Source organism: Oncorhynchus gorbuscha, linkage group LG18 (assembly GCF_021184085.1).
Source record: "Oncorhynchus gorbuscha isolate QuinsamMale2020 ecotype Even-year linkage group LG18, OgorEven_v1.0, whole genome shotgun sequence".
NCBI classification, from domain to species: Eukaryota; Metazoa; Chordata; class Actinopteri; order Salmoniformes; family Salmonidae; genus Oncorhynchus; species Oncorhynchus gorbuscha.
The window spans coordinates 28,839,654-28,947,153 of NC_060190.1; the positions used below are offsets into that span (position 1 = coordinate 28,839,654).

At 41.2% G+C, this 107,500-nt stretch overlaps 2 protein-coding genes across 4 annotated transcripts; one reads left to right on the top strand and one right to left on the bottom strand.

Moving 5' to 3' along the window:
* Window positions 1–6,040: 6,040 nt before the first annotated feature.
* On the top strand, window positions 6,041–15,538 carry tgm5l (transglutaminase 5, like). 2 transcript variants are annotated; one of them, XM_046312169.1, is made up of 15 exons: window positions 6,041–6,121; window positions 6,651–6,830; window positions 7,022–7,255; window positions 7,722–7,840; window positions 8,101–8,229; window positions 8,646–8,823; window positions 9,035–9,170; window positions 9,366–9,469; window positions 9,770–10,009; window positions 12,384–12,416; window positions 12,549–12,578; window positions 12,745–12,954; window positions 13,240–13,397; window positions 13,654–13,790; window positions 14,525–15,538. In XM_046312169.1, the coding sequence occupies exons 1-15, from the start codon at window positions 6,115–6,117 to the stop codon at window positions 14,676–14,678; spliced, it is 2,049 nt and encodes a 682-aa protein (XP_046168125.1). In that variant the 5' UTR covers window positions 6,041–6,114; the 3' UTR covers window positions 14,679–15,538. The 2 variants fall into 2 exon arrangements, with proteins under 2 accessions (XP_046168125.1, XP_046168127.1); XM_046312171.1 differs by having other exon boundaries at window positions 12,387–12,416.
* Window positions 15,539–35,055: 19,517 nt separating this feature from the next.
* On the bottom strand, window positions 35,056–95,317 carry LOC124004336 (eyes absent homolog 2-like). Of its 2 annotated transcripts, none has more exons than XM_046313164.1 (16): window positions 94,902–95,317; window positions 58,728–58,796; window positions 57,056–57,096; window positions 55,742–55,866; window positions 55,323–55,436; window positions 48,636–48,712; window positions 48,137–48,317; window positions 47,863–48,002; window positions 47,321–47,404; window positions 41,755–41,844; window positions 39,662–39,720; window positions 38,564–38,724; window positions 38,099–38,213; window positions 37,586–37,707; window positions 37,101–37,201; window positions 35,056–36,190 (listed from the first exon to the last, which is right to left on the bottom strand). In XM_046313164.1, exons 4-16 carry the CDS (start codon window positions 55,842–55,844, stop codon window positions 36,110–36,112), a joined length of 1,428 nt encoding a protein of 475 aa, XP_046169120.1. In that variant the 5' UTR covers window positions 55,845–55,866; window positions 57,056–57,096; window positions 58,728–58,796; window positions 94,902–95,317; the 3' UTR covers window positions 35,056–36,109. The 2 variants fall into 2 exon arrangements, with proteins under 2 accessions (XP_046169120.1, XP_046169121.1); XM_046313165.1 differs by lacking the exon at window positions 94,902–95,317 and adding an exon at window positions 59,124–59,239.
* Between the last annotated feature and the right edge of the window lie 12,183 nt (window positions 95,318–107,500).

A 107,500-nucleotide genomic window follows, 5' to 3' on the forward strand; every position in this document is an offset into this window, starting at 1 on the left:
TGGTCCATTCTAAATTGCAACAAATGTCACATGTATTATTTAGTATATGTAAAGACGAGATTAAATCAAGAATTGATAGACAGGTGGCAAAATTAGCCTATCACTTGTGAATGATGCCCAGCATTAGACCTGCCTTTTTTTGCGACTTTTATGAATCCTAGTCACACACCTCATGTAGCCTGGCTCATAGGCCTATATGTTTTAATAAGGTTTGTATCACAACTAAAGTGGCAAAATAACTTCTTAAAATTAAGCGCATTAATCCGCTTTACAAGGGGTTTAGAGCCTAACTGGCATACATAAGCAGCGCGTGAGTGTCACAGTAAAAATAATTGACACCATAAAAATGTACCTTTTTATAATAAAACCATTACATGCATAATCATATTTGCATTCACTTGTGATCAGTGTTTTCCCACTAATGGAACATTCTGAGCTTTTATCCTATTGCATTGTGCTTATAATGTGAAGAAATAGCCTAATAGTTTATCAACATTTTAAGCTAAATGTTCTGATCTGATGTGTCAGCCACATTGCATTAAAAATAAAAATAAATATGCTAGTGGTTGTATTCATTTGAGATCTATTGCATCCCACAACTGTTCTGGCACAGAATATAATAAGTTGACTTTTGTACTATGGGGGATAGTAGATTGACATAGGCTAGTGCTTTTGCTGTTCATTAGGCCTACTCATATTGCTGGCTGACAAAAGTAAATATGGAAAGTTCTTCCAATATCTTCAATATGCACCTCGGAATTGGATAAGGACGCACACAGTTGCATCCCTGATGTGTCTATCTTCACTTGTAGCCTGTGAGAAAGACCTAATCATGTGATGGAGCACCCAGGGAGAAGGGCACAATGGCCACTGGCCGCAAACAGCATGGATGTTTTTAGGGTGCATTACGGTCAAACGAAGGAGATGCTGTTGTGAAATTCTAGGCATTGTCAAGTGCTTGTCAAATTGTGGATGGTTGAGTGACTAGTGTGCACAGCCTGTGCAAAAACAACAAAGCAGAGCTCATGCTTTTCAAGTGACTTTTATGAAATCATCATTAGTCACATCATGCAGCCTTACAATGTATTACATATCGAAACATGTAGCCCAACGTTTGTAGAATAGTCTGATACTCACCTTTTGAATTATATCGCATTCCTCTATATTGATTGATAGCTCATAATTTAGCCTATTGTTCACTAGATGAAGGTAGTTTACAAATGGGCATGACCAACAAATGAGTCCTTTGACAAGTATTATATGGACAGTAATGCTGCTGTACTGCCCAACCCTGTCACAACATTAGCATATGCTAGCTAGCAAGTCTGAGAAAAGAAAGTATCCTCTTCACAAGGGACTGTCAGAATTTGTAATTTCAGTTCCTCTTTCTCTCTACACCCTGTAATTGTTTATAGGAGTAAACATTTGATCTGTTCCTAGTGCCTCCCTAAGTGTGGTTTACAAAGCAGTTTGAATTCAAGGGAAAGAGGATGTGCTGTGTGTTTTGGTTTTACATGAACCTTTCACCTGTACTGTACATGTCGGTGTGTGTGTGTGTGTGTGTGTGTGTGTGTGTGTGTGTGTGTGTGTGTGTGTGTGTGTGTGTGTGTGTGTGTGTGTGTGTGTGTGTGTGTGTGTGTGTGTGTGTGTGTGTGTGTGTGTGTGTGTGAGGTGTGAGAGAGACGTGTAGTTCGTTGCATTCTCACATGGTCTCACCTGTAATTGTCCTGTGAAATTAAGTTATCCTGCATCATAACTTTGTATATTAATAACAAAGTAAGTCAAATTGAACCTGTTTTAACCAAATTTTCCACCTCAACCATGCAACTTTGATGGTCTTAGTAGTACAATAGAATGGATGGGAGAAAGTATGTGGGAGTTTAGTAGAAAAATAAAAGCGGCTAATTTCCACCACCAATACAGTCCTTGTTAAAACTAGTGTGTGTTTGTGTGCATGTCAATCAAATTTGATTTCCCACAAACTTCGTAAACAACAGGAGTAGACTAACAGTGAACTGATTACTTAGGGGTCCTTCCCAACAATGCAGAGAGAGAAAAAGTGAAATAATAGAAAAATAATAACAGATATAATAACACAGGGAATAAATACACAATGAGTAACTTGGCTATATACACAGGGTACAGGTACCAAGTCGACGAGGTAATTGAGGTAGATATGTACATATAGGTGGTGATAAAGTGACTAGACAACAGATGCATGTGTGACGTCAGGGTAGTTCCTAGAACACTGTCTGACCAATAATTTTACTGTGAAATTAACCTATTCCACTTCAGGGGTTTGTATGCTGAGTCAAGCGAATTGTCCACTCCATGCCACTTTGACGACAAGGTGTTAGTAGTCCAGGAGAAAGGATGAGAGACAGCATCGTGGAAGAATAGTAGACATGATTGTGTAGATCTCTGCTTGAAAACTTTACTAAATAGAAACCGCTAAATTCAAGGCCAGGTACTGATAAGATCTCAATTAAACGTGTGTGTGTGTGTGTGTGTGTGTGTGTGTGTGTGTGTGTGTGTGTGTGTGTGTGTGTGTGTGTGTGTGTGTGTGTGTGTGTGTGTGTGTGTGTGTGTGTGTGTGTGTGTGTGTGTGTGTGTGTGTGTGTGTGTGCTTGTGTGTGTGTGCTTGAGTGTGTGTGTGTGCTTGAGTGTGTGTGTGTACTTGAGTGAGTGAGTGCATTTGTGTTTGTGTCTCCCCACACCCACATGGCCACACCTGTTTTCCTCTGAATTTCACGTTTTATACAGAACTGGTTTCCGGTCTAGGTTTCATCAATACCTGGAAACAAGCCCATAATCTGATGTTTGGTAGATCTGTACTTAATCCACCTTAACCTTTCATCATACCCGTGTCATCTCAAAACCAAAGTAGTAGGTCTACTGTAGATATGATTCATTTTTACATTATATGGTTAGAAAAACATTATTTCAGGAGGAGTAATAGATGATATGTCTTAAAGTTGCAACATAACGGTTTGTATTTGTGTTCAATAAGTCACTAGTGGTCATCCAATGTGATGCAACATTAACAACAGTGTGTCCCTAGCCTGCCGGAGAACCTCTGTATTCAGTGGCATTCATGTTCCTGGTCGGGTCGGATTTTCTGCTAGATTTTGTGGAGCACACAACAAATTATGTGTTTTCTGTCACTGAGGACAAGGTGCCACAGGGGATATTCTAGTGGTATGATTAGGGCTGTTGTGGTGACTATTTCCGCCACACCGGCGGTCACGAGTCATGAGGGCAGTCAACTTCCACGTGACCGGGTAGTCACGGTAATTAATCAATCAAATCAAATGTAAAAAGGGCTTCATAAATACATCAGCCGATATCACAACGTGCTGTACAAAAACCCAGCCTAAAACCCCAAACAGCAAGCAATATAGATGTAGAAGCATTGTAGCTAGGAAAACCTCCCTAGAAAGGCCAGAACCTAGGAGGAAACCTAGAGAGGAACTAAGCTCTGAGGGGTGGCCAGACCTCTTCTGACTGTGCCGGGTGGAGATTATAACAGAACATGGCCAAGATGTTCAAACGTTCATAGATGACCAGCATGGTCAGATAATAATAATCACAGTGGTTGTAGAGGGTGCACCTGAGGAGTAAAGAGAGAGAATAAGAGAGAGCATACTGAAATTCACACAGGATACCGGATAAGACATAAGAAGTACTCCAGATATACAGTGGGGCAAAAAAGTATTTAGTCAGCCACCAATTGTGCAAGTTCTCCCACTTAAAAATATGAGAGGCCTGTAATTTTCATCATAGGTACACTTCAACTATGACAGACAAAATTAGAAAAAATGGTGGAAAATAAGTATTTTGTACGTTTGCTTTGTTAAATTGTATTCTTCATACTATAAAATAATGCCACGGAATTCTAAGCAAATTTAGTTTGTTAAATGAACTATTGTAGCCAACAGCCATATGGCATAGCCAAATCAGGACCTTACATAAGGATGACTCAGAGTATGCAATTCTGTTCTCCTGAAATAGACTACATTTTCTTCATATCATACCTCTTTAGACCTGTCTAAAATAAATAATGGATTTATTGAGGTGGTGTAGGCTATATTATATGGATTTATTAGACTTGTTTAAATGTAGATGTTCCAAATGTCTGCGTCAGTGGCTTGTAGGCTATGTGTGGACGCCAGGAGATGCTAAATGTGTTTATGTTAATTAACTGTCAATTACTGTGAGACCGACAATTATTTGCTTGACAATCACCGGCTGACAAAATGGTGTGACTGCCACAGCCCTAGGTATGATAGCTAGCTAGCTGAGACCATGGCCAACACTTAGCTAGCATAGATATGGCAGACGTGATGGGCAAACGACCTGACCCAGCGGAAACTACTCCTCCTAAGCCATAGAAAGAGAAATTTGGAGAGCAGACAGGCAAAAATGGAAAGTGATAGAGCCACAATCAGAGTAAACCTCGGATTTCCATTTTTACAGTAGAGAGAACTAACGAGTTTAAGGACTTCAATAGTGACCCAGAATTAGCCATTTCTTTGTTGGAAAAGACAATGCTAGGTACAGTGAGGGGGAAAAAAGTATTTGATCCCCTGCTGATTTTGTACGTTTGCCCACTGACAAAGACATGATCAGTCTATAATTTTAATGGTGGGTTTATTTGAACAGTGAGAGACAGAATAACAACAACAAAAATCAGAAAAACGCACCTCTGGATCGAGGTGTACGACAGCTTGTTCCAGTTCCCGCCAATATCCTGCAACTTCGCACAGCCAATGAAGAGGAGTGGGATAACAATCCACAGTCAACAGCCCGATCAACTTTATGTGAAGGAGATGTGTCAAGCTACATGAGGCAAAAGGTGGTCACACCAGATATCGATTTTTTTTCTGATCCACGCTCCTACATTCTTTTTTTATGTGTCTGTGACCAACAGATGCATATCTGTATTCCCAGTCATGTGAAATCCATAGATTAGGGCCTAATGAATTTATTTCAATTGGCTGATTTCCTTATGTGAACTGTAACACTGTAAAATCTTAGAAATGGTTATATGTTGGTTTATATTTTTGTTCAGTATAGTTTATAGAAATAGGTGGGGTTAAGGACTTTGTGGGTGTGGTAACTAGTGATGACCGTGTAGGATGGTAGCTATTTCTTCTGTGGGTTTAAGAAGGGCCGCCACATTGTGATTAACATTTTTCTTCAAGTGGGTGAGGCAGTTTAGGAAGTGGCATTTATTGCCACAAATATATAGTGCCTCAAATATATAGTAGCCTATATTAAATCAATGGTAAAAATGTAGGCTATTATTGGACATAATAATTTTATCATTAACTTAAACTGTAAATGTTTAGATGTAGGCCTATCAATTTTTGTGTAATCTGTATTGGATTATGTCCCCATGTGTGGTTGTATTGTGTTTTTAAATTGGCAAATAAATGAAATCTAGATAAAATCACAACAAATACAAGGTATTTATGGAAACAACAAAACAGCTTGCAGCCTCTGACTGGCTAAAGTAGGCAGAGGGTGGCAGGCCGAATTTGCGATGAGAGAAATCCCTTGCTATTATCTTTCAAATTAATTAACGGCTAAATGGCTGTCCTCTGAGCGGAGGCTTAATACCAGAGATGCAAAAGTGGTCTGCCAAGGGCTTATAGTGGCCCTCTGAATGGGGGCTACCAGCCAGAAATGCAAATCATGTCTTAAGTGGCTAACTTGAATGTATAGCCTTGGGCATTGTGCCAGCGTAAAATAGCATGCAGGGGACATATCTTGTTATCTGGGATGTACTGTACCTTTTTGAGTGGGTTGGTCCTGTTAATCACTCACATTCTAAACATGCATGTTGGTAAAATATCTGCGCACGAACACACCTATGTCCTTGACTATTGTACAACTCTTTCCCTAGGCGATCACATAAAGGTTATAAGTCATATTAAAAACCTGTCAGTTGATCATAGGCGAAACCAGTTATTCCGCTTGCAAACACCCCAGTACAGTAATTCTTCAGACACTCCAGTGGGTGGGGCAGAGGAGACTGTTTAAATAGGTAGAGATGGAAAGTGTTCCTCGTATCACTAGAACAGTGAGCCTTTCGAACCGGAGCACACACAGATGGAAGGTGAGATACTGCTTTTGATATGCTTATCGTTAGGCTTAATGTCTTATGACTATTTTATTTAGACTGCTCAATTTGTCGTCCTGTGACACTACGAGTTTAGTGGTATGATTCTTTGGTGGGTTATGTCACAACTCCGATTTACTCAGCTGTCAAACTGTACTCAGCTGTCAAACTTCAACGCTGCACACCCGTGAGCTCTTGACACCACAATTGAATCAGTGTGCTTTAATAATGCTTGAAATGATGCCAGTGTAAATCTGAATGATTTTATTATCACAACTGAATGATTTGATTATCTGTTTAAAAAAAAAAAAAAAAAAAAATCCTTCTTTTTCTAGATGGAGTTGTTAAATGTGTTATTAGCACTGCTAAGCAAAATTGTCTTCAGATTCGATATCTTATTGAATAGCAAAAAAGGAACACCTTGGTACTTCCGCATTTCGATGTAGTTTCCGATCTCTGCATTTGACTCACATTAAAGTCTTCATTATTCCATTGACAAACGCCCAGTGTGTTTCTTTCCCTCCAGAATTGAGAATCCAATATGTCAACCTGGAACTTCAGGGCAACCAGGAGAGCCACTACACCCAGGGGTTCAGCTCTAAAACCCTGGTGGTGCGGAGAGGAGCACCCTTCAAAATCACCCTGCTCCTGAAGGGACGAGCCTTCAACCCACACACCGACACCCTGATGTTCAGAATCCTCCTAGGTACACTGCGATGCATACTGTTCAAGTCATATTTGTTTTGCCAATAATTGGTTAGGACATTTGTCAGAGCATGGATGATGTATTTAACTCTGTAGAAAGCTTAAGTATACCCATTCATGAGGATTAAGGAGACGATAGTGGTGGTGAGCATTGCGTTATCTGACCCATATTCATTCTTTTTTTCCCAACAGGACAGCTGTACGCAGAGTTCCCCGTTACCTTCTCCAAGCAGAGATCCACCTCCCGATGGAGTGCCTACTTCACCCCCAAAGGCCTGAACCCCAACGCTCCCTCTCTGTACATATCCAGCCCTGCCTCTTCCTCCATAGGGCGCTACAGTGTTCAGCTCCACGTGCTCACACAGCACGGTCAGAAGGGCTACGTGGTGGGAGACTTTGTTCTCCTTTGCAACCCCTGGTGCCACGGTGAGTTAATCTACAGAACGACTTAAACCCGCTCCTATGATTAAATGTATTGATTGTAGCCGGGTTTGGGGTCAAGTCCATTTCGCTTCATAGCAATATAGAAGTGAATAGGAATTCTGATTCAAGACACAAAATGAAATGGAATGTATCCCAACACAGATTGTCCTTGAGTCTAATGCAAACTTGAATCTTGGTTAGATAGGATAATAAGATTTCTGGACATGATAATGGTACACTGCATTAATGCAGTGCCTTTCATCAAAAGTGCTTTACTAAGTGTGATAACATTGGTGATGCATGGCAGCTATTTTGAATCCTCGAAATCCGCAAAACCTCCGTTTTTGCGGTGGAGAGGTAAGGGTTCATATTGGCACATTTCTACATCGATCCATTCTCAAAGTAAGTACAAATTATATAAGATACAAACATGTTTGATGTTAAAGTAATCAAAGTGTTCTCCCTCCAGAGGACGCAGTGTACATTCCCTTCGAAGACCAGAGAGAGGAATATGTAAATAATGACTCTGGTTTATTGTACATGGGGACCCCTAAAAACCTTGAATCAAAACCTTGGTCGTTCGATCAGGTGAGCATCTCCTGACCAGCTGCAAGACATTTTACGATACCATTCACAGTCAATTACCGCATTTTCCAGAGACATCTACAAAAAGGCTGGACATGACAACATACATGACTAAAGATAAATAAAGGAATAAAGGAAAAATCTATTCCATAAACGAATAAATAATGACATAAGTTGACAAAATAATTACAGAAATGAAAAATGTATAACATAGATGAAAACAGTAAATAAATAAATATTCCATTTTGTTTCTCTCTATGCAGTACGAGCCAGAGATTCTGGATATTTGTCTGAAGCTGCTCCAGGTCAGCCCGCAGCACGGCAGGAACTTGCAGAAGGACTACCTAGGCCACTCCGATCCTATCTACCTCAGTAGGGTGGTGTCTGCCATGGTGAGTGACAATGCCTCAGATCCCTCAGATAGTAAATTAATCTCTCATGCTTTATGTGTGGAAATTAGAATAAGAGCTCAGGAGCTCTGGAGCTCACAAAACAGGTCCTGGCTTGAAATGTCTGACAGTCTATAATACTGATAATACGCTCACACAATATGTTTATATTTCAGTTCAAGCAATGAGGTTTGAAGTGAGGTTACGTGATAAGGCCATTAAAAAATATTGTTTCATCTTACCATGTTAACCTTTCTTAAATGATTTCACTCTGAATTGAATAAATGATACTTTGTACTTTAATTTTTGGACTAGACTGTTACAAGGTATTTAAGAAATGTCAAATAAATGGTTACAGAATAAACATGGTTGATCCCTAGAGGGAACATTGGGTAGATAATTGTGTCATTCTCTGTCAGATCAACTGCGAGGACGACCGAGGAGTCCTGAGAGGGAACTGGTTGGGCGATTTCAAGAACGGGGTGAACCCCTCCAAGTGGACAGGAAGTGCGGATATTTTGAGACAGTGGGCCAAGTCCAAGTTCAGCCCAGTGATGTACGGCCAGTGCTGGGTGTTTGCTGCTGTGATGTGCACAGGTAATGAATATGTTGGAAATGTATGTATTGTCAAAATGTTTTATCAATGCATATGGAATAATATCACTACCAGCTGAATTTCTGTATAAGTTCATCATGGCACCATTGTAATGGAATATTTGAACAGGAGTGTCTAATTTATGTTAGGAATATAAAGAGTTAGAAAATCATTGGTCAAATTCTTCATCCTTGTATTTCCATCTCTTCCTAGTCATGAGAGCTCTTGGTATTCCGTCCCGTGTCATCACCAACTTCAACTCAGCCCATGACACCAACGGCAACCTGGTCATCGAGGAGTTTTACTCTGAGACGGGCAAGAAACTACCTCACAGTAAAGACAGCATATGGTAAGCAGATATCTAGTCTACAGCATTACCACACCGTGAATATGAAATATTATTTGTCGATGAAATAATATGAAAGTAGATTATATGATAGATAGCAAAAGTATTTTAAGTAACATGTAAGTAATTGCATGTAAAAATACATCTTTAAAATAAGTCTTTGGTATTAAAATGTGCTTTTTTTGTTCTCCATTTCAGGAATTTCCATGTATGGGTGGAGTGTTGGATGACCCGGCCAGACCTGGGTGCAGGATTTGACGGATGGCAGGTTTTGGATCCAACCCCGCAGGAGAGGAGCGGAGGTCAGAGTCGAAACAGACTGAATAGAAACTCCATAATACAAGTTAGATTAAATAAAACTGAAAGTCCATTCATAAATAACAAAAAACTATTATTTTAGTTTATGATATTCAGACACTGCACTTGTCACAGTCACAAGCCACCGACACTGATAACCAGACAATTTTTTTTATATATATGTCTATTACCTGTTTATATTATTTTTATGACACATTCTATGTCATCCAGACTGGAATCAATCAAAGAGTAAGGCTACTATTGCTTCTAGTTCTAAAGCTCCACCATATATTTCCCCCTCCTAGGAATCTTCTGCTGTGGCCCAGCCCCAGTGAAGGCTATCAGAGACCGGCGTGTGGACCTGGTCTACGACATCCCCTTTGTGTATGCTGAGGTGAATGCTGACGTCCACACGGTCATTGTGAAGCAGGGCCAGGTGCTGAGTTCCAGCACAGACACAGAGAGAGTTGGTTCCCTCATTGTCACCCAGACCATAGGCTCACCAAGGCCCCAGAACATCACAGGGAACTACAAACCCACCAAAGGTGAGTCGAACAGGAAATGATGCCATGAATCAAATGCTCATATCAAATCGGTAAGACTTTGTAGTAACTAATAATAATAAACTATTTGTAGACTATGAATATACACCATACACACACACATGTATATACATATATAAATACAGTGCATTCGGAAAGTATTCAGACCACTTCACTTTTTCCACATTTCAATATATATATATATATTTTTACCCCCTTTTCTCCATAATTTTGTGGTATCCAATTGTTAGTAGTTACTATCTTGTCTCATCGCTACAACTCCCGCACGGGCTCGGGAGAGACTAAGGTCGAAAGCCATGCGTCCTCCGAAACACAACCCAACCAAGCCGCACAGCTTCTTTAACAGAGAGCATCCAACCCGGAAGGAGTCGCTAGTGTGCGATGAGACAAGGATATCCCTACCGGCCAAACCCTCCCTAACCCGGACGACGCTAGGCCTATTGTGCGTCGCCCCACGGACCTCCTGGTCACGGCCGGCTGCGACAGAGCCTGGACGCGAACCCAGAGTCTCTGGTAGCACAGCTAGCACTGCGATGCAGTGCCTTAGACCACTGCGCCACCCGGGAGGCTCTTTTTCCACATTTTGTTGCGATACAGCCTTTAAAATGTATTACATCGTTTTTTTTCCCTCATCAATCTACACACAAAACCCCATAATGACAAAGCAAAAACAGGTATCTAGAAAAACGTAATTATTACATTTACATAAGTATTTAGACCCTTTACTCAGTACTGTGTTGAAGCACCTTTGGCAGCGTTTACAGCAGCGAGTCTTCTTGGGTATGACGCTACAAGCTTGCCACACCTCTATTTGGGGAGTTTCTCACATTCTTCTATGCAGATCCTCTCAAGCTCTTCAGGTTGGATCGGGAGCATTGCTGCACAGCTATTTTCAGGTCTCTCCAGAAATGTTAGATCGAGTTCAAGTCCAGACTCTTTGCGTGGCCACTCAAGGACATTCAGAGTCTTGTCCCGAAACCACTCCTGTGTTGTCTTGGCTGTGTGCTTAGGGTTGTTGTCCTGTTGGAAGGTGAACCTTTGTCCCAGTCTGAGGTCTTGAGTGCTCTGGAGCAGGTTTTCATAAAGGATCTCCCTGTACTTTGCTCCATTAATCTTTCACTCGATCCTGACTGGTCTGCCAGTCCCTGCAGCTGAAAAACATGCTTCACCATCGGGATGGTATTAGCCAGGTGATGAGCAGTACCTGGTTTCCTCCAGACCTGATGCTTGGCATTCAGACCAAATAGTTCCAACTTGGTTTCATCAGACCAGAGAATCCTGTTTCTCATGGTCTGACAGTCCTTTAGGTGCCTTTTTGCAAATTCCAAGCGGGCTGTCATGTGCCTTTCACTGAGGAGTGGCTTCCATCAGGCCTCTCTACCATAAAGGCCTGATTGGTGGAGTGCTGCATAAATGGTTGTCCTTCTGGAAGGTTCTCCCATCTCCAGAGAGGAACTCTGGAGCTCTGTCAGAGTGACCATTAGGTTCTTGGTCACCTCCTTGACCAAGATTGCTCAGTTTGGCTGGGAATCCAGCTCTAGGAAGAGCCTTTGTGGTTCCAAAATGCTTCCATTTAAGAATGATGGAGGCCACTGTGTTCTTGGGAACCTTCAATACTGCAGAAATGTTTTGGTACCTTTGCCCAGATCTGTACCTTGACACAATGCTGTCTCGGAGCTCTACGGACAATTCCTTTGACCTCATGACTTGGTTTTTGCTCTGACATGCACTGTCTACTGTGGGACCTTATATAGACAGGTGTGTGCCTTTCCAAATCATGTCCAATCAATTGAATTTACCACAGGTGGACTCCAATGAAGTTGAAGAAACATCTCAAGGATGATCAATGGAAACAGAATGAACCTGAGCTAAATTTTGAGTATCATAGCAAAGGGTCTGAATACTTATGGAAATAAAATTCATAGGTTTTTTATTTTCAATAAATCTTCGAACATTTTTACTTGTATTTTTTTGTTGTCATTATGGGGTATTGTGTGTAGATTAATGAGGGGGGAACAGATTTAATCCATTTTAGATTAAGGCTGTAAGGTAACAAAATGTGGAAAAAGTGAAGTGGTCTGAATACTTTCCGAATACACTGTCTGTCTGTATGTGTATATATATGTATGTATATTTACTGTATATATATGTGGTATATAAAGGGATTCACCATAACCCTACACTACCTCTCTATACTATGAGTAAAGTAGCCTTTGAGTGGTTGTTATGAATCCATAAAATGATTGTGAATGTTGGTTCAAGAATAGTGATCTCTTTTGAGTCTCAATGTCACAGCATTGTGTTCATACTGTAACGATCGTCTTTATGTCTAAATCCATTTTTGTTTCATATGCAGCAGCCATGTCCTTACACAGATCAAAGAGTGCAAGTAAGTGCTAACTTACTAGCTACATTATTCATTCAGTGTATGAAAAAAATATCACTATTCAACAGTATTTATTACAAGCAAATTCCTATTCCTATTTCCAAATGTCTAACAATGTTTTTTTTTTCTCTCTAGCATTTTCAGGAGAATCAACACATAAGCGAGGTGAGTGTTGATTACTTGATCTTCTATATGGTTCTGTCTGTAATTCCATCTGTCCACAAATTTCATTGACATCATACATTTAATTGAGTAATTGACATCTTACACTTCTTTGAGTCATTGACATAATACGCCTCATTTAATGTGCCATTCATATGTGTCTCATTAGGGTCAACCCGGGGCCTCTCAGTGTCTCTGAGCCTCCTTAAAGTGCCTGTGGCTGGGGAAAACATAACCTTCACAGTCATGGTCACCAACATGGACAGCATCCCCAAGGTGCTGAGGGAGCATGTCAACGCTCAGACCAAGAAGTACAACCGTAGTCCCTCGGGCACCTTCTGGGAGGTCCACAACATCGTCCGGATAGCGCCGCATGAAGGTAGGAAGCTTAACGCATCGATAACGTTAGAATTAGAGCACAATGTCACATGGTTAAGCACCCTAAAGATACTGTACTCCCTCCGTACTGATATATGAAATGAAATGTGTTGTATTTCTTGACATACCTTCTATACCACTTAAAATGAGTACTTTCCCTTCAAATTCTGTCTTTGGTCATATAGAACATTTCAGGGACACCATAGCATTTTGTTGAACCTACCTCATGTATCCACTCATTTGTTCCCCCCTCACTCTTTCTCCCTCGCCCTCGCCCTCCCTCCAGCTAAGGTCATTCATCACCTGATCGACCACGCCCAGTATGAGTCTCTGATGGGAGATGACTTGGTCAACCTGGCTGTGGTCATGGAGGACGAGTCCACTCAGGAGAGAGTCTTGGCCTCAGAGGAGTTCAACGTCACCAGCCCTCAACTCTCCATACAGGTACAGGCATCTCTTCAGAACGTCTCTACACACCAAATGAACTTCACACGGGGGTCTTTGAACAGTCCGTTACACATCTTGCGTCAACACTCAACGCAATTAAGTCCTAGACTAAACAGTATAGCTATGTTTAGACAGTGATGTGCTATGTGAAATAGGTCCACTACTTGTTTTATACCTAAACAAATGGGTCGATAACATCCTGTGTACTATGTGTGCAGACGAAGGACGTAGCTTTAACCTTTTCATTCTTTAGATTGCAGATGAAGACTCCGTCATGCTACACAAGGAGCACACTGCCCTCGTAGTCTTCTGCAACACCTTCTCTGTACCTGTGAGCGGCCTACTAACCGTGACTGGCTCTGGTTTGATCGAGGGGGAAATGCACTCAAGGTAAGGACATGTTCTTTTCGGGTTGAATGTGTTTCCTTCTTTGGCGTCTCATTTCTTACATAAGGGAGTGACGGAAGGCAGTGTAGGCGACTGCTAACAACAACAAAAATGTGGATCCCATTGAGTATTGGCAAAAGCATGTGTAAACACAAGGAGTGGCATAGTCGTACGGTATAAGTCCTTAAATATTTGTATGGTTAGTCAAGGACAGAACGTAACAATGTATAAACTTCCATGGCACTATACGCCAGTATAAGATCATTTGGAGAAACAATTGAAACTCTTATATAAAGGCTGTAACTATGCTGTACATGGTTACTTGGTGCCATGGCAATATGAGCCATGGCAATGTGAGTGATATCCACAGGGGAACTTTACAAGATTTAGAGGCAAAACCACATTCTGTAAACTCTTTGCACTTCAACACGTTCATTATGAGATGTTACGCAGTAGATGAACTTCACTAGATTCAAAGGGACAGTTCACTCAAATGACAAAAAGACACATTGGTTTCCTTACCCTGTAAGCGGTCTATTGACATGGAAAGATAGGTAAACAAAACCAAAGCCTGGATTGCTGCCAGTGTCTTATCTTGTCCATAGACTGCTTACAGGGTGAACTACCCCTTTAATCCCCCTTCCCCTAACCTTCACATGAATAACCAGTCTTGTCAGTTCATATGTTGCGTCATTCAGACCAAATCCCTGACGTAAAAATGCCTTCCTATCTTGCAGGATTCAACTGTTCAAGCCAGGGTGCACTATGGAGAGGAGCTTCACTTTCATTCCGAGGATGGTGGGGAAAAAAATGTTGCAGGCTACTCTAGTCCTCAAAAACAACTCTGCAAAAATTGTAGGCTACAAAATGATCTCCGTGAAGTCAGCTTAGTCATTTTTGCAAGGATTCAGGTGGTGCTAATAAATATAATTGTATTTAAGGTAGGAATTTCATGTACAACTGAAGTATTATATATATTATTTATATTTATGTATTTTTTAAAACTAAAACATGTATTTCTTTCGTTCTCATAATAACTTTCTATGTTGTATGATGTATATGATATAGATTTATTTATTTTAAAATTTTAATGTATGATTGGTAATCACTACTTGAATAGTCACTTATGACTTTACATAAAATTAGGTTTAGTTAGTCAATTGACATTGGCCTTTGAACAAGTTAAAGTTTCTGGAGTTTGTTTCATTTAGTTTGTTTTCAGTTTGTTTCAAGTCTATTGAATTTAGTTCTTATCAAATGAAACTACTTTTTATACAAATCTGTATACAAAGCAGATAAATACATTCTGAGTGACAAAGCTTACAAGTCTACATCTTTGTCCTGTATTGTAGATCACTTAAAGAGAGATTTATTTTCAATAATTGAAACCACATCCTCATTCCCTCAATATCTTCTTAGTATTTCTACAACACAGGTATTTTAATACAGTCATATGTAATAAATATTTTTTTTAACACTTTTTTTTTACCATAACCACATCAGCTAGTCAGTATTTGGATACTTCCTGTGTACTCTCCTGGCTAAATAACCCCAAAACTATAGTGCATAGCTAGGCCTTCTGTAGATGGTTGAAAAACATCATTTGTTATTTGTTTCTAACTCAAATACCCTCACAGTAGCTTGCCATCAATTTACTGGAGAAAATGTGGCGAAATTATAATATCTTATCACACGTGCAGCAGTAGAAAAATACTGGGAAAATCAAAAAATAAACCCATACTACAACGCAACCTCAGTGTGTGTTTTCCTGTCTCCAGCCCTATTTAAAAACAAGGATTGCCCACTCACTAGAAACTTGCTGTGAGATGAAAAACATTGAGACAGTGGACCAAAGTTGTAAATTATATTTGTAACATGGAAAAAATCTAAATATGAGAAAAACATAGTCACATAAAGACAAAAGGTTGAAACGGAAGGACTTGATAAACAGTGATGAGGTATCTTGATAGGCCTACAGTGCCTACTGAAAATCTACATACCCCTTGCACAGTTGTCATATTTTGCTGCCTTAAAATTTTGTCTAAATAAGGTATTAAATTAGTTGTTTTTCCTACAGATCTACACAACCTGCTCCACATTTTCTAAATGAATAATAATAACATGCCTTGCGTATGGTCATCACACACCAGAGTTAATATTTGGTGGAAGCACATTTGGCAACAATTACTGCAGACCTGCCCTGCCGCCAGAACGAATCAGTTGAACGAATCATTTTTGAAACCCCCTAGTTTTATCATTGGAATGTGATACAAAATGAGTGTCACGGACGTCGTTCAAGGAAGACCAAGGTGCAGCGTTGTGAGCATACATTTTCTTTTATTTGGTCAAATGTCACCAACAAAACAAGAAATTACAAAGACGAAGCTTACAAATGGCTATAGTGCCCCTAACAAAGACAACTTCCTACAATGACAAAAGGGAAAAAGGCTGCCTAAGTATGATTCCCAATCAGAGACAACGATAGACAGCTGGCCCTGATTGAGAACCATACCCGGCCAAAACATAGAAAACAGAACATTGAATGCCCACCCAAATCACACCCTGACCAAACCAAATAGAGATATAAAAAGTCTTGACAATGACAATGAGGCAACGGTATGCTTTATGATAATGCGACGCTTCCGAGCGGTCGGGTAGGCTGTTTGGAGTGTGTATCTGACTGGATTAATAAAAAAATATATAGTTACTTCTAAAAACCAAAGTTGCCCCTCTGGTAAAGACCATAGGCTGATCTAGAAGAAAAGAAATGCACATCTATTTAGGCGAGGTGCTGGCTAGCAGAGTAGAAAACTTGAAAATAAAAGAGAGCCGCACACTCTAGGAGCTCAGATGCAAAAATTAAATTACCAACGTTTCGACAGCCAAGCTGTCTTCATCAGAGTGTAAGACCATAGGCTGCTCATGAGTTTCAAGTTTGGGGAAGCTTACAATGTATTCTACAATTTCTACCGGTCTGCGTGCCAGTTCTGATTATTTGCATTTGCAAATTTTTATGGAGACAATAGCATACGCTGAAATCCCAGAGGGGACGGGGGAATATGATCTGTCCCCTCCAATATATCATTGTAAACATAACTATACAATTTCGATAATATTAAGAATACGCAATGGAAGCACTTGTGCTGATTACAGACACTTAATAGCACGTTTTTAAGTTTCAAAAGTTTGCATTCCCCCGCCCCTTTGCCTCACAATGGTTTGATCCACTTGCTTGATGAAAATTGTTAGTTCGGTGCTGCATGTAGCAAGACCGGGACAAGCCTTTAGCGGCCACACGGATGACAGTGGGAATTTATACCAGCTTTTGAAACACAGGGCAGAAGAGGATGATCCCATTTTACTGAAGTGGTTAACAGACCGTACCACAATGTACGCAGGCCCCATCGCACAGAATGAAATTATGAACATCATGGCCAATAGTCATTCGAGGCATCACAGCTGAGATTAGGTCTCTTCCGACTATACAATTTTCAGTAATTGTTGATGGTACTCAATATGTCTCTGGTGCTGAACAGAAGAGTGTCTGCCTGCGTTATGTTGACCATAACCTTGTCCCTCACGAGGAGGTTATTGGGCTTTACAGGGTGTCAGAGACAACAGGCGAGGGCATTGCGAAAGTGGCAACTGGTGGGTTGTTGAGGCGCAATTTGCCCATGTCTGGCTTACGTGGGAAGAGTTACGATGGTGCATCAAACATGGCAGGAAAATACACAGGTGCACAGGCAATTGTGAGGAGGCGGCAGCCATTAGCTCTCTATGTGCATTGTGGAGCACACTATGTAAATCTGATTACACAGGCTGGCTGCTCAGCCTCTCCACTGATCCGGGATTCCCTTACTTGGGTCCATCAGTTAGGTGTCCTCTATGTCCAGTCAGGAAAGTTGAAGAGCATGTTTGAATCAATTGCCATGTCCGAAGATACACATCTGACCACCCTGAAACCCCTATGTCCAACAAGGTGGACTGTGCGGAATACTGCTATTAGAGCTGTGCTAGGGCAGTATGAACGGGTACTCAACAGCCTAGAGGAGATGGCAAAAACTGCATCCAAGACAGCTTCAACTGCCAGTGGCTTATTTGAGCCCTTCAGCAAAGGCAAGACTGTGTTGGGCCTCACACTTGCCTTTGCAGGCTGCAGTCGACTGTGTGCGGTCATCTCGTAGGGGCAAGAGAAATGACGAAAGCTACCTTGCACTGTATGAGAAAGCAACAACATTGATTGACTCCATTGAATCCATTGAGAGACACTCAGGACGATTTGCTGACAAAGCAGTGGATCACAATAGGGCAGGATTTAGAAAAAAGTTTTGGACGGTGTGGAGTTTCAGTTTGGCGACCATTTTGACCAGGACAGTCGAAACGTCCTGCAAAAGTTGAAAAGAGCGCTTCTCACAGGGGAGTCGGATGAGTCTCTCGATCAGTACCCTGAGCTGAACATATATTCTCTATCAGTGCAGTTGCCTCTCTTTCGCAACAAATACCCCTGTAGCAGCAGTGGAGAGGCGGCAGAGGTCGTCAGGAGTCTTCCAGTGGAGGTGCTGGGGTTGTTTGACCAAGTTGAGTTGCTGATCAGAATTTTGTTTGTGGTGCAGGTGTCTTCATGTGAGGCTGAGAGGAGTTTCAGTGCACTCCGCAAGGTTGAAGACTTGGCTACGCGCTAGCATGAGCCAAGAGAGAATGAACGGCGTAGTTGTCTGTAATGTACATAAAGACAGGCTTAGACAGTCTCAAGAGGGAAAATATATGCCAGCAATTTGTTGGATCTATTGAAACCCACAAACATATGTTCAGTTATTTTGTTCATTAGTTCAGTAGTGTGTATAACAGTGGTTCTCAACCTTTTTTGGGTACTGGAACCCCTGCATATTTTGGGGCAAGGTTTAGAGCAGTTCTCAGGGACCCCCACCCCATCTATATTATATGTAAAGTTACTGGAAACCTTGTGTTATTGAATACGTTCATTACACTTTTTTATTTCACAGACTCCTTGCAATTACAACAGGGACCCCTGTTTGAGAACCCCAGGTGTATAATATTATATTTGTTCTTTTGTTTCGTAGTTTTCAGTTTTTAGTACATGACAGTACACTTACTAATGATTTATTTTATGTTATTTTATTTAAAATGGCACACTTTGTGTGACATACTTGTCCATAGCTGTTGTTTGAAGAGTTGAGACACTGACTGAACAATAAATAAATATTTTTTTAAGGATATTTGAGTTGATTTATTTGGGTTATTCATTTAATTTAAGTAGTTTTTTTCACTTTTTGTTCTTGTAAAGCTATTGTAGTAGACTCAGGCCAGTGGCACATATTTAACAACTATATAAATGTATCAGAAAAGGTCCAATAAAAAGATAAATTCAATACTGAGACCAACTTTGTGATGGTTCTCAACAGAGATTATTTTAGATGAGATCACACGTCCCCCTCAGGAATTGCTCTTGAGAAGATTTCATGTAATTGTCCTCTCCAAAGTTGATATCAGATTTTTGACCCTGGACAGGAGTAATTATAGAATGTTGGCAAAACATGAATTTACTTTAGGGCAATCCAGCATCCTAACAGTGCCAACTTTACTTTCCAATTCGCAAGAGGTGGAAACTAGAGGTCCGTATGTAATGACGAGATGCTCATGTCTCCGCCCTGACAATGGGAGTCTTTGTCCCAGAGGTGGAAAGGCAGGAGACAAGCTTAGGTCTGTATATTATTCCTATAGAAACGCATTGGGTTTATACTGGACAGATTTTGGTGAGTGTAAGCCCTCTCGCTTTGCCTCTTCCTCTCTACTGAAACTATATCGCAGGAGAAAGTATCTGAGTGAGCGAAGCAGCGCCCCTCTATACTGCCCTACCAAGCAAAAAGGAAGTAATTGCTCATAGCGTGGAACTGAGAAAAATTGCTTTTATTTACCTTGGTTTCACAAGTAGCGGTAACTGCTAACATGACCCCCATTTTTTCCAAAACACAATACAATAGAGGCAAGATACTTGTCCACATGATTAAGCATGTATTTAATGTAGCAAATATGACATTAACTCATTTTCTACCAAATGAGCAGTTACTGCCTTTTTGCTTGGTAGGGCAGTATATGTAGCCCATGTATCTGACACTGTCTGGACAGAAATAGTATGACAGGCCAGACTCTTTTGGTCCAGACAGTATCAGATACATGGTCTACATGTAGTGAGACAGAGGGGCGCTATTTCGCTCACTCGGGTGCTTTAAATGAGATTGATGTGTCTTTCTGTCGGCGAGCGTCTCGTCAAATAAATGATCAATATTTAAATATTTTATTTGGGCGGGCAACGAGGTATGGTTGCCCGTCCACCCATAACACCGGCCCTAAATTACAGCAATAAATAATTTTGAATAAGATACTACCAACTCTGTCCAAATCTTAGGGCAACATACACTACATGACCAAAAGTACTGTATGTGGACAACTGCTCATTGAACATCTCATTCCAAAATCATGAGCATTAATATGGAGTTGGTCCCCCCCTTTCCTGCCATAATAGCCTCCACTCTTCTGGGAAGGCTTTCCACTAGATGCTGGAATATTGCTGTGGGAACTTGCTTTCATTCAGCCACAAGACCATTATGGAGGTTGAGCACTGATGTTGGGCGATTAGGCCTGGCTCGCAGTTGGCGTCACAATTCATCCCTAAGGTTTTCGATGGGGTTGAGGTCAGGGATCTATGCAGGCCAGTCAAGTTCTTTCACACCGATCATTTATGTCTGGCCCTCGCTTTGTGCACGATTTTTACGAGCTACTTGCTTCAGCACTCAGCCTTCCCGTTCTGTGAGCTTTTGTGGCCTACCACCTCGCGGCTGGGCCATTGTTGCTTCTAGATGTTTCCACTTCACAATAACAGTACTTACAGTTGACCGAGGCAGTTCCAGCAGTGCAGAAATGTAACTAACTGACTTGTTGGAAAGGTGGCATGCTATGACGATGTCAAGTTGAAAATCACTGAGCGCTTCAGTAAGGCCAAGTTTGTCTATGGAGATTGCATGGCTGTGTGCTCGATTTTATACACCTGTCAGCAACGGTGGAGGCTGGAATAGACGAATCAACTAACAAAAAAGAATGGGTGTCCACATACTTTTGTCCATTGTTTTTCTCAAAATTGCTTAAGCTCAGTAAATGTGGTTAGGAATCATTGCCGGACCGCCATATCCATACCTTGTCTCACACTTTCAAGCCAATTTAAAACAGGACAGACTAGTCTCCTCAGGAACACTCAACACCTATTGGAAAAACATTCCGTTGAGTCTTTGGCATTAAAATGAGTGTAATTGTCCCACTGAAAAATACAACTCTATCCCAGGGTTAGGTATTTAGAAGCCTGAGGCACTGTGGCCGGAGGTGCTGTCTGACAAACATAGGTGTGATCTTGTCAAAAAGGGACCAAACCAGATCAGATATATTGTATTCCCTCAAAGTGGGGACCCACTTTTTTTCGCACAGACATGGTTTCTGTGTTCAAGTAGAGCTGATGCAGCTTTTTGTTTTTGTTGTCGCATTTTTGGGGGGAAAAAGTTACTTATTTGAGCAGTGATTGTTTTTGTTACTGGAAGAATATCGGGACCAATTTCAAAGCACATGAGCGTTATACTGAGCATTTACAAAACATGGAGAGTTGGCGACACCTTGTGGAAAGATTGAAAACATGCACAAACATTGACGCAATCAACCAAGAGTTAATGGCACTTGAGGTAAATCACTGGCAAGTGGAGTTAATGGCACAATTTGACCCTGTAACGAGTGAACATTTGAGAAGAGTGAAGTTTGAAAATCAGCAAATAAGTGACTGTTATCTTAGCAAGAGTAACAAAAATAAAACCATAGAGGGAATTGAGAAGATTAATTTAGTAAAAATCATTTGCTGTCGTCATGGACTGCACGGCAGATATAAACCATACTGAACAGCTGTCAGTGGTATTATGTATCATACACTCTGTGTGCAATACAATGGTGTTGCCATTGAAGAGCACTTTATGGGGTTCATCAATGTTCCCACGAAATCTGCCTCCAGAAATAAATGCTTCTCCCAAGTGGGTGTAACACCTGCTTCCGCTGCACTGCTGCTTGGATTTCACCTGGCGATCTGTTCACCGTCTGCCCTGTCTGGTACAAGTACCCCCACCACACTCCCCCCTCTCTACCGAGCTTTCACTCGCCTCGAGCACACAGGCACTGTTGGGGTGAGTGACTCAACTTACAATGGCTAGTCCCAAGTCATTATTATTTATTTTTTTATTGTGTATTTTGCTACTTGTCTTATGACTCTCCTGCATGCTTTGTTGACTTGAGCTTTCTTGTTTACCCTACTGTGGGACAGACTATGGTTGTTATTGAAATGATGAAACGTTAATATTGTCGCATCATTTCAAATGTCTAGCACCCTGAAGATACTGTATCTCCCTCTGCACTGATGGCATTATATGTGCTATATTTCTTGACCTATAATCTGTACCACTTACTGTAAAAGTTTTAATTTTCCTTGTTGATATAGAACATTTCAGGGACACCATACCATTCTGTTGAACCTACCTCATGTATTCATGCATTTGTTCCCCCCTCTCTTTCTCCCTAGCTCTCTCCCTCCCTCCAGCTAAGGCCATTCATCACCAGTGTGAGTCTCTGATGGGAGATGACCTGGTCAACCTGGCTGTGGTCATGGAGGACAAGTCCACTCAGGAGAAATTCCTGGCCTCAGAGGAGTTCAATATCACCATACTGGTATAGGCATCTCTTCAGAAAGTCTTTAACTTCACTTAGAGTATTTCAATTATGTTATACAGTACCACATTGGAGAATAATAGTGAAGACAAAAAATATGAAATAACACATGTGGAATCATGTAGTAACCAAAAAAGTGTTAAACGATTCAAAATATATTTATATTTTAGATTCTTCAAAGTAGCCACAGTTTGCCTTGATGACAGCTGTATTTATGGCCATAAGCCAACAAGAAAATGCTCATCCAGAATCGCTGCTCCTAGTGGTCTGGGACTTTAATGCAGGCAAACTTAAATCTGTTTTACCTCATTTCTACCAGCATGTCACATGTGCAACCAGAGGAAAAAAACCTCTAGACTACCTTTACTCCACACACAAAGACCCATACAAAGCTCTCCCTCGCTCTTCATTTGGCAAATCTCACCATAATTCTATCCTCCTGATTCCTGCGTACAAGTAAAACCTAAAGCAGGAAGTTATCAGTGACTCGCTCAATACGGAAGTGGTAAGATGGCGCAGATGCTACGCTACAGGACTGTTTTGCTAGCACAGACTGGAATATGTTCCAGGATTCATCCAATGGCATTTAGGAGTATTACACCTCGATAAGTGCATCGAAGACATCGTCCCCATAGTGACAGTATGTACATTTCCCAACCAGAAACCATGGATTACAGGCAACATCGGCACTGAGCTAAAGGCTGGAGCTGCCGCTTTCTAGGAGCGGGACACTAATCCAGATGCTTCTAAGAAATCCCGCTATGCCCTCAGACGAACCATTAAACAGGCAAAGTGTCAATAAAGGACTAAGATTGAATCCTACTATACCAGCTCTGACACTCATCGGATGTGGCAGGGCTTGAAAACTATTACAGACTACAAAGGGAAACCCAACCGCAAGCTGCCCAGTGACGAGAGCCTACCAGATGGGCTAAATGCCTTTTATGCTCGCTCCCAGGCAAGCAACACTGAAGAATGCATGAGAGCACCAGCTGTTCCGGACGACTGTGTGATCACGCTCTCTGTTGCTGCTGTGAGCAAGACCTTTAAACAGGTAAACATTCACAAAGTACCGGGGCCATACCGATTTTTTTTTATTTTTTTTTTTTTACCTTTATTTAACCAGGCAAGTCAGTTAAGAACACATTCTTATTTTCAATGACGGCCTGGGAACAGTGGGTTAACTGCCTGTTCAGGGGCAGAACGACAGATTTGTACCTTGTCAGCTCGGGGGTTTGAACTCGCAATCTTCCGGTTACTAGTCCAACGCTCTAATCACTAGGCTACGCTGCCGCGCAGACCAACTGGCAAGTGCCTTCACTGACATTTTCAACCTCTCCCTGACTGAGTCTGTATAACCTACATGTTTCAAACAGGCCACCATAGTCTCTATAACTGTTGTTATACTAAGGTTTTTATTCTAAGATAAATAAAAATGACCTATTATAGTCTCTAAAAGGAAAAATATTACCATCGTCTCTTGCGCATGTCCTTTTCATTTCATAATGCATCCTTATTTACAAAGCGATTATTATTATTATTAGATATTCTCACATTTGTAAATCCCAAACTCTAAAAGTAATTGGAAAGGTAGATACAAATGATTTGTGACATTGTGGTTACAGTTGTGCACCGGGGCCTCCCCACTCCTCTTTCTATTCTGGTTAGGGTCAGTTTGCTCTGTGCTCTGTTCTGTGAAGGGAGTATGCTACAGCCCAGTTACAGCTTGTTCTGATTATTTAGTGGCACCACAAATGTGAATGAATATTTACAAAACAATTTACCAAACAAAACACATAAAAAATAGCACAAAAAAATATGGATTTAACCTTTACTTAACTAGGCGAGTCAGTTAAGACCAAATTATTATTTACAATGCCATAATTATAAATATATATATTGGGGGGGGACACCCCCCCCCCCCCCAATATTCAAATATGCTCAAAATGACCCCCCCGCACCCAATTTAAATAAATAAATAAATTGCTATGCTACGACAACACGAAAGTCTAAGCTTCCATCAGAAGCAAATTCAGCTTTTGTCCAGATTGGCTTTTAAAATTGGAAGAAGGCACTGGAGAAGTTTAGTGAGCATGAAGACAGCCAGTGTCACAAATTACCTGTGATGACTCAGTTTCAGGAGCCAAATCCTGTTAATGTGCAACTTTCACATGAGCTTGAAAGACGGTAGCAACAAGCGAGGAGAAATCTTATGAAGATTGTTGGGGTTGTGAAGTACTTTTCGTGGCAAGGTCAGGCTTTTCGGGGCGTTGATAAGGAGAGTGGGAATTTCAGCCAGCTTCTAAAGTACAAGGCAGAGGGCCATGCAGAGCTGACCACCTGGCTGAAAGGTCACTTTAATTTCACCAGTTCCCAAATGCAAAACGAAATTTTGAAGCTGGTGGGCAATACAATCGTCAAAGAAATTGTCGGAAATAACATCAATGCCAGCGGTCCAGTTCACACTTATCATTGATGGTACCCAGGATATATCAGGAGTTGAGCAGGAGTCAACATGTTTGCGCTTTGTAGATGCAGATCTACAACCAAAGAAAGAATTCCTGGGACTCTACGAAGTGTCTTCAACGACAGGGAAAAATATAGCCAAGATGGCATTGTGATGTGATGATGCGTCTAGGACTTCCTCTGTTCCAACTTCAAGGACAAACATATGACGATGCCGCAAACATGGCTGGACGATTGCAGGGGGTGCAAGCCATTTTAAGGAAAGAACAACCGCTGGCTATGTATTGTCACTGTGGTCCACACTGCGTGAACTTAGTTACGCCAGCTGCCTGTGTAGCCTCTCCACTAGTAAGACATTCAGTGGGTCTGGTGCCTGGATTGGGGGGCTTCTTTAATCAATCTGGCAAGTTCAAGGTGATTTTCCAGGAAATCGCAAAATCAAAGCATGGTTTCACCTCGTTGAAACCTCTCTCTCCCACCAGGTGGAATGTTCGCACCTCTGCCATCCACTCAGTTCTCAGCCAGTATGAGTCAGTGCTGACAGCCCTTGAAGAAATGGCATCACGCAGCTCATCTGACACTTCCACCTAAGGCTAATTAATGGTCTTCATGGAACATTTCTAAAAGGGAGCACTGTGCTCGGCCTTGTAATGGCTGAAGACCTGGTGGGGCATTTGGAGTGCCTGAACACCTCCCTGCAGCTTAGGAAACAGACAGTTTCAGGCATGTTGGAGGCTGTGGACCATGTTAAAACAAGCATGTAGGACAAGCGAACAGAGGGGCACTTTGATGTTAAAGGCAGAGTTGCAATGAAAAAGCCATATCTCAGACTGGCCAATAAAAAGAAAAGATGAAGATGGGCAAAAGAACACAGACACTGAACAGAGGAACTCTGCCTAGAAGGCCAGCATCTCGGAGTCGCCTCTTCACTGTTGACATTGAAACGGGTGTTTTGCGGGAACTATTTAATGAAGCTGCCAGTTGAAAAATTGTGAGGCGTCTGTTTCTCAAACTAGACACTCTAATGTACTTGTCCTCAGTTGTGCACCAGGGCCTCCCACTCCTCTTTCTATTCTGGTTAGAGCCAGTTTGCGCTGTTCTGTGAAGGGAGTAGTACACAGCATTGTTCAAGATCTTCAGTTACATGGCAATTTATCACATGGAATAGCCTTCATTTAGACTGACAAGTTTCAGAAGAAAGTTCTTTGTTTCTTGCCATTTTGAGCCTGTAATCGAACCCACACATGCTGATGCTACTAAATACTCAACTAGTCTAAAGAAGGCCAGTTTTATTGCTTCTTTAATCAGAGCAACAGTTTTCAGCTGTGCTAACATAATTGCTAAAGGGTTTTCTAATGATCAATTAGCCTTTTAAAATGATAAACTTGGATTAGCTAAGACAACGTGCCATTGGAACACAGGAGTGATGGTTGCTGATAGTTATTCCATAACAAATCAGCCGTTTCCAGCTATAATAGTCATTTACAACATTAACAATGTCTACTGTATTTCTGATAAATTTGGAAAAACATTAATGGACAAAAAATGTGCTTTTCTTTCAAAAACATGCACATTTTTTAAGTGACCCCAAACTTTTGAACAGTAGTGTACATGTTTTGTACACACTGGCCCGTTGTCCAATTCTTTGTCCACTGATCTCCATGGATGGTTGTCGACATGGTTGTATGCTCTGCAAAAACACATTCACGTTTTTAGTACACAATTATCCATTTTATTACACAGTATGCCTACACATTGATAGGCTATATACACTTTTTTTTAAAGAAAAGGCACTGAAACCAAAATACCTTTTAGTTGTGGTGATCCTCTCAGCTCCGGCTCATAATGGCTTATTTTGTAATCCAATGCATTGAACGAATGCATTAATTACAGTCATTTATTATTCTCATTCTCGGACTGGAAACATTGTTTGCAGAGTTCACGATCTCATTTTCAAATCCTTGTTTAATTCAAAAATAACGATATTTTGGGAGATAATTTGGTTTTCAAATAACCGATAAAGGCCAAAATAATATGAATATATATAATATGAATATATAATATTAAATATTAAAATATTTATTTCTGTTTTTAGAGGGAGAGGCACCAAAAGCCCACCGTGCCTATTTTTTGGGACATGGACATCCCGGCAGGCCAAACCCTCCCCTAACCCTGACGATGCTTGGCCAATTGTGCGCCGCCCTATGGGACTCCCCATCAGGGTCGGATGTTATACAGCCTGGGACTGTAGTGATGCTTCTTGCCTTGAGATGCAGTTCCTTAGACCACTGTGCCACTCAGGAGCCATGACCAACATGACCATTATATATTGTCCTGCTAATAGCCCATCCTAGAAACGTTGTTTACAGAATTCACAGCCTGCTTCGCTTGTGAAAAACAGGGTTAATAATAATAGTAATACCTTTTCCCCCCTTCCACTTGTTAAAGGTTCCAATTGATAACGTTTTTTTAATCAATTAGTATATTTGAGTTTAACGCGGGTAGGCTATTGCTTCAAATCCTATTGCTTTTATATAATTCTATATTAATTAATAATGAACTAATAATAATTGTTTTGTTTAAAAAATAATGGGTCTCCTGGTCTCTAGCACGGGTATCGAACCAGCATCTTTAGCAACACAGTTGACACTGTAATGCAGACTGCTGCGCCACTCTGCTGTATTATGAATGAGTGAGTCACTCAACTTTATGTAGGTGCCGAGGCTATATGACTGCGCTGCCAACTTGATTATTTAGCAGACATCACTTCCTTATATTCAGTCAACACATATATTTTAAGAATATCATGGAGTATAATTGAACATTTCTCTTAGAATAAAAACCTTGGTGTAATTAATGTCTTGTTGGTAGGATAGTCTCGAATGAAGCTCATCCAGTTTATTTTCCAGTGATTGTACGTTCGCCAGTAGGATGGATGCTAACGGCACATTATCCACTCGCCGACTAATTCTCTCCAAGCACCCATATATCGGCTTAATCAGAAATGACCTTTAAATGTTTACAACATGTTTATGTTTGTCTCTTCTCTTTTACTCCTTGTACTTTTAAATTGGTTTATATCTTGTTAGACAATTGGTGGTTGGCATTATTTGAAAAATATTCCTAACATTATTGAGTTCACACCTGCATTGCTTGCTGTTTGGTGTTTTAGGCTGGGTTTCTGATGTAAAAAGGGCTTTATAAATACATTTGATTGATTGAGATCAGTGCAGTAAGCATCCACTTGAGGGTGCTATTGGCCCACATTTTCTCATTTGTATTCCTGACAATCTAAAAATCTAAGTTAGTTAAATACATGACCTAATAATTTTATTTGCTTGAGGTATCTGTATGCTAACCCCCTCTGCAAAATTATTATTTGGTTTGAATGCGTTCTGGTTGAATATGAGTACATTATTTTTTTCTATTTGTCTTCAATTTGTCCAATCATGGCATCTTGAAACAAAAGTTCTCATGGGATCGTGCCATGTCAGAAAAATGTACATTCAGTTAAGGTCTGAAATGTTACAGATTGTGCGATAGAAACTTAACCGTTGTGTAGTAGAAATGTACCCCGCCTTCACTAAACCCCTAAAATAAAGCAGCTTAATTGACTTTTAAACTCCAAATCTATTTTGCATGAAGACACAACCTGTCATTCATCCCAAACCTTGTGAATATCTGGGTTTTCCCTCTTCCTAATGCAGAAAGACTGCATTTAATCAGTGGACACCACTCATTTTTTATTACAACACACCTGTCATAATTGTTTTATTTACTAAAGTAGAGGATTATTATTATTATTATTATTTCTAAAGGTACTTCATAGGTGTAAACACACATTTTATAGCAAGAGATAGCACTTGTATAGCCTAAGAAAGTAGCAGAACTGTGCAGTAGTTTTGAATGCATTTTATTGAAGGGAAACGATAACAGTCTTGAACTTTTTGACAACATAGTGATATATTCTTATTTACTGTACAATGAGGAATTCAACTACAAAATACGAGTCTTCTCCCCCCATTTTTTTAAACCATTGCTCACACCCACAAGGTGTATCAACAACAACAATAAATAAGAATAAGATAATAGATACTAAACAAAAATGTGAAGAACATAAATCTATCAACTCTAATAAGCACATGTAGGACAGTATGCACGTGTGGGTGCATATGGACTTTGCAGATGTATTTCTCACATGTGCAGCACATAGTATTTGTTTTACAGTCCTTCTTTTGGGGGACAGAATTGGCATCTCCTCTTCTTGCCTGCCCCAGCTGCAGTCTCAGGTGGATCAGGACAAGATTCAGCCCACTGAACAGTTTTCACAAGCGCTGCAGACGCTGCTGTGTGGGGGAAGCGCTCCCTTCTTTGAATGTGTGGGGTTACAAGTGCCTTTCCCAGCTGCTCCAGGAACACCCTCCTCTTGTTCCGTCGATCAGGCATCCAGGTAGGGTTGATCTTGTTCCAGATCACGAAGGCAATGTATGAGGACACATCAATGATATTATGGAAGATGACCAGGGGCCAGCCGGCAGTCAACCTCCTGCAGCTGTAAGTTCCCATCACCTTGTCCAGGTTGTCCACGCCTCCTGTATTGTGGTTGTAGTCCAGGATGATTGCTGGCTTCCTGTCCTCATGATCACTGATCTCATCTGTTTTGTGCAGTGTGCCCAGGAGGACCACATTATTGTTCCTCTTTGGGAGGTAAGAAACTAGAGTGGTGGTGGGGGTGAAGGCAAACTTTGATTAGGCCTCTCTCTCCCCCTTGTTGCGAGGAGTGCAGGGGGGAGCTCAGGCTTGTTCTTTCTAACTGTGCCAAACATGGTGATCTTCCTCTTCAGGAGCTGCTGGCTGAGTTCAATCAGTAGCACACAATCTCAATTTCTTATTGTATGTGTGTGTGTTTCTTTGTGTTTTTTTTGTGGTGTGTAAATTATTTTAGAACTGCCGGGTCAAAAATTACCCTAAGACAATTTTGGTAGCCTGGTGGTGTACAGATTTCATGGAAATATGTGACCCGATTCGGGAAACTAGGCATATGTCGCAAGTCATGATTTCACAAGAGAGCATTTCTTTTAGCAAAATGCGTTTTTTGGCAGAAATGCCTTCTAGTGAACTTTCATGTGCCTTAATATCAAACTTATATGCTGTAAATGTGAATAAAATGGTTAAATTACAAGCCTAGTTGGTTTAGTCTGTCTATTGGAGCTGGTCAGTATGTTTAGGTAATCGTGTCGAACGCGGCTTAAAAAAAACGTTTAGTAAAACTGCATAAACCTAATGTCAAGTTAAAGTGTACTGTTAGCTAGCTAACGTTAGCTGGTTGGCTGGCTCGCTAGCTAACGTTATGTGTATGCTCTCCACTTTCTGGAGGACCGTGTTTTGAAATCATTGGAATTTGAGTATGATAGCTAAGGAGATGGAGAATACACCAGTCTGGATTACTTTGTCAAACTAAAGCAACCATGCATTGCATCAGACAGGAGATGTGTCCAACCATTATATTTTCAGATATTACACATATCTAATTGATTTATTATTATTTATTTTTTAAATATATTTTTAATTATTTTTTTTACCCCTTTTTCTTCCCAATTTCGTGGTATCCAATTGTTTTAGTAGCTAATATCTTGTCTCATCGCTACAACTCCCGTACGGGCTCGGGAGAGACGAAGGTTGAAAGTCATGTGTCCTCCGATACACAACCCAACCAAGCCGCACTGCTTCTTAACACAGCGTGCATCCAACCCGGAAGCCAGACGCACCAATGTGTCGGAGGAAACACCGTGCACCTGGCAACCTTGGTTAGCGTGCACTGCGCCCGGCCTGCCACAGGAGTCGCTGGTGCGCGATGAGACAAGGATATCCCTACCGGCCAAGCCCTCCCTAACCCGGACGACGCTAGGCCAATTGTGCGTCGCCCCACGCTGTCTGGGTCGCTAGCTGATGTTATGTGTTGGATCTTATTGTAATGAAACAGCAGGGAGCAGGTCTCGAACTTTCGAGCCCGAGGTCCGGCTCGCTAGCGACTGTGCCGTAACAGTTTATTAATCCAACAGGGGCAGGCAAAAGACAGGTCAATTGCAGGCAGTAAAGGTCAACACTGGGAAACCAGGAACAACCGAGAGACAGGAACAGAGGGAAAAACGCTGGTAGACTTGACGAAACAAAACAAACTGGCAACAGACAAACAGTACACAGGGGATAATGGGGAAGATGGGCAACACCTGGAGGGGGGTGGAGACAATCACAAAGACAGGTGAAACAGATCACGGTGTGACAGATGTAGCTTATTAAATCCACTACAATCAGTGTAGATGAATGGGAGGAGACAGGTTAAAGATGTATTTTTTAAGTCTTGAGATAATTGAGACATGCATTGTGTATGTGTGCCATTCAGAGGGTGAATGGGCAAGACTAAATATTTTAAGTGCCTTTGAATGGGATATGGTAGTGGGTGGGAGTCACACCTGTTTGAGTGTCTTAAGAACACAACTGTGGGAAGCATTGGAGTCAACATGGGCCAGCATCCCTGTGGAACGCTTTTGACACGTTGTGGAGTCCATGCCCGACAAATTGAGGCTGGTCGGAAGGCAAAAGTAGACGTCAAATGACCTATTAGCTGAAAATTCTGGAATACAGTTCAAATGTGTAGTCAGTGAGCAATTCGATTTGAAATAAGATACACTTTTCTCAGAATGTAATTAATTTATCTTTATTAATCTATTATAATTGTCCGTCAAATGAAAAATCAACAATAAAACCTTATATACAAATCATAGCTAAGCTGAAAGGCACTGTAATAGGCACATGCATGTCCAAAGACAATCATACCATTTTCATTACATACAGGCTATATAAACATTCATGGAGAAAGATAACAACAATTGTACACCGATCAATTCAGGAAACAGAATAAGATTCAGTCGCCAGACTAAGTGCTCTATTCAATCTGTAAACCCGAAGTGTTACATATTCTGGGATAGAAATGTAAAGGTAATTTACGATTGAGCTGACCCATTGTGAATGCAATCACCGCTAAAGCAGGAACATTGCCTTTAAATTTCAGTCACGCTTTAAAGCTGAACTTCCGCGATGCGGATTGAATAGAGCCCTAAGTTCTCTCCATGACAAATGTATACGCTAAAAAGACGTTTCACAAGGAATTGGTATTTCTTAAGTTAAGTATATGATTTCCTTGTGCTTTGTCAGGTTGCTTTGACTGTTTGTCTTTCTGTCTGTCTGTCTGTCTGATACTCTTTGCTTAGTTGCAAATGAAGGATGCAGAGTTGGCTTTTACCAATTATTTTTCAAAGTGTGGCATGGAATGGTTAAGATATTTGAGTATTAATCTTTGGTATATTAGATAACAACATTAAACAGTCATCTCCGGTAGGGTTGGAAGTATTTTGCCCGGATTAGATTGACTGCATAAGTGTGTTTGTGGCAAATCAATAGAATATTCAATTAAATGATTTATGACATATCATGGGTCAATGGACTATGAATCAAATGTTATGGTAAAATCCGAAAATGGTTGCTATCTCCATCTTCCTTTTTAGATAATTGTAGCTGGTAGGTTTTGCAAAAATCCTCTCCCATTTCTTTCTTTTAGGTCTCAGCTCATAATTATGTGATTGGACACTTGACTGATTTGTATTTTCATCTACAATATAATTTTGATCAGGCATAACTGAACTGATCAATAAATACCGTAGGTCACAAATTATAGGTAAAAAACTATAAATATTCAGACTATGAATGAATCAATAACCTGCTGAATGAGACAGAGCTACTATTGGGGCAATAGTTATAATAGAAATGTACAATGTATCAAAAAAGCCATGTGAAAAGATCAAGTCAAGGTAGGATTTATCCTTAATAACTTGCTGGTAGTGTCTACTAGAAGGTCTCTTATCTTAACCATTTCCTCTATCCCATTCCTAATAAGAAAAGTTAGCACACAACAAACAAATAAACTAAATTAAACTAATCATCCCCACGTAAGGACTAAATGCACTTACAGTTGAAGTTGGAAGTTTACATACACTTAGGTTGGAGTCATTAAAACTCATTTTTCAACCACTCCACAAATGTCTTGTTAACAAACTATAGTTTTGGGGAGTCAGTTACTTTGTGCATGACACAAGTCATTTTTCCAACAATTGTTTACAGAAAGAATATTTCACTTACAATTCACTGTTTCACAATTCCAGTGGGTCAGAAGTTTACATACACTAAGTTGACTGTGCCTTTAACCTTTTTTGGGATAGGGGGCAGAATTTTCACTTTTGGATGAAAAGCGTGCCCAGAGTGAACTGCCTCCTACTCTGTCCCAGATGCTAATATATGCATATTATTATTAGTATTGGATAGAAAACACCCCGAAGTTTCTAAAACAGTTATACTCTGTGAGTATAACAGTACTCATATGGCAGGTGAAAACCTGAGAGAAATTCAACCAGGAGGTGGGACATCTGAGGTTTGTAGTTTTTCAAAGCTTGGCCTACCGAATACACATTGAGATAGATATGGATGAGGTTGCACTTCCTACAGCTTCCACTAGATGTCAACCGTCCTTTGAAACGTGAATGAGGATTCTACTATAAAGGAGGGGCTCATGAGACCTCTTTGAGTCAGTGGTCTGGCTGAGAGCCTTGGTCTCATGACGTGCGCTCCCGACAGAGTTACCTTGCGTTCCAGTGTTTTTCTGAAGACAAAGGAATTCTCCGGTTGGAACACTATTGATGTTTTATGTTAAAAACATCCTAACGATTGATTCCATACATCGTTTGATATGTTTCTAAAATACTGTAATGTAACTTTTCGAGTTTTTGTCTGGATGAAGTGCCTGCACCTCATGAAGATGGATTACTGAGCTGAACACGCTAACAACAAGTGGCGATTTGGACATAAATTATGGAACTATATGGAACAAATCAGTCATTTATTGTTGAACTGGGATTCCTGGGAGTACCTTCTGATGAAGGTCAAAGGTAAGTGAATATTTATGGTGTTGTTTCTAACTTTGTTGTTTCCATAATGGAGGACATTCCTCTGGCTGTTTTGGGTTCTGAGCACCGTTCTCAGATTATGCTTTTTCCGTTAACAAAAATTTAAATCTGACACAGCGGTTGCATTATGGAGAAGTCTATCTTTAATTCTGTGAATAACACTAATATATTTTATCAATGTTTATTATGAGTATTTCTGCAAAATCACCGGATGTTTTGGAATCAAAACATTACTGCACGTAACGCACCAATGTAAACTGAGATTTTTGGATATAAATATGCAAATTATCGAACAAAACATACATGTATTGTGTAACATGATGTCCTATGAGTGTCATCTGATGAAGATCATCAAAGGTTAGTGATTAATTTGATCTATATTTCTGCTTTTTGTGACTCTGAGTGTAGCACCTCCGTAAACAAAGACAGAAAACATATTTCAAACCTGCAGGCGCGACACAAATCTCAGAAATAAAAATATAAATCATGTTATACTCAAAGACATGATTCAAACAGTTTTAGAAACTTCAGAGTGTTTTCTATCCAAATATACTAATAATATGCATATCTTATCTTCTGGGGATGAGTAGTAGGCAGTTGAATTTGGGCATGCATTTCATCCGGATGTGAAAATACTGCCCCCTGTCACCAAGAAGTTTTTGGACAACAAAGTCAAGGTATTGGAGTGGCCATCACAAAGCCTTGACCTCAATCCTATAGAACATTTTGGGCAGAACTGAAAAAGTGTGTGCGAGCAAGGAGGCCTACAAACCTGACTCAGTTACAGCAGCTCTGTCAGGAGGAATGGGCCAAAATTCACCCATCTCATTGTGGGAAGCTTGTGGAAGGCTACCCGAAACGTTTGACCCAAGTTAAACAATTTAAAGGCAATGCTACCAAATACTAATGGGGTGCCTGTAAACTGCTGACCCACTGGGAATGTGATGAATGAAATAAAAGCTGAAATAAATCATTCTCTCTACTATTATTCAGACATTTCACATTCTTAAAATAAAGTGGTGATCCTAACTGACATAAGACAGTGATTTTTTACGAGGATTGTCAGGAATTGTGACAAACTGAGTTAAATGTATTTTGCTAAGGTGTATGTAAACTTCCGACTTCAACTGTAGATCACCTAGGTCAGGGATGGGTAACTTTGATGGGTCTGGGGGCCACAAGAAACTGAACTCATTATGAGGGATGGTAGTTGCTTGCGGGTCACACCAACCACATTGAGAGCAAAGCATTTTAGCAGCCCTCCTCTTGACAGCGGAGAGACATTGTTTTAAAATTTGAGAGTTCATTTCGTGCAATTCTACACATTTTGCCATGGGGCATAGAGAAAATGTGGAGCTTTAAAGAAAGTTTGCTACAATTCTACACATTTTGCCATGGGGCGTAGAGAAAATGTGGAGCTTTGAAGAAAGTTTGCTACAATTCTACACATTTTGCCATGGAGCGGAAAGAAGATTCAGCAATTTTGCAACGCATTTCCTGCAATTCTACTCATTTTGCCACGGGCGGTGAAGAACATTTGCTGTTTTACAGCGACATTTTTGTAATTCTACACATTTTGCCGTAGGCTGGTGAGAAATGTTTGCAGTATATAATATGATATCTGAGTGAGACAGACTAACAAAATCAATGGTGGCCCCCGGCCGGTAATTCAACCATTTTTGCTGGTTTAGATAGCTGACCGCTAGACGAACTTACCAATCTAAAACATTTTAGCTGATATGGCCTAATTGACATAACAAGAGAAAAACTGCGGAGGCCACCAGTTGCCCATCCCTGACCTTGGTCATTATTTTCAGTGCAACAATCTAAAGTTCCAAAGTGGGATACCTTTCACATGTAAAAGTCCCTGTGTGAACGGGTGAAAGCACATGTACAATTTCCAGTAACAATTGCGTTTCCCTGCTGATACAAAGATTGGTCCGTCATTCTTTGCTTTTGTATGGTGGTGAATCGTCGCTGCCCTCCACCCAATTGGTCCATTGGACAGGAAGCGGCATCACCAGGCAGGAACTGGCTAAAGGCATGATGGGGTTGTTATAGCGCCCACTAGAGGTAGTCCAGCTCCAGTGCATGACTTAGAGCCTCCAGGTCAGGCCGACACGACACTCTCCAGAAAGGCATGTTCTTCTGCAAGACACAAACAGACATGTTTAGAACATTGACTAAACTAGCTACTGCAAGGAACAAAAGGACATGTTTAAAATGTGGAGCACTGGCTAAACTAGATACTGCAAGGAACAAAAGGACATGTTTAAAATGTGGAGCACTGGCTAAACTAGATACTGCAAGGAACAAAAGGACATGTTTAAAATGTGGAGCACTGGCTAAACTAGCTACTGCAAGGAACAAAAGGACATGTTTAAAATGTGGAGCACTGGCTAAACTAGATACTGCAAGGAACAAAAGGACATGTTTAAAATGTAGAGCACTGGCTAAACTAAATACTGCAAGGAACAAAATGACATGTTTAAAATGTGGAGCACTGGCTAAACTAGATACTGCAAGGAACAAAAGGACATGTTTAAAATGTGGAGCACTGGCTAAACTAGATACTGCAAGGTACAAAAGGACATGTTTAAAATGTGGAGCACTGGCTAAACTAGATACTGCAAGGTACAAAAGGACATGTTTAAAATGTGGAGCACTGGCTAAACTAGATACTGCAAGACACAAACAGAAATGTTTTAAATGCTGAACACTGGCTAAACTAGGTAGCTAATGTAACTAGCTGAACACTGACTAATGTGACTAGTTGGCTATTATTGTTCGGTTAACCACAGTCAAGTTGCCTAAGCTTGGCGAGCTAATACAATCTTAGACAGTGTTGGAGAGGGTTCAGTCAAACTAATACCGAACACAATTTCATCCTGCAGGATATAAACATTATTTTGTTTTTTCAAATAATAACAAGCAAACGCACCAAATAAAATGTGTGGGTGCATATTCAATTTAATCTGACTTCCTAGCATGAGAAATAAGGCAGGCGGTAATATCTTGTGTACCCCCACCCCTTTTCCTGGTTACATGTGAGTCTCACCTTCTTGGCTACAGACTCTTCCTCCACTCCGTCCCCTATGACCACGTACACTGCTCGCCGGCCGAACCTCTGGGCCACGCGCTCAAAGCAGCTCTCTTTCCCTGGAAAATAATTGTTGTGTTACTTTTAAAAATGTTAAGTGTTTAAAAGTAACCGTTAACAAATAAGTGTTAGACATATGTCAGTGTTCAAATTGTTTACAAATGAAGTGTTAAAAATGTTAAACGTAAGTGTTAACAAATAAGTGTTTAAATAACACTTAATAAAAATGTCACAAACATAAACAAGGATCGCACAAAACCAAAGTCTGCTAGTACTAGATTGTTTTCGCAGCGTGGTTGGGAAACATTTTCTGTCGGGTACTACTATCTGTGCACAATCAGCCCAACTGTGAATATAATATTCCTTCCTTGACACGATGAGTTGGGCTTTTTAACCCGAAACAAGTGTCCTACACCATAACGAGTGCTTGTGTGCTACCTCACCTGTCTTGGTGGCACTGTAGATGTTCTCTATGGGGAACGCTGAGCCCAGACCATAGAGCAGGACCTTGGACAGGGCTGGGATCAGCTGGGTGGTGGTCACCAGCACATTCACACAGTTTGGTCTGGAAACAGAGCGATGTCAACACATGATGTCAATATGTGTGTCATGTTCAAACAAGTACGATAATTGCCTGGTGTCAGTTTGAATGGGACAAAAAAAGAGTGACAACAAGGAAAAAATACCAGCCAACGGATATTTCAGCTCCCGATCTTAGTCTTGTCAATATTTCCTGGTTGTGTATATACTGTAGCTCTATAGAGTTCCAGGTTCAATTTCAATACTTATTTATTATATTTATTAACCATGCAAAACATCAATGGTCAATACATTTGGAGTACTGTCCATTTCATTTTTATGGATTACATACGCTAATATCACGTTACATTGTTTATTATTTTCCAAATAGTTCCACCATAGGGTAGCTAGGCAGTTGAGAAGGGGTGTGTCCTGACCTGGAGTTAATGAGGGCCAGGGCCTTGACAGCCTGGGTCAGCCACAGATCTGTCAGGACCTCCATCTCCCTCCGCAGCTGCAGCCATTCCTCCCGCTTGGGACTGCCCACCAAACCTGACACAATCACAATCACATTATTCATCATAGATTGGTATACAAATTGATAGCTGAGCAGTATATGAAGATGCAATGTTAATTATTTATTATGATCATGATTATACAGAATGAACCAATTTAAATTGACATTGTGATTTGTATATCAGTTAACCGCTAGAGAATATTTTACACACACACACACACACACACACACACACACACACACACACACACACACACACACACACACACACACACACACACACACACACACACACACACACACACACACACACACACACACACACACACACACACACACACACACACACACACACACACCTCTTCTAGCTCCTGTCAGAACCCACCTCCCACGTTGTTCTTGTAGGTGTTGTAGATTTCCTTTACTCTCCGGTAGCGGAAGGCTAGTTTCCTCATCCAGTCCACCCCACCATGGACACCTGAGCCCAGGCACAGAGTACCGGCACCCGCAGGGCTCTGGAACCCGTCTGTGCCAAAGTTATACATGCTGCAAGACAACAACCATGTCTAATCAATGTACACATTTAGTTGATGTTTGGTGGGATTTGACCAGTGCCTAAGACCAGAACCTTTAATTACGTGGAGTAGGCCTAGTATAATATAATAACTGAAGTAAGGTAACGAAATAAAATAAAAATCCTATAAAAAGAGCAAGGCTGAGACCAATAATAAAAATAAAGATGCCAACCATGAGAGAGAGGCCTTTGGATTTAAGACCAATAGCTGACAGTATAAATGACACAATAAATCAAACAAATTGAATATAGAATACATCTATATTATAAGTGTGTTATTATTAAGTTGGAGAACATGCAGTTTGCAAATCCAATGTAATGAGGTTCATAAATATTTTTGTGTGGAAAAGGGTAACATGCCCAAAAGCACTTAAATGGTAAGGAAGGCACATAGGCATTTGAGCAACATCTTGCACCTTTTCAACAATTTTTTTGAAATCTATCCTAAAATTTGTCATCAATTTACATAGTAAAATGTCTGGAATAAGCCAGACATGGAGAATGACAGTACTGTTCTGATGAGACGTTGAAGAATGATGATACTGTTATTAAATTGCCATGGCGAGAGAGCGAGAGACGCATACACGCACACAGAAAAACACACAGAAAAACACACAGAAAAACACACAAACAGAAAGGGACAGAGAGAGAGAGAGAGAGACAGCCCACTGGGCACAGATGTCAAGTCAACGTCTATTCCACGTTGGTTCGACGTAATTTCACTGAAATGACGAGGAAACAATGTTTTTTTTCAACCAGTGTCTGCCCAGTGGGAGATGTTTTCAAGAAAGAGAGCAGGACATATTTTCAATATACCCCCCCACCCCCACCCCCTCCTTTACTAAACCCACTCAGTGCTGATTTAAGTGTGGGGCCGAGTTGAGTTCAAGAGGAAAAGCTGTACAGTACCTCAAGTCCTGCCCATTGTCGTCTGACGCCACGTCATCAATATGAACTTGGTCACATTCCTGGGAAAGAAAGCGGATATATTAGAGAGGGAGATCCGTTTCAGAGCTGTGCACGGGCAGGTTTCTTAAGGGAGCCTAGGGGAGCGATAGAACAAAATAAAAAAATGTTAAACAAAAGACAACAGGGAGGCGGAAATAGGCTGCTGGGACATCCAGGCGCCAGAAGAAAAAAATGTACTTGGAATATGGGAGCATACCGGCTCTACTTGACACCACCACACTCCACTAATAAACCCCACTAAGATTTATACCACATCAACACCTTTTGCCAACTGCCCCCCCCCCCCCTAATATCTGAAGAACCTTCAGATATTCCCTCTCACCCCCCCCCCCCTAAGTTTTAGATGCACTATTGTTAAGTGACTGTCCCACTGGATGTCATAAGGTGAATGCACCAATTTGTAAGTCGCTCTGGATAAGAGCGTCTGCTAAATGACTTAAATGTAATGTAAATGTAATATATGCCCACTAAAAACAAGATCCACTGAACAGTATTTTGTGTAGTATTAATGTATTATTATTAAATTATTAAGATTTCTGGACTTTTGATATATTGGAAGTAAGGTCTATAGTAGATATAAGGCAGGGTAGTGAACTACTGTGAAAAAAGTTGCTTCCTCAAACAAATCCTAAAAACGAATTTCCCATGATGCTACTATATAATACATGCACTATCCTCCCACCTCCTCTCCACCAAATCCCTTTGAATCTCCACTTCTGATCTGCTATTCTCATTTCTTCCCTACTTTTATCCCCTGAAACCTACTTCAGTAAGTACTGACTTCAATCTCTTCTCTCACACAGCTACACCGGACTGAGACACAGGAAGACGCTAACTCATCACACTCTTAAATATCAGCATCCCTCATTCCCCCAATGCTCCCCTGACACTCTCCCAATGCTGCGACCCAGCTCCCACAGACACAGAGGGAATCGATAACACGACCCACAGAACCCAATAGGCTAAGCTATTTTTTTTATAGGCAGCTCTTAGACCCCGCAGCAGTCATTTCAACACCTCTCCAACTAAAGTGATTTAATGACAGGAATTGGCATGTAAGGACAAGTACATATCTGACGTGCAAAATTAACAGTGACATATGGAAGATTTTAGGCTATTCTCAAAGCACAAGACCACCACATTGTTGGAGCTAGTTAAATTAGCCTCCATTTCTTCAAAAAGTGTGTTTCTCTATAACCTGGTTATCATAGAGCTTTTCCTAGCTCGTAACTCTTCATCGCGTACAGGTTACTCAGCCTGTGGCATCTATTGGCGCTCTATTAGCTGCTGACAAACCTGAAGGAAAATGACTTCATAAATCAACCACAGCATATGACTAACAAAGATGGCCGCCACTAGTCGACTGTTTGAATGGGGAACTAACAACAGAGGATGACAAATAGAAGGAACTTAAAAAGCGGGTTTGAAAACTGCTTTTTCTGCCTTCTTCCCCTCAGCTGTTCCTCCTCCCCACAACTAATCTCCCTTTAAGAGACAGACACACACCTATAATTAACAACTCAGTGTTCCTTCTCACCACAAACCAAATTTAAGCCTGGTCTTTGTTAGAAAAAGGTCGTGGAATGCACAGAGAAAAACCTACCTGTTGTTCATGATGTTAAAAATACTCCAGTTTAACCCTAGCCCATTTAAACAGTTAGGCTTTCAACTCAAATCTTTTGAGAATATGACAGAGTAACCCGAACAATATGAAAGGGAATCTTTTTAAAACGTGATGTAGTATTGTCACGAGGGCTGTCACCTAAATCCTGGGAAAACTCCTGGCCCTGCTGATAGTATCAATTGAGGATGACGGATATAAGCAACGTTATGGATGATGCATAATAAAGAGGATGGATGATGTATGTGATTCCTAATAACAACAGTATGGACGCTCAATGATGGATAATAAGCACAAATATGGATGATAGATTATAAACAGAAGTGTGAATGTTAGATGATGGATGAGCAACAGTATGGATAACGGAGGATGGATAATAGATGATCGAATCCATCAGGTAAATAAGTCTCACCTCCAGGTCGTTGAAGAATAGCCGCGAGTCGGCCAAGTTGAAGATCATCTCCTCCATCCACAGTCCCAGCGACACTGCCTTGGACGAGTCCTGAAAAGGAGACACAACGACATTACAAAGGTCAATACAGCTGTTTTATACAAGGATGGACTTAGTTGTCATCTACTCTCCCATTGACACCAATGCATAACTCGGTGAACATTTGACTAAAGTGGAAGTTCGGTTTCGCCCCTTCACGAACCACTTGTTCACATGTGTTTAAGAGGACTTATTCTCATAACATTACTTTGCATAGGTCATTGTTCATCTCAGGAAAGAAAAGGTCGCCTCTCTTGATATTATTGATTATAGAAACAGCTAGGACGCACAGTGGTAAAGGATTTATGAATATGTAATGAATGTTGATCTTCTGCACGATACACCGTCGAATCAGCGGGACACAACCAAGCTTCAAATAGCAGATGAACTTGACTCTATATCCACACAGATAGATTTGAAGTGCAGTTGAATAGACCTGACTGAGATGTCGTAAGAGGTTTTGTATGTAATTATGACAAAGTGTTTAGTCTGATTATCTAACACTGGGTTTCCCTACCACCGGGCCCAGGCAGAGAGTTTGCTACCAGGCTGCCTTGGCATAATTATATTTCTTTCCCTAGCCCACAGGATGGGTACTCAATTCACTCGGTTCTGCCCAGTCTGTGAGCCAGTAGTGCATGTCTTACTCCCTACAGCATCTTTGTGAAAATAGTGACACTCACAACACATGCTAATTGGACGGACTGGACCCCCATCACGTCTCTGACACAGAGCGAAAGTGCCTTGGTAGTTACAGTAGCAAGCATTTCTCTAGCCAGCTAGCATCAGGGATATATCTCAGGGATCCAAGAATGGTAAATTGAAATGGATTTAGTATTCTCCCAAGTGAAGTTTGCTTACTAGACAGGAATTAGATTAAAATAATTGCAGATGGAAAGTGGCAATATACAGTTGAAGTTGGAAGTTTACATACACCTTAGCCAAATACATTTAAAATTAGTTTTTCACAATTCCTGGCATTAGTAAAATTAGTAGTAAAATTCCCTGTTTTAGGTCAGTTAGGTTCACCGCTTTAAGAATGTGAAATGTCAGAATAATAGTAGAGATAATGATTTATTTCAGCTTTTATTTCTTTCATCACATTCCCAGTGGGTCAGAAGTTTACATACACTCAATTAGTATTTGGTAGCATTGCCTTTTAATTGTTTAACTTGGGTCAAACGTTTCGGGTAGCCTTCCACAAGCTTCCCACAATAAGTTGGGTGAGTTTTGGCCCATTCCTCCTGACAGAGCTGGTGTAACTGAGTCAGGTTTGTAGGCCTCCTTGCTCGCACACACTTTTTCAGTTCTGCCCACAAATATTCTATAGGACTGAGGTCAAGGCTTTGTGATGGCCACTCCAATACCTTGACTTTGTTGTCCTTAAGCCATTTTGCCACAACTTTGGAAGTATGCGTGTGGTCATTGTCCATTTGCAAGACCCATTTGCGATCAAGCTTTAACTTCCTGACTGATGTCTTCATGATGCGATCTATTTTGTGAAGTGCACCAGTCCCTCCTGCAGCAAAGCACCCCCACAACATGATGCTGCCACCCCTGTGCTTCACGGCTGGGATGGTGTTCTTCGGCTTGCAAGCATCCCTCTTTTCCCTCCAAACATAATGATGGTCTTCTGGCCAAACAGTTCTATTTTGTTTCATCAGACCAGAGGACATTTCTCCAACAAGTATAATCTTTGTTCCCATGTGCAGTTGCAAACCGTAGTCTAGATTTTTTTGTGGCGGTTTTAGAGCAGTGGCTTTCTTCGTTGCTGAGCGGACTTTCATGTCGTCGATATAGGCCTTATTTTACTGTGTATATTGATACTTTTGTACCTGTTTCCTCCAGCATCTTCACAATGTCCTTTACTGTTGTTCTGGGATTGATTCACACTTTTCGCACTAAAGTACGTTCACCTCTAGGAGATAGAACGCATCTCCTTCTTGAGCGGTATGACGGCTGCGTGGTCCCATGGTGTTTATACTTGCGTACTATTGTTTGTACAGATGTACGTGGTACCTTCAGGCATTTGGAAATTGCTCCCAAGGATGAACCAGACTTGTGGAGGTCTACAATCTTTTGAGCTGATTTCTTTAGATTTTCCCATGTCGTCAAGCAAAGAGGCACTGAGTTTGAAGGTAGGCCTTGAAATACATCCACAGGTACAACTCCAATTGACTCAAATTAGGTCAATTAGCCTATCAGAAGCTTCTAAAGTCATGACATAATTTTCTGGATTTTTCCAAGCTGTTTAAAGACACAGTCAACTTAATATATGTAAACTTCTGACCCACTGGAATTGTGAAACAGTGAATTATATGTTTTAATGACTCCAACCTAAGTGTATGAAAACTTCCAACTTCAACTGTATACTGCTATGGTATATAGACTGTAATCAGGAGAAATACTTGTAGATGCGCTTGTTTTGGGTCGCGTGCGCACCAGGTGCCATTCCAAACTCCAACCCCCCTAACAGTCATTATTTTCTCCCTGTCCAAACAGCCTTCTAAAGACACTGGCAGCCCTTCTCTCAGATTGACAGGACAGGTTCTATCACCTGAGCAGGAAGTCTGATTACCTTTCTGTCAATCATTCTTTCCACCAAACTGCAACCTGCTCTTTCTCTTTCTGTCTCTTTCTCTCTACCTCTCCTTCTGTTACACACACACTCGCACATGTACAAACGCACGCACACATGCAAGCACACACACACACACAAGCACACACATACACACAGTTATTGAAGAATTCAGGAATGAAGAAGATACGCTGTTCTAATGATGGGAGAATTACAAATCTTCCGCAGACAACAGAGAAATCACAGTTTGTCAGAAAACAGTCCAGTACATTGTTGTTGTGGGGAGTGGCTAGGCACCAGCAGGGCAGGTGGCTGTGTGCTGTACTGTACTGGCGCTGTGGCTATAGTGGTGGTTCTACATCTTGGCAGTGTGACAAAATTGGAGGAGTGAGGCGTTAGCCAAAGGGGAGTGTTAGATTTTGAAAAATGACAGCCTTCCTCCCACCTCCAATTGATCCACAGCAAAGTGGATTTGGTGAATGAGGGGGCGAGGGAAGAAGGGGGGCAGAAAGAGAGTGTTGGGATGATGAGAATGAGGGGAGGTGGAGGAGAGGGAGTGTTTAGTTTAAATAGAGCTAATTATCCACAATCACACTCCCTGCCAAGTCTTCTTCAATGCGGAGTGAGGTAGAAATAAACATGAAAGAGGTCCAACTTCCTCTTCCTCCTAATCACAGGCAGGAATTCACAGAGAACAAGAAAATATCAGAAAGCACAAAAAAAAATCCAGACAATTTCACTGATGCCTTCAGTGGTGGACTTTTCAAATCGTTCATGCAGAGTGGAAATTCACACACAGAGAGAGATGACACGGGCACTGTAGCCTACGTGTGATAAATAAAATGCCATTGGACCAATAATGTAGGGTATAAAATCCTCATGTGCTCTAGAGTTTACCTTGGTTTTTCAAAGGCAGTGAAAACAACAGTTTTTCATCACAACCATCTTTTTTCTGCCCCTTCCTGGGTCCAGGCTTCCCTTGCTTGCCTCAACACAGGCCAAACACTTGTTTACCTCAATGAGTTTGGTCATAATACAATGACTGTCATAAGGAAGGAGTTACAATATAGTCTGTCTGGTCTAGACACAGCATCATGTTTTTTTTTAAAGAAAAGTTGGGATCCTGTTTCTTTAATATAGGGAAACCTAAGCTAACATAAACATTGGTCATTGCCTGACAGTGAGCATTATTGTGAGAAGACATATCAAACTCACTCCTACCTAATTGAAAACCAATTCCTGGCTCGTAAATAATCCCACTAGGCCTTTGGTCGGAATCTTTTTGGGGGATTTGAGGATTCTACCTCCCCCCACCCAAATTTTTTTTCTCTGGCATGTCTCAGTTTTGATGTCAGAGCATGTCGGATTGAAGTTTGCCGTTTCAGCGGGGAAGCTGGGTGGGTGGAATCAGGAATTTGGCACACCAGTCAAATGTCAACACTTCCATCCTCTCCTTTCTCCCTGACAATATGTTGAAAAAGAAACAACAGAGTGCCAAAATGGTGGAGCGCTTTAGTCCTAATACTTGTTACTCTCTCCCGCTCTGGCTCTCTCTCTCTCCAACTCCACGTTTACATCGCGTCAAACCGCAGCGGGACCGTGAGAATTCAAAACACTGTTGTGGCCAAAAAAAAGAAACATGACTATTGTTGCCCTCATCAGCTGCCTGTCTATTATGTAAAGGTTAATCAGCTGTCAATCAAACAGTGGGACGTGGGTTGGCCAAACAAGTCCCCTGGATTATATAAAGAGACAAGAGGGCACAGAAGGAAAACACCAAGCGTGTGAAAAGTCAAGGAGAGAGCAAAGGACAAAAACACATCTTAAAAAGTTAGGCTTTAAGGAGTGAATCCTAACTTCCAGTAGAATATTAATTTAGTCCCATTGACATCAACACACACAATTCCACTGGAAGTTTGGATTCACCCTTAACTGATATTGCATAGTTTATATCATCAAGTATTAGGTTTGCAAAGGGAGAGAATATTACTGGAAACATTTTACGTTTACTAGTAAACCACCAGAATTTTAGTAACTTTCAAGTATTTATTTTAATTTTATCAGATTACATCTAGTGGCCTTTTTGAGTACTTCAGATTATCACAGGTGTCTGTAATTATCTCTGGCCCTCTGTGTGGCCGTATCAAATGTAAAATATATACGAATAGGTCTCCTGAGTGGTGCAGATGTCTAAGGCACTGCATCGTAGTGTTGTGGCATCACTACAGCCTGGGGTTCAATACCAGGCTGTCACAACCGGCCGTGACCAGGGGTCCCATAGGGCGGTGCACAACTGGTCCAGTGTCGTCTGGGTTAGGGGAGGGTTTGGCCTGGGGGGGGGCTTTACTTGGCTCATCTCGCTCTAGCGACTCCATGTGGTGGACTGGGTGCCTGCAGCCTAAAGTCAGTCGTCAATTGAACAGTGTTTCTTCCGGCACATTGGTGCAGCTGGCTTCTGGGTTAAGCGAGGCGGGTGTTAAGAAGCCTGGTTTGGCAGGTCATGTTTTGGAGGACGCATGACTCGACCTTCGCCTCTCCCGAGCCCTTTGGAGAGTTGCAATGAAGAGACATGATCGCAATTGGATATCACAAAAAAGGGTGTTAAATTAAATGACAAAAAAACTAAACAAAAACATGCTGTATATACAAATGACAAAATAAGAATATGTTATGCTAATGTTATGGTAAATATAAATACATTTTAATCAAGTATAAATGACCAAATGACCATAAATGACTTGTTATTCACCAAAATTACTGATGATTCCGCTTACTTTGTTAAATTACCAGTAGCTTGGCAACTATCAAGGATTAGTTTAAATAAGCCATCAGATACTTTCAGGGTTATTTAATTTGAAAAGTGATTAATGGAGAGAGTGTTTTAAGTCATATAAGTCAATTTTTTTCTACCTTGCCAAATCGTGTGGAGAAGCTCCCTGTGAGCAAAGAGTGGAAAATGATGATGGTCTCGTCAAGGTCCCACACAAACACACGCTGGAAAATAAGACAAAGACATATTTAGCCAAATTGTTATTTTTCTATCTCTACGTTGAAGAGAAAATGACAGTGCGGACTACACATACAAACTGATCAATCAGTAGGAAAATGACTTGGAAAATCACAAAAGACCACCAAGAGCTACTAAACTGTTCTACCATTACTTGTAAATGTTGTGAACTCTTTTATGACTTTTACTGAGTGAGGTCTATAAATGACACTTCTGATGATTTCTTTACAGTTATGGAAGTGCGACTTCACTTTAAACCATCTGTCTAACTGTCAGTAACCTGTGTTCTTACATTTGAATAACAGTATGTCTGTGGTCTGTTGTGTGTCTATTAGTGTCTGTGGTCATATTGTAGCTCAGTGTGTCAATGGCTACCATTGACGGGATGTGTGTGTATGTGTGTGTGCACGTGTGTGTTTGTGACTTCCATGGACTGTAACATTACCTCTATGTCTGAGTCCAGGGCAGGCTGTGGGTCACTGACTCTTTTCCTGCCCCTCAGTTTCCCGTCTGAGCTCCGTCTGGCTGGCACCCCCTCTGGCTCTTTCCCTGGGGTGGGGGGGCTAGGGGGCGGATGGTACTCTCCTGGAACACACACACACATCCTGTCAATGAAAATGTCTAACACACCAAAGAACACGACAGAAAGATAAATAGAATGCTAAGAGGATAATAAATCATTCTCCAATAAAGAGAAGAGGCGGGCCAACCATCTGTACCTGGGTGGGACTCAGGGCTGTGATTGGGCACCACGGCAGGGTGTTCTGGATGCTGATAGGGTATGGGCGTGGTGATGGCGCTAGGGCTGATGTTGCTGCTTGCGAGGTACGGGCTGTTGTAGTGTGTGTTGTAGTATGGCGAGTACTGGCTTTGGCTGTAGCTAGAGTACGCTGAGAAGTCCTGACAGAGGGAATGGGAAGAATATTAAAGACGTCCTAAGATGTATGAAAGAAAAATTACACAGAATATTACAAATGATCACATATTGGGCTTCACCCTTTCTTCACAGATTTATAAAAAAATATATATATCTACCATGTTGTGAAAGAGGCTATCACTGAAGCCAGATGAGTGGCACATTCAATTGTAAGTTGCAGTATTCCAAACCCATTAAATGCCATCCCAGCCATTTGGAAACATTTTGTACTGTGAGAGCTGTTTTTATTTGCATAAAAGATGGTCGTCCATAATGGTGTGCGTATTACATCCTGTACTGACCTGTTGTGTGGGGTTGAATGGAGTTGAGCTGGTGATGGGGTTGGCTCCCTGGAAAATACCAGAAGAAATACTGCTACCTGGAAAACAACAGTAAACCAACGTCAAAAACAGACTCACATTGACTGACATTTACAGAAGTTGGACTTGCATTGAAAGCTCCATTGAAAATATATTTGTATTGGTATTGTAATACCAATAAATTTAACAAATGGAAATAAAAACAGGCACATTTAAGAATGCAAGGCAGTTAAACGTTAACTCAACAGAAATTGCACACCTATCGTACAAGTATATCAGTCAATTACCCCTCATTAATGGGCATAACTATGCATTTGAAACTATGTGTACGAAGTGGATCGCGAGACAGCATTAGCCCTTAGAGTTGCAAAATGGTGGTAACCTTCTGGTAAAATTCACAGGTTTTCCCAAATTCCTGGTTGGAAGATTTCCAGAATAAGAAGGGAATAAAGCAGGAAACAACACCTACTGTAATGCAATCAACTCAACATTAATCACAGAAGTAGCTTCACAACATGGCCTCAAAACACTGACTTGCCTCAAACCCTCCAGGGAGTATGGCACTTGATTTATGAGTCCCAACAAGAACAATGCAGCTGGGGGGGGGGGGGGGGGGGCTGGTGTGCTAGCTAGCTACTCCATCAGTGTTATCAACTCTGCTGAAGGAATGCCTTCCTCTGGGCTCTTTTCCCCCAGCTACACTCGTGTGTTACCCCTCAACACCCCTCTTTCCCTCCATCCCACCACCCAAAACCTAACCTTAGATGAATGACTACCCAGAACCACCCGGGGGTCTCCCAGGACAAAACTGGGAAAAACATAGTCTTCAAAGCAACAACACAAAGAAATCAGAAGGTCTCCAAATAAACAGTGGAGTTTCTGGTTTTGATTTGGTCTGTCCTTTGTAGTGTAGTGCGTGGTGTGTGTGTGTGCGTGTGTATGTGGGAGGAAAGGTCTGGTGGTCTTGTACATGGAGTTGCCACTCTAGGTTTTTGTTTACCTGTACTGAAACACATGAAAGAAAGCAGAGAGGTCACATGTATTCCATTGTTAGAATACCAGTGTTTCAGTCTTACTTTCTGACAACAACGGTAGCGGGCTGAAGCTGGATCAGACTGACATTTCGTCCAAGCTTAGATGAATGATTCTGCTACAAAATACAGAGCAGGAAAGTATAAATATAACAAATATACAAAACTCTCTTTGAAGATCAATGTGGATTCTATAAACCTGCTTTGCTATAGGGCCATATTCTCATCTCTCAAGTTTTTATCTTGAGTCTCCTCTTTTGGGTCGTATTCATTAGGATCAAACCGAAGAAAACTGGACTTGTCCAATAAGAAACGCTCATTTCAGTTTTCCATTGCTACAATGCGTACTCATGAATATGACTCTTAACAGTGGCCCTGCATTCCCCTGTCAGTAAGTCCATGCAGTTCCTTCATTAGCCTCCCCTCCCAGCACCACAACATGCACCTTAACCTCTAACCTCTGACAGAGCAAGGTCAATTTCACGCTGCTTTGAAAGCCATCAAGTCCTACTGAGCCAAACATACTTTGGGTGCCGAAGAACGGGGGAATGTGTGGAGCACAGACACACACATATGGAACACACGGACGGACACGTGCAGACACACACAAACACACACAAGTGCGTGCTAGTTCTGGCCGCGGTGTGGGTGTGTGGGGAGGAAGGGGCCTGACCTCCAGAGAGGAGAGAGAGAGGAGGAGAGAGAGAGAGATTGCTGACGCCAGGCACCCAGACCGCAGCTAATGGAGAACAGGCGTGGAGGAGGACAGACGGGCACTGCTACGGACACCCACCTGGAAATGACAGGACCCCAGTCACTGGGCTCCAAGTCAGAGGGCCATCATGATGGAGAGATCAGAGAGAAAAAGAAAGCGAGATGGAGGGAGATACAGTGGCTTGCGAAAGTATTTACCACCCTTGGCATTTTTCCTATTTTGTTGCCTTACAACATGGAATTAAATTTTTTTTTTTTTGGTGGGTTTGTATCATTTGATTTACACAACATGCCTACCACTTTGAAGGTGCAAAATATTTTTATTGTGAAACAATAAATAAGACAAAAAAAACGGAAAACTTGAGCGTGCATAACTATTCACTCCTCCAAAGTCAATACTTTGTAGAGCCACCTTTTTCAGCAATTACAGCTGCAAGTCTCTTGGAGTATGTCTCTATAAGCTTGGAACATCTAGCCACTGGGATTTTTGCCCATTCCACAAGACAAAACTGCCCCAGCTCCTTCAAGTTGGATGGGTTCCGCTGGTGTACAGCAATCTTTAATTCATACCACAGATTCTCAATTGGATTGAGGTCTGGGCTTTGACTAGGCCATTCCAAGACATTTAAATGTTTCCCCTTAAACCACTCAAGTGTTGCATTAGCAGTATGCTTAGGGTCATTGTCCTGCTGGAAGGTGAACCTCCGTCCCAGTCTCAAATCTCTGGAAGACTGAAACAGGTTTCCCTCAAGAATTTCCCTGTATTTAGAGCCATCCATCATTCCATCAATTCTGACCAGTTTACCAGTCCTTGCTGATGAAAAACATCCCCACAGCATGATGCTGCCACCACCATGCTTCACTGTGGTGATGTTGTTTTCAGAGTGATGAGAGGTGTTGGGTGTGCCAAAAAGCTAATTAAAAATATATATTTGAAATTTTTTACCCCTTTTTCTCCCCAATTTCGTGGTATCCAATTGTTTTAGTAGATACTATCTTGTCTCATCGCTACAACTCCTGTACGGGCTCGGGAGAGACGAAGGTTGAAAGTTATGTGTCCTCCGATACACAACCCAACCAAGCCGTACTGCTTCTTAACACAGCGCGCATCCAACCCGGAAGCCAGCCGCACCAATGTGTCAGAGGAAACACTGTGCACCTGGCAACCTTGGTTAGCGCGTACGGCGCCCGTCCGCCACAGGAGTCGCTGGTGCACGATGAGACAAGGATATCCCTACCTGCCAAGCCCTCCCTAACCCGGGCGACGCTAGGCCAATTGTGCGTCGCCCCACGGACCTCCCGGTCACAGCCGGTTACGACCAGAGCCTCTGGTGGCACAGCTGGCGCTGCAGTACAGCGCCCTTAACCACTGCGCCACCCGGGAGGCCAAAAAGTGCAATTTTAGTCTCATCTGACCAGAGTACCTTCCATATGTTTGGGGGACTCTTCCACATGCCTTTTGGTGAACACCAAACATGTTTGCTGATTTTTTTCTGGAAATTCTTCTGTAAAGCCCAGCTCTGTGGAGTATATGGCTTAAAGTGGTCCTTTGGACACATACTCCAATCTCCGCTGTAGAGCTTTGCAGCTCCTTCAGGGTTATCTTTGGTCTCTTTGTTGCCTCTGGTCCGTGTGTTTTGGTGGGCGGCCCTCTCTTGGCAGGTTTGTTGTGGTGCCATATTCTTTCCATTTTTCAAATAATGGATTTAATGGTGCTCCGTGGGATGTTCAAAGTTTTGGATATTTTTTTATAACCCAACCCTAATCTGTACTTCTCCACAACTTTGTCCCTGACCTGTTTGGAGAGCTCCTTAGTCCTCATAGTGTCGCTTGCTTGGTGGTGCCCCTTGCTTAGTGGTGTTGCAGACTCCGGGGCCTTTCAGAACAGGTGTATATATACTAAGATTATGTGACAGATCATGTGACACTTAGATTGCACATAGGTGGACTGTATTTAACTAATTATGTGACTTTTGAAGGTAATTGGTTGCACCAGATCTTATTTAGGGCTTCATAGCAAAGGGGGTGAATACATATGCACGCACCACTTTAACGGTTTACATTTTTTTGAAACATTTTTTGAAACAAGCTATTGTTTTCATTTCACTTCACCAATTTGGACTATTTTGTGTATGTCCATGACATGAAATCCAAATAAAAATCCATTTCAAATTACAGGTTGTAAAGCAACAAAAACAAAATAGGAAAAACACCCAGAGGGGTGAATACTTTTGTAAGGCACTCTAGGAGAAAGGACTGGCCATAGAAAAAAGGATAGATCTCAGCAAAAGAAAGAGGTAAAGTGAGTGTGTATGTGTGAGAGAGAGAAATAGAGGGAGGGAGACAGTAAGTAGGAATGAAAGAGGGTAGGACGGCTAGCCATTTGCAAAGTAGAGAAGAGATCAGAGCGAAAGGCACAACGGGTGTTGGGTGTATCTGGGTGTTTGTGTGCCAGTATGTGTGCATGCAATCATCTGTGTCCGTCTGTATTCATCAAGATCTCAATGTTTTTCATTTGAAACTCGAAGTATGCACGTCTATTTTTTACCCATTCATTCTGCTTGGTTAGATGGTTAAAACAGAAACAATTCAAAGGTTAAAAGTTTAGGTATCATTTCAGAGTGGTTAAGGCAAGGGCTATGGTTTGGGGAAGGCTCTGCAAAACTACCAACCTCATACCATCAAGTATTCTCACGGCTTGCTAGAGTATTCTGAACTGCCGCAGCGAAGTGGTCTGAGCAGCGCACTTTGGCTCCAAGCATCACCAGTTTCCGTCCAGTGCTGGGCAATTGTTTTTGTGTGTGTGTGCAAGCTTTCATGTGTTTGTGTGTTAGGGTTTAATATTTTCCAGATAATCAACACATTCTTCCTCCCGAGACAATTTAGAGAAATTACCAGACATTCTGGTATTACCGTGAAAACCAGCATTGCTATTTGAAAGCATTCACTGACTGTATATTGACTGTACATTGAGTTGCATCCGCTTTTGCCCTTTTGGGGTATGGACTCTACAATGTGTTAATAGCATTCCACAGGGATTCTGACCCATGTTGATTCCAACACTTCCCATAGATGTGTCATGTTGGCTGGATGTCCTTTTGGTGGTGAACCATTCTTGATACACATGGGAACCTGTGAAAAACCCAGCAGCATTGCAGATCTTGACACACTCAATCCGGGGCGCCTGGCACCTACTACAAACCCTGTTCAAAGGTACTGAAATCTTTTGTCTTGCCCATTCACCCTCTGAATGGCACACATACACAATCCATGTCTCAATTGTCTCAAGGCTTACAAATCCTTCTTTAACCTGTCTCCTCCCCTCCATCTCCACGGATTGAAGTGGACTTACAGTAACAAGTGACATCAATAAGGGATCATACTGTAGCTTCCACCTGGTCAGTCTATGTCATGGAAAGAGCAGGTGCTCCTAATGTTTTATACACTCAGTGTCTGGAGAGACCTGAAAATAGCTGTGCAGCTCCCCATACAATCTGCAGAGAAGAATGGGAGGAGACATTTTGCACGCCCAATTTTTCAGTTTTTGATTTGTTAAAAAAGTTTGAAATATTCAATAAATGTCGTTCCACTTCATGATTGTGTCCCACTTGTTGTTGATTCTTCACAAAAAAATACAGTTTTATATCTTTATGTTTGAAGCCTAAAATGTGGCAAAAGGTCGCAAAGTTCAAGAGGGCCGAATACTTTCGCAAGGCACTGTAAATGTTTTTTAAATTCATTTAAAATCTTCTAAAAACCTGTTTTTGATTTGTCATTATGGGGAATTGTGTGTAGATTGATGAGGGAAAAACCACAATTTAATAAATTTGAGAATAAGGCTGTAATGTAACAAAATGTGTAAAAAGTCAAGGGGTCTGAATACTTTCTGAATGCACTGTACACTGCTCATTCCCCTCCCGAATTCACAATTCAACCACAGTTCTACCTACCTAAATGTTATGGAAAATGTGTTCTTTCAGTATTTCTCCAGTAGGTTTCCTGAAGGAGAAAGCCTCTACTTCAATGTCAAATATAATAAAACAAAAACACTATAGTAAATACTACAGTAAAGACTGCAAAAACACTAGAGTGAATACTACAGTAAAGTCCACAAAAACACTATACTATAGTATTTATAGCATACTATAGTATTTTTTTTATGTGGGCATATAGTAACCATAAACATTTATAGAAGCCATGCAAGTAGCCTAAAGGATGTTTTCTATTGGGGACTTTATGTTGAGTAAACATGGTAGGCTGCTAGCGTTGTGATGACTGGTCTAATGTACCCTATGAATGAAGCCAGAGAGTTTATTTTGTATTTTTCCATCAGCTAATTTTGCTCTTCTCTTTCTCTGCATATCCTCTCACCAGTTGTGATGTGTTCAAGGGATTCTTGGGGAGGGTAGGCTATGGCCATCCTTAAAAAAAAATTTTTATAGCTCTGATCTGATGTTTCCTGTACGCCTACATCTGTTTGCAATGGCATGGTAGGAGAACCTGTAGGACGCACCGACCTTGTGCAAGTAAAAACGGTAGGCTACAACAGCACACACACTCACACTGAGCGTTATAATTATGCAGATAGCAAAGAAGAGAAGTCAGATTTAGACATTGTATATAATTTAACAGTTCCATTTCCCCGGCTGTTCATAGAAATAATGTATTATAATTGACTAGTTTCTCAACATTATTTATCTCGGGAAACGAGAATGGGTTTGGGGAGGATATCCCAGTAAAACTTGGTAATCCGGTTACCGATATTAAACCCTAGTGTGTGTGTGTGTGTGTGTGTGTGTGTGTGTGTGTGTGTGTGTGTGTGTGTGTGTGTGTGTGTGTGTGTGTGTGTGTGTGTGTGTGTGTGTGTGTGTGTGTGTGTGTGTGTGTGTGTGTGTGTGTGTGTGTGTGTGTGTGTGTGACTGACCGGGTGTGGAGTAGCTGTAGAGGCCCTGGCTGGGGGGAGTGCTGCTGAAGTTGGAGTAGCTCAGCAGACTGTTCTGTCCTGGAGAGTGGCTGAGGCCATCTTCTGTCTTAATGTCTGCAGAGGAAAGGACATAAGGAGATAAATGATCTACACTGGATTCAGTTACTGCAACTGGTTACACTGTATTTCACAGAGGGACATGCTGTAAAACTGGGTGTATTGTAAAATGCGGGCAGCATTAAATCAGTTTGCGAGCCACATTTGGCCTGCAGGCCTGTAGTTGGAGACCCTGGTGTAAATGGATGTGGAGTTGTGGTTCCTATTCACGGTGCCTTAGATGCCATACCTTCAAGACAACTTTTAAACAGTCATATCCCCACCTCTTCACCCCCTGTATTGAATGATATGACAGTACTTACTGTATGAGGGCATGCTGTAGCCCTGGGTGTGGTATGTATATGGTGTGTAGGGTCCCGCAGACTGGAGGGCAGGGCTGTACTGGGTCTGTCCGTACGCCGCCATGACAGCTCTTAGGTCAGCTGATCTAGAAGGAGGAATTAAAGACTGGTAAGTTGCTAAGCAACATGGGGACTATATGTATTGTCCAAATTGCCATGTTGTCTGCTTAGCCTATGCTATGCTAGGCTATGACTAAGAATTGTAACACATCAGATGACATCACTCCTCCAGGACGCTCGTCCCTCAACAGATCTGTCTTGTAGGACCTGAAATTCATATTGAATATTGACAATTCAGAATTCACAATTTCACAATCTCACTGCACTCTCGTATGACTCTCCATGAAATAGACAAAATAACTAGCAAGCTAAATTATTACAAACGCTGTGGCAGTGATTTTGCATGTGAATATTTAAAAAAGCAGGTGTCAATTTGCGGCACAAATTCTGGTCACCAGTGCAGTGACTTGATCCGCTGTGTTGCTAACTGTTGTAGTTAGCTACTTTACTGACACAGTTAGCTAGCTAGTTAGCTAGCACTTCCTTCACTGACATAAAAAGCTTGCCTAGCCTGTTTAAATTACCCTGAAGTTGTAGACATGTAGCCCCACAATTAAGAGGGACTGACTGTTATCAGAAATCAGCCCGTAGATCAGCATGTTTCTCTGCGATCGTATCGTTAGGTCAGCTGAGCACAGTCAGCAGCTGATTCGGGGGGCTACTGCAAATACTCATGGCAGAAGAACAGCTGCTTCATGAAAACTCATAATATTGTAAGCATTGGCACTACTAGCTACAGTAGCTTGCTAGCTAGCTTTTGTTGGAAGATTCAACATTGTGTGTGCAGCATTGTGAGTGCAGTAGGTAGCTGGTTGGTTAGCAGCATCGTTGCAGTCAAAGATGATTTCAGTGACTTGCTCAGCTAAAGTTATCAAGCTAACGTTAATTTTGGACATATTATGCTAGCTTTTGTGCCATAGTCAAACTTCAGAAATACTGCTCATTGAAGCACTATAGTTCTTAGCTATATGTAAAATGGAGCGACTAAGACTTCCTCACCACAAAAGCATCAACCTTATTGGCATACTAATTGTTTTAGCTTCAGCAGATGATGTCCCCTTGGTAATATTTTCAAATGGTAGACAGCACATTGTAGCATAACTACTTTTGAGCTATCCTATTACCATTTGCAAGATACAAGACAGATCAGTGCAGGCGAAATCAACGTGCTATCTAACGTAAGACAATGATGACTAAAATCTCAACAACACTCACTTGCAGATGAAGGAAGAGTCTGATATGGAGTCTTAGTGTCCCTAGAGGAGAAAACAAATGAAAGAAACAGAGAAACATGTATAAATACCACTAAAAAAATAATATTCACTGAGAAATTAAAAGGGTAATAAATAACTTGAGATATGATTTCACAGTGTTAAAAGGCTTTATACGATTCCAATTTCAACACTTAACCATAATGCCATAGTATGACATTTGATAAAACCAGTCTGATCCGACAGTGACTGTACATACATACCCCAACCAGAAGCCATGGATTACAGGCAACATTCGCACTGAGCTAAAGGGTAGAACTGCCTGTCATGTTTTGTCATTTATTATCATGTCTTGTCCCTGTGCTCCCCATTCTATTCGTTTCCCTCTGCTGGTCTTATTAGGTTCTTTCCCTCTTTCTATCCCTCTCTCTCCCCCTCCCTCTCTCACTCTCTCGCTCTCTCTTCTCTCTATCGTTCCGTTCCTGCTCCCAGCTGTTCCTATTCCCCTAATCATCATTTAGCCTTCCCACACCTGTTCCCGATCCTTTTCCCTGATTAGAGTCCCTATTTCACTCCTTGTTTCCCGTACCTGCCCTGTCGGTTCCTTGTTTAGTATTCACCGTGCTGTGTTTGTGTATCGCCCTGTCGTGTCGTGTTTTCCTCAGATGCTGCGTGGTGAGCAGGTGTCTGAGTCTGTCTGGTTCAAGTGCCTTCCCGAGGCAACCTGCTGTTCACCTGCTGTTCAAGATCGAGTCTCCAGTTTGTCCTCGTCATTTCGAGTGAAAGTTGTGTTTTTTTGATTGTATTTACTTTACTGGATTAAAGACTCTGTTTTCGCCAAGTCGCTTTTGGGTCCTCTTTCACCTGCATGACACTGCCGCTTTCAAGGAGTGGAACTCAACCCAGAAGCTTATAAGAAGCTCTTACTTTTTTTAGGTATTTTCTTAAAACTGCATTGTTGAATGATAAGGGCATGTAAAGTAAGTATTTCACTAAGGCGCATGTGACAAATACAATTGGATTAGTTTTGATTCCACTGCTTAAGTTAGGTTAAATACCTGCTGTTTCTTTAAAGGAAAATACAGTGTGTTACAGCCTTAATTTTAAAAAATTACATTCAGGTTTTGTGTCACTGGCCTACACACAATACCCCATAATGTCAACATGGAATTATGTTTTTAGAATTTCTTACGAATTAATAAAAAATAAAAAGTTGAAATGTCTTGAGTCTATAAGTATTCAACCCCTTTGTTATGGCAAGCCTAAATAAGTTCAAGAGTAAATTAAATAGTGCTTAACAAGTCACACCCCTGAGTGAACAGAATCACCTTTGCCAGCAGTTACTGCTTTGAGTCTTTTTAGGTTAATCTTTAAGAGCTTTGCACGCCTGGATTGTACAATATTTGCACATTATTCTTTGAAAAATTCCTAAAACTCGATTCTTAGTTGAAAGTTGATTGTGATTTTGAGATATTTCTGTATTTCTGTATTTCATTTTCAATAAATGTTCACATTAAAAAAAAACATGTCATTATGGGGTATAGTATGTAGACGGGTGAGATTTTATTTTATTTTATCCATGTTGAATTCTGGCTGTAACACAACAAAATGTGGAATAAGTCAACGGGTATGAATACTTTCTGAAGGCACTGTATATTTTGCAAATGTCTACTTACTTGACTCTGTAAAGAGAGGGTTTTCTTCCCTGGCAAGGGTGTCACTCAAGGTCCTCGCCGTCAGCTTTCCTGTGGAAACAATAGTGAATAAGCATTAGAAGTATGCGGCTGACTGACACAAAGCAACATGCCTCGGGCACTGACTTATTCAAAAGTTGGAACAGAACTCAAATTTGGGCCAAAAGAGCAGGGGATAATTATCGTACTTGGAGAGTTCACAGAGTGATTTAAGGTTTCGGAAAAAATTGAGTTTTTGACAGGGGAAAAGAGACTGACAGCCGGACAGACAGGCTGACAGACAGACAGACATGCTACAAGTCGGAGAGAGCTGACGAGGTTGATACAGTATAAGAATGCACCATAAGGGACGCCACTGACAGACAACAGTCAAATTACACCCGTTTCTTCTTCCTCGTCAGTCAAAATGGCTGTTTGTTAGTAAGAGCTTGACGGATGACATAGTTTCCTGGGAAAGCACAGAAGAATTCCCCACTTCTTTGCTTCTCTCTCCGTCTCAACACCGTGGCACCTGTACAGAGGTGTCACATCACAATGACTGCGGGGAGGTAAACTAGGTCAAGTTAACTGCATAATCGGACAGAGCAGAGTTGTATGAAAAGCACTTACTTAGAATGACCTAGAAGCACACGTAAACTCGGACATACTGTCACATTTATGTTGTACAGAAGTGTGAAATGCTAATATACACAAAGTACAAATATACAGTAACTGTTAAAAGTTACGTTCCTGTGGGCGGTCCTCATGAGAGCCAGTTTCATCATAGCGCTTGAAGGTTTTTGCAACTGCACTTGAAGAAACTTTCAAAATTCTTGAGATTTTCTGGATTAACTGACCGTCAGGTCTTTCTCTTTGCTTATGTGAGGTGTTCTTGCCATAATATGGACTTGGTATTTTACCAAATCGGACGAATTTCTCTATACCCCCCTACATTGTCACAACATAACTAATTGGCTCAACGCATTAAGAAGGAAAGAAATTCCACAAAATAACTTTTAACAAGGCACACCTGTTATTTAAAATGTATTCTAGGAGACTACATCATGAAGCTGGTTCAGAGAATGCCAAAAGTGTGCAAAGCTGTCATCGGGGTAAAGGGTGGCTACTTTGAAGAATCTGTTTTTGGTTACTACATGATTTCATATGTGTTATTCCATAGTTTTGATGTTTTCACTATTATTCTACAATGTAGGAAATAAAGAAAAACCCTGGAATGAGTAGGTGTGCCCAAACTTTTGCCTGGTAATATATCCCAATTCAGTTTAGCATAATGACACCTTTACCTTAATATATAGCTATCCTAATATATTTAATAAACAAATAACAATAAACAAGCAGTAAAATGGACTACAATACATAAGGATGGGAGTGTGTGTGTGTGTGAGAGTGAGAGTGAGGGAGGGACAGAGTTGAAGCCAACAAGCTATTCCTGGAGTCGTCCTGTCCCTACTGTTATCTCCCTAACCCCTTCTTTCTCTGTCCTTCTACAGGTATTCTGACCTTGAACTTAAGCATGGACCAGCCAGCTATAAATTTGGGGTGGAGATCACATAAATGGAGGTGTGACAGAGGTATGTCTTCAGATACACATATTCTGACCTTGACTTAATTCCCTCATAATTCCACAACCTGAATGTTTTTGCTGGTTTTTGTGAAATGTTGCCTGCTAATGCTAACGCAAAATGCTAATGCTGACAGATGACAGTGTTGTTAACAAAAGGCTAAGCTTGAGAGCAAATAGATTAATTTTCATTTCATTTGCGATTTTCATGAATAGTTAACGTTGCGTTATGGTAATGAGCTTGAGGCTGTATTCACGATCCCGGAGTTAAAGTTAAAGGGACACCGTATTTGAAGGGATGGCTTTAGACACATTTACTGAAACCCCTAGCAAATTAAATTCCACAAGAAAATCTGATGGCCAGCAACTGGGAGGGTTTCAGCGGTTGAATTAAATGTGTTCAGTGTGCGCAAGGGAACCATACCTGCAGAGCACATCACAGGCCTGCATAAGGTAAGTCTGAATACCAACCAGCGCTTAGGGTTGCAAAGGGTTGGCAACTTTCTGGGTAAATTTCCAGAATTTTGGGGAAATCTTCCATGGGACGTTAAGCCTGGGAATTTGGGGAATTTTGCTTAAATTCATTAAAAAAGTTCAACTTTTTTGTGGGCTACACATAAGGCAATTCTAGGTCTTGTGGCATATTTTGGTTAAACTATTCCCAATTCAATGGAATTGCAACCCTCTGCATGCACAGTGCATTCTTCCATCACATGTGCAGTGCACTCTTCCATCACATGTACAGCTGATTCTCAAGATCTTGCACAGTAATGAGAAGCTGTTGAGCCCACACTACTACACTGTCTGAGCCAATGACTATACATGCTTTCTGGCAAGTTTTGATTACAATACTGGGTTGAGTGAATATATTTTATGACATACATGATTAATTGTTAACTAGTAAATAGTAGCCTAAAGCAAAGTGTGTTTAAATCATTTCCAACTTGTTAATTTCTGCTAGATAGTTTTTGCTACCATGTAGGTTTTAGCTTGTTTGAGCCTGCTAACTGAGGAGTTTTTTTAGCTCCTGTTTCCATACATGTTTCATTTTAAAACATTTATGTTACAAAGGAGTTGTTTATCTAACTGCTTAACTATTTATCTGTACTTTTATTAGATTTTTACACAATTGTATTTGATTTTTGTTTTACAATTTTTTTCTAATCTTTACAGGAAAATGCCACGGGCACAATCTGATGTGTGAAGACATTTCACAGTAGCGAATGTAGAAGGAAGAGCTGTGTACATTTGCAAATACTGTGTCAAATCACATGTGAAGAATGCAACAAAGATGCAGAATCATCTGGCCATGTGCATCAAGTTCCCTCAACACTCACAACAAGCAACATCTGACAAAAGGCCCTCTACTTTTTTACTCAATAGAGTAACGTAGTCAAATAATTTCTGATGAATGTCTTGTTCAAGCTGTGTATGCAACTGGTTCACCTCTGATGCTCACAGGCAATGTGTATTTGGAAGAGATTTCTGAATGTTCTTTGCCCAGCAAACACCCCTCCAACCAGACATACTTTATCTACTCATTTAATGGATGCAGAGTTCAACAGAGTTCAAGTGAAAGTCAAGCAAATCATAGAGAAAGCAGACTGTATTGCAATCATCTGATGGGTGGTCGAATGTTCATGGGCAAGGAATAATTAACTCCATCATCTCTACCCCTCAACCAGTATTCTACAAGAGCACAGACACAAGGGAGAACAGACTCACCGGTCTCTACATTGCAGATGAGCTGAAGGAAGACGTCAATGACCTTGGACCACAGAAGGTATTTTCACTGGTGACAGACAATGCTGCGAACATGAAGGCTGCTTGGTCTAAAGTGGAGGAGTCCTACCCTCACATCACACCCATTGCCTGTGCTGCTCATGCATTGAATCTGCTCCTCAAGGATAGCATGGCACTGAAAACAATGGATACACTCTACAAGAGAGCCAAGGAAATGGTTAGGTATGTGAAGGTTCATCAAGTCACAGCACCAATCTACCTCACCAAGCAAAGTGAGAAGAATTCCCAGCAACACCTGTTGGGGTGGTGTTGTCATCATGTTTGACAGTCTCCTGGAGGGGAAGGAGTCTCTCCAAGAAATGGCCATATCACAGTCTGCCGATATGGACAGCCCCATCAAGAGGATCCTCCTGGATGATGTATTTTGGGAGAGAGTGGTAAGCAGCCTGAAACTCCTGAAACCTATAGCAGTAGCCATTGCACGGATTGAGGGAGACAATGCCATCCTGTCTGATGTTCGGACTCTGCTTACAGATGTTCGAGAAGAAATCCGTACTGCCCTGCCCAATTCACTGTTGCTCCAAGTAGAGGGAACTGCATTTCTGAAATACATCAAAAAGCATGAAGCACATACACACCGCAGCATACATGTTGGACCCCAAGTATGCTGGCAAGAGCATCCTGTCTGGTGCACTACCGTGTCTCGCCACCTTGGCCTGAATGAGGGCAAGGTTCTTAGCAGTCTGGCCGAAGTACAGTTCTAAGCAAGGGCTTTGGGATGAGATGCTATACGGCAGTCGTGCCAACATATCTCATCAGCCACCTGGTGGAAGGGACATTGTGGCTCTGAAGCTCTTTCCCCGGTTGCCTCCGTCATCCTCCAAATACCACCAACATCAGCCGCCTCAGAGTGCAACTGGTCCTTGTTTGGCAAATTTTAGGCTTTTTTGAGCCTGACAACGAGTCATCCTCAACATGGTTGGAAAGTGACAGTGAAGATGAGGCCTCAGAGTCTGATGTTCAAGAGGTGGACATTGAGGAGGTCCAGGGAGAAGACATGGAAGCCTGAGAGGAAGACAACCAATCATTTTACAGATGTAGGTTGAAAATGTTTTTTTGGGAGTTGTGATGGATCATTCAATATTCCATTTATTTTGTTGTGTTTCTAAGCACTGTTTTCAATCAAAACCTGTGTCCAGGTTTCCTTGGTAAGAAAAAATAAATGAACAAACATAGTGAAAAAGGGTTTGGATTCATGTAATTACTGTCTGAAAGAAATAGAGGCTGCGGTTCACTTACCCTCACCTTATGACCTTGGGGGAATCCCCGTCACCATCTTGAAGGGCCGTCCAAATGAATAGCCAAGCAAGGGAAGTTTGCAACGTAAGCCCCTCAGCCCCCGTTTTTAGTCGAGTTTGCGAGTGTACATTTATGTTCAATCCGTGGCCTGAAACTACCCATAATTCAATTTGCGACGATTGTATTCCCGCGAAGAAAAGTCAGCCAAAACTTCAAAACAACATCAATGGAGAAGTCAACATACAAGTGTAAGAAAAAACGAATGCAAATAAGTTAGAAATTGTGCTACGAATGCACATGACGGCACAAACACGTCTCGTAAATATGTTTTTGTTTGGTTTGGAAATTGTTTCTTTTTCAGAAGATCCAGGTAGGCAGGCTAACATTAGTTAGCTAATTCATTTGCTAGCTATTATACAGTAGGCATATATTAATAATTATGTAGTTAATATAAGTAGAGATGCAATCATAATTGACTATAGCGCATATAAAGCATCCACAAGCTACCGGTGGGGCTGAGTAAGTGCTGCATTTCCGGCCCATTTTTTAAAAAATCATTCCTTCCTCCCTTGCCCCTTGTCCTGCAAGTGTATACTCATCAGACATCATGATACATCATCAAAAGTGTCCACTTAATTTGAGGGCTGAGGGGATAGGGTGTGTCTTTTAAGTGTTTGGACTGTAGCCAGAACCTCACTGCGTAACAACTTGAACATGCTCTCATCTTGCAGCTGAAGGAGATTGAATGACCTAACGTAAAAATGTGATGTAGTGCTATCCTCCCGACAAATGTGTTTTCAGTCATGAGTTTTCCTGCCTTGATTTGACATATTATGTAACTGTAAACATAATATAACAATTGTCACTTTTTCCCGTAAGTTTCAGACCCACTTTTCAATAAGTGGCTTGAAAACTGTTTTATTTACAAAGCAATTACATATGTGGATACAGTGGAATTTCAATGTAGACATATCTGTGTTGGTACATAGCACTTACAACTGTTCAACCTGTGTGTGGCAATTAAGTTAAGATATTAACTGAGAATAACTGACGGTGAGAGAGAGAAAGGTTGCAAGTAAGAACGACAAAAATGAAGAGTAAGAGAGAGTGAGATGTATATATAGGAAGAGAGTAAGAGAGAGTAAGGTTGAGAGTGAAAGAAAGGTTGAAAGTAAGAGCGAGTAATGGGGTTCGTCATGGTTGAGGACAAAAATCAACAGCTCTTTCCACTCCCCTGATGTTGACAGTGGTATATTTAAGCAATAAGGGCCAAGGTGTGATATACAGCCAATATACCACAGCTAAGGGCTGTTCTTAGGCACGACGCCTCGACGCAGCCCTCAGCCCAAACCTGTGAGGTGCCTTATTGCTATTATTAACTGATTACCAATGTAATTAGAACAGTAAAAATACATGTTTTGTCATACCTTTGGTATACGGCCTGATATACCATGCCTATCAGTCAATCAGCATTCAGGGCTCGAACCACCCGGTTTATAAGTGCCTTTAGGGCACCTCAATCTGGCCATGCAGAACACTTCTGCTCACTGTGGCCTCATCACCGACATAAGACTGACAGAGACAGAGGAGAGGCAAGACAGATAGGGACAAGAGGTATATTAGCAACTGCACAGCAGAACGAGATAGGGCCCCAGGGGATGAGAGAAAGAGGAGGGAGGGAAAGAGAGATAGAGGTCACTTGCACGAGAGACAGAGATAAATTTTTGTTTTTACCTTTATTTTACTAGGCAAGTCAGTTAAGAATAAATTCTTATTTTCAATGCCTAGGTTAACTGCCTGTTTAGGGGCAGGACGACAGATTTGTACCTTGTCAGCTTGGGGATTTGAACTTGCAACCTTTCGGTTACTAGTCCAACGCTCTAACCACTAGGCTACCCTGCCGCCCCAGAATGGAAAAAAGCTCAATTAAGACATCTCATCACGTAGAAAGAGAAAGCTCAAATTCTTATAACTAGAACATTTGAAAGAGGATTGGAGTTACATAGGTTATGACGCACAATATTGAACAGCAGACTTGACAAAAAAAAGTCTGTGTAGGGTCTACTTTATATCTACAGAGGCTAAAGCTTTTCACATTAGCACATTAGCCCAAAGAAATACATTGCACATAATGATGAAACATATGTTTTGGCAACTCCTGCTGACGCAGCCGACCTCCCAGCTTCTCCAAACACGGTGTCGTGAGTCATTGCAGTACAGGCTGTTTTCATAGTAAATCATAGTATTCCTACTGTGGAGAGGGTAAAGGACTCTAGAAAACCACTTATGTGCCTGTGTTAATGACCGAAAGGAAAACATAAACACGGTCAGACCGTAAATGTGTCAGGGAGCCAAGGTGATGTATGGTCAATAGTAGCTCTCGTAGTCGATAAACTGTATATTACCAAATGTTCCTGGACACCAAAACTGCTGTTTTAAATAATAGAACGTTCCCATAAAAGGAATGAATAAAGTAACACCCTTCACTATCCAGGTCTAGGATTGTCTTTAAAAATGAGAAAATTAAATTATATAATACAACATCTGATGAAGATATAAACAAAAATATGCTATACTGTTCAAGTCTGGGAATGTTTGAAAATATTTTGTTTTTGCATACAGTTGAAGTCAGAAGTTTACATACACTTAGGTTGGAGTCATTAAAACCATTCCACAAATGTCTGGCTAACAAACTATAGTTTTTGGCAAGTCGGTTTGGACATCTACTTTGTGCATGACACAAGTCTTTTTTCCAACAATTGTTTACAGACAGATTATTTCACTTTAAATTCACTGAATTACAATTCCAGTGGGTCAGAAGTTTACATACACTAAGTTGTCTTTGCCTTTAAACAGCTTGTACAATACCAGAAAATTACCCTTGGAAGCAATTTCCAAATGCCTGACGGTACCACGTTCAAACAATAGCACGCAAGTATAAACACCATGGGACCACGCAGCCGTCATACCGCTTAGGAAGGAGAAGCGTTCTGTCTCTTAGAGATGGACGTACTTTGGTGCGAAAAGTGCAAATCAATCCCAGAACAACAGAAAAGGACCTTGTTAAGATGCTGGAAGAAACAGGTGCAACAGTATCTATATCCACAGTAAAACGAGTCCTATATATCGACATGAAAGGCCGCTCAGCAAGAAAGAAGCCACTGCTCCAAAACCGCCATAAAAAGCCAGACTACGGTTTGTAACTGCACATTGGTACAAAGATCATACTTTTTGGAGAAATGTCCTCTAGTCTGATGAAACAAAAAAATAACTGTTTGGCCTTAATGACCATCGTTATGTTTGGAGGAAAAAGGGGGATGCTTGCAAGCCGAAGAACACCATCACAACCATGAAGCACGGGGGTGGCAGCATCATGTTGTGGGGGTGACTGGCGGCTCTGGCGGCTCATGACAGACTGGCGGCTCTGGCGGCTCATGACAGACTGGCGGCTCTGGCGGATTATGACAGACAGGCGGCTCTGGCGGCTCATGACAGACAGGCGGCTCTGGCGGATCATGACAGACAGGCGGCTCTGGCGGATCATGACAGACAGGCGGCTCTGGCGGCTCAGGATAGACTGGCGGCTCTGGCGGCTCAGGACAGACGGGAGACTAGCAGCACTGGAGAGGAGGAAGGCTCTAGCAGCTCTGGACAGACGGGAGACTTTGAAAGTTTCTTCAAGTGCAGTCACAAAAACCATCAAGAGCCATGATGAAACTGGCAGAGTTACTTCTGCTGCAGAGGATACGTTCATTAGAGTTACCAGCCTCAGAAATTGCAGCCCAAATAAATGCGTTAACCTGTTAATCCTACCCTCTACTTTTTCGAACATTCTGTTAAAAATCACGCAACATTTCAGCACCCTGCTACTCATGCTAGGAATATAGTATATGCATATGATTAGTATGTGTGGATAGAAAACACTCAGACGTTTATAAAACTGGTTAAATCACGGCTGTCACTATAACAGAACGTGCGTTTCATCGAAAAGCGCAGGAAAATCTGATCACTGAAAATGGAAATATATATCCATGCGCGAACCCATTGAACCCATTGATAAAGGTGAACCACATTTAATGGGGCTGAGGTTGCAATACCTACAGCTTCCACACGTTGTCTAGAGTCTTGTCATTTGCCTAGGCTTTGTTTCTTGGTCAAACAGACGCAAGGCAACGCATTTCCTCCGGTCTCCGACCGGATATTTTGGTTGAGAATTACCCTGACATTTTTTCCAGACGGACAGCTAATAATAATAATAAAGAATATACTTCGCCTCGTGATCAATTTGATCGCTTATTAACGTTTAATAATACCTAAAGTTGCATTACAAAAGTATTTCGAAGTGTTTTGTGAAAGTTTATCGTCAACTTTTTTTATTTAAAAAAATGACTTTACGTTATAAGACGCTATTTTTTTCCGTTTATCACACAGTCTTCATAGATCGATATCTAGGCTATATATGGACCGATTTAATCGAAAAAAAGACCCAATAGTGATTATGGGACATCTAGGAGTGCCAACAAAGAAGATGGTCAAAGGTAATGAATGTTTTATATTTTATTTGTGCGGTTTGTGTAGCGACGACTATGCTAATTATTTTGTTTACGTCCCCTGCGGGTCTTTTGGGGTGTTACATGCTATCAGATAATAGCTTCTCATGCTTTCGCCGAAAAGCATTTTAAAAATCTGACTTGTTGCCTGGATTCACAACGAGTGTAGCTTTAATTCAATACCCTGCATGTGTATTGTAATGAACATTTGAGTTTTAACTAGTACTATTAGCATTTAGCGTAGCACATTTGCATTTCCAGATGTCTAGATGGGACGCCTGCGTGCCAGGTAGGACCAAAAGGTTAAAGTAACAGAGTTAAAATAACAGAAACATCTCAACATCAACTGTTCAGAGGATACTGTGTTAATCAGGCCTTCATGGCCGAATTGCTGCAAAGAAACCACTACTAAAGGACACCAATAGGAAGAAGAGAGTTGCTTGGGCCAAAAAAAGATGAGCAATGGACATGAGTCCAAAATGGATATTTTTGGTTCCAAACACCATGTCTTTGTGAGATGCAGAGTAGGTGAATGGATTATCTATGCATGTGTGGTTCCCACCGTGAAGCCGCCTGGATGGGTAGGTGTGATGGTGTGATGGTGCTTTGCTGGTGACACTGTCAGTGATTTATTTAGAATTCAAGGCACCCTTAAGCAGCATGGCTAAAACACCTTTCTGCAGCGATACGCCATCCCACTTGGTTTGGGCTTAGCGGAACAATCAATTGTTTTTCAACGGGACAATGACCCAACACACCTCCAGGCTGTATAAGGGCTATTTGACCAGGAAGGAGAGTGATGGAGTGCTGCATCAGATGACCTGGCCTCCACAATCACCCGACCTCAACCCAATTGAGATGGTTTGGGATGAGTTGGACCGCAGCGTGAAGGAAAAGCATCCAACAAGTGCTCAGCATATGTGGGAACTCCTTCAAGACTGTTGGAAAATCATTCCAGGTGAAGCTGGTTCAGAGAATGCCAAGAGTGTGCAAAGCTTTCATCAAGGCAAAGGGTGACTATGAAGAATCTCAAATATAAAATATATTTAGATTTGTTTAACACTTTTTTGGTTACTACATGATTCCATATGTGTTATTTCATAGTTTTGATGTTGTCAATATTATTCTACAATGTAGAAAATTATTTAAAAAATAAAGAAAAACCCTTGAATGAGTAGGTGTGTCCAAACCTTTGCCTAGTACTGTATACACAGTGCCTTCGGAAAGTATTTAGACCTCCTTGACTTTTTCCACATTTTGTTAGCTTACAGCCTTAATTTAAAACACATTGAATCACTTTTTTTTATCATCAATCTACACACAATATCCCATAATGACAAAGCAAAGCAACTGTTTTTTTGAAATGTTTGCTAATTTATTAAAAAGAGAAAAAAAAGAAAATAATAAAACTATTATATATTATATATTTTATATATATATTTTTTTATTTAAAAATTTATTTACATAAATATTCAGACCCTTTACTCAGTACTGTGTTGAAGAACCTTTACCGCCTCAATTCTTCTTGGGTATGATCCTACAAGATTGGCACAATTGTATTCGGAAAGTTTCTCACATTCCTCTCTGCAGATCCTCTCAAGCTCTGTCAGGTTGGATGGGGAGCGTTGAAGCACAGCTCTTTTCAGGTCTCTCCAGTGATGTTCGATCAGGTTTAAGTCCGGGCTCTGGCAGGGAAACTCAAAGACACACATAGACTTGTTCCGAAGCCACCCTTGCGTTGTCTTGACTGTGTGCTTAGGGTAGTTGCTGTGTTGTAAGGTGGACTTTCGCCCCAGTCTGAGGTCCTGAGAGCTCTGGAGCAGGTTTTCATGAATGATCTCTCGATGCCTCTATCCTGACTAGTCTCTCAATCCCGGCAGCTGAAAAACACCCCAGCGTGATAATGGCATGATTCTGCCACCACCATGCTTCACCTTCGGGATGGTGCCAGGTTTCCTCCAGATGTGACGCTTGGCATTCAGGCCAAAGAGTTCAATTTTGGGTTCATCAGACCAGAGAATCTTGTTTATCATGGTCTGACAGTCTTTAGGTGCATTTTGGCAAACACCAAGCGGGCTGTCATGTGCCTTTTACTGGGGAGTGGCTTCTGTCTGGCCCCTCTACCATAAAGTCCTGATTGTTGGAGTGCCACTGAGATAGTTATCCTTCTGAAAGGTTCTCCCATCTCCACAGAGGAACTCTGTAGCTCTGTCAGAGTGATCATCGGGTTCTTGGTCACCTCCCTGACCTTCTCCCCCGATTGCTCAGATCGGCCGGGCGGAAAGCTCTTGGAAAAGTCTTGGTTGTTCCAAACTTCTTCCATTTAAGAATTATGGAGGACACTATGTTCCATAATGACAATGCCAAAACAGGGTTTTAAAAATGTTTGCAAATGTATAAACAAATTCAAACTTAAATATCACATTTACAAAAATATTCAGACCCTTTACTCAGTACTCTGTTGAAGCACCTATGGCAGCGATTACTGTCTTGAGTCTTCTTGGGTACAAGTTCAGAACAACAGTATTTGAGGAGTCGGGTTCAAGTCCGGGATCTGGCTGGGCCACTCAACACATTCAGAGACTTGTCTCGAAGCCACTTCTGTGTTGTCTTGGCTGTGTGCTTCAGGGTCATTGTCCTGTTCGAAGGTGAACCTTCGCCCCAGTTTGAGGTCCTGAGCAGGTTTTCAAGAATGTAGATATCTGAGAGAGCCATGTGAGTGAGTGGTGCTTCGGCGCACACAGCCCGACGAGGGGAATCATAATTATTACTTTCAGTCCAAGGGCACAACAGCCACTGGCCACAAAAGGCATGTCGTTTTTAAGGGGGCATTACGGCCACACAAGTGCTTGTCAAATTGTGAATGGGAGACTGATGAAGGGTGTGCAGCCTGTGCAAAAACTAAGTAGAGCACGTGCCTTTCATGTGACTTCAAATCATCATCAGAGTTGCAGCCTTAGAATGTGCTAAAAATGAAAACATATAGCCCATAGTTTGTATCACAACAAAAGTTATTAAGCATATAAGAGGAACTGTTTTTTTGTTAACCGCTCAACACAGATGAGCTGCATGTGCGCACTCCCTCAGAAATCATTTGGAGAAAATATCCTTTCAAATTTATTACGATATGTTAAATTGTATTCTTCATAATATAAAATAATATAAAATAATGCCACATAATTCTAAGCAATTCTTGTCTGCTAAAGGAACTAGATGTAGCCCACAGCCATATGGTATAGCCAGATCAGGGCCGAACATAAGAACTACTTAGAGTATGCTATTCTGTTCTTCTGAAATACATATTTCTTTAGATCTTTCTTTGAATGGAAGCAGACATTCTGTCAGAGTGTAAAATGTCCATTTTAATAAACCTATTCACCCAACATTGGAATCATATTCTAATATTATATATTTCCATACCTAAATAATTACACCCACACCCACCCACTACTGAGACATCTTTACCCGTTTGATAGGCTTACTGCAAGTAGCCTACATAGCCAAGAAAGAAAGATGAATCCAGTCAGAGACCCACTAAAGCAGCACCACCCCCTCATGACTCTGAGCCTGCATGACAGGGTTGGTCCAATCTAAACCAAAGCCCCCATATGGGTGAGCATAATATACAAGGACATTCTTAAATCTGCTAAGAGAACCTTGATGACCTCGTACCAAACCGGTGGAATTCTGGTGGAGTACCCCCACCCAGGTCATGGCAGTGCTGGCAACACTGTCTGCAGCAACCCATTGGGGTAGGGTCGCACTTGGACAATCAGAGAGGTGGCAGAATACTGTGGCCCTGGTGGCACAGCATAATAATAATGGTCTGATTGCACAGAGGTGCACAGAGTTGCACAGAGGTGCCGGGGAAGAAGTGTCTCTATGGGGGACCAGTGTGTGTGTTGGGGAGAGGGGGGGTCCGAGTTCCATCAGCCAGGACTAGACAAATCTTCCCATCCCTGCAAAATGTTGGTACACTTCTCAAAACAGCCACAACGGTAAAAGCATTCACAAATAAAATATATTCTTTAGCTGGGCTAGGGGATAGGACAACCGTTGAACAACTGACCTGTGTGTGTGTGTGTGTGTGTGTGTGTGTGTGTGTGTGTGTGTGTGTGTGTGTGTGTGTGTGTGTGTGTGTGTGTGTGTGTGTGTGTGTGTGTGTGTGTGTGTGTGTGTGTGTGTGTGTGTGTGTGTGTGTGTGTGTGTGTGTGTGTGTGTGCGCGTTTGGTACACGGGAAGAGGTGTAGATGTATATGTGTGGGTGGGTTGTGTACGTTTATGCATTCCACAGTTGTTGCTAGGGTAGGGTAATGAACCAAACAGGATGGATTCACAAGCTGTAATACAAAATAAATAATATATGTGTGCCTAAATGTGGATTGTGGAAAGGAATTAATGTATGCGGATAAAAAATATCTATAATTATATTTGACAACATAAGCAAAACACTTGTGGCTGCTGCTAACCTGGTTTTGTTCTGGAAATGCCACTTTGTGCTCTTTTCATGGGATGGGTCCCAAACTCTTAAAAACATCCTAAAGATTGATTCTATACTTCGTTTGACATGTTTCTACGGACTGTAACGGAACTTTTAGACTTTTCGTCTGCTCCTAGTGAACACGCTTTGTGAGTTTGGATTTGTTTACCAAACGCGCTAACAAAAGGTGCTATTTGGACATAAATGATGGACGTTATCGAACAAAACAAACATTTATTGTGGAACTGGGATTCCTGGGAGTGCATTCTGATGAAGATCATCAAAGGTAAGTGAATATTTATAATGTTATTTCTGACTTTTGTTGACTGCACAATATGGCGGGTATCTTTTTGGCTTGTTTGGGCTCTGAGCGCCGTACTCAGATTATTGCATGGTTTGCTTTTTCCATAAAACCTTTTTGAAATCTGACAGCGGTTGCATTAAAAAAATATATATTTTTACCAGGTAAGTTGACTGAGAACACGTTCTCATTTGCAGCAACAAATAGTTACAGGGGAGAGGAGGGGGATGAATGAGCCAATTGAAAAACTTTAGCGGGATAATTTTCGTCAACATCCGCTGAATTGCAGCGCGCCAAATTCAAATTAAATTACTAAAAATATTTAATTTTCATGAAATCACAAGTGCAATATAGCAAAACACAGCTTAGCTTGTTGTTAATCTTCCTGGCATGTCAGATTTCAAAAAAGCTTTTAGGCGAAAGCATACCAAGCGTTTATGTAAGGAAATCTATCTCTCTCAGCAGACAAAACATTACAAACAGCTAGCAGCCAAGTAGATTGGTCACGAAAGTCAGAAAAGCAATAAAATGAATCGCTTACCTTTGATGATCTTCGGATGTTTGCACTCACAAGACTCCCAGTTACACAATAAATGTTCCTTTGGTTCCATAAAGATATTTTTTTTATCCAAAATACCTCCATTTGGTTGGCGTGTTATGTTCAGAAATCCACAGGCTCGAGCGGTCACGACCAGGCAGACGAAAATTCCAAATAATATCCGTAAAGTTTGTAGAAACATGTCAAACGTTTTTTATAATCAATCCTCAGGTTGTTTTTACAATATATAATCTATAATATTTCAACCGGACTGTACCTTCTTCAATAAGAGAGAGAGAGAAAATGTCTGCTCCAAGCTGTTGCACATGCAAAACACTGCTGGCACCCAGCCATACAATGACGCAATGTGACCTTTCTTGCTAATTTTTCAAAATAAAAGCCTGAAACTATGTCGAAAGACTATTCACAACATGTGGAAGCCATAGGAAAATTAATCTGGTTGATATCCCTTTAAATGGAGCGAAGGCAGGCAATGGAACAGAGCTTTCAGGAAAAATAGCACTTCCGGGTTGGATTTTCCTCAGGGGTTCGCCTGCAATATCAGTTCTGTTATACTCACAGACAATATTTTGACAGTTTTGGAAACATTAGAGTGTTATCTATCCTGATCTGACAATTATATGCATATTCTAGATTCTGGGCCTGAGAAATAGGCAGTTTAATTTGGGTACGTTTTTCATCCAAACATCAAAATACTGCCCCCTTACACTCAACAGGTTAAATGAGAAGTGTATCTAAAGTTCCATGTATAACAGTTGTATTTTCATCAACATTTTAATGAGTATTTCTGTAAATTGATGTGGCTCTCTTCAAAATCACCGGATGTTTATTTATATAAATATGAACCTTATCGAACAAAACATACATGTATTGTGTAACATGAAGTCCTATGAGTGTTATCTGATAAAGATCATCAAAGGTTAGTGATTAATTCTATCTCTATTTCTAATTTTTGTGACTCCTCTCTTTGGCTGGAAAAATGGCTGTTTTTGCTCTGACCTAACATAATCGTTTGTGGTGCTTTCGCCGTAAAGCCTATTTGAAATCGGACACTGACACCACTCCCTGGCATGCTTCTCGCCAATGTCCAGTCTCTTGACAACAAGGTTGATGAAATCTGAGCAAGGGTGGCATTCCAGAGGGACATCAGAGACTGTAACGTTCTTTGCTTCACGGAAACATGGCTCACTCGAGAGACGCTAACGGAATCGGTGCAGCCAGCTGGTTTCTCCATGCATCGCGCCAACAGAAACAAACATCTTTCTGGTAAGAAGAGGAGCGGGGACGTATGCCTTATGGTTAACGAGACGTGGTGTGGTCACAACAACATACAGGAAATCAAGTCCTTCTGTTCACCTGATTTAGAATTCCTCACAATCAAATGTCGACCGCATTATCTACCAAGGGAATTCTCTTCGATTATAATCACAGCCGTATATATTCCCCCCCAAGCAGACACATTGGTGGCTTTGAACAAACTTTATTTGACTCTTTGCAAACTGGAAACCACATATCCTGAGGCTGCATTCATTGTAGCTATGCCACTTTGTTTACATACCCTCCATTACTCATCTCATATGTATATACTGTACTCGATACCATCTACTGCATCTTGCCTATGCCGTTCTGTACCATCACTCATTCACATATCTTTATGTACATATTTTTTATCCCTTTACACTTGTGTGTATAAGGTAGTAGTTTTGGAATTGTTAGCTTAGATTACTCGTTGGTTATTACTGCATTGTCGGAACTAGAAGCACAAGTATTTCGCTATGCTCACATTAACATCTGCTAACCATGTGTATATGACAAATACATTTGATTTGATTTGATTAACAATAAGTGTATCTTTAAAATGGTGTCAAATACTTGTATGTTTGAGGAATTTTAATTATGGGACTTCTGTTGTTTTGAATTTGGTGCCCTGTTGTTTTGAATTTGGCTGTTGTCATATCGATCCCGTTAGTGGATTCATGTGTATGGTGAGAGGTGGATGTTTCTGTGGGAGTAAAATTGGAGGACAACTGGAGGTTTACTTAGAGCCAGTTGGAGCTCGGGTTGGGTGGTATCCAGATTTTCATCCCGTCATACCATTTCTGTACCATATTGGGGTATACAGTATTACCAGAAGTGCACACAAGGGGCGCACAAAACAATTTAGAAAACAGGGATCTTGATTCAGGTTGGGATTGAAAAAAAATCCCCAAATCCAAAAGGTTTTTGGGTTGGAATTGCAGTATGTATTTAGTTTGAGCATTTAGATGTGAGCTAGCAACTTTTGACAGACTAGTTTCGTCTGGACAAACAAAAACAGTTGCTTAGTGATAGAGTTCCAATATTTGGATTATTGTTGTAATTGGAGGATAGCTGTGAGGGTTATCGAATCAGGATCAACTCCTCTGTCCTTCCCCGACCTCTTAATGATAGAATGTTGATATTTGAAGATGGCAGAAAAGTCAGTCTATTTGACAATGAAATGGGCAGGACATTAAGGCAGCTGCCCATGCTTTAAATGTGCCACCCAAAACTGAGACAAGCAACCCAAAACCCCAGGCCACAGCCATTTGGGTGGGTTACCAGTCTCCAATGTCTCTTTCAAATGTGATCTGGTGTGTCATATTGCAAAATGGACGAGCCCTTTTCGGACTACATCTTGGGATGTCCGAAAACATACCTTTGAATGTGTTGTTTGGAATCTACAACACATTCAATAAAGAAAGGCGGTTGGCAGGCATAGCCTGGTTTTACAGTTTTATGAAGCGGCACCCAGAAGTATCCATCCGTATCCCACAAGCAACCAGTCTGGCTCGAGCTGTTGGCTTCACCCCCACCATGACCTCTACCCCCTGCCACAACCTCCGCCACAACCTCTGCCAACAACATCAACCTCCGCCACAACCTCCATCCCACAGCCTGCCCAGCACCCACAGGTCTCCAGTGACCTTGCTCCAAATGTTGGTAAGAAAAAACATCAGCATTTATTTTAGGAAATATATAGTAGCATATAGAGTGATTACAAATACTTGTTTATTAAACCAATATGCATGAGTTCTTGTTGTTGTTTATTTGTTAGTTTGTTTGTTTGATTTTTTTTAAAGTACCAGTTCTACAACAACAAACTGCGGCAGAGGTCATCTTGGAGTTGTCCCCTAGGCCAAGGATACAGGACGTGAGACCTAGGAAAAGAAAGGCTGTCGGCTACAGTCCTAATAGCCTAACCCCACAAGAGGTTTCTGGAGAACAAGGCAAACAAATAAGAGAGAAGGAAGAAAGCAAAGGGAGAAAGAAACCTGTGATACTGAAGAAAGCTGTGACGCCACTGACAAAGGTTGTTCCAGGTTCCAAAACCACAACAAACACCCTAAAAGAAGGGGATGCAGAATGCTTGTTCTGTTACGAGCTCTTCTCTGTTACCGGCGGGGACTGGAAACGGTGCGAGCAGTGTCAGAGGTGGGCTCACGAGCTATGCTCACATTTAACTGGGGTGGGATTAACCTTACCCCGGTAATCTGGGCAAAATGCCCCTTTCCTAAAAAAATAAATTTGATTAAATAACTACAAATCTGTTAACTGTAGCCATTTATTTTCCTTTATAGTTTGTTACCCTAAGCATGGCCATCACCCAGCTACAATTGGTATTTCCAAACTAAGCTTTTTTATGTCAGCAATTGGACATTGATCTTAGGGAGGGTTGTCTTACCCCATGTTACCCTACTACCAACTATCAACCTCTGGCGCTCAAAGAGATTACAAATATTATGGACATGTTAGAATTGACGGATATTTGGAGGCTTAAAAACCCGGATCTCATAAGATATACTTGGTAGAGGCATAATCAAGCAGGTCGGATTGATTATTTTCTGGGATCTTTTTCTATGGTGCCGAAAGTGAAAATGGTATTGCTTGACGATCAAATGTGATCAATGATCAACGTATATCCCTCCATATAGCTATGACAGACTTTCCACAAGGATGGGTATATTGGACATTTTACCCAGGTTTATTGACTGACACTACTTTCTTAACACAAACTAAATTCGTAAGACTTTTTCTTGCATAGTACAGGTTCAGCGGACCCACATCAGCCTTTAGAAGCCATTCAATTACATTTTCATCGTAGAAACAAAAACGGTATCGGTCAACAGAGAAAAGAATTACAACAGAAAAATAAAATCTAAAACATGAATGGTGTAGATACATGTAATACAGAAGCACTGAATCATCTAGACACAAAACAAAAGGAGTTTGAGGAACTTATTCAGGAATGATCTAGTTTCATTTATCTAAAAAAAAAACAGAGCGAAATTGGCAAAAAAAATCCTAAACCTTCACTATAGAAACGCTACCAAAATGAATCCTTATCTCATAAACAAAGTTCCTCAATTGACGATGGGTTTTGTGATATCCTTCTCCCCAAAGAACATATGAAACTATCTGCGACACACACAAAATCTTGTGAAGGCCTAATTACAGATGAAGAACTATGGTACGATTGATTCCTTTCAGACGGGTCTGGTCTCGATGGCATTCCAATAGAAATATATCAAACCTTTTATGAAATACTGAAAGAGCCATTACTATCATGTTTTAATTACTCATATATACATTGCAAACTGTTGGACACACAAAAAGAGGGGCTAATTTCTCTCCTACTGAAGCAGGAGCCAGGGGGGCAATACAAAGAAAAAAATATTGGAAAAATGTATTGCTCAAATAATAAAAAAGATCGTACCGGACATTACTCATCACGATCAGATGGGATTCTTAAAAGGAAGATGTATTGGAGACAACTTTAGACTACTACAACTACTACAAACTTTGAGAATGCAGGGAAACCATGTATAATATTTATAGCAGATTTTGAGAAAACCTTTGATATAGTACATCTGGAATCTGTTTATAAATGCCTGGATTTTTTTTCTTTGGAGAATCTCTCATTAGATGGGTATACCTCATGTACAACAATCCTTTATGTAAAATAATAAATAACAGTTCATTCTCTGAGAACTTTGAATTGTCAAGAGGAGTAAAACAAGATTGCCCTCTGTCACCATACCTATGCATTATGGCCATTGAACTGTTAGCTTTAAAATGCAATGATAACATAAGGGGCTAAACATTTATTTATCAATGTAAGCCGTTGATTCATGTTTTCTCTTAATCTTCAACCTTGAAGGGCCTCATTGAGGACCTGGATCATTTATCCAGTTTCTCCGGACTGAAACCCAACTATAATAAATATACTACATTATGGATAGGGTCTCTAGGCCAACCTAGGTTTCATCAGACCAGAGAATCTTGTTTCTCATGGTCTGACAGTCCTTTAGGTGCCTTTTAGCAAACTCCAAGTGGGCTGTCGTGTGCCTTTAACTGAGGAGTGTCTTCCGTCTGGTCACTCTACCATAAAGACCTGGTTGGTGGAGTGCTGCAGAGATGGATGTCCTTCTGGGAGGTTTTCCCATCTCCACAGAAGAACTCTAGAGCTCTGTTAGAGTGATCATCAGGTTTTTGGTCACCTCCTTGGCCAAGGCCCTTTTCCCTCGATTGCTGAGTTTGGCCAGGCGGAAAGCCATAGAATGAGCCTTGGTGGTTCCAAACTTCTTCCATTTAAGAATAATGGAGGCCACTGTGTTCTTGGGGACCTTCAATGCTGCAGACATAGCATGGTTTTTGCTCTGACATGCACTGTTAACTCTGGGATCTTAGGTGTGTGCCTTTCCAAATCATGACCAATCAATTGAATTTACCACAGCTGGACTCCAATCAAGTTGTAGAAACATCTCAAGGATGATCAATGGAAACAGGGTGCACCTGAACTCAATTTCGCATCTCATAGCAAACGGTCTCAATACTTATGTAAATAAGGTATTTCTGTTTTTATATATATAAATTTGCAAACATAAAAAAAAAATGATTTCACTTTGTCATTGTGGGGCATTGTGTTTAAATTGATGAAGACATTTTTTTGTCAATCCATTTTATAATAAGGCTGTAATGTAACAAAATGTGGAAAAGGTCATGGGGTCTGAATACTTTCCGACTGCACTGTATATAAACAATTTTAGCAGCTTATTAGGTACACCACCCCTTTTTCGAAAATCGATCGCTCTGTGGCTTGCTATATAACGCAGGCAGACAGGCATCGAGGCATTAAGTTACAGTACAAGTGAACGTTAGAATGGGCCAAATGGGTGACCTAAGCGACTTTGAGCGTGGTATGATCATCGGTGCCAGGTGTTCCGGATCCAGTATGTCAGAAACAGCCGCCCTCCTGGGCCTTTCACCCACAACAGTGTCTAGGGTTTACTGAGAATGGAGCATTGCAACATTTACCTGGAGCTAACTCTGCAGATAGCACTACTGGGTGATTTGAAAAGTCAAAGAAGTCAATTGATAAATGATTTAATAAGACTTTTAGCAAAAAAAGTATAAATGAGAATAGAAAGGTTCAGAACTTTTGTGAAACATCACTACACAGTTGAAAAATATATGGCAAATAGAAATCCAATATGGATGGTGTTAAATGAGAGATGGGAGGGGTTGAATGGAGCAGAAAGGTGGGACTAATAACAACAAGAGGAACTCTTGTAAAATATAGTGTATCTGTAAAGTGTATATACTGTAGGTTCAGAACATTTGTGAAACAGCACAGTTAAAAGTATATGGCAAATAGAAATCAAACTGGATGGAAATCAGAAATAGATGAGAAAGGTTTATGGTAGAGGAAGGACAAACTAAAAACAAACAAATATAACTATTGCAAAATACTGTAAATTGTGTCCATAAAATCTATATAGTATGTAAAAGTTGGAAGCAGAAGCACAATTGTTGTTGTTCATTACTTTACTCCAATTAGGGAAGGGTGGTAGGGTTAGTGGAAAATGTATTTATATATATATATATATATGTGTGACCCATTTCAGGAAACTAGGCATATGTCACCAGTCACTACTTCACACAAGATACTTTTTTAAATTATTTTTTTATATGCCATTTAGCAGACGCTTTTATCCAAAGCGACTTACAGTCATGTGTGCATACATTCTACGTATGGGTGGTCCCGGGGATCGAACCCACTACCCTGGCGTTACAAGCGCCATGCTCTACCAACTGAGCTACAGAAGGACCACTTCACACAAGATACACTTCACAAAAGTAAGGTTTTTTCAAATCAAAATGCGTTTTTTGGCAGAAATGCCTTCTGGAATATGTGACCTTTCATGTGCCTTAATAACAAACGTGTATGCCATCTGTAAATACTAATAAAATTGTTAAATTACGAGCCTAGATGGTTTAGCCACAAAACAGTGAGCAACTTTCCCGCTCGCCATGATTGGCTGAGAAAATGAGTGAAAACACTTGTCTCTGGATTACATCTTCAAACCAATGGCAACCATGGCATCTGTGACAGGGAGAGGCGCCCAACCATGATGTATACGGGTTCCCGAGTGGCACAGCGGCCTAAGGCACTGCACCTCAGAGCAAGAGGCTTCACTATAGTCCCTGGTTTGAATCCAGACTGTATCACATCCGGATGCGATTGGAAGTCCCATAGGGCGGTGCACAATTGGCCCAGTGTCGTCCGTCAGGCTGTCATTGTAAATAAGAATTTGTTCTTAACTGACTTGCCTAGTTAACTAAAGGTTCAAAATAAAAAAAAAAAATATAAAAATACAGGTAAGATACCTGTTAGCTACATTTTCAGATATTACACTTTTTAAATTATGACAAAGTCATTGTAATTTAAAGTTAAAGTGTACTGTTAGCTAGCTAGCTAATGTTAGCTGTCTGGCTCGCTAGCTAATGTTGATATTGTAATGAAACAGCAGGGAGCAGGTCACAAACCCTCGACCTTCGAGCCCGAGGTCCGGTCGAACTATCGACTGTACCGCAAAAGCATGCTCATGCGGCAGAGTCGATTTCCACGCTTATAAACCCAGGGTCGTTACAATATTATTTGTATCTCAGCGCTATATACTTGGCTAGTTATACTCTAATGTTAGTTAGCTAACATCAAACCTGGTTGGTTAGCTACCTGCAGATTCATGCAGGGTAGTAACATCATGAGTTGGGATTATGGTTCATTGTTTAGCTAGCTAGTAACCATTTCGGGTGCGTTCGGAAATTCAGTTTGGCCACCTACTCCGATGAGCACTCTCATCTGAGTGTGCCAGAGCGCAGAATTACTGATGAATTACGACCGCTCAACATCCGTTGAATATGATCGGGGTCAGTAAACATTGGGAAAAATCGTAATTAAATTGTTGCCAGCAGCACAGTTACAGTCACCAACGCTCTGGATAACATAAAAACAGCCTAACCAACTTTGCTAGGGCAAGTAAAATGGTCAGAGTGGGGTGTTCTCTCATTTGTGTCTGGAAGTAGCTAGCAAGCTAGCCAATGTTAGTCAGTTAGTTTGGGTGCTTGACTGCTGTTGTGAGGTGCAGAACACTCGGATCAACCCTACACATTGGCCAGAGTGTCCAGTGTGTGCTCTGAAAGCTCTGAGAGTGAAACGCTCTCGGACAATCTGACAGAACAGTTGCAGTCACCAGCTCTGCTAGGGAGAGTAATGTTCAGTCAGCTGTTCTCTCATTTGTGTCTGGAAGTAGCTAGCAAGTTAGTCAGTTAGCTTGGGTGCTTGACTGCTGTTGTTAGTACAGAACGCTCGGATCAACCCTTAAAGAGATGGGTCGGACTAAAGCTTAAGTGGGTGTGAACCAAAACCTTCAAAGGCCATTTTCTCAAAAGTGAGGTTACAAGTGTATCAACTTTCAAAGCAGAATTACTTTCCCATTGTTCCTCAAATGCAGTGTATGATATACCATTTTGACTCACAATTTCAAATTTTTCTACATAAGACTGAATCAAGGCCGTCGGTCACATATACTGTATATATGTATCTGTATTTATATGTATGTGTATATGTATGTATATTTATATATAAGTATGTATGTATGTATGTATGTATGTATGTATGTATGTATGTATGTATGTATGTATGTATGTATGTATGTATGTATGTATGTATGTATGTATGTATGTATGTATGTATGTATGTATGTATGTATGTATGTATGTATGTATGTATATATGTATGTACAGTGCCTTGCGAAAGTATTCGGCCCCCTTGAACTTTGCGACCTTTTGCCACATTTCAGGCTTCAAACATAAAGATATAAAACTGTATTTTTTTTGTGAAGAATCAACAACAAGTGGGACACAATCATGAAGTGGAACGACATTTATTGGATATTTCAAACTTTATTAACAAATCAAAAACTGAAAAATTGGGCGTGCAAAATTATTCAGCCCCTTTACGAGGTGTAGCGCTTCTCACGCAGATTAAAAACAAGACAGGAACAGGGTAAGGGGGGATACCTAGTCAACTGTACAACTGAATGCATTCATTTTTTGTGTCATCACTGCAAGCCATTATGACTCTCAAAAGCCGCGACAGCCGCTGTTTACTTCTGAAGAAAACTTTAGCACCGCCCTAAAAACCTGATTCAAATTCGACACAAACCTTCAATACTGTAGGTGTGTAATGACACATTATATGAACTCTTTATAGCGTTTATTTTAATTTTAGAGGTGATAAGTTGGACAGATCAGTTGAAAAAAGTAATTTCCCAACACAGCTTATCTCCCCCTTTCTCTATCATGCAGCAGGTCTCGCTTCTCCACCCAACATCTTTAACGGTCTTTAACAACCAGGTTCAATGTTAGTTAGCTAACACTACGCTATAACTAGCCAAGCAATGTCTCTGAGATACGAATAATAACATCATACACGTAACGTTAGCTAGCGAGCCAGCCAGCTAATGTTAGCTCGCTAACAGTACACTTTAACTGGAAATTAAACCACGTTCTGTCAAAATGTGAAATGTGTAATATCTGAAAATGTAGCTAGCTAGACTATCTTACCCGTATACATCATGGATGGACGCGTCCAAATGGAGAGCAACGCTTATGCAGTTTTACTACGCAATACATTTTTTAAAAGCCGCGTTAGACAGGATTACGTAGACACACTGACCAGCTCAAATAGGCAGACCAATCCAAACACATCTCTCGGCATGTCCAGCCCACTCATTATCTCATCCAATCATGGTCAGCGGGAAGTTTGCTGACTTTTTCTGTGGCTAAACCAACTTGGCTCGTAATTTAACAATTTTATTCGTATTTACAAATGGCATACAAGTTTGTTATTAAAGCACATGAAAGTTCACATGTTCAAGAAGGCATTTCTGCTATAAGTCAAGGGGTATAAATACCTTGTTAAGGCACTGTAGGCCTTTCTAATCGACCTGGCCGGGGTATCCTGGAATGACATTGACCTTATCCTGTCAGTAGACGATGCCTATTCTTTAAAAGTGCCTTCCTCACCATCTTAAATAAGCATGCCCCATTCAAAAAATGTAGAACTAGGAATAGATATAGGCCTTGGTTAGCTCCAGACCTGTCTGTCCTTGACCAGCACAAAAACATCCTGTGGCGTTCTGCATTAGCGTCGAATAGCCCCCGTGATATGCAACTTTTCAGGGAAGTTAGGAACAAATAAACACAGGCAGTTAGGAAAGCTAAGGCTATCTTTTTCAAACAGAAATTTGCATCCTGTAGTACTAACTCAAAAAAGTTCTGGGACATCGTAAAGTCCATGGAGAATAAGAGCACCTCCTCCCAGCTGCCTACTGCTCTGAGGCTAGGAAACACTGTCACCACCGATAAATCCACTATAATTGAGAATTTCAATAAGCATTTCTCTACGGCTGGACATGCTTTCCACCTGGCTACCCCTACCCCGGTCAACTGCCTGGCACCCTCCACAGCAACCCGCCAAAGCCCCCACCATTTCTCCTTTACCCAAATCCAGATAGCTGATGTTCTGAAAGAGCTGCAAAACCTAGACCCCTACAAATCAGCCGGGTTACACAATTTGTTATAACCCCTATTACTAGCCTGTTCAACCACTCAACCTCTCGTATCGCCTGAGATTCCCAAAGATTGGAAAGCTGCCGAGGTCATCCCCCTCTTCAAAGGGAGTAACACTCTAGACCCAAACTGCTACAGACTTATATCTATCCTACCCTGTCTTTCTAAGGTCTTCGAAAGCCAAGTTAACAAACAGATTACCGACCATTTCGAATCCCACCGTACATTCTCCGCTATGCAATCTGGTTTCAGAGCTGGTCATGGGTGCACCTCAGCCACGCTCAAGGTCCTAAATGACATCATAACTGCCATAGATAAGAGACATTGCTGTGCAGCCGTCTTCATCGACCTGGCCAAGGCTTTCGACTCTGTCAATCACCACATTCTTATTGGCAGACTCGACAGCCTTAGTTTCTCAAATGATTGCCTCGCCTGGTTTACAAACTACTTCTCTGATAGAGTTCAGTGTGTCAAATTGGAGGGCCTGTTGTCCGGACCTCTGGCAGTCTCTATGGGGGTGCCACAGGGTTCAATCCTCGGGCTGACTCTCTTCTCTGTATACATCAATGATGTTGCTCTTGCTGCTGGTGATTCTCTGATACACCTCTACGCAGACGACACCATTCTGTATACTTCTGGCCCTTCTTTGGACACTGTATTAACTAACCTCCAGACGAGCTTCAATGCCATACAACTCTCCTTCCGTGACCTCCAACTGCTCTTAAACGCAAGTAAAACTAAATGCATGCTATTCAACCGATCACTGCCTGCACCTGCTCGCCCGTCCAGCATCACTACTCTAGACGGCTCTGACTTAGAATACGTGGACAACTACAAATACCTAGGTGTCTGGTTAGACTGTAAACTCTCCTTCCAGACTCACATTAAGCATCTCCAATCCAAAATTAAATCTGGAATTGGCTTCCTATATCGCAACAAAGCATTCTTCATTCATGCTGCCAAACATACCCTCGTAAAACGGACCATTCTACCGATCCTCAACTTCGGTGATGTCATCTATAAAATAGCCTCCAACACTCTACTCAACAAACTGGATGGAGTCTATCACAGTGTCATTCGTTTTGTCACCAAAGCCCCATACACTACCCACCATCGCGACCTGTACTCTCTTGTTGGTTGGCCCTTGCTTCATACCCGTCGCCAAACCCACTGGCTACAGGTTATCTACAAGTCTCTGCTAAGTAAAGCCCCACCTTATCTCAGCTTACTGGTCACCATAGCAGCACCCACTCGTAGGACGGGCTCCAGCAGGTATATCTCATTGGTCACCCCCAAAGCCAATTCCTCCTTTGGTCGTCTTTCCTTCCAGTTCTCTGCTACCAATGACTGGAACGAACTGCAAAAATCTCAGAAGCTGGAGACTCATATCTCCCTCACTAGCTTTAAGCACCAGCTGTCAGAGCAGCTCACAGATGACTGCACCTGTACATAGCCCATCTGTAAACAGCCCATCTATCTACCTACCTCATCCCCATACTGTATTTATTAATTTATCTTGCTCCTTTGCACCACAGTATCTCTACTTGCACATTCATCTTCTGCACATCTACCATTCCAGTGTTTAATCGCTATATTGTAATTACTTCACCACCATGGCCTATTTATTGCCTTAACTCCCTTATCTTACCTCATTTGCACTCACTGTATATAGACGTTTTGTTTTCTTTTGTTCTACTGTATTATTGACTATGTTTTATTTATTCCATGTGTAACTCTGTGTTGTTGTATGTGTCGAATTGCTATGCTTTATCTTGGCCAGGTCGCAGTTGCAAATGAGAACTTGTTCTCAACTAGCCTACCTGGTTTAAATAAAGGTGAAATATATATATATTTTTAAATGTAGATATATATAGTAGACTGATGTCACTGGACAGGGAAGCCACAAGGCTGGATAGACACAGCATATACTGTAAGAAAGGTGACACTTTAGTTTACGACTCCATTTCACCTGGTATCTTCTTGGTATTTTTGGGAGAAAGTATTTGGTAACTATGAGTACTTTTTGGTGCTTACTTCAAAAAAAGTATACATTATTTGAGCCAAACTACTTGCACAAAATTATTCATATCATATCATAAAATGATTCGTGCTTGTTTGTATTTAATCCTAAAACAGAGTAACCTAAATCATCATTGAGTCATTACCATTCTATTTTATTATTTCTCAGTAAACACCAGATAAACATTAGGGATAAAATAATAACCAGAAACAATGACTAGAAGCCTTAGCAGTGAATCATCATGCCCAAATCTGACCTCTTCCAGTCAGCTGATTCGTAAGCGTAAAAAGTAATCCCGCCACACAGTACAAGAAAAACACACTTGTTGACTCACGGTTGTACAAAGAGGATATAATACTAAGCAGTGCGCACTACATAACAGACTGACCCTGCTAGTGAGGAATTGAACATGGGAAAGTAAACGGTGACAGCCCCGTCCAAGCCCCCTGACTTCCCCTCTCATCCCTGTGATGTGCAGGGTGCTTCCTGGTAGAGTCCAGAGGAGCCCAGCAGCGGAGCAAAAGGGCATGGGAACACGAGGAGATCTGGACAGTTCCAATTGAAACCGAAGATAAAACAAACCTCAACAGGGCCATGGCCCCATTGGCCTCGGTCAGCCTTGGCTCACCTTCCGACTTCATTTTTGCAAGAGCTGGCTTTTTTTCACGGATATCGGGTTCTGGTGCATTGTATGACGTTTTGCATCATACATATATATCTATCTCTCTCTGACGTTTGGAATGACAATGGATGATATTTCTAAATTGTCCTTCGGGAATGGTTCATTTGCCTGAATAAATGAAAGTGTGGTTACTTTTGTTTTAAAAATGTGTATGTACAGTGTATCCTAAGGTACTATACTAAACTATGCATCCAGTCTAGTCTGAAAAAATGTGTGTGTGCGTGTCCTTTCGTGCATCCACGCATGGGTGGATTAGTGTGTGTGTGTGCACGTGTGCGCGTGTGTCTGTACGTGTGCACCAGTGTGATGGATGGCAGGCAAGTCGCACAATGGCAATGACCTCTAAATGAGCTGACCTCTCCCTGCAGCATAATGGCTCCATGGAACATGCATTACAAGGTGGAGAAGGTGACTGAATACCTCTTAATGACACCATATGGAACTCCACCTGGAACCCTAAATTCTGCCCCACTGACTGCCTGGGGGTACTGAATACACTGTCTCGCACAGACAGGCCCCCGCTCTATCTTCAACAAAGGCCCCTGAACAAGACTTCAGTATTGTAGTCCTGCCATGGCTAAACAGACTCCATTCTGGACGTTAGTGCCATCTGCCAGTAATAACCTCTATGACCTTGTGTCTGCCCTTTGGCACAGAACTACAGAGCAATTAGATAGAAAAAACACTTAGAATAGTACAAAGAGATAAGCCTATCTGAAAATATGTACTGTAATAAGTGTGCATCCTCTAGGTAGTCTACAGCACATTAGGGAGTAATTGGGCATCAATACTTATTGTGACATTAACTAGAGAGGCACGAACAAGCAATAAGGTAATGTTCAGCTGAGACAACATAATCACAGAGAGTTTACAAAGTGTACAGTCAAGTCACTGTATTGGCTATGCCATTGCTAAGGGAGTCATATAAACACAACACAAAACTGTCATACCCCAACAATCCTCTCAGGCTCTGCATAGCCAAACCACATACAGACTAGAGTAGAATAAGTAGAGTACAGTAGAACACGATAGAATAGTATAGAACACAATAGAATAGAAAATTACCATTATTATTCACACAGGCAACTTTCCACATGGACACTCAAATGTAATTCTATATATTATACCCTAGGAACTGACACACACACACACACACACACACACACACACACACACACACACACACACACACACACACACACACACACACACACACACACACACACACACGCACACGCACACGCACACGCACACGCACACACGCATGCTCACTGGGCCTGTCCCCACTCAGAGCACACAGGGCCTGCGGCTTCACCCCGTCTGCAGCCTTTGAACCGCATGGCTAGTAAATAAGGCTGCCTGCCACACTGTGTGTGTGTGTGTGTGTGTGTGTGTGTGTGTGTGTGTGTGTGTGTGTGTGTGTGTGTGTGTGTGTGTGTGTGTGTGTGTGTGTGTGTGTGTGTGTGTGTGTGTGTGTGTGTGTGTGTGTGTGTGTGTGTGTGTGTGTGTGTGTGTGTACTTGTGTGTGTGTGTGTGTACTTGTGTGTGTGTCTGTGTGTGTGTCTGTGTGTGTGTCTGAGGCTGTGAGCAGATGTGAGGGGCGATTAGAGTCCAGTAATGGGCTCCTGAGAGAGAAGACTCTTACACAGGGATGACCTCAGAGCCCAGGGATTTCATTAACACTAGAACACTGACCACACACAAACACACACACTAGAAGAGTCGTCCCCCCCCACCCCCATGTTGGCAGTAGGAGGAAGTAGCCCCTATACACAGATCGTGGGTCATTTTTGTGCATTCCCACTAATGGTTAATTTTAGGATTTTGGGAGGGAAAGCTTATCCTAGATCTGTACCTAGATATGTACCCTAGTTTCCCCAGTCCTAATCCCTGCTCCTAAAATTCAATTCAAATAACTTGAATCATCGTGAATGCTGTATATTTATTTAACTTTTTTTTTGCCAGTTTAAGTCAACGACAAGTCATTGAAATTATCTTTTAAGAGGTGAACAATCTTTTAAAAAGTTGATTCTGTCAAAAGTCAGATGGTCAGATAATCTTTGCTAGTGTAATTAGCAAGTCTGCTATGAGACAACCAACGCTGTTGGTGTAGGGTAGGACAGTGTTGATGACAATAATGTTAATGGAATGTGTTTATTGATTCATGTTTTCAGTGATTGAACCATATGATCAGGACAAGCAAATAAATACATATAGACCACCTTTATGGCTCAAAATCATCTCCTGTTTTGGAAAACCTGCTGCATACGTCCACGGATACAGCTGAGTGGAGCAAGGCAAGCCAAGTCAGGCTATGTGTGAGGTGAGAGAGTTTTAAGTTCATTTCCGAGCTTGAATTTGCCCCAGTAATGTACTATCAAACTGACTAGGCCTATGCTAATAGTTGCAGGAAAGACAAAGATTCATAAGCGGAAGTAACATCTAAATAAAAGCATAACAAATCATATGAAATGGACAATAACACAAAGTATTCACCGAAAAAATATTTTAAAAAGTTTAAATAATGAACCCAGGGATAAATGTGACAAACGGACTCAACTCAAACAAGCTGCTACTACGCTCCATTGTCCATCAAAAACAACAAATTAACCAATAAAATCCTATTTAAAATTCAAAAGAAAAGAGAAATTCCAATTAAGTGGCTTTGTGCTCATAAAAGGTCCCTCCCTCATACCTGTTGCCATTTGTGTGTGTGTGTGTGTGTGTTTCTGTGTGCGTGTGCACGTTTGTGTGTAACACTAGCTGAGAGACTTGGTGGCCTTTTCCTTTCCACATGGTGGACTCTAACCAACAAGCCTGCTTTTATGCCAGCTGCACGGGGGTCTGCGCCCCCCTATCCCGCGTAATCGAGCCGCCTTTCATTCAATCAAGCTACCATGGATCTCTCTCCCTCTTTTATCTCTGTCTCATTCCCTCTCTCTCTCTGTTTGTCCTTCTACCCCCCCCCACTCTCTTGCTATCTATCCACCCCTAATATACCCCATCCTAATACAGCCCCTTCCACCTCCACCACTACCACCTCCTATCCCCCCCCCACCATCTCTTGCCCAGAATCAGTGCCCCGGAACAAGGGTCAGGGAGAGGGACAGCTGGCAGCCCTACCGGACGCCCCCTTAAAAACGAGGTGTGGGCCAGAGCGGTGGGTGACCCCAGTCAGATGGTGGTCTGCTCTCAGGTAAAACATCTGGTTTACTGATGGGAGAGGGGGGGCAGGCACACACACACGCGCAGGCACACGCACACACAGTCAGGCATACATGCATGCAAAAAGCAGGGAGGCAGGCAGGCACCTAGGAACACACACACAGACACACACACAGACTGAGCAGGCCTCTTTATTAGTCATTTGGACAAAAAGCGCTGCCCTCCACCCTTTCCCCTCTGTCTACACAGCCAATGACAACGCCCGCCCTAGTTGCCAGCAGCTGTCCAGAGCTCACCAGCACACACACACACTGGAGCAAAGCATACAGGCATTACCCAAAGACGTGGCAACATTAGCTAGTGCCTGGCTGAATGATTTACCTGTAGTTTACTTGACGTGACAGAACTTGCCATTCCACCACATTAGGAGTAACAGCTAAATTACTCTCTGTAGAGGAAACTCATCTGTTTAAACTTGAGATCTGAATGTGTTTTTCCCATGGTAAACAGCCCAGCGCAACTGAATGTAATAACACAGGTGTCAATGATACAGCTACTCTATAAAAACGAATCATGTATGATGTCTGTTAGCTGGGTCAGAATTCCCGATACAGAGCAGAATATGTGAATATCCTCAAATCTGGAGCTAGGTTCTAGTGGAAATTGTGAAAGGGTAAACCAACAGGTGTGAACAGGTTGAACACAACAGCATGGTGTGTGTGTGTGTTTGTGTGTGCATGTGTGTGTGTCCTCTTTCCTGGTCTGTCAGAGTTAAAATGTGAAGGCCTCCCAAGGTGTATTTAGAGGAATTGTGTGTGTGTGTTCCTTATGTGTGTGGGTGTGATGCGTGCGTGTGTGTGCTTGTTGTGTGTGTTTCTGCACGCATATATGTGTGTGTGGGGAGGGGGGGTAATATGGAAGCTTCTCCACAAACTGCTCAAGCAGAGCCAATGAGACCCACCCTCTCCTTCAAATCTCCCTTCCTCATTTCACCACATTCACTCAGTGTTCCCTCCTCACACTCCCCATATTCATCCAACACAATAGCTCCATTGCTCGTGGTAATCAAGGATTACCGTGAACCTGTATTGCATTCGCCTCTCTCTCTAAAGCCTTAAATGAAATGGTCATTGTAGGGGTTATTGGGTAAACGGCCACAGCAAAGAGACAGTGAGACACGGAGGTATGAGGTTTTTATGAGACACTATATTATGAGATTATTATGAGACACTAAAAGGGTTGATTTGTGATAAGTGATATGATAAGTCTTATAATGCATTATTTCTGCATCATCAGGCAATATAATTGCACGCTTTAAGTAAAGTGTTACTAAGGTTTTAACTCAACAGATGGAAGTTAGGTTCTGTTTTTTTTAAGGAGAACAATCATTTGATTGTACAATTAGAATAGGAATAGTTCTATTTAAAACCCAAGAAACAATTTCCTTCAAATGTTTTTATTTCAAACGCTGTTCTTGTTCTAATTATTCATTGTGAAATCTAAAATCATAGTTCCACAGACGGACGTTGTGGTCCGAGTTCTTTGGTTGCAGCCTATGGACCGAAGGCTTAAATCCAGAGGCGTATTGTTGATGGAAAGTTTACACACAGTTCAGTTCAATGCTTTGACTGAGTTGCATTAAACCTGCCTCGTGATTTAAAAATGTGTTTTTAGAGGAAATCAATTGATAAGTGAATGTGACCAAAACAACAATGTATGTTACATTTAGCTTGCTGCTTTTATGGCCATTAGCTGTCCCCCAGTGAACAGAATATAAATACATTATGAACTACTAAATAAATATTAAGACGTCTGGGTTGAGGGTTAACAACCAAAACGGTGAGATGCTGCTGTAATTTCAATCATTTGATTCTTGAGAACCCTATTGAAACAGTGTCAAATGCTTTGGATTTGATGAATAGTGAATAGAAGACAATACTATATTCTAGTTGACAGATTGATTTTGCAAATAAAGTGCAGTTCACGAGTCCCTTTGAAAACACAATCTTTTGACTTATTCAGGTAATCTGCATGTGCTGCTTTAGTGCACACACTTAGGACAGTCCCAAGCCATTGCATTTATCCCGAGTGGAGCAATTGCATTTATCCCGAGTGGCTCTATTGCACAGAGGATTGGTTGACCATACAGGCTGTTTCCCAGAATTCAAGCCCCCTGACTCCCAGTGAGAGACAAACGTGCTAGCGGTGAAATAATGAAATTAGTGGAGATAAAGTCAGGAAGAGCAGAGCTTCCTATGAAAATATGTATAATTCCACAAACTTTTGGCTCCAGAGGAGTTTTGAATTAATTTGTGTTTTCTTAAGAGGGGGTGCCTCGCGGTACAGGATGGGGAATTCTCCTCGATCCAGGTCTTTGGGCTCCTGCTTATTCGCTATTTCTTAGACTCAAGTAATAGGAACCATGAAGGGAGAGGGTCCTGCGAAGCAGAAGGCCGTTCCAAAAATGGGGCCTAATATCATTAGGATACGAAACAGAGTGTTAAATCAAACACACCCCAGTACACACTGCCTTCGGTATGTGGTCCACTTTTTTTATTTTCCCAGATGTTGTTTGTGTGGGTAGAAATTCAGATATGGAGCAAGTACCTGATCATTTATATTCAGTTGTATTTATTATATTCAGCATTCATACATAAAAATGTACTGGTTCAGCTGATATTTGCTCCACAAGTATATTTCAGATAACCAATTGACTTGGACGAGAGCTGTTAAGTTAAAGATTTTTTTTATAAAATCTGGCACAACAGTTGATATGAGGCATATTTTACTAGATTTAATACTTGGTTGTTTGCTGAAATACAAAATGGTGGGTTGTCGTCTTTCTGCCCATTCAGTTACATGAAAAATGTCAAATCTGCTCAAAACTTTGTAATCGGTTAGATACAAAACTAATACTCTTCCTGGATCTACACCACATGCATATATATGAATTAGGGCATAATTGAGTACAATTTCAGCCAAAGCAGCTGAATAATTGTATCTTCAGTTAACTGATTAAGTTAAGTAGGCCTAGTAGTGCGACGCACTAGATTATATTCATTTTAAATAAAATACGGTTATTGTAATAGCGTTCTTATATTTCTGATGGAAAGGTATGCACATTTGATCACCTCAACAAGTCAAGTAAATGTAATATCCATATTCAAGCAATGACTGAACATTTCCCACATGCACTATTCTGTGTGGATCAAGATGTCAATGGAACCATTGTCTGCATTTCTCAGACACCGAATAATGGTTTTGTTATTTTTGTGCTGAGAGCAAGAAGGAGAGATCCAGACATGGCTACTTCTGACTGATGCTCTCATGATCTAGGAGTGCTTAAAGGTATTTGGAATGGCTACCAAAACACAGGAGGCGATTTTAGATTGGAGCTATGAAGGGGTCCTTGAGAAATATGAATACCCGTCTTTGAAAAATGCTTAGCGTGGTTCCCTTAAATGACTTAATTAGGTTCCTGGCAAGGGAAGGGCCTCCGTTATTTAGGTGTAATCTTCAGTACTTAGGCCAAGAACAAGTGTTGAAAAGATTCAACTGCCACTAAGGAAAACAAAGAACTTTAATGAAAAGTAGGATAGAATGGTAAACTCCCCCAACATTCCCCGTAGTACACAGACACTTTACTCAAACTCAAACACACACACAGAAAAAAACACAGACAAAAACTATGCAATTTAGAATAACTGTGAAATTAACTGTGAAATGTATATTTTTCTAACTTTACAAGGCAGTAACTGGACAACTCACACCAAGTTATGTTGCCTTAAACTGGAATTGCTGCCATAGAGTAAAAAGGCAATGTTCGGTAATAGATTATGGGTGCATGTAAAAGTTGGATTCCATGGAAACTTAACTATAGCCTATAATATAATGTACAATGGCGCAATGGGTAATGTATGCATGGAAGTATATTGATCACAACTCATAGAGCATAGCTATTGTTTTTTATTATAATATTTGGCTGTCAAGTAACGTTAGGCCTTAACCTGCAGTGCAATATATTTCAGTTTTAAATGAGGAAAATATAGATGGCTGTACATAGGCTACTCATTGGAAATAGGATTGAAATGTCTTTGAAATTGTCTGATGGGCTACTTCATTAAATGCATAGTAATTTGCTTTAATTCCATTCCAATTTAACTAGAGTAAATAAAAATACAAACATGTAAGAGAAAGGAAAATGCTGATAAGAAAGAACAGTCACTGTCTCATATACTGTAGCCACATTTATAGGCCGTGAATGTGTTAGGTTTTCAAGCGGGTAAACGTGTAGGCTACTGGCGCTTGAGCTATAAAGTCAAATGGGTATTGGCGATAAGTATTAAAGAATGATTCAAAACTGCTGTACATTTTTACCAATAATGTTCCAAATGAAAATGTGTGGCTACTGAAACAGGATACAGGTGGCTTACGTGGTCGTCAGTTGATGCGGCTAGGACATGAATTGTCATCAACTCAATTGCAAAGAATTGCTGATTGGAGTTGGTTTAAAAATACAATAGGTACAAGCGCAACCCATATTATCGTTACATTATGTAATATACTAATGTTGATATGGCATTGCCTCGCTCTAGTAAAGTATTGTTTGTATAGTTGATTACAGTGTACTGTGACAACAACAAAAACAATACAGGCCTACTTTAAGTTCAATTGAAACTTGTTTTGTAGCATTGTGGCCTGACCTATAGGCCTACAGATAATTCAAGCGCTCAATAAAATCGTTTAATTCCACACATAATTCCATCACATGCTATAACACTTTTTCTTTAGAGGCAATGAGACTTTTGAAAAGCAGCATGACATGATACATTCAATCATATACTATTAATCCACTTACCATGATTTGTGTCTAGGTCAGGAAAAATAAAATGCCGGTATTTTTTTCAACAGTGTCGTCTCTCCATATCACGTAGTATGTTCAACACTCTAGAGTCAAACGTCTTCCACAGATGAAACTGGAACGCTCAATGGTCAACCTGAAGTCACAGCACGTCCTTTCTCACTGTCTATGCATATATCTTCTTCAAAGTGATGACTGTAGATTTTAGAATTGTATGCGCACTTCGTTTGGACCTCTTGAATCGTTCGTGTATGGTCGAATAACCCGAAATGGCAGCTATCAACCAAATCTAAGGGTACGTTTTCATCCAAAACATTGCGCCGTTTCTCGATTAGTGTCATATACACCTTCTGGAGCGTGTTTTCTTTGACGCTGGTAGGGAAGTGATGTTATGCAAATAGAAAAATCTTGGTTCCTCCTCCTGAGGGTGTTCTCAATACCCACGAGCCGAGTGCTGTACAATGTATTTGTGTGTGTGTGTGTGTTTGTGATCCCTGCGCGCGACCGTGCGTGTTCCATTACGCAGGAGTTGCTTTCAATTGGCTCTCTTTATTCTTCAGTTAACAAAATTGCTCAAGCAGAGTTGAGCTCTTCCTTTATCTCTTTATCTCACATTTACATCTTTGTTTGGTCAAGAGTGCCTCTCTCGACTGTTGTTTACACAAAGACAACTGTTGTTTACACACAAAAGAGAAGAAGAGCTCACTAGCTAAGGGCTTCTCTCTGAAAGTCTGTGATGGTGTTGACAGGAGGCTACTTCAGATGTGTGGATGGATCATTCAATTCTAATGACCCAAGGCTATTGGCTGGTTTCTATGGGTCGTTAATGTGTGTACATTTTGAGATTTTCTAGGCTTCTATTTTTAAAATAACACTTATAACCTGCTTATATAAAGTAACGATTTGATATATGAAGCAGGCTTTACAAAATGGTCAAAGAATCCAGCCACCCAAGTCATAGACTGTTCTCCCTGCTACCGCAAATCATTCGGTAATGATGAACCAAGTCTGGAACCAAAAGGATCCTGAACAGCGTCTACCCCTATGCCATAAGACTAACGAAATAGCTGCATTGACCCCTTTTGGTCTAATTTTCACATATGCTGTTGTTACTGTTTACTATCTGTCACTTTATACCTAGTTATATGTACATACAGTTGAAGTCGGAAGTTTACATACACTTAGGTTGGAGACTTTAAAACTCGTTTTTCAACCACTCCACAGATTTATTGTTAACAAACTATAGTTTTGGCAAGTTGGTTAGGACATCTACTTGGTGCATGACACAAGTAATTTTTCCAACAATTGTTTACAGACAGATTATTTCACTTATTTAAGTTTCACTGTATCACGATTCCAGTGGGTCAGAAGTTTACATACACTAAGTTGACTGTGAATTTAAACGGCTTGGAAAATACCAGAAAATGATGTCATGGCTTTAGAAGCTTCTGATAGGCAAACTGACATCATTTGAGTCAATTGGAGGTGTACCTGTGGATGTATTTCAAGGCCTACCTTCAAACTCAGTGCCTCTTTGCTTGACATCATGGGAAAATCAAAAGAAATCAGCCAAGACCTCAGAAAAAAAATTGTAGACTTCCACAAGTCTGGTTCATCCTTGGGAGCAATTTCCAAATGCCTGAAGGTACCACACTCATCTGTACAAACAATAGTACGCAAGTATAAACACAATGGGACAACACAGCCGTCATACCGCTCAGGAAGGAGACTCGTTCTGTCTCCTAGAGATTAACATACTTTGGTGCGAAAAGTGCCAGAACAGCAAAGGACCTTGTGAAGGACCCTGTGAAGATGCTGGAGGAAACAGGCACAAAGTATCTATAGTCCCAGTAAAACAAGTCCTATATCGACATAACCTGAAAGGCCGTTTAGCAAGGAAGAAGCCACTGCTCTAAAGTCACCATAAAAAAAGCCAGACTACGGTTTGCAACTGCACTTGGAGACAAAGATCAAACTTTTTGGAGAAATGTTCTCTGGTCTGATGAAACAAAAATAGAACTGTTTGTCCATAATGACCATCGTTATGTTTGGAGGGAAAAGGGGGAGGCTTGCAAGCCGAAGAACACCATCCCAACCCTGAAGCACAGTGGTGGCAGCATCTTGTTGTGGGGGTGCTTTGCTGCAGGAGGGACTGGTGCACTTCACGAAATAGATGGCATCATGAGGTCGGAAAATTATGTGGATATATTAAAGCAACATCTCAAGACATCAGTCAGGAAGTTAAAGCTTGGTGGTAAATGGGTCTTCCAAATGGACAATGACCCCAAGCATACTTCCAAAGTTGTGGGAAAATGGCTTAAGGACAACAAAGTCAAGATATTGGAGTGGCCATCATAAAGCCCTGACCTCAACCTTATAAGACATTTTTTTAGGCAGAACTGAAAAAGCATGTGCGAGCAAGGAGGCATACAAACCTGACTCAGTTACACCAGCTCTGTCAGGAGGAATGAGCAAAGATTCACCCAACTTATTGTGGGAAGGTTGTTGGAAGGCTACCCGAAAAGTTTGACCAACGTTAAACAATTTAAAGGCAAGGCTACCAAATACTAATTGAGTGTATGTAAACGTCTGACCCACTGCGAATGTGATGAAAGAAATAAAAGATAAAATGAATCATTCTCTCTACTATTTTTCTACGACATTTCACATTTCACATAAAATAAAGTTGTGTTCCTAACTTACCTAAGACTAGGAATTTGTACATGAATTAAATGTCAGGAATTGAGAAAAACGGAGTTTAAATGTAGTTGGCTAAGGTGTATGTAAAGTTCCGACTTCAACTGTATCTACCTCAATTACTTCGTACTCCTGCACATCGACTCAGCATTGGTAGTCCTTGTAAATAGCCAAGTTATCGTTACTAATTGTGTATCTATTATTACTTTTATTACTACGTGCTTTACTTTTTCTATTATTTCTGTATTTTCTTTCTGCATTGTTGGGACGGGCCGTAAGTAACCATTTCACTGTTAGTCCACACGTGACAAAAACTATTTCATTTAATTTCATTTGATATAACCTGCTTATACACTCTCGGCAAAATAGTGTATTTCCATAATAATTGGCTTATATTATACATGCCCAATGAACAAACATATAAATGCAACATGCAACAATTACAACTATTTTACTGAGTTACAGTTCATATAAAAGGAAATCACTTAATTAGGACCTAATCAATGAATTTCACCTGAATGGGCAGGTGCGCAGCCGTGGGCGGACCTGGGAGGTCGTAGGCCCACCCACAAGGTGCACGTGTGTAATGATCATGATGTTTAATCAGCTTCTTGATATGCCGCACCTGTCAGGTGGATGGATTGTCTTGGAAAAGGAGAAATGCTCAGTAACAGGGATGTAAACAAATTTGTGCGCACAATTTGTGAGAAATACACTGGAAAATTTCTGGGATCTTTTATTTCAGCTCATGAAACATGGGACCAACTACTAGACCTTTTCAAGATATACTTCATTTAAAGTGTGACATATGCCGTTCAATAATGCTCTGTAAGGGCCCTTTCCTATGCACACCTTTCCTACGCACTCCTCAGTAGTTGGTATTCAGTCTTCCCTTATTTAGGTGCTTAATGGGATTTGCAGGCGTGGTTCCCTTGTGTGTGCTGAATACATTTAATTAAACCACTGAAAACCCTCCTACTTGCTAGCCAACAGAATTTCTTGTGGAGTTTTCATTCAATAGGAGTTTCATTACATTTATCTTAGGCCATCCCTTTAAATACGGTGTAACTTTAATTCAAATACACATAGAGAGAACAGGTGCAGAATATAGGGATCAATGAAAGAAAACCATCCAAATATATGTATATTTGTCACCGTTTCAGCACCAGCTGGTAGATAAAAAATATATATATATTTATATTGCATGGCTAGGTGCCCAATCAGAATGCATTTTGGGATTCTAACTACTAAACATTACATTATTATATCTCCCTCACACCTCCTCATATCATAAGCACACACCTGGCATATAACCTCTGTCCCAGTCTGCGCTACTGGCAGGCCCGGCAGCGCTATATTGGCATGGTTAATCATATACCATTTGTTATGTTAATTGAGAAACATAACTGGGGGGGGGGGCAAAAATGATTTCTGGGGTTTCTATGCCTGGCTTTGCTACCCGGTAGAGGACCTGTATGGAAAATATTTTTACTAAACATTTCCCAACCAATTGCAAATATATAAGGCTATATCTCCCCAGAGTTGATTGACGCACTGGTTGTATAACAAAAAATCCCCATCAAAATCCATCAGTTTAAGGTAGAGATATCTGTTATTTTGCATTGGATGCGTCTCAATCCACCACATCCACATCTGCGGTGAAAAGTGGCAGAGCTCCAGCGGTGTTTGTCAAATCACAAAAACGTCTGTAGCGTCCGAACGGTTTGACCTACAAAGGGTTTGACCTACAAATGATGGTGTTCTCCTTTTTGCTCTATGACCCCCACAAGTATCAAGGGACTCATCTGAAGGTAACCAGTATCGGATTTTTAAAAACGAATGGACGTATGAAGGTAGTTTTGTGCCTACCCCCCAAAAAAGGGTTAAATGTGTGTAAAAAAAATGGATATACACTACCGGTCAAAAGTTGTAGAACACCTACTCATTCAAGGGTTTTTCTTTATTTTGACTATTTTCAACATTATAGAATAATAGTGAAGACATCAAAACTGTGAAATAACACATTTGGAATCATGTAGTAACCAAAAAAGTGTTAAACACATCAAAATATATTTTATATTTGACGTTCTTCAAATAGCCACCCTTTGCCTTGATGACAGCTCTGCACACATTCTCTCAACCAGCTTCATGCTCAAATAAGCAAAGAGAAACGACAGTCCATAATTACTTTAAGACATGGTCAGTCGCAAAAACCATCAAGCGCTATGATGAATCTGGCTCTCATAAGGACCGGCACAGGAATGGAAGACCCAGAGTTACCTCTGCTGCAGAGGGTAAGTTCATTAGAGTTACCAGCCTCAGAAGTTAGAGCCCAAATAAATGCTTCACAGAGTTCAAGTAACAGACACACCTCAACATCAACTGTTCAGAAAAGACTGTGTGAATCAGGCCTTCATGGTCGAATTGCTGCAAAGAAACCACTACTAAAGGACACCAATAATAAGAAGAGACTTGCTTGGGTCAAGAAGCACGAGCAATGGATATTAGACCGGAGTAAAATGTGTCCTTTGGCTCCAGATGAAATTGAGACACGGTGTGGGTGAACGTATGATCTCTGCATATGTATTTCCCACCGTAGAGCATGGAGGACGAGGTGTTATGGTGTGGGGGTGCTTTGCTGGTGACACTGTCTGTGATTTATTTAGAATTCAAGGCACACTTAAACAGCATGGCTACAACAGCATTCTGCAGCGATATACCATCTGGTTTGGGTTTAGTGGGATTATCATTTATTTTTCAACAGGACAATGACCCAACACACCTCTCGGCAGTGTAAGGGCTATTTGCCCAAGAAGGAGAGTGATGGAATGCTGCATCAGATGACCTGGCCTCCACAATCACCCAATATCAACCAAATTGAGATGGTTTGGGAAGAGTCGGACTGCAGAGTGAAGGAAAAGCAACCAACAAGTGCTCAGCATATGTGGGAACTCCTTCAAGACTTTTGGAAAAGCATTCCAGGTGAAGCTGGTTGAGAGAATGCCAAGAGTGTGCCAAGTTGTGATCAAATCAAAGGGTGGCTACTTTGAAGAATCTCAAATACAAAATATATTTAGATTTGTTCAACACTCTTTTGGTTATGTATAATTTCATATTTTTGATATCTTCACTATTATTCTACAATGTAGAAAATAGTAAAAATAAAGAAAAACCCTTGAATGAGTTGATGTTCTAAAACTTTTGACCAGTAGTGTATAGATATTTCCTGATTTAAAAAAAAATCTCCCAGAGTTAGGAAACACACTTCAAAACTATGTTTCTCATGATTTAATTTTTGACTGTACTTTAAAATCAATATTTTATCAAATACTTTTTAACATCAAATAGTATGACCATCTTAAAACAATTCCATATGTCAGTTTAGCACCCCCCCCCAAGTCTTAGACTCTAAAGATATAATAGACATTATGTCACATAAATGAATATGTCCCACCGCAGTTTCAGTATGCTTTGTGTGCATTAAAATCAAGTGGCCTATGTGTAGCCTAACATTTGCTACAATAAGCGCAGAAGCATGCCCAGGCACATACAGTGTCAGCAAATTTGCATAAGGAATATACCAACAGAACATTTTCCAACCAATTGCACCGATATTAGGCTACATAGTGCATATAATATCACATAAGCATATATTTTATATCACAGACACAAAACCTAAGCCACATAATGTAAACTAGAATAGGGTTGGGCGGTTGTCTGGGAGTCGTGTCGGAGTCGTGTCCTTCCCCAGTCTGGATGTACATCCTGTAACATGAGCAAGTCCGTCGCTGTGAACCTGCGAACTGCAGGCCTAGCAAAAGAGGAAACAGGTCTCCTGGTGCGTTTCCAATAGAGAGATCACTCTGACAACCTTTTGACACCTCAAGAATGATAAAGTCAACCAGCAGGAATGCAGGCAGTAGTTTCTCATGCATGCTAACTCCTATTTAGAGACTGAAAACAAGGAATATAGGGTTAAATTATCCCCAATTACTGCTATTTTTGGCACACGGAGTAGGAGTATAACCGTGTGTACATTTTCCCATTTCACCATCGCCTTTTATGCGTTGGTGATGAATTCCAATAGCCCATTGACAAATGTGTACATTTCCTATATTGATACTCTCTCACTTATTATGGAACTCAAAACAAAACAGAAGAGCAGAGGGAAGTGGTGGGGGGAGAAATATGGAAAAGTTCCGTAACATTACCTATGACTCTGGGATGTAATGTGACCCAGACATGGAGTTTGTCTGCTTCTGATTCATTTGCAAGGCGGGTGGGCAAGTTCCATTCTTCCATAGGAATGTGCGGCGGAGAAATAAAAGCAACCATTGTCTCGTCTTCCTCTAAAGAGATTGGTTGGCTCACTGCAATGGTCGCACTGTCACAAGGCTTAATGGCACTGATGAAGGTCTTGCTCCCTCAGAAAACCTATTCTCCCTTTAAGTATCAAAATACTTTTCTACATCAAGTAAAATGTGCATAAAATACTCAATTGAGCCTTGAAACGCTTTTATAAGGCCTATGCTGAGAACGTAAACAGGGAAAGACGGATGTAATAGTACACCTCACAGGGTGTTTACACAGTGGAAGCTGTCCTGTAATAACTACCACATCTGTGTCCCCCCTACTACTCCCCCATCACCCTCCAAACCCCCAAACTTGCTCTCCCCTCTCTCTTTAGGCCAAATCTCTCTCCTCCTACATCCATCCTTTTTGCCTCCATGTTACCTAATAAACACCCAAGTGACTCCCAGTCCATCCCTCCTCCTCCCCCTCTTCCCCATCATTGGACCCTCCCTCCCTCCCTCCCTCCCAGTGAACGGGAGCACTTTCTCTCAGGGTGGTTCTGGATGCGTGTGTTACCCAGCCGACCCCCACCTCTTACCCCGGTACCGAGTGGCCCCACCACCCCGACCGCCCCCACGCTGCGAATCTCCATACTGATCCCCTTGTCTGCGGAATGTGAGAATGATTGCCTTAATTTTATAATGCAGAGGGCTCCCTTTGGTTCAATTTTCACCAACACCATAAAAACACAGCAGTTGTAAGAGCAGCGGAGCCCATCTGGTTTTGTCATTGCCACGGCTTTAATGACCAGGTAATAAAAGTTCAATTTGACAAAAATTACAACAGATGTTTCAGGCTGTAAACCTCCAATAGAGCCAGTTTCTCGGGAGGAATTCTTAACCTGTGAGTGAGGCCACCCTTGCCACTTACCTAAACACAACAGGTTTCTGATGCATGTACCACAATTTACTTTACATGTGCAGTAATAAAAAAGAGTGAGAATAAATGTTAAATTATATAAAACGATGGACCGTATGTATGTGATACATTAAAAACTCTTGCCACTGGTTCTGTGCCTTTTCATCTCATATATTCTGAAAATATAATTAGAGTGAATTATGCAATGTCATATTTTCAGTATTTACTGTTAGAATTATGTAGGTTAGACTTTTAGATTTTGTGGCTTTTCGAGAATTATCTATTATCTATAAGTTAACCTATCTAATTCTACACTTAATTTGTTAAGATTAAGTTTAGTTTAAGTAAAACGTATTTGCACCAAAGAAACCAAGTGATAAAGAACCAATACAGAAAAAAACGAATACATTTTTTTTTTAAGTGTGCAGGTGTGGTTGGAGAGACAAAGACTTATATGAAAACCACACCATCAAAAATAAAAAAAGTTTGTTACACAGATAACAAAACCTTCTAATTATAAATGTATAAATTAATTGACCAGTAATCACAAAGAATATATATATAATATAACAATACTTGTTCACCCTACTATTCCTCTGAGCTAAGTACACCTTCCTTGCCAGCCATTGTTTCTTTGTTCAACCCTGTGAAAATGGGTGCTCCAAAGACAAGACACACGTCTCACCAAGTACATGAACCATGATACATCATCATAAATGTACAAGAAGGTCTCTGCGGAAATGTAGAATTGAATGTCCTTGAGGCAGGTACTCATTTAATAAATGTGCTCGCTTTCGAATGCAAACACACATTACACCAGTTGTGTTAAAATTGTTTACATATCTGTCATATCACGTATAAATCAGCAAACAGCAACAATTTGATGCTGTATGTTATATCAACAATAACAACTTGATACTACTCCCCAATATTTTATTCACAATCAAATCTACCAAAAACACTTACGGTATATACTAATATGTTTAAATTATTATCAACAATAACAATTAGATGGTACTTTCCACTATAAGCTATGTAAACAACAATGTAAGAAGTTATGAGCACCTTGGAAGTCATAAAACGCTGTGAGTACTTTATGGCAAAGCGTGAGGTCTGTTGCAATCTAGGGGCTTCTCTGGCCGATGGCCATGATTGACACTTGTTCTTGCCTCAAGAGATTTATAACCCCCGCATGAATGCTTATAAAGCCTAGCCACATCCAGCCAGTCACCCTATCTAATGACCTCCTGCAAGAATTGCAACTTTTATTTCCCACGTCGGCGCAGAGGTGAGAAAGATACGTTCCCACATAGATTTTCAGGTTCCCACGGCAGTCAAAAATGCATCAGGCTGCAGGGCCCATGCATATTTTAGAATGAGTGGGGATTTTTTTTTTAATTCTTAAAGGGACAAGGCGTGTCAACGTATAACCTTTCTGAAGAACACTCTATAGGCCAGGAAGACAGTGTGAAATAGTTTCACACACACAACACGGGCTCTGTTTACATTGACAATACGCAGTGTGTGTACTGACGGTGACATGGCATCAGACATACTTGGGTGACGACGTCTCTTTGAGCAAGCCACCTGAGATAATGGTTTGTTAGAACAGTGAGAATAATCCTGCTCCAGGCAAAGGCAGCAGTGTTGGTGGGATAATAGGGCTTTGTGAGGTAGCTTTTGACTTATGTTTATGGTTTCCACCCTGGTCAGGCTGCTTGTACTGCTGTTGTTGAGTAGCTATGGGAAAATATGATGGAGTTGCTAGTGGGAGAATGTATTGTTCTGGAAATAATACAACAGCATAGGTTATATGAGCAAAGCAGTTGCCATCATAACAACTACAGTTTGTTTCCGTATTTATCTCCTGGCCAATGACATGGGTGAACTGAGATGAGGTCGACATATGTTTGTGGCAATATTCAAAAAATGTGTTAGAGATAATAGTTTATTGTGATAGTTCCATGAGCTTACACCCTTGTGGCATGACATTTGTAGTTGCTTTCCTGTAAAATTAGGAAAACGTCAGTTTTGCCCTCCTGTCTCTTTATAAATATAGTGAAAAACACATCTCACACACATTCATTTTCTGCAAATATGTAGCGCATTGTAAATTAGGCTTAAATCAACTTGAATGGCCAGGGGCAGTTGCGTGACTAAGGATCTTCCAAGACCATCAAATCAAATCAAATGTTATTTGTCACATGCTTCGTAAACAACAGGTGTAGACTAACGGTGCAGAGTAAAAAATAAATAATAATAAACAACCACAAAAATTGAAATAGTGACACGAGGAATAAATACACATTGAATAACGACTAACAATAATGAGTAAAAATAACATGACTATATACAGGGAGTACCAGTTCCCGAGTCGATGGGCAGGGGCACGAGGTAATTGACTTAGCTATGTACATATGCAGTGCCTTCAGAAAGTATTCATACCCCTTGACTTATTCCACATTCACTGTCTTCTTGTAAGCGACTCCAGTGTACATTTGTCCTCGTGTTTATGTGTTGTCCTGCTGAAAGGTGAATTATTCTCCCAGTGTCTGTTGGAAAACAGACTGAACCAGGTTTTCATCTCGGATTTTGCCTATGCGTAGTTCCATTCTATTTATTTTTATCCTGAAAACCTCCCCAGTCCTTAATGATTACAAGCATACCCATATCATGATGCAGCCACCATTATGCTTGAAAATATGGAGAGTGGTACTCAGTAATGTGTTATATTGGATTTGCCACAAAAATAACACTTTGTATTCAAGACAAAAAGTGAATTGCTTTACCACATTTTTTTCTGTATTACTTTAGTGCCTTGTTGCAAACAGGGTGCATTTTTTTGAAATATATTTTTTTCTGTACAGGCTTCCTTCTTTTCACTTTGTCAATGTTGGTTAGTGTTGTGGAGTAACTACAATGTCTTTTATCCGGTATGAAGGGAAGACCCAAATGCAGACCACGTCGAATAAGCAATAGCTTAATGTTCCAACAGGGACAGGCAAAAGACAGGTCAAGACAGGCCGGGGTCAGAAAACCAGAGGTCGGGCAACAGTACCGGACGGCAGGCAAGCTCAGGGTCTGGGTCGGTAATCCAGAGGGGGGCAGAGGTACAGGTCGGTAGGCAGGCTCAGGGTCAGGGACAGGCAGAGTGGCCAGGCAGGCAGGCTCAGAGTCAGGACAGGCAAGTGTCAAAACCGGGAGGGCAAATAAAGAGAGACTAGAAAAAGCAGGAGGTGAGACAAAACGCTGGTTGGCTCAAACAAACAAGACGAACTGGCGACAGACCAACAGAGAACACAGGTATAAATACACAGGGGATAATGGGGAAGATTGGCAACACCTGGGGGGGGGGTGGAGATAATCACGAAGATAGGTGAAACAGATCAGGGTGTGACAGTTTTAGGAAGGATTCCTGTATGTTTGTAGTGAATGGGTGTATTGATACACCATCCAAGTTAAATTACTAAGTGTAATTCATATTTTTACTCCAGAACTTATTTCGGCTTGCCATATCAAAGGGGTTGAATACTTATTGACTCAAGACATTTCAGCTTATCATTTTTTATTAATTTGTAAAAAATATCACATTTTCATTTTGCAGTATTGTGTATAGTCCAGTGACAAACATCTACATTTAATACATTTTATATTCAGGCTGTAACACAACAACATTTGGTTCAGTAGTCTTTTAGCTTGGGGGTAGAAGCTGCTCAGGGTCCTGTTAGTTCCACACTTGGTACACTAGTACCGCTTGCCGTGTGGTAGCAAAGAGAACAGTCGTTGGCTTGGGTGGCTGGAGTCTTTGACAATTTTTTAGGCCTTCCTAACACCACCTAGTATAGAGGTCCTAGATGGTAGGGAGCTCAGCCACAGTGATGTACATCACCTTCTGTAGCGCCTTGCGGTCAGATGACTTGTCAAGCCAGTCAAGATGTTCTCAATGGTGCAGCAGAATAACTTTTGAGGATCCAAAAGCCAAATCTTTTCAGCCTCCTGAGGGGGAAGATGCACTGTCGAGCCCTCTTCTCAACTGTGTAGGTGTGTGTGTGGACCATGTTAATTCCTTAGTGATGTGGACACCAAGGAACTTGAAGCTCTGGACCACCACAGCCCCGTCGTGCTCGCCCCACCGTTTCATATAGTCCACGACCAGCACTTTTGTCTTGCTGACGTTTAGGGAGAGGATGTTGTCCTGGTACCAGACTAACCTCCCCATATAGACTGCTTCATTGTTCTCTGTGATCAATCCTATCACCGTCGTGTCATCAGCAAACTTGATGTTTTGCAGTCATGCTAGGGTGAAAAGGGAGTATAGGAGAGGACTAAGCACAAACCCCTGAGGGTCCCCCATGTTGATGGTCAGCATGGCGAATGTGTTGTTCCCTACCCTCACTGCCTGGGGCGGCCATTCAGGAAGCCCAGGATCCAATCGTAAAGGGAGGTGTTCAGTCCCAGGATCCTGAGCTTGGTGATGAGCTTGGAGGGGAGTATGATGTAGAAAGCTGAGCTGTAGTCAATAAACAGCATTCTTACATAGGTATTCCTTTTGCATGGTGGGTGAGGGTAGTATGGAGTACAATAGAGATTGCGTCATCTGTAGATCTGTTGGGGTATGCAAATTGGAGTGAGTCTAGGGTTTCTGGGATGATGGTGTTGATGTGAGCCACGATCAGCCTTTCTAAGGA

Bases quoted from the DNA above. Each gene is read 5' to 3' on its own strand.
- tgm5l (XM_046312169.1), top strand. The intron at 12,417-12,548 runs GTAAGTGCTAAC...TTTTCTCTCTAG, and splicing joins ACACAGATCAAAGAGTGCAA to CATTTTCAGGAGAATCAACA. The intron at 13,791-14,524 runs GTAAGGACATGT...CCTATCTTGCAG, and splicing joins GAGGGGGAAATGCACTCAAG to GATTCAACTGTTCAAGCCAG.
- LOC124004336 (XM_046313164.1), bottom strand. From the start codon at position 55,844: ATGGCGGCGTACGGACAGACCCAGTACAGCCCTGCCCTCCAGTCTGCG. The intron at 48,713-55,322 runs GTCAGTCACACA...GTTGTTTTCCAG, and splicing joins CTACAGCTACTCCACACCCG to GTAGCAGTATTTCTTCTGGT. The intron at 38,214-38,563 runs GTGGGTTCTGAC...TGATTGTGTCAG, and splicing joins CTACAAGAACAACGTGGGAG to GTTTGGTGGGCAGTCCCAAG.